The sequence below is a fragment of the Marmota flaviventris genome, chromosome 20 (assembly GCF_047511675.1).
Source record: "Marmota flaviventris isolate mMarFla1 chromosome 20, mMarFla1.hap1, whole genome shotgun sequence".
NCBI lineage: Eukaryota > Metazoa > Chordata > Mammalia > Rodentia > Sciuridae > Marmota > Marmota flaviventris.
Window position 1 is genome coordinate 4,199,990 of NC_092517.1, and position 143,708 is coordinate 4,343,697.

The window sequence follows — 143,708 nt, forward strand, 5'->3', positions numbered from 1 at the left end:
GACCACGAGTCCAAAGCCAGCCTCAGCAAAAGTGAGGTGCTAAGCACCTCAGTGAGACCCTGCCTCTAAATAAAACACAAAACAGGGCTGGGGATGTGGCTCAGTGGTCGAGTGCCCCTGAGTTCATTCCCGGCACAAAAAACAACCACAACAAAAAACCAACTGAGTGTATCAATTGTCATTCCCAGTAGAGACCAGGGTTCCTTAATGGGACAGCTCTTACCGATCTTGTTCTCAGCTCTATGCTTCACACATTTCTCATGACCACCCCCCCCAAATATGGACAAATAAATGAAATGATTCAGCTTCATCCTGAACTGGGACCAATTCCTCTCAGATAAGCTTCCCAGCACATCATATTGATCTTGAACATCAAAAACTACTGTTCCTGTAATGGTATGTTGCTGTAATGGCGATAGTAACCCATCCTACAAAATCTTTCATTGAAATTATATTGAAGCCCAGCACAATGTCGTATGCCTGTAATCCCAGCTCCTCAGGAGGCTGAAGAAGAAGGATCTCGAGTCGGAACTCAGCTTGGGCAATATAGCAAAATTATATAATATATACATAAAAGGAATTAAGCAATTATGTGTGTGTGTATATATATATATATATGTGTATATATATATATATATATATATATATGGAGAGAGAGAGAGAGAGAGAGAGAGAGAGAGAGAGAGGTGCTTAATTTCTTGGAGACTCATTTACTTACCCATTAAATGGCATGGTTGGGTCAGGTCATGTTAAAGTCCCTTTCTTCATAAAGATCTCCTATTTCCACAATGTTCTCTTTGTGGCTCTGTGGTAGACATTTGTGGGATTTGGGCTGCTGGAAACCACCCTACTCCTGGTTCCAATTTATGTAATAGTTAAAACTCTTTAAATTGTAAGTGGCAGCAAACACAACTTAATCAGTACAGACGGCGGGGGGGTGGGGAGGGGGGGCGGGGGAGGGGAGAGAGAGAGGAAGAATGTATTGGCTCACGTAAGCGAAAAGTCCCCAAATAGCTCTGGACCCAGAGGCTCCAATGATGCTAAGGGATATGTATCATTTTAACAATGCTTTTTTCATGAATATTTTATTGAAAACCACACATCCTTCTAGGATTCCAGCCATGAAATTTTCATGTCATTTGAATAGAATCATTCCATCTTTGGAGAAATACATTGTCTCCAGGTCCAGATGAAAAATGGTACTGCCAACCTGGGTCTCCAGGAAAACTGTCCTCCTGATGTTTGTTTTGAAACAACTGTCACATATCTTTTCCCTCTCATTGAGAACCACCACTAACCAAATAGAGCCTCACCAGAAATAATTCTGCAATCTAATATAAATGGATGATGGGAGGCATTGCCATAATCCTGATGTGTTGGACAAAAGCACTTTACCAGTTCTTCAAATCCAGAGTCAAATCGTGAGGGTAAATGTGTATTCCAGCCTCGTAAAGAGTGTAAGTCTCATGTGTGACCTGTGGGCTCAGATTATAAAGAAACTCTAGGAATGCTTGTGCCTGTGTCCTTGCTGAACACTTAGGGTTTATGAAAACAATAGTGTTTCTTATTTTGCAGGATTGCTATTTTGAGTCAAGTGGCAAAGCAAGTATAAATGTCATATTAGAAAACTGGATTCTTCTTCATCTGAATTACTGTTATTAGTAGTGATTGCAAGTACCCAGAGTTAAAGGGAAAATAAAAAGACTGATGCTAGGTATATTAAATGTTTAAAACTGACAGCTATTTATGAGAGTTTCCCTGATGCGATTTTACGTTTGCATGTTTATGGGAACATAGGAGACAGTTAATAAGACCAAGAAGACATGTTCAAATGAGAGAAAATGTAGACAAACTCAAGAATTAATTAAGAAAGTGGTTGGTGTATAGTATGTTTGAATTTAAGCTGCTTAAGTTTAAGCTTCTTGTCATCTGTCTCTTTAGACCCCATGGTTTCTGGCGGGTAGTGGGTGACCAGCGTAGCATGTCCTGCCTTAATACCCCAACACACATTATTGTCCTGCGTGCCAGCTCAAATCCTGATTCCAGCCTCTGACTGCCCAAAGGCTCTCTTCTGACCCTGCAGCGCCCGGCTTGCCTACAGGCAGGCCGAAAATGTTGGAAAATCAACCCTCCTGAGATGGCCCAAAACCACTGACCAGCAGGAGCAGGTGGACAAATCCCAGCTTCCTCTCCTTGTTGGGTGGCAGCTCTTAGCTGTCAATTCCAGAATCCCCCAGTGGGAGAAGCTCAAAATGCTCACACTGGTAACTTCCTTAATGATGTATTCTTTTTTTTTTTTGGTACCACGGATTGAACTCGGGCACTCGATCACTGACCACTTCCCCAGCCCCGTTTTGCATTTTACTTAGAGACAGGGTCTCACTGAGTTGCTTAGGGCTTCGCCATTGCTGAGGCTGGTCTGAACTCTCAGCCTCCGCAGCCACTGGGATCACAGGCATGTGCCACTGCGCCTGGCGATAATGTATTCTTTATTGGTTCCCTCACCTGCCCTCTCACCTCCACACTCTTCCACCATTTCCTCAGATTTGGCTCTGAAGATTTGAGCTGGTGCTCAAACCTTTGTCTCATCATCTGTGGTTGGTAAAATCTTTATGTGAGTAAAAAATTGAATTTAAGAAATATCTCTCTTATTTAATACTCATAAGAATAATTCCCTTCCTGCCTCCTCCTCTACCTCCGGTTCCTCCGCCTGCTCCAACTTCTCTTTCCCCTGGGTGTCTCCTTTTTATTCTTGTAAATCTCTGTTTTCATTTAGAGAGTTTGAATTAACTCCCTGCAAACATTGTTTGGAATTTAGCATTCTTATATATTCTCTCATGTGTCTTTCTCTCACCAGTGGATTTTATTAGCTATTTTTATTTTACGTATTCAGAGTTGATTACATGGTCCCTCCACTTTATAGCATGGAGATTATTTCAATTGTATTTTGGATAATAACATAGTTGCGTGATTTATTTTTAACTCCAAAGAGCCTTAAATGTGTTCAGTTCTATTATTCCTTCTTCATTTTTTTTCCCCCCTCAGTCCTAGGGATTGAACCCAGGGTCACTCTACCACAGAGCCACATCCCATCCCTTTTTCACTTTGAGACAGGGCTCTCACTAAATTGGTAGTGGACATTTGCTTGTCTCCAGTTTCTGGCATTTACAAATCAAGCTGTTGTGAACATTTGTGCACAAGTCTATCTGAATGTGTGTTGCCATTTCTTTAGAGTAAAATTGGCGGTGGAGTGGGTGAATGGTATGGTAGGCGTGTGCTTGACTTTTCAAGAAACTGCCACACTGTTTTCCAAATTGGTGGTACCATTACACCCCCACAGCATCTCCAGTAATTCCACAGCCTCACGAATCTTTTTAACTTTAGAGAATCTAATGAGAATAAGGTGGTGTTTCCTTGTGGTTTGTGGTGTTGGGCATCCTAACATTTGTTTACTTGACATTCACCTGTTTTCAATGGTGAAGTGTCTCTTTAGATCTTTGCTCCTTTGAAAAAACTGGGCTATTCCTTCCTTACTGAGTTTCAGGAGTCTAGAGACAAGTCCTCTGATACTTGTATTGTAAATATTTTTTTCTTACTTTGTAACTTGTCTTTTCATTCTTGCTGGTGTCTAAGAACAAAAGTTTTTATGTTGAGCTGGGCATGTGGCACACGCCTGTCATCCCAGCAGCTCAGGAGGCTGAAGCAGGGGGATCACAAGTTCAAGGCCAGCTTCAGCAACTTAGCAAGGCCCTTAGCAACTCAGCAAGATCCTGTCTCAAAATAAAAAATAAAAAAGGGCTGGATGTGGCTCAGTGATTGAGGGCCTCTGGGTTCAATCCCGGGTACCATCCCGCAAAATGTTTTTATGTTTATAAATCTGATTTATCAATGTTTTCCTTTTTGTTTTATGTTTTGTGTTCTAAGAAATGGTTGTCTATGCCAAGTTGCAAAGATTTTCTCCTAGATCTTTTTCCAGAAGTTTTATAGTTTTAGGTTTTATATTGTCATGGACTAAATGTTTGCATCCCCCACCCCCCAATTCATACATTAAAATCCTAGCTCTCAATGTAATGGTGCTGCACATGTACTCTTTGGAAGGAAATTAAGTCATGAGGATTATGGGATTAGTGTTCTTATAAAAAGAAACACAAGAAAGATGATATTTCTCTTGGGCATGTGAGCAAATAATGAAAAGAAGGAGGTCTGTCTGCACACTGGGAAGAGTGACCCTCACCCAACCAACTCTTGTGCCTTGATCTTGTGTTCTCTAGGCCCATGAAGTCTCCATCCTGAGGTTTCTGTTACAGCAGTTCAAACTGACTAGAAGATACACTTTGTACCTGGAAAGGCCCCCAGAGTCCCACGTGCTGACAGCTTGGTCATTTGCTTGGTGCTGTCTGGACGTGGTGGAAGCTTTAAGCCACTGGGCCTCGTGGGAGGTCTGGAGGTCACTGGGTGTGCCCTGAAAGGGGGTTCTGGGGCCTCAGTCCTCCCTGCCCTTCCTGTCCCTGGACAGGAGCTGAGCAATGCTCCACCAAGCACTCTTGTCACGCTGTGCCACCTCGCCACAGTCCCAAAGCAGCAGGGGCCAGTGACCGTGGACTGACTCCTGCGTAACTGTGAGCGCAGACCAGCTGTCCATTAGCTGACCATCTCAGGCATTTGTTAGAAAGCTAACAGAGGCATTTAATCCATTTTGAATTGTTTTACGTAAGGTAAGAAATAAGGATTAATGTTCTTTTATTGTTGTTCTTACTTGTGTAAAGCTGGGGATGGAGCCCAGGGCCACACACCACGTGCACTACAAATCAGCTTAAGTCTCTGTGCCCGTGTTTCTCCAAGGTGATCCCAGGAGCCACCTCTACTAGAACCACCTGGCAGGGGTTCTTACAGGGTGGCTCCTGGGTCAGCAGCAGCACTGTCTCTGGACATTTGTTAGTGTTATGCTCAAATTCGGGAGATCGATGTAAGCAGCAAAGAGGTGTTTATTGCGAGCTAGCTCGGTCCTCCGCACGCACACACAGCAACTGGTGACGCTGAGAGGCCCTGAGCCCAGGGTTTGCAGCAGTTTTATACATTCTTTGGAGAGGGCAGGGACTTCACATACATCATAGCAAATCATCACACACCGCGGGAAAATCAAATAACAACTCTAAAATATGATTAGCACATTCACTGGAGGGAACAAGTTGGGTAGGGGTGATTGGTCAGTACAAAAGGGGTATTCGTTTGAACTGATTGGTTTGAGCCAAGAGGGGTGTTCATGCTGAACTACATGGTTTCCCAACATGTTATCAACCACCATAAACTGGGAGGGTCATCTGGCATCCCAGGTATTTCCCTGTCTCATGCTGATTGGTGGCTGCTAGCGGGTTGCTATGGATCTCCACCTAGCCTGACTGAGTCAGGGACACCTGGTGCAGCAGATCTCTCCTGTTATTTGTAGATAAACAACTTAGCAGGGTGGGAATGTGCTTAGGAGTGCTCTGTGGGTTTTTCCAAGGACAAAGGTGATGTCCCTTCCTTGGACAGGCTTTGCTCTGAGATAGAGGCTGGTTTTTCATTAGCAATGAAAATCCTTCGTCCCAAGCACAGAATTTCTGGATCTGGAACTTTAGGAGTGAAGCCCCATAACATATATGTTTTGTTTTTTGCAGCTTTGATTTGATTTTAGGTATTTTTGTGATGCTGGCATCAACCCACAGCCTCGCAGAGGCTGAGCACATGCCGACCACTGGGCTGCCTCCTCAGCCCTACCATCTGTGCTGACAAGCCCTCCAGGTGTTCTGACGCATCTTGACCTGGAGCCCCCTGGCCAAGTGCTTGCTAAAGCAGATTCTGGGCTCCCATCGGAGTCTAGTAACTCAGACTCTGGGGTAAGGAACCCCAGAAAGGTCTTTTCTTTGCCCTGCGGGGGAATGGAACCCATGGCTCCACATGTGATAGGCAAGCACTCTGCCTTGGAGCTTCCTCCACTGCCAGGGCATCTGTTTATTACTAAGCTTCCCTGAGTAATTCTAATCCACTCTAAAATTTGGAGCTTCTTGGTGGTGTGTCACCTGTTGCAGATTTTAGGATGTTAGAGGAAATGTTAGGCCATCCTTAAAAGAGGACTGTCCCCTTGGGGGTTCCTAGAGAGGAAGGCTGGGTAAGAAACCATGGTGATTTTGACAAACATCAATCAGAGCCTGTCATTTTAATGCCTAAAATATTCCACTGTCACCTTTAAGAAATGAGAGTCAGGGCTGGGGTGTGGCTCAGTGCAGAGTGCTCGCCTGTCACACAGGAGGCCCTGAGTGAGTTCTCCAGCACTGCAAGGAGACAGAGAAAGAGAGAAAGAGACAGAGAGCAAGAGAGGGAGACTCTAACTTTTTGGCACAGCTGAAAGGCCCCTGGCTGCCCTCTCCTACCCTTCTGCACAGCATTTACATTGATATGATGTACGGTTTAGAGAATAATGATAAGAAAAAAAGTCTGTGCATGTTTAGTACAGAAGCAACCCCCGCACCACCAAATATTTTGGATCCATGTTGATTGACTCCACGGATAAGCCCCCAGGAACTGTTCAGCCTGAGAATCTCCTTGTGTGAGTTCCGTGTCCCCCAAGCCTATGGATTTGCTGGGAGGGGCTGTCCCTTTCCCACCTTACCTGCTCCACCCTTCTGGGGTGGGGACACAAACAGCATCAACATGTAATTAGGCAATGGCAGATGTGTCATGCTTCCTGACAGCCCAGAAGACAGCCACATTCAATCAGCATGTCTTTGGGTTGTCTCAGCTTGTACCTTCCTTCCAGAAGAATTCAGTTTAACTTATTCAGGCATGGCCTGAAAACAGGAATCCAAAAGGAGATGGGGGACAGACAGTTGGGTGGTGCAGGGTGTCAGAGCCCAGGAGAGGTGAGGAGGGCAACTGCTGGGGGGATTGGAGGTGGTGGCAGGAGATGGATCACACACCGGGGACACTGATCCAGCGGGTGGAGATGTTAAGGGTGGTGGTGGCCAGGTTCTTCATCACTGGAGAGCAGTTGTGCATCTGGACGGGGGTAAACCAGAAAGAATCTTCTAGTGTGGGCTTGGAATTGCAACCTGTGAACTCAGAGTTTTCAGCAATATTTTTATATATGTAGATAGAGAAATAAATGTGTGTGTGTGTGTGTTGTATGAACACATGCATTTATTTTCTAGCTCTGTTTGAAGATAAGACTCCATGATAATAAACATTCTAGAACCTTCATTTTGGTTTACAAAAAGCATTCTCCACTGAAAAGAATCAGAACTTTTTGGAAAGGATGACTGATTCCAGGACTGGGCATGAAAGATGGAAGATGAGCTGAGAATAGCTTTTTTTTTTTTTTTAATTAATTTTTTAAGTGACATAAAATTGTATATATTTATGGTGAACAACAGGTTGTTTTGAAATGTGTCTACATTGTGAAGTGGCTAAATCAAGCTGACTGGTTTATGCACTACCTCACATATTTATTTGTGGTGACAGAACTTAAATTAGATTTTCAAGTATACAATACATCGTTATCAACTATAGTTACAGGTTGTACAGTTGGATTAGCTCTTTGTATCTGAAAATTAGGAAGTGCTCCAAAAATAATGGAGACACATCAGAAGGACCGAGAGACCAACTTGAAGAAGCTCCCACTAGCCAGGCTGAGAACAATTTAGGTGTCAAAAATAATAGTGGAAATGGATCATATCCACTGAATAAACTAGGAGTGACCGTGTCCAAGCTGGTAGGACCTCTAAAGGGGAGTAAGGCAGATGAGATTCACCTTAGACTGGAGTGAATAAAAGAAAGGTGGCATTGGGCAATCACCACTTGGCAAACATCACAGTAATAATTCATTCAGCCAAGAACATCAATGAAGGCTAAAACCAGGGAGTGGAAGTTTGATTAGAAATGGGATATTTGCACAGTCTCAAATACTGCTGCCCCCGACACACCAGACACTTTAGAACAATACAGTGGCCAGCATGGTGGACCCCAAAATGCTAAGCCCCATTCCCTGGAGCCTAGGAAGTCTCCCTTATTTGAAAAAAGGGCCTTCAGATGTCATTTAAATTAAGGGTCCTCAATGAGGACTTCATTCTGCATGACGTGGGTGAGCCCTAAGTCCAATAATGGATTTCTTTTTAGAGAGTGAAGCAAAGGTGGGCATGGAGGGGTCTGCACACCTGTGGTCCCAGCACCCAGGAGGCTGAGTTAGGACCATTGCTAGAGCCCGGGAGTTTGAAAATAGCCAGGCAACATAGTGAGACCCTGTCTCAAGCAAAAATGAAATGGAGTGAAACATACGAGTCTGGCCTGGATTCTTGTCTTATAAAGGACACCACTGAGTGGATGGGTGTGCGGTAAGAGAGGCCTGGTGGTCAGATGAAGGCGATGTACCAGTGCTCAGCTCTTGGGTTCTTGCTAGTGTCATGGGCATAGAGCAGCACAGCTTTGCAGGAACTGCATTTGTCATTTCTTTATGGTGAACACACTAAAATTCCTTTCTTCTAGCTTTTTGAAATAGCCCGTACATTATTATCATCCATAGCTCCTGGACCCTACTGCAGCTTCAGCACCCATCGATCACCCTCTCCCTCTGTCCCCCCACCAGCCTCTGCTAATCACCATTCTACTCTCAACATCTCCAAGACCCACCTTTTGAAATTGCACCTATGAGTGGCATCACTTGGTCCTTGTCTCTTTCTGGGCCTGGCTTATTCTGCCTAAGATGAAGAGCTTCATTTCCACCTATGTTATTACCAATGGCAGGATTTCCTTCCCTTTTATGGCCGAATCATATTCTATTGTATATAGGTACCTCATGTCCCTTGTCCATCCATCATTGATGGACACTTCAGCTGTTTCCATGTCTTGGCTGCTGTCAATAGTGACGCAGTAAACACGGGAGAGCAGATGTCTCCTCAACATACCCGTCTCACTTCCTCTGGATACAGATCCAGGAGGGGGATTGCTGGATCATATGGGAGTTCTATTTTTCAAATTTTGAGGAACTGCCACACGTTTTTTTTTTCCATAATAGCTGAGCAATTTATCCTGCCCCCAACAGTGTGCAAGGGCTCCCCTCTCCCCACACACTCGCAAGCCCTTGTTATTTCAAATCTTTTTGATATTAGCCATTCTTACTGCACAGAGGTCTCATCTCATGGTGGTTCTGATTAACATTTCACTGATGGTTAATGATGATGAACCTTTAACAAGTCCTCCTATTATGTAAGTTTTCTCTTCACTTTGTTATTTCTTGTGCTGAGCAGAAAGAGAGTGGTATTTTTTTTACATTGTTTATACCTTTATTTTCTTTATTCTTTTTTATGTGGGGCCAAGGATCAAACCCAGTGCCTCACACATGCCAGGCAAGTGCTCTATCACTGGGCCACAACCCCAGCCCAGAGAGTGGTATTTTGACCCAGACTGTTCCCCTTCTCCAACTGGATGTTAGTTTTTCTAGATTTGTTCTCAGTCTCCTCTTGTTCCTTCCCACAGACTCCTCTCAGAAGGACAACCAAACCCATAAGTTCTTGCTAGGGTTATAAAAGGATCCTCCCACACATTCTCTGACCTAGTTCTGGCCCTTCTCTCCTCCTCTTCTGTTTCCATCTTCCACTACCAACACTGCATCGTCTCCAGGTCGGGTCTTTCCCTCTGGCCAGTCTTTCTGCATGTTTGAAATCGTTAAGGTTGACCTCCTCCATTCGACCATGAGCTCCATGGGGAAAGAGAGATTCTCCACTGTCTCCTCCCTTCTTTATATCTCCTTCCACTTTATTCCTGTTTTCTGAAGGGCTCTTCTCTGTGGGCACCCATCTTTCCAGTCTTTAAGTGAGGCCCTCTTGAAAAGCCACTTCTAGCCAGAAGAGTGCTACACACCTGTGATCCCAGCTGCCTGGGCAGCTGAGGCCAAGGATTAAGAGTTGCCCATTCTCGCTGGGCAACACCATGAGACTCTGTCTCAAACAAATAAATAAATACAGAAATAAGAAATAAAAATGAATACAAATAAAAGACACCTTCCCTACCTGCCTGGGAGAGTTTTGGCAGGCCTCCGAATGCCTGGTTCACATACTCGTCTGCTGGCCTGCATCAGGGTCTGTACTTATGTCTCGTCTCTCCTGGCATTTTGTAAACTTCTTGAGGATGAGACAGTATTTGGGGACTCAGAAGCCAGCCTGGGGTTGACTCACAGGTGAGTCCCTGGCCTGGGTAGTTATGTGACCTTCCACAAGTTATTTTACCACTTTATACCTGTTTCCCTTTCTGTGAAGTGGGGATAATAATGTCACTATCTCAAAGGACTTTTGTAAAGTTCTTAGAATAGTGCCAGGCACCAAGAAAAAAAAACTTAATATTGTTACTATTTAATTTCTTATTTGTTACATTAGTTTTCTATTGCCACATAACAAATCATACTGAAACTTAGAAGCTAAGAACACTTATAAACATTTCTTGTCTTTCATTGTTTCTTTGCATAAGGAATCAGGAAATGACTTAACTAGGCTGTTCAAGCACAGGATCTCTCCTAAAGTTGTGATCCTGATGTGACTTGGGTGTGAAGTCATCTGAAGGGACTCCTGAGGTGGAGGATCCACTCCAAAGGCCTTGGTGCTTCCCTCTGTGAGTCTCTCCAAGGGACTGACAGTCAGGGCAGCTGGGTTCCCCATCAAGACCCACTGAGCAATCTAACAGGCCTTGGACCTTTGGAGATCTAGCCTCAGAAATCACATGTCATCCCCTCCGCCATACTCATTGGAAGTACTCTGATTCAGCTTGGGTGAAGCTTATTCAAAGGCAGAAATCCCAGGAGGCAGGATCATTGACAAGGGTGGGTGCTGGCAGCCATGTTTTAATTCTGTTTTCCTCCAAGGGAATTAGCAAGAGTTGGTCCAAGGCTCCAGCAATGCAGACATGGGGACACATGGGGGCTGGAGAATTCCAAGGAAGAAATGAACCAAGGCAAGTAATTCCTTAGCCTCATCTCTTACCTCTCCTTCCTTTGTCATCTCAACTTCCAAACACTGCATCAGGTATATGCACACAACAATGGCAGCCCAAGGGAACCAGGGAAGTATCCCAGAGGAAGTGGTGTTTAAATTGAAACCTGAATTGTTTTAAGGAAAAACTTTAAGACAGAAAAATCAAAGGCCTTGAAATGAGAGAGAAGAGGGATGGGGTGTAAGTCAGGGATATGGAGCTTGGCTAGCACACACAAGGCCCTGGGTTTCATCCTCAGCACTATCAAAAAACAAAACAAGAGCTGGGCACAGTGGTGCACATCTGTAATCCCAGTGGCTTGGGAGGCTGGGACAGGAGGATCAAGAGTTCAAAGCCAGCCTCAGCAATTTAGTGAGGCCCTAAGCAACTCGGTGAGACCCTAACCTCCCCACCAGCACCCCTCAAAAATGAAGAGCCAAGTGGGCTCTGAAGAGTCAAAAGAAATTCAGTCTGAAACTGAGTGTGATGGAAAGGACAAAGTAAAGAGGGAGAAATTAACTTGTTTGTTTGCTAATATAAAGTTCTAACAGAATTTTCTGGACTAATGAATTCTCTTTGACTGTGCTGTACAATTCAGACGCCACTAGCCACGTGTGCCTATAAAGCACTTGAAATGTGGCTATCGTGACTGAGGAATTGAATTTCATTTAAGAACTCAGGAACTGAATTTAAATTTTTATTTTAATTATGTTAAATTTAAGTATCCACACATGGCTAGTGGCAACTGTGTTGTGCAGCTTAGCTCTTAGGTAGGAGACCTGCTGCAAGAGTAGACCAGATGGCAGAGAGAAGGGGAGGCTGAGCTGTACTCTGGAAGCAGGAAATCCCTTCAGACCACGAGGGACCGAGATAAACTAAACCCCAGGCATGGTAAGCACCGACTGAGCGCTTGATGATACCACTCTACTCCTCACCCTTTGCATGTTTTGCTTTGTGGTGCTGGGGATTAAACCAAGGGCCCCCATATGCTAGGGAAGAGCTGTACCACTGAGCTGCACCCTGAGCCCAGGGACATTTGAAATGGAACTGGATGCTTTGAGGAAGTTAAACAGAGGACTTGTTCTCAGGTGGGGAAATTTGAGAGAGATGTTTTGGATATGAGGGGCTTTTTCCTACAAGTACTGCTTAGGGTGAGGGTCAGGGTCAAAGCCATTATTTTTTAAGACTGTCAACAGTGTCGAGAGGAGCACCTTCTGAGATAAGCCAAGCCCTGGGCCTCTTCCCTGCTTCCCTCCCGCCCTTCCACGACTCTGCCACAGGTCCTGGGGAAAAGCAGGGACTGAGTGACTTTGTGAACTCAGACCAAAGTCTAAAGATGCGTGCACGCCGGAGCCTCGCCGCGCTCTCTGCTCGGGGACTGTCACGGTCGCGCACCGTGACCCGCCGGGGCTGGGGTCCCTGCCCTCCCGCGGCGCCTAGGCGATGCGGGGGTCGGCGGGCGCGTTACCACTTCCCCCATCCTCGGGTCCCAAGCGCAGGTGAGAAACCGAGCTCGGGTAACCAGGGCACGGTCACGCGGGCAGAGCGGGCTGCAGCGGGACGTGGACCCCCGGACCCAGCGCCTGCCTCCAGCCCTGGGCCGAGCGCGCGGCTCCCTGGTGGGCGGCAGCGGCCGGCCGAGCGGTGCGGCAGAGGGTGCCAGGACCCTGACGGCTCCCGCGCGCTCACGGCCTCGGAGGTCGGCCCCGGGCAGAGTGGGGCACCGCGCTTTCACTGTGCGACTGGGGAAGACCAGGCTCGGACAGAGCAGGCAAACGTCGCCGGGCCCCGCAGCAGGCAAAGTCGGGCTCGCCCAGTCCGGGAGCGCGGCTGCAGCCTCCGCGGAACCGGGCCACGACCGGCGGCGCAGCGCACGCGCCCTGGGGCCCGACGCGCGCCACTGCCGCGCACGCGCTCTCGGCCCGGGCGGCGCGCCGCGGCCGCGCACGCGCTCTGGGGCGGGCGCGAGGACGGCGGTGGGGAGCGTGCGCGCGGTGACGTGCGGGCGCCATGTTGGAGGGCTGGTGGTAGTGGCTCGGGGAGGTGCTCGCTCTATCGGTCTCGCTCTCGCTCGCTTCCCCCGGCTCCCTTCGGTGCCCCCCCCGGTCGCCTGCGTGCCGGAGTGTGTGAGGGAGGGGGCGGGCGTCGGGGGGGTGGGGGGAGGCGCTCCGGTGCCCGGGAGCCCGCGGAGGGAGGCGGAGCCGGCGAGGGACTCCGGGACGCCATGGACGTCGAGAGGCTGCAGGAGGCGCTGAAAGGTGGGGGTCGCCGCGCGCCCTCTGCGGCGCGCTGCTCGGCGGCCGGGCGGCGCGGCCCGGATCCCTCACCCCGCGGCGGCGGCGGCGGGCGGGGCGGGGGCCGCGCGCTTTGTGTCGCGGCGGCGGGGGAGGGGCGCGGCGGCGGCGCCCACCGGGACGGCGGCCTGGCGGCGGGCGGCGGGCTGTCTTCCGCGCGCCCGAGCGCTCCGGCCGCCCCCGAGCAACAGGCGGCAGCGCCGCGCCTCCGGGTCGGGCGGCGCGCGCCCGCGCGGTCGTCTTGCGACGCCCGGGTCGTCTGGGGCACGCGGCCGGGGCCTCCCAGTGGCCCGGGGCGCACTCGGGGGCCTGCGCGACAGGCCCGGGCGGCGGGCGCTGCCTGGGGCGCGCGGTCCGCGGCCGAGGCCGACCTGTTGGCCGAGCCTGGGTGCAGGCCGCTTTGTGCCGGCTGGGCTCGGCGGGCAGGGCTGGGCGGAGCGGGCAGCGGGGAGCTGCGGGAGGCATCGATAACACGGCTCTCCCTTATCTAGATTTTGAGAAGAGGGGGAAGAAGGAAGTTTGTCCCGTCCTGGATCAGTTTCTTTGTCATGTCGCCAAGACTGGAGAAACAATGTGAGTTGAAAACGCGCTCCTCGTCCTAGGCCCGCTTACCACTCGGAATTGCTTAGCCAAGGGGGAAAAGGTGTGTTTGGGAAGAATCAAATAATGTAGGTGTGTAAATCGGAGAAGCCCTGGTCACCTAAAGAACGTAGCAAGCAAGTATAGTTCCACTCTGTGCGTGCTCGGCCCCAGGCTTCAGAAGATCCTTTACGTGCAGGTTTGCAGTGGGTCTGCCTTGGCATTCTTGGAGAACCGACTGGCCCGAAAGGACCAGAGAGAAAGACATCATGACCCCCTTCTGGCCGTCACAGGCGTGTACTCCTTATTTTGTGACTTTGACTCTGTTTCAGTCTTTATTGGAGTTTTCTCGTACTGTCCTGTATCCAGACTTTTGCTATTTGAAGTGTAACTTCTATTTATCGTCCTCAGGACTCAGGGTGATTATCTGACAAATTCCAGATGCTTAAGTTTTGACTGTCCTGTAAACTTTCTAAGATAGCTAAGTTGTTACCTATACTCAGCATTTTATTAGGCTTGCTTCCAAATGTTCTGAATCTGAAACCTACAAAGTTAGGGCTATTGTCAAAAGGAAAACTTTAGTTCATTTGTTTTGCAGTTTGTGTGGTAGGAGTTTTGACACTGACCAAGTTAATTTGTTGAGGACAGTACATTTTTGGCATCTTTCCTATTCTTAGGGGGACATCAGAAGGGGGAAAAGTTTCTTTGGGTTCAGTATTAAGTGGGCTCTCTGCTTAGTTTGAGTGCATCCTTCAGAAGGGGTGCTGTATACTTTCTTTTTATTAGGTAATGTTCACGTCTCTCCAGATTTGCTTATGGTTGTAGCCCAGTTCTCCTAAAAACTAGCCTAATTTTAGAAAGGAAAAAGAATCTCTGAGGCAGTAATGTGTGAAAAAATACACGATGTAACCTAACATGACTGTAATGTGTTCAGACTTGTATTTCTACTTATCTTTAACTTATGGAACTTCGTAGTGAAAAAAAGCTGTATTTTAACCTCAGTTACAATCTTTTATAGAACATTGTATTTTAAAAAATTAACACAGAAAGCTAATTACTATTATACAGATAAGCCTAAAAATGACTAGGTGCCATCTTTCGAAAATAAATTAATTCCTAGAATATAAATACTTACATTCCCTTGTTCGTTTTGAATCACTTATTCGTCCAAACTTATTTTTCTCTATAATGTAAAGGAGAAACATTTTGCTTTCAGGATTTTTTTTTCTTATCTACAAGAGTATTTCAAACTATTTGGAGATAAATACATAAAACCTTTTATTTACTTTATCAGATCTGTACAAACTGCCTTCTCTTTTTGATAAAATAACTTTTATCAATATATAAATGTGTACAAATAGTTGAAACTTTCTGAAAGATAAGTTTTTAATATCCTGTCTTACTAGATCACTAAGTGGCTGGGGAAATTATCTGATGGGGGGGGCAGTTATGACAGAGGACTCATATACTCCTATTTCGGCCCTACATTAGGTGTTGTATATTTACCAAGAGTGTTTATATTGAAATGACTGATGTTCTTATATTTGTATTCAAGTAGCCAGCATTTATATATTTAGCTTTAGTTTCCCCCCCCCCCCACCACCATAAAGATGGAACCCAGGGCCTGGCACATGCCAGGCAAGTGCTCTATCACTGAACTATCCTTGTAGTCCCAAACAGTGTTTTTTAATTTAGTTTTATTTTTGTGGGATGCTGGAGCTCCATATTGGGGCTTTGGGTATGCTAGGTCAATACTCTACCACTGAGCTACATCCCAGCCTGATTTCCTTTTTTCATAAATATGGGTGTACCTTAAATTTTGATGCTGCAATTTGCAGTTTCTCTTTCATTTGTTTATTTTATTTCACCTTTTTAATTAGTTTTTTAAAATTTGTTCTGGGGATCAAACCCAGGACCTCATGCATGCCAGGCAAATGCTCTACTACTGAGCCACATTCCCAGTCCCTCTTTCATTTGTTTATGATGACAACAAGCTTTGTCTAGTTTATAAATATTGCAACAGAAGAGTGGAAATCTGAAGAAAACTATTAAGATCTCTTGGATGTTTTAAGATGGATGGGTTGCTGAAGAATCCCAAGAAAACATTAACGAGAAAAGTTTGTGAAACCGTTTTTACATGAAAACCTTTGACAGAGCTGGGGTTGTGGCTCAGCAGTGGAGCGCTTGCCTAGCACGTTGGAGCCCCTGGGTTCCATCCTCAGCACCACATAAAAATAAACAAAATAAAACTGTTGTGTCCAACTAAAAAACAAATATTAAAAAAAAATCTGTGACAGCAAAGATGGTTTTCCTTTTAAAAAAACAATTGATCACACACTTTTTAGCTTTCACGGTTTTTAGAATTATGGGTATAGACTTTGTACTAAGGAAGGCATTGGAGGGAAATTAAGGAACATTGAACACTTTGTCTCCTTAGTCTATTAAAGTTACTTGAAAACATCTAATGTAGGAAGTTAGGGAAGATGCCAGGACCACTTCTTCAGACTTTCTGTATTGGAAAGATCACTTTTGAAAATGGACATTTTCTTGAGTGAAGCTTATTTTTCTAAAGTTAACAGTTTTCAACAACACTCAGTATATATGCTGCGTAAATACAAATGTTGGTTTCACTCATGCAGTTAAAGGTATTTGATGCATTTGAGTCTCATTGTTATCCAATTTGATGGTCCCAGATTGTCTTCCACGTGACCAGTGGCAGCCTCTTCCAGTATGCTCCAGTGTCCTTTTCACATGACTCTAGTAGTCTTAGTTGGCACCTTGTTGTCTGGCTTGGAAATCTTTTCTAACCTCACTTCTTGCCCCAGACCTGGCATCAGCCATTTTTCAAGAAGCCCTGCTTTCTTTAGTGGGAAGTGGTGTTGAAAACTATAATCTTGGGGTTGGAGATGCTTATTACTCAGTTGGTTGTTGTTTCTAGCCTCTTCTTTGAACAGAGCTAGATAAAAATAACTTTACTGAGACTTGTAGTTCAAAATCTGTACTACAGAATTTTTCGTCCACACCAGAGATCCTGTTTTTCAAGGATATCCTATAATTATTTTTATCTAGCATTGCACAGCAGAAAATATAAGAATGCTACATTGCTGCTAGCACAATAAGAACATTATTTTTTTTAACCTAAACTCACCTAATTTCTATTCCCCATTTTAAAAAAGGTAGTTGTATCTGCATTGTCTGAGCACATTGCTGTAATGTAACTCTTAGCTGTTTTTTTTTAGTCAGTTAGTTTTACAATAGTTATATTTGTAATGTTTAATGGTGAGTACTTACACCAGTGTCTGTAGTCAGTTTGGTTATCTGAAGCTCACTCTGTACTAGATTTGTTTTTAGGGTGTGGGGGCGATGTTGGGTATTGAACCCAGGACCTGCACTTCATGCTTTGGTAGCACTGATCATCACTTCCAGCCTCCTCTGGCACATTCTTGCCACAGGGCTTGTGGGGATAGTGTTTCCTGAGTTCTCCTATATATGTTTGGGCCTTTACTCTTGAAGGTTATATTTTGGCTGGAAATCAAGTCGGCTCACATTTTCTGTCCTTGAATATCTTAAAACATGTTATTTCCATTGTTCCCCCCCATTAACTTAGTATTACTGTTAAAATCTGATTGTATTTTAATATTTTTTACCTTATAAACCATCTGCTCTTTTTACTTTGCTTCCTAAAGGATTTTTTAAATTTAAAGTGCAGTGGTTTTTTCCTAGCATATTTTAAAATTTTATTGTTTGTTTTAAAGATTCAAAAAAAAAAAAAAAGTGTCGCAGGGGCTGGGATTGTGGCTCAGAGGTAGAGCGCTCATCTAGCACGTCTGAGGCCCTGGGTTCGATCCTCAGCACCACATAAAAATACACAAACAAAATAAAGATATTCTGTCCAACTAAAAAAATGAATATTTAAAAAATAAAAAACAAACCTTGCTGGACATTTTGGTTTAGTATAGTCAAAGAATGTGGTGTGCTCTTTCAATATGTATTTTTAAATTGTTCAAAAAAATTTTTAAAGCATTTCAGGAAAGTGATTCTTGAATTATTTTCTTTGGTTTTCTTCTTAAGGGATTACTTTTCCTATATTGAATTTTCAGTGCATTTCTTCAGTATTTGTCATTTTTTTCTTGAAGTCTTTATTTTTTTTTTAAACAGCATTATTGAGGTCTGATTGACATATCTGTTGCATCTATACATTCACCATTTAATGGCATTTGGATTATTTCCAGTTTTCTTATTATAAATGTCTTTGTGTGAACTTAACACTTTTTTTCTACTGAATAAACACTGAGGTGTGGAAGGCAGGATCATACTCTAGGTGTGTGTTTAACTTTCTCCATAAAGTGCCAAACTTTTCCACAGTAGTTACAGCTGTTTACATTCCCACCAGCATTAAGGGAGTTGAGCGTCTTTATATCTTTTCTAATACTATAGTCGCGGTGGTGGTGGTGGTTGTTTTTGTGTGATTGCAGGAGTCTCAAGCGTGCTGGTGTGGTCAGTGTTTTTCACTTTGGCCGTGCTGCTGAATGCATATTACATAATGGTTTTAATTTGCATTTCCCCAATGCCTGATGATAGTTGAGCGTCTTTTCACATGTTTATTGTTAAAAATCTTTGACCATTTTGAAATTGAGTTGTTTTATATTGAGTTTTTAGAGTTCTTTATCCCAGAAGAAAGTCTTTTTTATCCATGCTTTGCAAATGTTCTACTGTTTCGTGGGTGTCTTTTCATTGTTTCTCAAAGAGAAGATTTTCACTTAATTCTACTTCAGATTTTAAGAATTTCCTTCTTTGAAAGACTGCATTGTAAGTGTGTTGTTCATTTGTGCTTATGTACTTCCTAGTTTAGTTTTTATTTTAGAAGTAATTTTTTTTTTCTTTCCTGAATTCTTTCACTTTTTCTGAGTTTCTTTAACTGACTTTTGTTGTCTTGTGTCATTCTTCTTGGTGCCTTAGTTCACTTTGAAGTGATATGATGCAATTTTGATTTATTTTGAACAAGGCTTTCTAGCGTGGCTTTTGCTCTCTCTGGGGGTGGAACTCTGCTCCTTATTCTTGGTCTTAAAATAACTTCATATTGAATTTGACCTTGATATTTTGTTCTTAACTTGATTTTATGTGAAATTAGTTTTCCTGAATCTTCAGGAGGAGGCGTGATTTGGGGGAGTTTTTCTAATTACATAGACTGTTTTACTGTTCAAAGATGTGGCACCTGTTCTGAAATTCCAGACTCTGTTCTTTACTCCTGCCTTGATTTGGACCAGGTCTTTGCTTATTTTCCACTGTCTCTTGCTCCTTTGTACGGAGCTGCCCACAGCTCTTTGGTCGCTTGTTGGAGCGTGGTGTGGGCAGGACAGCATCCAGCCCCCCCTCCCCAGAGGTGTCCCTGCAGGTCCCTTCCTTTCACTCACTGCTGGTGCCAGTGGTCACTTCATTCTCAGCTGCTGCTCTCTGGCTGCTCTGCTGTGACTCCAGTGAGAACCTGTGGGCTATTTTCAGATTATGGTCTTTTAGGCCCTTGAGGTACTGCGCAACTTCTGTTCTTTTGCAGATCCTGATAGTGTTACAGGTCCTGTGAGTATCTTTCCCTCACCCACTTACTGGGAATCCTTAGACTAACTTGTCAGCTAGTTTCTTAATGTTGTCCATTAGTCCCCCTCCCCTGCACTGAGGATTGACCCCAGGGTGCACTGAGTCATACCTCCAGCCTTTTTTAAATTTTGACCAGGTTTTGCTGTGTTGCTGAGGCCTGGAACTTGCTCAGCCTCCCAAGTTGCTGGGGTTATAGGCATGTGCGGCCCTGTCCCCGCTGACATGGCACTTTGAAAGATGGAAAACTGTAGTGTTGCCCTCCTCAGAAATCCCTTTTAAGTCTTTTTTTTTGTTTTGTTTTGTTTTTTTTCCATTTATAAAATGGTGATAATCTTCTCAAGTAGTAAGCAAATAGCAGTAGTAGTTGTGATTATGTCATTGATAATGTGTGGTGGTTTTGTTTCTGTTTTATTTCGTTAGTGCTGGGGATTCTCCCAAGGCCTTACATATGCCAGGCAAGTACTGTTCCCAGAGCTACAGCCCCAGTCCAGTAATGCATATTTTGAGTCTGCTCTTTTCCTCTGTGCAGCCACTGTTAACGTATCTGTATTTAGATATTTTAAAAGTAGTTACCAAAATATCTAGCTGCATTATTGTAAAGAAAATCTTTTTAAGCCCATGAGGCTGTTAATCTTTCGGTGCTTTTTTGAGGGAATTTTGTTTGTTTTGATCCTGTGGATTGAACCCAGAGTTGCTCTACCACTGAGCTATATCCCCAGCCCATTTTATTTTTTATTTTGTGACAGGGTCTTACTAAATTCGGGAGGCTGGCCTTGAACTTGTAGTTTTCCCTCAGCCTCCCAAGTAGTTTAACATAGTATTCTTAAATACGTAAAATGTTTCCAAAATGCCAGCATTTCCTTTCTCCATTTGCCATCCTTGTAGCATCTGTATAATTATTTAATGCTTTCCTTTAGGACAGCTTACTTTTTCCTTCAGGATATTTTAAAATGGAACAAATATAGCAGATAAAGGTAAAGCCTTTGTTGTGTCACTTCCCAGGGATATAACTGCTGTTAGTTTTCCCCCCTTAATCTTGAGGGAAATAAGTTATGAAATAATTGGTTTGTTGTATTGTACTTACTTACCCCTCCCTCCCTCCCTCCCTCCTTCCCTCCTTCCTTCCTTCCTTCCTTCCTTCCTTCCTTCCTTCCTTCTTTCCCTCCCTCCCTCCCTCCCTCCCTCCCTCTCCCCACCCCTCCCTTGGCACTATACCACTGAGGTACAGCCCCTTTTGAGACAGGGTCTTGCCAAGTTGCCCAGGCTGGCCTCCTGTCTTGGCCTCCTGCATCACTGGGATCCCAACATGTGCCACTGGCAAATCAACTCACTGCCTCTAAACACTGAAATGTATAATTAGTATAACTTATCCATTTTATCTGAAGTCCTTTCATGTACTGTCATCACAGTGACACCCAAAAGCAGAATACATTTTCAATAAGTATTAGTTGAGAAAATGTTCGTTTGCTTGTAAATATTCAGTTAGTGCAGTGACAACAAGGTGATAGTTTTCATTTTTTTCTCACACTGTGTTGTAAACCCTGATGGGTCCTGTATGCTACCCAAAGTCTAGCAAGTGGTGCACTGGGAGCTAGGTATGGCAACTTTGTTTTCTGACTATAGAGTTAATTTTTCTAATCATCCTTGAGTGCTCCAATGAGCTCAGGTTTTCCGTGTTTAGTTGAGATCCTTAGTTGGCCAGCTCCCTTAGTTCAAGTGAGCCAGCAGGGGTGGGAGGTAATGCCGTATCTTGAAAGGAGGAGTATGGCTTGAGTTCTGAACTTAGCTTGACCACTTTCGTGTGTGGCTAAGATAAATTAATTGTGAGCTTGTTTTCTTACTCGAAACACAGGTTTTGTGTCTTACAGTTGCCTCAGCTGTAACCACACCTCACTTGGGGTCTGTTGTCCCACCATGTATGGCGTTTTTTCCATCTCCCTGTGATTTGTCTGAGTTCCCAACAGGGGCTGTGGTCTTTCAAGTACGTTTGACTTTTTAGTTAGTTTATTATGATGTTATTCTTGTTTTATGTGATGCTTCAACATTCTAACCTAAGCTGGGGCCTTTGATTGGTTTTTAAAATAAATGGTGAACCTGAAATTGTGTTTTTGTCTTGTATTCAGTGAACTAGGATTTTTCACAGGAATCGTGCGTTGGGTGGTGGTTGGTGTTTTTTTTGCATGAACATGAATTTTGTGCCAGACATTATCAGATGATTCACGTGAATATCCTCCTTAGCTCTGCGACTCTCCTCTATAGCTGTATTCCTGGTACCCCATGAGACACCTGCCGGACAGGTGTGTCCAGGACGGGCAGCTGGGGCAGTTGGGGAGTGACGGAGCCCAGAGCAGGTTCTGGTCCTGATCTCAGGTCCTCTTCAGGTCCTCTCCAGCTCACACTGGGTGCGCTTCCTTCTTCAGTCTCCTCACGAGGTCTCCTCCCCTTCAGAGCCACCACTAGAACCTGAAGGTGTGCTGTAGGTGTAGGACAGGTCTTCTAGTCACTTCCTCAGCCTGCCCTCGTCTTCCTATTCTCTGTTCCTTGTGGCTCAGCTGGGCAGTTTTGAGATTTTCCCAATTCATAGGGTTGTCACAAGGCAAGTTATCTGTCCCTTCCTCAGGTTCAGGTTTCATTGTTGTCTTTGCCCCAGTTGTTCATATTAGAAGGTTTGTGGGTATCTGCTTCGTTCCTGTTACCAGGTCATGTGTGTTTCTTGTAAAAGCTGTCTGTGTCTCCATTTTGTTTGAGGAGGAGTTTGCTGAGAATAATTTCTTACTAAGTGTAAAGTATATGAATTAAGAAATTAGTATTGTGCCCATGATGTGAAAAAAGCTCATGTCAAAAGAGTACTGACATCTATCCTGCTTTCGACTATTCTCATTTTATGAGCTTTTTGTTATAAGTGGGGTGCAGTGGCACACATCTGTAATCCTGCTGCTCAGAAGGCCTCCCTGGGCAACTTGGTGAGATGCTGTTTGGGGATGTAACCCAGCCATCTCCACCCCACTGCAGACAACAAAGTTTCCTAGTAGAAAAATCGCATAAGGAGAAAAGAAAATTCAAACTGTACTGTTAACTTGCTCCTTGTTTGTTCTTCACAGATTTTTTTTTCTGTTCTTAAATAAGTTAAATCCTTTTGAAAATAACACAGCACCAATCTTCAACAATTCACCTTTTCCTACTGCTGTATTTAGATATTATCTTAAAACACAAAAATTTGTTTCTATGGCTGCATAGTATTCCATTGTTTGGGGTCTTCTGTAATGTACTTTCTGTCCCTTTTAATGGTCCTTTAGGTTTTTTACAGTCTTAGACCATTCAAACAATGCTTAAGAGAGCCAAGATTCAGATTTATGGGTTTAGGGTTATGTATATTATTTGAAAGTGATTGCCTTCCATAAACATCTCAGTGTGTGCTTCTATGCAGTGTATGAAAGTTACCTCTGTACTCTCATCACTGAAGGTTATTAGGCTTTTAAATGTGGAAGTCTGGTAGATGAGAAAGGCTTTATTTAGTTCGCTTTATTTTGTGTTGGTGTCTTTCCAATTATTACAACCATTGTAATCTTTGTCTTCCTTGTTTATTAAGATATGATTTATTTATTTTTTGCTGGATTTTTAAATTGCCTGTGTCCTTTGTTTCATTGGAGATTTCAAAGTGATATTATTCTATATCTATTTTTTATCATTTATTAGTAGGAAATCATAAAAGAATGTTCATCAGTGATATTTACCATGAAGTTCAGTTTGACTAGTGTTGTAGTACTTCCACAAAATCCTGCTTAGATTTTCTTTTTCTTGTCAGCTCAGTTTCTTTGTTTTTAAATTGACAGGTAAAAATTGGATGTGGAGGGGGGCTGGGGTTATGGCTCAGCAGTAGAGCCTTGCCTGGTGCCTGCGGGGCACTGGGATCCATCTTCAGCACCACATAAATAAATAAAATACAGGTATTGTGTAACTATGTATGTATGTATGTGTATCTGTCTATATATGTTGTATGTAAGTATCATGTAACAAGGCGTTTGAAATATGTGTATGTTGTGGGGGGGCTAAATCAAGCTGTTACACATATATTGCCTCCCATACTTTGTACATGTGGGGGGCTGGGGGGGGGTGCTGAAAGCACTCAGTCTCCTTTAACCAATTTTCAAGAAGACCTTACACAATTATTAACTATAGTCATGAGTTTTACAGTAGATCTCTTTAATTGATTCCTTCCAACGACAAATATTTTTTAGATTTTTACTGATAGAAATAATAATAAAATAGTCTGAAAATAAGAACAAAAGAGCCTGGTAAAGTTATTTCTAAGTAAATTATACTTTTGTTAGGAGTAATTTGAGTTTAAGATGGTCATAAACATCAGGGTTTTTAAAAAGGATGTTCTTTGTAATGGTAAGTGGATTGAAATATTTTTGGCAAAACCCCCCCTTTTTAAAATCACATTCCAAGACAAGTAGTTTCCTTGACCAGTAGAATAACCTTCAGATACAAAGTATGAACAAGGTATTTAATTTTGTTTATTTTTATGACTGTATTTGAAATGTCCTTGTAAATTTGTTTCTCAAAGTACAGCCTTAATATGTAAATATAACATGATATATAATATTAATATTTATAAACAAATAGGCCAGCATAAGCTAGTCAAGATATAGGGAGAAATCTGCATTCTGCTTTTAGGTTGACTGATGAGTGGAATCACTCTGAGATCATAAAAGGTTCTAAAGTCCTGCACTCACAGAGAAGGAATAAAGATGCTACTCAAAAAAATTGACACAAGATTGTTCTCGTCTGTCTAAAAAGTAATTTGAGTAAACACATACTTGTGTCTACTTAAACCAGTAAAAACCTGACAGTAAATTGGAAGTTAAATTAATTGGAGATACACAAAATTTTTGAAATGTGGGATTTTTATTTCAGTTTTCATTTAACTTTATTTATAGCAGTGGTTCTCAACCATCTGTGACAGGATGTGGCAACAGTTTCGGTGACATGGTCCTGGCATCCTGGTATAGGCCAAGGATGCTGGTGTTAGTTAGGTTTTTGTTGGTGTGACCAAGATACCTGACCAGAGCAACTTGAGAGGAGGACAATTTTATTTTGGCTCATGATTTCAGAGGTTTGGTCCATGGCCTGCAAGTCCATTGCTCTGGACCTCAGATGAGGTGAACCATCATGGCAGAGAGTGTGGCAGAGGAAAGCAGCTCTGCTCTTGTGGCCAGGAAGCAGAGACAGGGGGAAGGGGCCACAGGGACAGTGAACCCTTCCTGGACACACCCCCACGGACCTGCCTCCTCCAGCCACGCCCCATGTGCCTACAGTCAGCAGCCAGTTAGTCCATTCAGATGAGGATGGCCCGTGGAGGTTACAGCAGTGACAGTCCAGTCCTCTCACCTCCCAGCACTCTTGCATTGGGCCTCAAATCCACACCATAACAGTGCTGCTTGACATCTTCCATTTCTTAGGACAGCCCCAACATCAATGGATTATCAAGCCCCGAATGTCTGTAGTGCCAAGGTTGAGAGAGCCTGCTTTATAGTAAAAAAAAAAAAAAAAACTTTAAAAGGTGTCCTGTTGTTTTGTTCTTCACTGTGACCTGTGAAATAAAAATAGTAGTGTGATAAGGTTCATTAATAAAATGCACTTAAATCTGAAAGGTGACAAAAATAACCAAACTCTTTCCCTTGCCTTTCCAGATTTTAGTCTCTAGCCTTTCTTTCCTTTTTTAAGGACAGCATAAGTGTCCAGGACTAGGGCAGCTCGTGCCTCTCTTTTCTGAGTAGGGGGAAGTCAGCACTGCTGTCTGTAACCATCATGGGTGTATCAGCAGTTATGTGACTTGTAACTTGGTCTGTAAGGTGCACATGGGTGCCCGGCTACCAGTGAGCACAGTCCATGGCAAGTTTTAGGTTAGAGATATGTGACTACTGAAAACAAAGCTATCAATGACATGAGGGATCGGGGAAGGAAAGACTGCCGCCTGCACGTATATGAGAATGGTCCTGTGAAGCTCGCTAACAGATACCTCACGTAATTAGTTAAAAGACAAAACAGATGGCACTTTTATCCTCACTGAAAATTAAGAAAGAGAACACTTAGGATTATAGATGACAAGCCTTTTACAAGTAATTTTTATTTCTCAAAATAGATATGTTTTAGTTTCTTTCATAAATTGTTTTTAGTTGTAGATGGATGGACACAATACCTTGATTTTATGTATTTATTTTTATATGATGCTAAGGATCGAACCCAGTGCCTCACACGTGCTGGGCGAGCAAGCGCTCTGCCACTGAGCCACCACCCCAGCCCTTAAGTAGAATTTTGAAAGGTAAAGAAAACTTTGGTTCACGTGTGAGAACTCTGTTGAGTATACGTGTATTGTATAAATAACAAGATCATGGTAGAATTTAGTGGAGAGGTCTATCCCACCCACACCAGCATATTTTAATGCCCGTGTCACAGCACTCTGTTACATGTCGTACAGGTGGTACAGTGGGTGGAGCACAAACCTAGCCAAGGACTGATCTGGGCTGACAGGGTGCATTACTCTTCCTCGTGTCCTTTGGTGTCTCTTTGTTCAGCATTTCTGGTTAATATACTTCTTTATATACTTCAGTGCAATTACCCACTTAGTTTTTAAAATTCTTTTTTGATTTGGGCTCGTTTTGTCTTTCTAATCTCATGCCTTGTTGTTCATAACTTCCCTGTTGCTTGGAATTCACTGATTACCTCCCGAAGTCCCCACCTCCAGATATAACTACTATCACATTGGGGCTTAGGGCTTCAAAGTTCTGAGTGACCGACTTTCTTCCTTTTCAATTTCCACATATCCAGATTGTGTGTGTCCTTTAATTTAGCACTAGTGTTGAATTCTGGTAGCACCTTGTTCTTGCCTCAGATATTTTTCCTCCTAGGATGACTTCACAGTTGTCTTTTTTAAGACTGTACCAATGGCTCCATGCATACAATCATGTATCACTTGATGGGGGGACTATGTCTGAGAAACATGTTAATAGTTGATAGGGTCATTGTGTAAAATCTTCTCGTGCACTTAACATAGTCCTAGGTGGGAGCGGCTTAAACTCTTGGCGTGGCCTCTTTTTCCCCTTGATATACTGGGGACTGAACCCTGGGTCTTGCATGTGGGGCAAGCACCCCATTACTGAGCTACATCTCTGGCTGTTTTATTTTAAGATTTTTGCCAAGTTGCTGAGTTTGGTTTCCAGGTTGAAATCCTTCTGCCGCAGCCTCCAGAGTTCATGAGATTAAAGATGTGTGCACCACCATGCCTGGACCTGGAAATAACTCTGAATTTCTAACTTTAGAAAATAATCAAGAATGTTGGTACCTGAATGTTGAGTGCTGTTGTTGTGTGTGTGTGTGAATATTCTGAGTAACCGACTTTCTTCCCTTTTAATTTCCGCATATCCAGATTGTGTCTGTCCTTTCATTTTAGCATTAATATGATCCCTGATCCTTTCCAGATTTTCAAAGAAGATAATAACCTTCCCATTCTAATTTCTCTTGCTTTGCCTTTTTCTGTTTTATATTATGGATCTTCTCTTATAAGCACATTTTTTTTTTCCTGCCAAGCCAGGTTTCTTAGAGGTCATAATATGATTGATTCATCATTATATCTTCCTGTATCATGTGTTGCTATTCCTTCAAAAGAGCAGATTTGCTATCTTACTTTGAGCTGCTCTAAGAAAATGTCAGACTGGGTGCCTGAAACAAGAGATTTTTTTTTTTTCCTCTCACAGTTCTGTAGGCTTTGAGGCAAGATAAGGATATCGGACATGATCCAGTTGTGGAAAACCTGTCTTTTGGTCTGGTCTGTGTACACACACACACACACACACACACAAGTGTGTGAGCTCTCTTGATTCCTGTGATCTTTCTAGGAAGGCCCCCTGCTCATGATCTTATCTGACCCTGATTACCTCCTGAAGGCCCCACCTCCAGATACAACTACTATCACATTGGGGCTTAGGGCTTCAAAATATGAATGTGGCCAGATAATAGACCTTTAGTTTGTAACACTTGCAAAAGATTTGTGCAGTTAGTATATCTTTTTTTTTTTTTTTTTTGGTACCAGGGATTGAACTCAGAGGCACTCAACCACTGCCACATCCCCAGCCCTATTTTATAATTTATTTAGAGACAGGATCTCACTGAGTTACTTAGCGCTTTCCTGTTGCTGAGGCTGGCTTTGAACTCATGATTCTCCTGTGTCAGCTTCTTGAGTCACTGCACCCAGCAGTATCTCTCTGTTATACTGATTAGACTCAGATATAGATTGCTTTATAAAGATAGGCTTTTGAAAATCCCTGAGTTTTGTAAAGTAAACATAAGTGTAGTCACAGCTGTGAAAGAGTGGGTAGGAGAGGGACTAGGCTTTATTACTATGTGACAAGTTAGGTGCTGATGAAATCATTAAACACCTACTCTATGACAGGTTAATTTTTATGGAAAAAACACTGGTGTCAGTTTTCTGAATAGGGGAAGTTCCTTTCTGTGTGCTATTCATCATGTAGTATTTGTGTAACTTCTGATTTTACCTTATTTACTTAAATTCTTTCATGTCTGATTAAGGTATCACTTAAGTTAACAAATATTTATTGAGCAAATACTGTATTCTAGGTACTGTGTAGGTGCTGGGGATATAATGGTGAGCATGCCAACTCAGTCCTTGCTAATATTCTTTAAAATTCTACTTTTATTCATGCATTATAACAGGTGGGATGCATTACACCTATTTGTATATGACACAATATGACTATAGTTTGGTCAGTTTAGTTCCCCACTGTCTCCCATTCACTGCCCCCCTCACCCCCGTAGTGTTATTTTAACACTGAAGATTTATATTTCATTTAATACTTTGCTCACTACTTTTGTCAGCACTAGACTGTACCACATATGTTCACTTTGTTTTAAAAAGGAGGCCCAGGGAAAACTTTCATAAATTTAGCTCTGTAATAGTAATTTTTTTCAGTTAAACTTGGACACCCACAAATAATTGCTATTTTTGTTATGTGTTTCTGTGTTCCTAGTTTGAGTAGGTAAATGAAAACTTTAGTGTCAGATGTGAGGTGGAACACACAGAACTTGGTTAGATGAAGATGGGGATAAAATTGAGATGGCTTTACATTTTGCCTTTGTAATTCTGCTGTGTTAATTATGTGTATAAAATTCCAGATATCCTTAAGATTTTTTAAATTTGCTCCTTTTAGATACACATGACAGTAGAGTGTATTTTGACAGATTTACCTGGAGTATGGCTTATTCTAATTAGGATCCCATTCTTATGGGTATACATGATGGGAAATTTCCCCTGGTCGAGTATTCATTTATGCATGTGAGAAAGTTCTGTCTTATTCATTCTACTGTCCTTCCTATTCCCATCTCTCCTCCCTTTCCTTCCCCTTTGTTAATCATATGAACTTCTACCCCCCCTCCCATTATGTGTCAGTACCCATATGCCAGAACATTTGGCATTTGGATTTTCGGGATTGACTCATTTCACTTAGCATAATCTCCTGTTCCATCCATTTACCAGCAAATGCCATATAGTCTTAAGATTTTGACAGAATTTCAAACTTGATTAAAATAAAAGTTTAGGTTCTTTTTTCTACTTAGACATTTTAAAGCCTCAGTAAATATTCCTAACCAAGTGTGCATTTTTGTCCATATTTTAATGTGTAATTCAAATCTTTCAAACATCAATAGTGTCGAGGAAATATAGGTGAGTACATTTTTTAAACATAGTGCAAAGTTACATAATGGATGCTGACTTAGATATAATGAAGACAGTATATGAACAGATCTTTGAAGGTTTAGGGGAAGCACATATTTAAATTTAATGAACAGTTAGTAACTTCGAAAAGATTTATTTGATCTTATAGACTTGCAAGTAGGTCTGTTTTAAATGATGGCATGTTTCAAGTAAGGAAAAAATTTATGAAACATTTTAACATATTGCTTTTGTATTTAGTTGGTATAATTTGACTTTTTTCCCCTATCCACAGTGGTATAATGGCCCAGATTTTAGTTTTTTGGAGTTTGGAAATTTGGGATATTTGCATAGACTTCACCAGTTGAGCATCTTTAATTTGAAAATCCAAAATCTGAAATGCTCTTAAATCCAAAATTTTGGGGGCACTGACATGATACTCAAAAAATTTGATTTGTGTGTTCTCTGAAAAGACTTGAGGATTTATGGATAAAATCATATCCCTATTTTATGACTGTTAGATTTTTCTTTTAAAAAACTTGGAATGGCATAGTACAGAAACTTTAAATTATGGATTCAAATGTACAGAAAGCAGTTTTTCTACATCCCCGATTCCCAAGCCCCTATGCTGAACTTTGGTATGATGAAGCACAGAGTATTGAAAAAAAAAATACAGTAGGATATTTTAAATAAAGTACTTAATGTAAAGTAATTTGAATAATACAGTATTTCATAAAGGAAGATATGACAGTTCCTATATTTATGTTCAATGAGTGAAAGAAAAAATGGAAGTAGGCATTTGGTAAGTTGCTTTCTGAAACCTTTCAGGAAAAAACTAGAGAATACTTGAGATCTTTGTGTTTAAAGAATTTGGATTTTTCAGATATGATTTATTTGTAAAAGAAATGCCAATAGCCTCTTAAAAGTATGGTTTAGATCCCGTTGCTTTTTTTTTAGTCTTAAGTCTGAATAGTTTTAATATTGAGTTTTAAAGTTTCACTATTAGTAACTTAATTTTTCCTCATTTTGTAATTTCATGGACTTTAAGCAATTGCATTTTATTCTTTTAAATGAATAAAAGGTAGAAAGCTTTCATTAGGAGCAAAAAAGCTTTTAGACAAGATTAGCTGAAATGAATAGCCTTCATAGTAGAAACTTAAATTCATAAATCTATACATTTATAAATTTGGATCTGATTTCTCATGTAGGAAAGTTGAGTTTGGGTTCTGATGCAGGAGCATTTGTGTATTTTGAAGATCTAGGATACTTATGTTGGATAAAGCTAAAATTCCTCAAAGTGCAATTAAGGGAAACATTTTAATAAAGAAAATGGTATTAAAGTTTATTTTATTGTGTGTGTAACAACATAGAGTACTTTTTACATTTTGGCAGATTATACTAACTGAACCAAACTTTTAAAAGTCAAATTCTCTAAGTACCCTGGTGGACCTTTCCCTGTTCTGCTTGGCTAGTGCTTAAATGGTTCTTTGGGAACATCCATTCTCACTTAAATTGCTAAGTCTCACAGCATTTTAATTATTAAAATACAACAAATAAACTGTTAAAAATTGTAATTTGGGAATCTGAAAGATATTTCCCCCTGCTTCTTAGATTTCTGGTTAAGCTGAAGCAGTCAAGATTTAATCCCCAAAGACTATTTAGCTTTTTGAAGATTTCTCATTAATTTTAAACTTTTTTGCTTCCAAGCAACACAACTGATCTTGTTTCACTTAAGCCCAGAAGAGTATGAGAAAAGAAGTGGTATTTATTGGAGAGCTATGAAAGCAGTGCTTTCCAGGCTTGAGCTTTCCCACCTGGCCAGGACAAGAGAGGGAGGAGGCCTAGCTGTAGTGGTCAGACTTGTTCTTCAGGTTGCTGCCAAGGCCCAGTGTGCTTCATTGCCTTTCAGTCCCAGCTTCTCTCCATATTTCACATTTCTGATGTTGAGTGCCTGATTGGCTTATCCTGGGGTCATTCCAGTTTTTCCAGGGGGCAGGTGAGATGGACAGAGCAATAGCAGGCTCCTTAGGCCCATTCCTGTGTTGTAGGTTCTTTCTAGGAAAGTGGGAATAATGGAGCAGGAAACCAGCTCATTAGTATGGATCAGTGTTTTTGTTACAGAGGCAGTACCCTCCCCCCAAAGTTCACTTTGCCTGCATAATATTTAGCCTCATGGAGTTTGATCTTATAAGGGGGAAAAACAAAAAACAAAACAGTGATTCTGGTCTGGAGCAGAATATAATAGTTGCTGTAAGGAAGTTGTAAACTGTTTTGGGAGCAATAAAGTGAGAAGTAGATTTCTGCCAAGGAAGGTTGGTAGCTTCATGATCCTGGGAGGCATTTTAGCCCAGTATGGGCAGAGGAAACATGGAGCAAAGGAGTAGTCAGGAAAAAGTGCAGGGCTGTAGAGGTAGATTTAGGGGAGATCAGAAAGTACGTTACTAATAAATAGAATTCTGGATTTAGGAAGACCTTGGGAGTTATTGAAGGATTTTATCTGAAGAGAGAAACCAGAGCTTTGCCCTTGAGGAAGTATAATTGAGGGGAGTTGGGGAAATCACTTAGGAGGCTGTTAGGTTATTTAAAGTTAGAAGAAATGAGAACTTGCAGTAGGGCATTGTGAGTGGTAATGGGTGTGCAAATTTAGACAGCAATGGATGTGGTCGTGTAGATATTATCTGTTCACTGCTCTGGTGCCCTGGGGTTTTGTGAAAGTTTTGTAAATGGATTCCAGCCTTGCAGTTTTACTTGCCCTTTCTAGTCTGAATCTATGCTGTTAACAGTGGCCTTGCAACAATGTAAATATTATGTTATTCCCATGATTAAACTTTTTTCTGCACCCGCTTCCTTTACATAGGTTATATAGTTCAAGATCCTTGTGAAATTTAAGGGGTAGAGTTATGTGGTATGTCTCTACTAAAGTTGCTCTTCTCCCCCTTGCTCGCTATGTTTTTCTGCTCACCTAAACACAATTCTGTTCCTCATCATAATGACTTCGTATATATTGTTTTCCTCTTTCTGGAACCAAAGACCTTTGTATTTATCATCATCTTTTCTCTCTCTCTCTCTCCTGGGTATTGAACCCAGGGCGCTCAACCACTGAGTCATATCCCTAACCCCTTTTAAAATTTTTTATTTTGAGATAGGGTCTTGCTGAGTTGCTATGGTTGGCTTTGAACCTGTGATCCTCCTGCCTCAGCCTCTCGAGCTGCTGAGATCACAAGTTTGCATCACCACACCTGGCTTTTGTGCTCATCTTTTAAGGTATATGCTAAAGACCATCTGTTTTAGAAGACTTTCCTTTATTCTGAGTTAGGTGTGACTTAATGCATCATAGAAGTTAGTAATTACTTCTGCTATACACATATTTTGCTGTGGTGTTATTTTTGTTTAGATTGTGAGCTCCATGAAGGCATCTAGACTTCTTCATATGTTTTCACATCACTGACAGCTTGCAGATGCATATTTTGCATTGGCCTTTGTTTGGCTTATGCTTTTAAGATGTCATATATTGGGCTGGGGATATAGCTCAGTTGGTTGAGTGCTTGTGATTCTGGTCTGGAGCAGAATATAATAGTTGCTGTAAGGAAGTTGTAAACTGTTTTGGGAGCAATAAATTGAGAAGTAGATTTCTGCCAAGGAAATGTACAAAGCCCTGAGTTCAAACCCCAGGACCACCAAAAAAAAAAAAAGAAAGAAAGAAAAAAGATGTCATGTAGTAAGAAGGCAGATTCTGATTCCAAAATGCCTTGATGTTGATTGAATTCCTGGTTCGGCCACTCACAAGTTGTGCAGTTTGGGCCGGTTATTTAAGACAGAGTTTCCAAGATGGGGTTAATGCTACCAGCTAACTCATAGATGGGTGAGAATTGAATTAATATGTTTAAAGTGCTTAGAAAATTGCCACACATTTGTGATAAGTGTTTGCTATTATATTATGCATTGCAACTAAAGAAGAAGTGTATACCCCGGGTTATTAATTAAAATAGTTTTACTTATAATACTTTCCAACTCTGCTTGGAAAGTGTCATTTTTTTCTATGTGATTTTCCCCCCTTGTTATATGTGGGTTGTGAACATTATTCACACAAAGTAGGCTTTTGTATAATCATTTACCCATAATTAATTGAGCACTAAGTAATTATTGGGCACTTATTTTTTGCCAGACTTTTTTCGTGGAACTTGTTATACATATATTGGTGAATAAATGTGCAGGCAATAGAAAATATAATAAATACATTACCTATTAGTAGGTTGTTCAGATGGTGTAAAAACAAGAAAACGGGTAAGGAGAATGAGAATCGAGCATAGAGAGGTAGTTGCAGTTTTAAACAAGGTGGTTAGGGCAAGCCTTATTGAGAAGGTTCCATTTGAATGAACAAGATTCAGGAAATACGGGAATTGGCCATGTGTATATAAAAAGAACATACTAAGATAGAGGAATCTTCCAGCACAAGTAAGAGTGTGCTCAGCCTTTTCACAGCCTAAGAAGAGGGCCACTGTGGCTGGAGTAGACCAACAGAGGCGGCGATAAAGGGTGACAGATTGTGTAGAGAACACTGTGGACCATTGTAAGGACTTTGACCTTTGCTCTGAGTGAAATCCAGAGCTATTGCGAATTTTTGAGCAACAACCTTACCAAAATGAAGTTTTGAAATAATTGTTCTGTGATGGTACTGAAAATGTTTTAGGTAAAGTGAGCCAGACATGGGTCATTTTATTTTTTCTTCTGATTTTCTTTTTTTCATATTGGGTATTAGACCCAGGGCCTTGTGCATGCTAAGCATTTGCTCTACCACTAAACTGCACCCAGTGCTATGCAGGTGTTATTTGAATTCAGATTAAGGGATGAGAGATGTTTGCATTAAGTGGTAGCAGGAGGTAGTAAGAATTAGTCACATTCTTCATATATTTTGAAGGCACACCTGATAGGATTTCCTGACAGGGTGTGGTATGTGAGAGAAAGAAAGGAGTAGTGACTCAGGAGTTTGCCTAAGCAACCAGAAGAGTGGCATTTCATCACACCTGAGAGGGGCATACCTGTGAGAGGAGCAATTTGTGGGAACAGTCAGGAGTTGTTTTGGACACGTTGAGTATTAGTTGGCCAAGTGGAGACATGGAGTGGGTGGTTGAAGATATGAGTCTGGGGATATGGATAGTATTAAAAACCTCCATACTCACTGAGATCACCAAATATAGATAGATAGAGCTTTTAAATGCTGCAGCATTAAACATTTGGGGAAAACAGAAAAGCAAGCAGAAAAGATTCAGGAGATTAAAGAAAACCCAGGAGAGTAATGAGCAGCAATCCTTCAACTGTATATAATTAACTAGAGCCACTTGCTGTACAAGAACTGACCATCAATTGTAGAGCAATATAGAGGTCGTTGGTGACCTGGATCAAGCAGATTAGGGTTAGCAATGGGGCTGAAAGCTTGGTTGGAGTGGATTTGAGAGGTACTGGGAGGGGGAGCTCTTTACAGACGTTTTATTACAGAGGAAATTTTATTTTTATGAAAACTAGGAGGGAAGAAGGAGTAAAGAAATTTTAAGGTGGGAAAAATAGCAATATTATACGATGGGAATGATCTGTAGGAAGTTGATGTAGATGTTTACAGGAGAAGGTGGAGGACAGCTTAAGTGACAGCTCTTGAGCAGGGGAACAAATGGAGAACCTGGTGTGTAGATAGATGGAAGCCTTGGGTAGGTTCTTGTGTGATAACAGGTGAATCCAGATGTGTGCATGTGCGTGCTGCAGTTTTTTCCCCTGAATTATTTTGATTTGTTGAATCCACAGGTGTGAAGCCTTTGGATATTTTCTCTTGTCATTATTATTTTTTTTTCTGTTAACCACCTACAGTTTAATCACTATCTTTTCCAAAGAACAATCTATTCTTCTCTACTATCTGATTTAGAACATACTGTTAAAACCCTCTCACTTCATTGCTCTGCCATGGAATACTATTCAGCCAGAAAAAGAAGGAACTAGCTTAGGTAATGATGAATAAATTCAAGGTATGTTGTTAAATACAGAACCATAAGCATCAGATACTATCTTGTCATTATTTTCTAAAGAGTGCAGTATAACAGTGATTTACATATCCTTTGCATTGTATCAGTTAGTATAAGTAATCTAGAGGTGATTGAAACCATACAGGAGATGTTTGTAGGTTACATGCAAATATATAAGAGCCATGAGCATTGGAGGATTTTGGGGGGGGTGGGGAGTAGTACAGGGATTGAACTTGGGGGGCACTTGACCACTGAACCACATCCCCAGACCTCTTTTGTATTTTATTTAGAGACAGGGTCTCACTGAGTTCCCGAGGCTGGCTTTGATCTTGTGATCCTCATAACAGGTGTGTGCCATTGTGCCTGGCCTTACATTGAAGGATTTTGATATCATGGGGGTAGAACCTAGTCCCCTTTAAGTTCAGGGAATAAAATATTATGTGATACAATATGATAATGTAGGAGGAAACTTCTCTTGTTTGGGTCTCTCCTTGTAAATGTTTTTTTGAGCTCATTTGTGTTTTCAGATTATTATTTTAAAACAATGTCAGAATTTTGTGCAGGCAATTCTCTTTTATTTTTGCTTTTTTGCCAATCTTATTTAATCCAGTGATCAGATTAAATTTTTGAAATTTGCTCGCCTCAGCCATAATTTTAGTCTGAATTCTCTGATGTTGTATGTCTCCTAATTCAAATCTCTTCCTTTTAGAGATTATTTTATAAGTCTTGTCACCTTTCATGAGTGATCAGCTCCTGCAGATTTCTCTTTTTTCACTCAATCTCCTATTCCCCTTCCTTGTTTACAGATGGTGCAGTATTCACTATACTTTGGAGTATTAACTGGTAGTAGGACTTTTCCTGGTCTCCTGCTTGCTCTCACTTTAGCCTCCCTTCAGTTCTCTGTGGAATGCAGTTGGGCTGATTGCAGAGATTTACTTACTTGTCTTGGCTGTTTAATTTTGAGGTGGTGGTGGGGCTTGAACCCAGGTGCTTCTTCAGGTTAGGTAGGTGCTATGCCACTGCACTACATTCCCAGCCCAGAAAATAATCTTAATAGATTGAAATAGTCTAGAGTCAGTAAATTAATGTTGTGGCCACTGGCCACCACAGTGTAGAATCAGCTGGGGGAAGAAAAGATAGATCCGTCTGTCCTGGAGCCTTTGAAAAATATCTTAATCTTTTAATTGTTAGGGAAACATTTTAATATAGACTTATGAGTTCCTGTGGAGAAGAAAAGAAGAGCTCGGTATGGTGTTTAGCAGGAAGATATATTTATTAGTTAGGAGTTTTGCTTTCCTAGAAGAGAAAAAACAAAAAAGGAGGCAAAGGGAGGGATTTCTTGAAAAGTTAATGGGTAATGAGTTTCAGTAAATTCTTGAGGTATTTCAGCAAAGTAGATTTAAGTTGTGAATATGTGTTTTATTTAGGAAAAATATTTTATAGAGAGAAATTTATTTGAAGTTGAAAATCTCATAAGTATCTGTTTAGAATAATTTCATTTTCATATTGAAAACTAAGATTTGTTTTCTCTTTTCCTCTACTGAGTACATTATTAAGAAAATCATTTTTATTAGCAAATTTTTAGTTGATCGCCTCGTGACCTGTTTTCCTAAATTCTATATACTTTTTAGGGAAGCGTTTTCTGTTTTTGTTTTCATCAAATAGTTGTACTCCAACAAAAAAAAAAAATGGGTCCTCGAGTTCTAGAGGCTCTTTTAAAAATTGGCATATAGCATAGTATCACATTAATTGTGTCTTTCGATCTAACTTTAATACTTGTGAAAGTTTAAATACAATGTGTACATAATTTGTCAGTTTATGGGACTTAATTCCTGTCTCATAACTTAGTATCATAGTCTTTGAAGCCCCTCATAATTTTCCTTCTTATCTGGCTATCCTATTAATGTGTGTTTTCTTGGATACCATGATTATTAAACCAAATGAATAGGGGAGGAAAGGAATCCTTGTGTATAAGGTAATCTGAATTCATAAAATTATAAATTTTGTGATTATAAATTTTATAATTATAAATTAGTGGGTAGTTATTAACCTATTTTGTCCCTTGGTCCCAGGTGTGAAGCACTTATAAAAACAAATATTGTATGTAATTTGTTAGTATAATAATTATGATATAATAATATAAATAAAATGTGTAAAGTCTAGATTATGGTCTCCAGCCTGTTTTTATGTACACTGGTGTTGATTTCATTGAAATATTCACATAATTTGACAACTTGGGATTTCATGTGTTAAACTGTAAAGAAAAGCTGGGCCTTGTTCGCACACACTTGTAATACCAGTACCTTGGAAGGCTGAGGCAAGGATCTTGCAATTTAGTGAGGCCCAGTCTCAATAAAATGGGCTAGGTGTTTAAGTACCCTTGAGTCCAATCCCTGTTCTCCACCTGCCCCCCTCCAAAAAAAAAAAAAAAAAAAACCTTCAAAGAAAGAGAAAAAATTTTAACTTGAAATGTAAAGTATAAGGCTTATTTCAGTTTTACATTTTTTGGTATTAGTTAAATTAATATGGGAAATCTTATACAATTTTTAGATAAATTTTAGAAAGCATTTGGAGATATATATGAATGTATGTATGTATGTTTGTTTTTGGTGGTAGTGGTGGAGATGGAACCCAAGGCCTCACATGTGTTAGGCAAGCACTATTTTGGTAAGCTACATCTTCCCCAGACCCATCTTTTAAATTTTATTTTGAAGCAGTCTTGCTAAGTTGCTCAAGCTGCCCTTGAACTTGGTATGCTCCAGCCTGAGCTTCTGAGTAGCTGGGGTTATAGGCCTGCACCAGTATACTTGGCCATTTCTCCTTGTTTAACCTCAAATTTCCCTTTCCTTTTTAAACTTCATTCCCCATTTGAAAACAAATTAGAGAAAGGAGGAAAAAAGTTTTCATACAGGTAGCTTCTAATGATCTTCTTCACCAGGCTCTTTTATAATTGTGGTAACATTTACATACCATATAATTTGTTCGCTTACTAGAGTGAGCTTGTTAGATCACATATCAGCTCACCCATTAATCTTTTGAGGAACTGCCCAGGTATGTTCCAAAGCAGTGCCACATCCCCAACAACAATGTATGACATTCCAGTTTCTTCACTTTGTCACGAAAACATGTGTTCATCTCTTGTTATAGCCCCTCTGGGGGTTGTAATTGGTATCTCATTGTACAGTGTTTATGATTTGCATTGCATCCTAATAGATAACAGTGCTGAATATCTTTTCATATGCTTCATACATAACTACTTTAGAGAAATGCCTAATCAATTTTTTGCCTGTTTCAAGACTTTTATTGTAAACATACATACCATAAATTTTATTGATGTAACCACAGTGTTGTTTTGCCATCCATAGCAGCCATTTCCAGAATGTTTTCATCCACCCAAACAGAAACTGGTCCATTGTTCTCATGCTTTTGGTGCTACTTTTACGTCAACACTTATTGCTTTTAGAAGATTTGGGGAATATATCAGGAACTTTCCAAGCTCATGGTGAAGAATAAAAATTTCCCAGACTTTTAATTTCCCAGACTTTGAGTTTCTGGCTTAGAAATTTAAGTTTTATTGTTCACAATGAATCTTGTCAGTTTCTCTTGAAATGGCAAGCTCACTTCAGTCGGTGCTTTTTGAGAAACCCATACACACATCCTCATTTGAAGAAGCACTGGCTTTGTGGTAGTTCTTCCATGTAGAAATGGCCTTCTGTGAAAAAGAGCAGGTAGCTTAGATGGTCCTCTTGTACAGAGTTGTTTCCCAAGACCTCCATGCAACTTTGGTAGGTAGTGTGCACATATGCACTGTGTGTGCATTTATGATTTTGATGCATAGAATACTAAAAAGATGCGTATTCAATGAAATTAGTTTTTCTTTGTTACATTTTTAAATGAAACCCTTTTTTTCCCCCCTTAATTAACACTATGAGGACTGGGGATACGGCTCAGTTGATAGAGTGCTTGCCTTGCATGTACAAGGCCCTGGGTTCAATCCCCAGCACCACACACACATAATAATAATAATAATAATAATAATAATAATAATTAACACAATGAATTTGTGGTAAAGAGTACAATGAGTACTACCACTAGTTCAGTCTTGTTCCCTGTCTTGGTTGATGCTAAATTGACATCACCTTTACCCCCACCCTTTCTTGGCACCATCAGCACAGATGTCAACCTACTCCTCCATCTATACCCAAAGGTCACAGCCACATCAGTGTTTATAGCAGCCCAATTTACAATAGCTAAACCTAGATTGTCCATCAATAGATGAATGGGTAGAGAAACTGTAGTATATATACACAATGGAATATTACTCAGCATTAAAAGAATAAAAGTATGACATTTTCAGCCAGGTGGATGGGGTTAAGAATATTATGCTAAGTGAAATAAGCCAATCCCTAAAAAACAAAGGCCAGTGTTCTCTCTGATACGTGGATGCTGATGCATAATGGTGGGGGCGGATGGGAAGAATGGGGGAACTTTGGGTTGGGCAAAGGGGAGGGGAGGGGAAATGGGACTAGGAAAGATGGTGGAATGAGAGGGACATCATTATTCTAGGTACATGTATGACTGTACATCACGGTGTAACTGTACATCGTGTACAGCCAGAGAAATGAGAAGCTGTGCTCCGTTCGTGTACAGTGATTTACAGTGCATTCTGCTGTCATGGGTAACCAGTTGGAACAGTAAAAAGAACTGGGGAAAAATACATAGTGGGAAAGCAACTCTTTTTCTTAACAGCTGTAGTGTTGATTTCTTGGACCACATTTTGGAAACTGCTGTCCTAGTGTTTGTTGGGGTGCTGGATGGGACAGAAGTGTCACAGGTTAGCAGCATTGCCGTTACTTCTGTGTAATCAGTGTAAGAAATGGATCTGCTGATGGTGGTGCTGTCTGCTTGGGGAAATAGGGACACCCCTGACTTGGCATCCCCTGGGATTTAGGTATTCATACAGGAGTCACCATAAAACTCCCTCTTTTATTAGTATTGAAGTTTGAGGGGGGAAAAGAATTAAAAAGTGCTTATGTTAATTCTGTATATTAACAATAAAAAATCAATATAGGTAATAATGTATTTTTACTAAGTCACACTGAGTGAGTGGATATCAATGATGTAAACATATATCATGACAAATGAGCCTGAAAATATTCACTACAAAGAAATGAAAAAATAAAACTTGTTATTTAACAGTTTAAAGACTAGAAACCTTTAAATGGGAGCATTATTGTTGGATGCTGTGAGATTATGGTATAAATTACTTTCTGACCTGTCTTAAGTGGAGTAGTTGTACCTCCCTGCTTGCTTTTGTTTTGGGAGAGTCAAAATCAAACTTCAAATACTCAAAAAACCTAACACCCTGTTGGCTTTCTTCCAGAGTTAGTGCATTTCAAAATTCTTACACGGATTTTGGTTTTGTTTGGTCAGAGGAGTTGGGGAATTGTGTAGAATAGGATATGAGCTTGTGAGCATGTTGATCATGCTTGATGCATGCTTTTGAGCAAAGTCATTCCCAGTAATACTTTCATTTGAATTTCATTCAGTTAGTGTATTCTGGGTTTATGCTTTGCACTCCAAGAATTTTGAAGTTACATGGTGTTATATATTTTGTTTCCTGTTTTGCTTATAGGATTCAATGGTCTCAATTTAAAGGCTATTTTATTTTCAAACTGGAGAAAGTGATGGATGATTTCAGAACTTCAGCTCCTGAACCAAGAGGTCCTCCTAATCCTAATGTCGAATATATTCCCTTTGATGAAATGAAGGAAAGAATTCTGAAAATTGTCACTGGATTTAATGGGTATGCACTTAATATTATTTTAAAGGTTTCATTTTTAGCAGGACTTAATTTTGTTTTCTTCTAGTTTTGATATGTCATAATTTTATAATTGATTATATATTAGAATTCTATGTCTCTAGCAACTGATAGTAAGTAGTTGGGGATTTTTAGCTTACAGGTACTGAAAATGCTTACAGCCTTAAAGTATTTTTTAACCAATTTTTTAATGAATATTAGTTAATTAGGTATAACACAATGGAAATATTTATTTATCAGGAAATGGTTTCATGTTTTTTTCTTTACCATAGTATATTTGGAATTAAAAGTCTGTATACATAGTACAGAACTTGTGTATCATTAAGAGAAGCCACATTTTTTAAAAATGAAAAATATCAATTTATAAAGTTATTCTACTTATCAGTTTTTATTTGGTAATTTTTGAGTCCTTTCTCTTTCCTAGCAAGTAATCATTTTTAGTCTTTTGTAAAACATTAAAAACCCTGAAGACACAGGCACTAACTAAAATAAAGGTGATCTTTTTAAAAATAATGCTGAGTCTCATATTCTGTCATTTTAAATTCTTTCCTTTTAGAACTTCATATTTTCAGGTTTTCCTTTATTGAGGGGAGGAAGTGTATGTTAATTTGAATTGTGCTGTATTTTGTCTGATGTGAACAAGGTGGAGTGTGGAATGACAATACTAAGTGTAATAAATTGTATTTCTGCTAACCATTAAATGATTTAGAGGTAGGTTTTATTTGAATGGTTTTGATTGTAATTTTAGATAACATAAATAGCTTGAATTACATGGAATTTTAAGTAAGAAAGTGTAATTTTTTGACTAAATGTCATGTAACTTAATTTTTTAAGTTGTAGGAATCTTGCTTTAAATGTCTGACGCTTATTCATTGACTTTGGGGCTAGCAGGTGTCATGGCTTTGTCTTTGAGGTTTGTGGTCTAGCCTTTGCCTCAGGGCTGAGACTGAGCACCCTTATGTCCTGTTGAAATTGTGTAATCATGTGTTTCCTTACCAGTTTGAATTAAAACTGTTTTTCTTAAAAGTACATATCTAGAAGAAGCCATATTCTATGTATTAGATACGTTGCATGAGATTTATTATTGAACTGTAATGTGTTCAAGATAAGAATATTTTTGAGATATTTGTAAATACAAATAAAAAGTATTTAGACATTATAGTGACTTTTCTTTTGAATAAATTGTGGCTACTATGAATAAGACGTAAAGTGAAACAAGTCAAATTATACCACAGCTTTGTGAATAGAATACTAAGTTAATTTACTTGTGATTCTGAATTAGTAATAGCAAATATCATTTTTAATACTTTAAAATGAAGTTGGATGAGATGCCGTATGTAGATTATTCAGTAATCTAAATATTTATAGTTTCTTAGTTGTAAAACAAGCAGTTCATCTACTTCAGAAAATGATTTGAACAGTCATTAAATTCCTAAGCATACTTAAACATAATTGCTTTTAAAACTTTTTTCAACTTTGAGCTGAGTATTTTGAACCTAAATTTTTTAAATTCTCTTTTTCAGGATGACAGTTTATGACTTGTTTACCCTAATCAAGTAGAAATTAAGTCTTAATCAGTAATAGGTTAAGAACTGTCACTTTATATTTACTTTGTGTTATATTAAAACATGTCTATAAGCTTTTCAATTTAATTTAACTTATAAGTTAATTTTTAAAAAATACTTAAGAAACATTTGGTTCTTTTTAAAACACTTTGAGGGTGTCCTTTGTATTTGTAATAGGTTAAGTTTGAAATTACAGAAGTGGTATATGTTCATACTTTTAAATAGATCCCCAATGTCGTAGAAGTAGATACCCAAAGAAAAAAATCTAATGAAATCATGTTACATGCTAGTTGTAGTTTCCTTTTGGAAGAGTTTTGCTATCTTCTTTATAATCAGTACAACTTCTGTGTACTTAATTGAAGGGACTGCATTGTTTTCCCTCATAGCAACAAGGCCACAGTTTACTCACCCCGTCCCTGTTGGTGGTGGGCATTTATATTTTGACCTTAATGAGCAATGCTTACAGTGAACATTCTTATTCATGTCTTTTGTTGGTGAATGGCACGTACTGAATATATCTATATGATTATTGGTATTTGTGACTTATATTATAATTGTTAGATAAGATCATGTACTCAGTTAAAATTTAATTTATCAGTAAAATCATGGCATTTGCAGGTGAGTAGATGGAGCTGGAGAATATAGTGCTAAGTAAAATTAGCCAATCCCCAAAAAACAAATGCTGAATGATTTTTCTGATTAAAGGATGCTAATTCATAATATGCTGCAGGGAGGGGGGATGGGAGGATTAAATGAACTCTAGAGGGAAAAGGGGAGAGATTGGAAGGGAGGGGGCACAGGGTAGGAAAGATTGGAATGCCATGGTCATCATTACCCTAAGTACACGTATGAAGACACGAAGGATGTGACTCTACTTTGTGTACAACCAGAGACATGAAGAATTATGCGCTATATGTGTAATATGAATTGTAATGCATCCTGTTGTCATATATAATAAATTAAAATTTTAGAAGTTTTTCTTAGTACTCTAAGAAACTCTAAGTACTCTACCTCACAATGTGTTCATTTATGCTTCCATGAGTATTAAATGCAGATATTGGAATTCTGGGTATGTTTTTGTACTTGTTTCTTTGGTTGTAGGTGTAACTACCTTTTTATGTGCTAGAAGCTCTTTTATGAATTGCTCTTTCATAATCCCTTTTTTCTTTTGCTGATTCTTATTTTTAAGTTTGTTTTATTATTTTGTTTTTGCCTTTAGTTTGTAAAGGCACTATATTAAATTCTTCATAGTATTTGGCCACAAAAAGCTTATCCATTACTCAAAATTACTTTAGTACAGTGTCAGATAAAAATTTTTTCCTCTTTGCCAGTAGGTTTTCCAATTTCCTGTTTGCTGGTGTGGTAGGTTCCTGGAGGAAGGGGCTAGCACCTTCCAGGGGAGGCCTGGGAGAGTGAGTACCCAAGCCTAGTCCTTACTCAACAGATAGGTATAGGAAGGAAGGGTTCTGTTTGTATTTGGTTTTATAGGACATTGAATAATTACACAAACAAATGCTTAAGTTCTTTTAATTTTAAAGTCATTGTTTTGTCCTTTTAAAATACTTTTGAAACTGGGTGTGGTGATGCAAGTGTATAATCCTAGCAGCTTGGGAAGCAGGAGGATCAAAGCCAGTCTCAGCAAAGGCGAGGCGCTAAGCTACTCAGTGAGGCTAAATAAAATACAAAATAGGGCTGGGGATGTGGGTCAGTCAGTGGTCGAGTGCCCCTGGGTTCAATCCCCAGTCGCCCCTCCTCCAATTACTTTTGAACTTTGAAATATTATAGGAAAAGATGGATTATAGCTACTCCCCAGAACTGAAGTTACTGCTTTTTAGGCAAGAAACACCAAAAATTAAAATAAACAAAATGAACATTTTTACTGGAATGGTCAGTTACAAGATCTTTATTGCCTCTTTTTGCCCTCTGCTTGGAGCAATGAGGAGGAAGAGAGGGCACATTGACTCAGACCAAGGCCACGCCCCCTGAAACTCTTCCCCTCAGACATCATGTGTGTAATTTAGGAACTAACTGCTGGTAGCTAATCGTTCAGAAAGGGGTTTTGAAGGGTAGAGAAAGTAACTCACAGTCCTGGCAGTTAAACCATCTTCAAGTTATTTGGAAGGGAGAATGATGAATGTGAGTTAACCTGTTAAATCCTGCTCTCAGTTGACACTGCTCTTTCAGCTGTGATCTTTCTAAAATCTTTCACCTGAGTGGCAAACAGAAATGGTGTCGCTGTGTGTTTAGGAGAGTGTGGGAAAGTTGCCCAGTGTGTGTGTCCAGTCGACTTCCAGATTTCTTTTCTAGTTATTCTAATGTTCATGATCAGCCAGAGTTGACTTGGCGCTAAACATCATTTCCATGATTGAGTGTCTTGAACGTTTCTGTGCCCAAGAGGTGCCACTTTGAACTTTTAAAAGAACAGGGCTGAGGCTAGAGCTCAGTTGGTAGAGTGCTTGCCTTGCTTTCACAAGGCCCTGCCTGTGTTTAGTCCCCAGCGTGTGTCTGTCTGTCTGTCTGTCTCTCTCTCTCTCTCTCTCTCTCTCTCTCTCTCTCACACACACACACACACACACACACACACACTTGATTTTCATACTTTATGAATTACAGATTTAAAACATAGTTTTTCTGAGTTTTGTATGTTTGTCTTGGAGTCAGCTGTGGATTTCTCAGCGACTGAGAGAATGGTCCTTAGCCTTTCATTCCTTTGTTTTCTGACTGCTTTGACTCATTTCTTTCTTGTGTAATTGGTTAAGAATTGGCATTATCTAGCATCCATTCCTCCTTTCTTGATGTGTGGTACTCTTCTCTAGTAGTTACTTTCTTGAAGGGCTGGGACTGGACTTAGGCTCTGGTGCCTGCTGACAAGCGCACTACCACTGAACTACACAGCCCTAGCCCATCTAATAAAATTCTCAAAATTGAAAAGCAGGAACTAGCAGAAAACTAATTAACTTTTATTTATATTTAATCCAAATGAAACAACAATTTAGACTATTGCAGGCATTCTTGAGAGATGGTTCACGTGATTAAAAACTTGGACAGTACCATAGATTAGTTTTGGGGCATGGAATGGTGCAGTTGATTTGCAACATTGGGATTGCTTCCAAATTATTGACAAAATCCTAGCCTTCATTTTCTTAAATCGTTTATACTTGTCCTTTCATGATGACATTTAAGTGAGTCTCAGAATTCTTGACATTTGGTTTGAGTTGTAAAATACTTGTGTATGAATGTGTGTGTGTGTGTGTGTGTGTTCATGTTCTGTACCTTGGTACAGAAAGAGCATATTGTTCCAAGTAGAGATAGCATTAAAGGGTTCCAAGCTTTCTGACTTTTGTGACTTAAGAATAAACACAACTGTAAACCTATGAAGCCTTTTTTAAAAAATATTTTAGTAATTGTTGATGGACTTTTATTTATTTATATGTGGTGCTGAGAATCGAACCCAGTGCCTTACACATGCTGGGCAAGTGTTCTACCACTGAGCCACAACCCCAGCCCCCTAATAGGGGGCTTCATAAGCTTTTGATAACAGAGATATTTGAGTTAGTTTCTACTTGAATAGTTAAGTTCCAATGTTAGACTAGTCAGAATATGTTTGTAGATTTTTACTCTGATAACGTCTGTTATATTTTATGTTCCTTTATTTTTATTTTTTTTTGTGAGTAAAGTTGCACCAAAAGTTTGCCTGATTTATCTTAGATCCCGAATGAGATGTGCATTTTCCTTTTTCTTCTTTCCAGTTGAATTCCTTGATATATAATCAGATAATTTACATATTTTTATAGTGAGTAATAAAAACATCAAACAGCTTAAGATAAATTTAGTCAAATTATATTCTCAGGTTAAAATTTAACAAGGAATGATATGTTTAATGGTGTTTAGCCTCATTGTTTAAAATTTATCTTTTCCTGGTCTTTATTACATGTTTTGTTTTATAGTACTGAGGCATCAAACCCAAGAGTTTTGCCCTTGCTATACAAGCTCTCTACCCCTGAGGTACATCCCATCCCCTAGAATTTCTCTTTGAAAAACAGCACTGAGGTGCTACTTCATGCTTAGGTATGGTTCTCTGATGTTTAATAGCTTTGTGGAGTGAGCATTTCCAAAGCTTTTAGATATATGAGGCTTGGGTCTGTGTATTTATTAAATAAATGGGGACAATGAATTCAAATGAAAATATATAACTAATATAAAAAGCATGGTCTTGTTTCGTAATGGTAGTTGCTTTTCTTGAAATTATAAAACAGTTCTGCTTTGGGCTTTATTCTTCCCCAGTTGGTCTTTGGAGAATTTGTGCCTTCCTCCAGTCTTCATTAGATGTGGATGGGATCAGGGTTATGATAGGACCAAGATTTATTTACTGAGCACGTTCTAAGATATTTTAGGCATTGTTAAATGACTTGCATATGTCATGTCATACTTGGGCCTCATGATCATTACATAACAGCACTTAGTAGTCCCTGTTTCCCAGAAGAACACGAACACTTAGAGGTAAATTCACCTTGGGCTGGCGGGTTATTGTTTGTTTTTAAACCTACTTTATACTTTGTACGTTGAAAGTGAACGGTTTTCCTATAGCAGTTTTGAGTAACGCCATTTGAGAACTCATTTTATAGCTCAACGGTTTTCCTATAGCAGTTCTGAGTAACGCCATTTGAGAACTCATTTCTTCTTGGATCCTTTACTTAATGACTTAAAAAAAATGTTTTATTGACTTATATAGGTATGTATGCATATATATATATATATATATACACACACACACACACACACATATATAAAATAAGAATATAAGTTGAAATGTTAGCTAGTCATGCAAATTTTTCAGATTCATACACACCCAGTTTTTCATCTTCCTATTAGCAGATAAGCCAATATATCATTGCAGAAGAAATTGACTAGATTTCATTTTAAATAACCCTAAGTATTTTCTTTGAAGTAAGTTACTTTACACCTTTGCTAGTGAACGTCCTTTCCTGTCCACTCCCATTCTAGCTTCTGCTTCATACTTTATTGAGGGGGAGTGGCATGCATGTTTTCAGATAGCACCCAACCCAATTTTTGCTCTTTATTTTTCTGAACTCATGTGTCTTTTTAACTAGTGGTTTTTATTAGGAGAAGACTTAGCATTTCCATATGCTTTCTACTGCAAGTCAGAGAAAACGCACCTTTCATACGGCCATGGTGTATGTGCATTTTTACATCTTTTAATGGCCTCCCTTGGATTAACTGTTCCCAGGTTTGTGCATGTTCTCCTGGCATGCAGTTTATTCCATAGCAGTGTGTATGAACTTGATTAGCTATTATCATCATCAGTCTGATTACTTACATGTTCTGCTGAAGAGCCCGTGTGGTGTTTCTGATTTGTAGTGGCCTTTATATTTATAGGATACATTAAAAAGTACAAACTGTATGTAACATGAGACTTCAGTGCATTTTGTTTTAATATTCCTAGGGCTGAAATATTTATAAGAAATGTGAATTTGTGTCCAGCCAGTCTGGGTGAGGAAGAGTACTGCTTGGTGTGCCAGTGCCATCTTTTGGAAACTGGGTGAAGCAGTACCAGCCCACTTGATCACAGGCTGCTGCTACCACCATGGCATATACACGCAGACTTCCAGCAGCAGGGTTGGCCTTGACTTTACACACATTCATCAACAGAAATAGCCCAAACTGTAAATTTTAAACAGGAAGTTTAAAAGGACTCAAATGGTAAAGTTAATTTTTATTTAAGAGAAAATACCTCAGGAAAGAATGGGAATATGGTATAGGAAAGAATTTTAGTTGGATAATATTAAATTATGTGTTGGTTAAGTACCAACCAAAGCTCCATTTGGTGCTATTCTTCATATTTCAAATAATATATAAGCCCTCTTCATTATAATATTACTGTAAATAGTGAGAATAGCTTAGGTGTGGTGTTACATGTATTTAACGTTTTAAGAGCAGTGATACAGAAGAGGGGCCAATGAACAGGTATATACCTCTAATACTTGGAAATTCTGATAGTGCCTTTCGTCTACAGATAAATTTCTTATTGATGATAGTAATATTTATTACGAGGGCCGTCCTTAGGCTTTTAGCCGAATGAGTACAAGAAGGGACAGACAATTGAGGAACTGATGTTTGTTTTTATATGCAGCTTGGGGAAAATGCTTAAAATTTTTTTATTGGTGTTGTTGCTTTTTGTATTAACTATAGATTTGTAATTGTAGTTTGTATTGATAGGAATGAACCAAAAAAGATGTGAAAAGTTACTGATTGGTTCTTAGTAAGGCTGTTGGTGTGCTTTGTACTTCTCCATTTTAAAAGATTCTTTAGTGTACTTAACACTGAGTAGATTTGCAAAAGAGATTTCAGAATATTGTCAGAAACTCTGAGAAATTTCTTCTACCAGTGACAAGTGAATTTAATGTTAATAATACCAATTATTAATATTAATAAATTAATACTAAATATTGTTACATTTCTGTATTTCTAGTTGCTTCTAGATATTTTTGATATCAGGAAAATAGTTAATCTTTTACTTTGTACCCTTTCCTCTGGCTCAGGTTTGAATGCTAATTGAGTGAAAAGACTGATTCTTGGACTTAACCTGATAACTGATACATTGTTTTCCTGTGAATAACATTTTTCAAAATTTATTATAAATTAAATATACAGAGAACATAAAAAATGATGCTAAGAATATGAGAACCGAGTATAGTTTATGCAGTTAGAAAATAAACACTTTTATTTTTTAAATATATGTGGTACGGTGAAAAAGATGTAGGACTGGACATGAGGGCAGCTAGATTTGAGTCCTACCATTACTTCTCACTAGCTGCTTTACCTTGATGGGGAATCCTTGGTCAAACTGCCTGGGAGAAGTAAATGACATCGTGAATGTTGATTATTCATTTGAGGCTTTTGTGGTTTTTTCCCCCAAAGAGAATGAATAGATGTGTGTGGCAAATACTGAAGTCCAGAGATGTGTGTTTGTACTTTATAGCCCTATCTGTCATTTTTTGTCCTCACCATTCTGCTGTTCAGTTGTAATTCTGATGAATACTGGAAGTAAATGTGAGCTCAAACTTGATATTTATAAAATGATTCTGGCTCCATGTTATGTCAGTTTTGTATTTGCTGTGATCAAGTGAAAAATGTATTGTGAAAGCATTTAGTGGTTAACTGTGGTTCTTAACAAAATCCTGAGTATGTTTGTGTATACTTTAAGCGATTAAACGTGTAGGAAAAATTTATATAAGCTTGTAACATTGAGCAGAATCATATTTAAAATACTTTTTCATTGGAATGATGTGTTTTATTAGTCTGTCTAGTATTAAATCATTGATACTTTTCTCAAACTTCGTATGCAGGGGAATGAGGAAAAGTTTCTGTATGTAAATGCATTGTAACTTGATTTTGTATTACGTCTCACCTTAAAGTATAGAACAGGTGTGCTTATTGTTTACTTATAAATGACTCATCCTTTCATTTCCCTTTGTAGCTTAACATGAGTGACTCAAAGTTTTAGCTACCGAAATAAGTATCCTTGTTTTCTTGGTAACTGATGACCTCAATCTATAAAATTATATTCTTTTGCAGTATCCCTTTTACTATTCAGCGACTATGTGAATTGCTAACAGATCCAAGGAGAAACTATACAGGAACAGACAAATTTCTCAGAGGAGTAGAAAAGGTATTTATTTTAATTATGGGAATTATGTTAAACTGAAGCCTAATAGATTTCAGAAAAGAACATTGGGTAAGATCTTTTTCAGGCACCTTTTCTTCAGAGTTTTCTAGTCTATCTTGAGTTTTTTCCAAATTTTTTTTTTCCAAATGATATTCTGTGTTTGGGAAAAGATCTATGGGAAGGGGCAGAGGAGGACCTGAAGTGCTGATTTTTTAGGAATGGAAAGAGCAGCTTATTATCTTAGATATTCATTGTATGTATTAACATATTAATGTTCTGAAAAGCTCCACAGATGATATGTAACTTTTTGGAGGCAGGTAGGTATCAAAGATTGAACTAGGGGTCACTTGATTACTGAGCCACATCCCCAGCCCTATTTTATATTTTATTAGAGACAGGGTCTCACTGAGTTGCTTAGCACCTCACTAAGTTGCTGGGGCTGGCTTTGAACTCAAAATCCTCCTAAATCAGCTTCCCAAACTGCTGGGATTACAGGTGTGCACCACTGCTTCCAGCTGGAGATTAGGTATTTAGCTTTTCTCCATTTACTATGATGTTGGCTTTTGGTTTGTCACAAATGACCTTTAAGATGTTGAGGTGGCTTTGAACTCAAGATCCCCTTGCCTCAGCCCCCCAAGCCATTGGGATTACAGATGTACGCCACCGCGTCCCACTCTTAATATATAACTTTAATGTTAGAGTACTCTGTTTCACAAGTTGTAGAATTGTAATTTGGTGGTAGAAATCTTTGAAAGTAAGTATTGAGTAGAGAGAGGGGCAGAATCAATGTATTTGACCCTGGAAATCGTAATCCAGAACCAGTATAGTGGCTTGTAATAGTTCTTAGGACCTTTATTGAGCTAATGTTTTGTGGAACCTTTACGCCCTCAATTGAGTAAGATTCCCAAACGGCAGGAAACCACAGTGGTTCATAAGTACTTATTTTTCCAACTCAAGGGCCTTTAGTAATTACATTTTTAGATTTCTGAATGAAGAGACAAGATGTCACAGTAACCTTACGGGGTGGGTGGTGCCCTGCCTTCACATTAAGGCTGCAGTAGTTCATAATTGTGTGACCTTGGGCGAGTTACTTCACTTTCTTGGTTTTCTCCTTTGTGATATTTGGATTATAGGGCTGAGAAGCACTTACTCTTTTAAGCATATTGCCCAAAAAAGAGAGGTTCAGGTTTCTTTCCTTGGGATATATTGATGGCTGGGTGTGGTGGCTCATGTGTATGATTCCAGCAAATTGGCAGTTGAGGCAGAAGGATCTCAAGTTCCAGGCCAGCCTTAGCAACTTAGTGTCACTCTGGCTCGAAGTAAAAAAAAAATATATATATATATATATATATATGTATATATATATATGGACTGGGGGTGTAGTTCAGTGGTTAGTTGACCTTGGGTTCCATCCTCGGGACCATAAAAGTAAGTACAAAAAAAAAAAAAAAAAAAACAGCAATGAAAAAAAGTGACTCTGGATTGGGTATTGCTTTATGAGGAAAGTCATTACACGTGCCCTAAGTAGGTGGCTCGAGTGTCTTCAGAAGAGAGCAAGACTAGTTTCTTGTTATCAGTTTTCATTTTTAACCATTTATTGTCTTTTATTAGCAAACTGGAATTATTGGAAACAGCCCACTAAGAGTGATTTTGAGAAGTTAGAAACAAATTATTAAACCTTTATATTGTATTTCTTTTCTCTCATTAAATCAACAATTTTTGTTATTGCAGAATGTGATGGTTGTTAGCTGTGTTTATCCTTCTTCAGAGTAAGTATAGTTTTTTTCTAATTTTAATGTTATTTATTATGTTTTAATACATAATTAAAATACTGACTTTTTTTATTATGAACCTCTCACCCAGTCCCCAGAGTAGACTGTGACCAATAATATTACGTATATGTTTTACGAGTAAAGAGATGGGCGGTCTTCTGTGATTCTCATATTGCTGATGTTATGTGGTGTCCTGGCACCAGAGCCCCTTGATGCCCTTGTAGGGCATGACTCCTAGGTTTGAAGCAGACACTGGATGGCATTCCTCTTCAGGTGAAGAAGAATTTGTTGTTGTTGCCATTCATACCCTGAAGCAAAGACTTGGTTTAGGGTACATTTCCTCAACCTTGGCATTACTGAGCTTGGGACCAGATAGTTTTAGTTATACATAGGTGTCCTGAGAACTGCAGGTTTAAGTATCTCTGGTCTCTGTCCACTGAGGCCAGAAGTGTCCATGCTTCCCACACCAACACCTGTGGTGGTGGGGGAGGGTGGCCCCCACTGAGGACCATTGGTTCAACCTCAGCTGCTTCTGCTTTCTTGGGTGGCAACTGTGTGAAGTCTCCTTCACTGTTAGCAGGATCCCTGCATTCATCAGTGTGTGTTTATATTGGTTCCCACAGAAGTCTGGGTGTGTGGCAGTTAAAAACCTACAAGACCTTTCAGACCCAGAGTTCTTATAAAAAATTTTTTTTTTCTTGTAGGAAAAACAATTCAAATAGTTTAAATCGAATGAATGGTGTTATGTTCCCTGGAAATTCACCAAGCTACACTGATAGGTGAGACTAGCAATTTTTGTATACTTGAGCTTGCATTTTCCTGAATTTGAATAGCAGACTCTGTGTACTTTTTAAAATTGGATGTTTTATGGAGGATATAGAATGTGCTTCACTGAATTTGTTAAAGCAGAAACTTATGTGATGTGTTCTTATGAATGTCCTTTGGGAGGGGGATGGCTTTTTACAAAAGGGGGAAATGATGGTGGTGTGTCTTACAGGTCTAATATAAATGGGCCTGGAACACCCCGGCCACTGAACCGACCAAAGGTGTCTTTATCCGCCCCCTTGACAACCAACGGTTTGCCTGAGAGCAGTGACAGCAAAGAGTCAAACTCACCACATAATGAAGAAAGAAACCACAGGTTTGTGTGTGTTCTATGTTTAAAAACAGATGGTTGTTTTCACCAGACATTAACGTTTATTGATGGTTTTCAGGACCCAGTTACCATTCACAGTGTACAGTCGGCTTTTCCCACCTGTGGGCTCCACATTTGTGGATCCAGCCAACCAAGGATCAAGACTATTTGGGAGGGCTGGGGTTGTGGCTCAGAGGAAGAGTACTTGCCTAGCATGTGTGGGGCACTGGGTTCGATCCTCAGCACCACATAAAAATAAAGGTATTGTGGCCACCTTCAACTAAAAAATAAAAATATTTTTTAAAAGAATATTTGGGAAATTAAACAGTATGTCAGTAGTAAGCATGTGTAGACTCTCTCCCCTTCCTGTTCTCTAGACAGTAGAGCAGAACACGTGTTACCTGGACTCGCACTGTGTCAGAGTTGCGAGTGACTGGAGCTGTCGGGAGCCCTGGGAGGACATGTGTGGTGCTGTGCAGACAGGTGTGCCATGTTGAGCCAGGGCTCCGCAGACACCGAGGGCAGGCAGGGTTGCAGTTTTGTGGTAGGATCTTTGGCTCTCTTTAACACAGCGTAAGGTAGACAAAAGACTTATTAAAACAGCTGATTTGGGAGAGATTATCGAATGTAGGTTCTGTCCCAAGAAAGTCAAAGTAGTCATGATACAGGTTTTGTCTTTTTTTCAAAAGTTACTTGAGAAAAGAAATTGAAATTCTGAGTAGTTTCTTAGTATAGGTTATGAAAGGGAACTTTTTATTTTACTTCAGAGTTTCTCTGTCACATCAAGGGAAAAAGAAGACTAAGTGAGAGGACTTGAGTGTGTAAATCTGGGGGACCTCTAGTTTCAGTTTAACAGTGTTTAACTTACTGGGAAATGCCCAGAAAAGTGGCACTAACTTGGTGACTCGGCACTAATGAGAAACATTCATGGAACAGTTTAGGTTGCGTTGAAATTATTCTCTGATGTTTTTCTTCAAACAGATATGACAGTGTAACTTTGGCACTAAAATACAATTTAAAAGAATGTAGAAGTTGAGGAAAATAGTATTAATGACACTTTAAAACAACATTTTCAGTGACTCTGCAGCATCTGAATCAGAAGGGTCTTCAGTGAGTCCTATAAAAAACAAACATTCAGATGACGACGCCGTGGAGGCTGAAGAGCACGAGGCCAAAAGACTCAGGTTTGACAGAGACGGGGAAGTCAGAGAGACAGCCAGTCAGACCTCGTCCAGTGAGGGGGCCTCGGTCCTGGCGGAGGACACAGAGGCACCATCATCATCTCAGGACAAGGACAAAGAAAGTAGTTGTACCCAGCAGCACTGCACAGAAGAGGAGGAAGAGGAGGAGGAGGAAGAAGAAGGTATTTAGAGACATCTGTAGAAGGGTGTGCTTTCTTGTTTTTCTGAAAGAATTTAACATAATGGAACTCCTTACAGTGCTGATGTTGGCCCCTGTGTGTACTTGCTGCTGAGTTTGAGGGGAAATTATTTGACTGTAGAATATCAGAATTCATGACACGTGACTGTGGAGGTATTTTGAAAATACATTTAACTACAACAACATTTGCTTATTTTTAGAGTCTTTTATGACATCGAGAGAAATAATCCCAGAAAGAAAAAATCAAGAAAAAGAACCTGATGATGCCTTAACTGTGAACGAGGAGACCTCTGAGGAGAAGAGTCAGGTGGAGGAATCGGCTGTGTCTCGAGCTGAGAAGGATTTACATTCTGAAGGGAGTGACACCCCGGGCCCTGTAAGTAGTGGTTCTGACTGCCACCAGACAGAAGAATCAGTAGGATCCAGTTCCAGTAAAACTGGAGAGGTTCTCTCAGAATCCTCCATGGAAAATGACGAGGACGCCACCGAAGTCCCCGAGGAACCAATGGAGCAAGACTGACTACTTCACCACATTTAGATGCCGTATTTTACATACAGTTCTGGTTTTACACTGTATAAAACTTTTATGTAATAAAGTGGACCTTTAGTTTTACAAGAGAAAGAGAAGCAGGTTGTTAAAGTACTTTAAAAAGTACTTTAAGTGTGAATCCTGAAAGAGTTGTACATGTAAGAACTGTGAATAGCAGCTCCTCTGGGTCCTGCTTACCGCTATCTATTTTTTTTTTTTTGTTTTTGTTTTTGGGGATTTTGTTGTTGTTGTTTTTGCCTTTTTTTTTTTCCCTCTTTCCTTTTTTCTTTCTTTTTTTTTTTTTTTTTTTTTTGGTGTCTGGTCAAATCAGTGGTTTGTGTATAGATTTTTTTTTTTTTTTTTTTTTTTAATTTAGAAGTTTTTAAACTGGAACATTATAATTACAATTTTGGAAACCTTTCAAGATTATCACATTTAGTTTATACATGTGCAAGAAAGCTTTATGTCTTGTCTCTTTCTGACAGCTGTAGCAGATTTCATATTTTGGTCATAGTTTCAACATTTTAACATGTGAATTATAGGGTTTCATGCTGGTTTCCAGGTTTTATTGGTTGACTATGTACAATGGAACTTTAAGTCATATATACATACATACATATATATATATATATATAATTCTAAGGGGGGAAATGTTATATTTTTCTGTTTCTATAAGAGATGAATACAGTGGATAATTTTCTATTGGTGATGATTGAGTTCACCTCTTTCACGAGACATTTTCTTTCTCTTCTGAGTAATTCACATAAAATCTGGCCCTGTGAAACCCTGGAAATCTAAGTCTGTTGTAATACCAGGTTAAACACATTCCAAGAGATCTGTTCAAACTAGAATTCTTTTGTATACTTCAGAGGTGCCTGATAAAAGACTTCATTATTTATGAGAAAATGTGCTTTATCTTGGGAATTGTGTTCACACATCAGCTGACTGTTCTCCTGAGTGAATGCTTATGAAGCTGACACGAGCCCATCTCAGAAGAACCAGGCAGGTTCCTTAAACTTTTGCTTGCTTTTCTGAACATTGTGAATATTACACATTTCTTTCTAAATTATTCTAGAGTATGCAAATGTCAATGGTATGAAACACCACTGTACTGGAAGAATTAATATATTACTTTAGTAATGTACCTGAGCTAAAATGACTGAAGCTTTAGGGGGTGCATAGAAACCACCATAATTTGTATGACATTTTGAAGTGAATTAATATTTTTGAACATGCTTCTTCGACAGCCAGTGTTATATTTTTCAGATCAACACAAAGCACAATGATTACTCTAAACTCAATATTTTCAAATTCACATATTTAAAGTCATGCAAGCTGCAACTTCCCTGTCAAAATTACTGGCTGCCAAATTTATACCTGTTTCTTCAGCTGTACCTTTTGATATTTAGAATTTTTAAATTTCTGTAAAGTAGATTTTGTAGAGTGTAATGTGTTCACTGCCTTTGTGAAGCGGTATATAATTGTATAATTTCTGTGTGTAAACTGAATGCTTGGGCTTTCAATACAGTATTCATATGAAGCAATAAATATTCATGTTATGAAATACTCGAGTACATTTTTATCAAAATACAAAAGAATCCCTTTTTTTAGTTTCAGATATCTGAAGTACATAGATGAACTTATAAAAAACATGCAAACAATTTCTCACACTGTATCATATGCTTTGGGTGATTTGGAGGGAAACCACAAGTTTTGCATTTTGACTACTTAAATTGCTATGACTAAAAATTACCCAAATGATTGGACGCCACGTATGTTTGTAGGGTATATACTACTGACTGACTTGACAGGTTCACAAGCAGCTCGATGATATATTTATGAATATGTCTGATAGTTAAAAACTGAATATTGATTTACTGTAACAAGAGGGGGGAATCAAACGTTGTAAATTTTTAAAATTTTTTGCGATGATGTTAAAATGAAGCAATTTTAAATGTGACTTTCATTCATAGTGACCTGTTACTTTATTTTGTTGAGGGATATTTTGCCAATGAGAACAGATTTTAAACATTTTAAGTTTAGAAATTTAGGAATTTTCTTTAGAATATTTATGAAATTATTGTCAATAAACCTATTCTTTAATCTCCTGTGACCTTTTGATATGTTTTATTTTAATTATAGTGCCATGGACCACTTGTAAACAAATCTTTACTTTTGTCCGTTATAAGTTGAAGATTTAGCATCATGACTTTGAGGTCTGTGGTTTTATTTGTAAACTTGCAATTGCTATTTTTGCAAGGGCAAATGTATTTCTTTATTAAATAAAGTACAATAATGGTGAATGTACCAAAATGACATCACTTAACTCTATGAGGGATCTGCATTTTAATCTATAGTTTTAATTGTTTTAATATTTATTAGATGTTCACATGTCGATCATAGATCAAAATTGTTGCTGTTTATACAGATAACTGTGGAATGCTGATGGAGTATCTTCTTTAGGATGGGTGGAATACTTCTGTCATTGAATTGGGAACCTAGTTGAGCTGGCTTTAGATATTGGTGGCCATTGGGAAGTAAATCTCCACACATGTGCAGATGTGCACTTTGATGACTGCACATCTCCACACATGTGCAGATGTGCACTTTGATGACTGCACCAGAGAACGTCAGGCCTGAAGGCAGCGGGCTGACTGGTGCCCCGTTCAAAAGGCTGGTTTTTCAGCTCGTTTCCTTAACACATGGAACAGAGCGCTATCAGGAAGTTGAAATGGAGAAGGAAGGCTTGAGTGATTAAAGGTATTTTATTTTTTGACCTTAAACAGATTGTTTACCTGTTGCTCTAGTCTTTGAACCCAACGTGTAAAAATAATTTGGAGATGCTAAGGAGGAAAGAGAATATAAATATAATGTGTCTTTATCACTCTTCCCTTTTAAAAAGTGAAAACAAAAATTCTCTTACATTTTTTTTGGAAAATATATCTTTTTAGTTCCAGAAATATAGCAGAACAGAAATTAGTGAAAATGTTATATTTTAAATGTTGATTATTAGGTAGATTTAATCCACTTAGTACTTATCCACATCTACACCTTTCAGGAGTGTAGCCTGAGTGATGGAGTTGCCCATCAGGGAGTAAGAAGCATTTGGTGTGCAAAGGCCTCCCAAAGTACGGGGCTGGACGGCGTGGCCTGTTAAGCATTGAGGTTCAGAGTATTTTATTTTGCTGGTGTAGATAGGCATGTATTTATGCATTTGTAAAATCAGCAACTTTTCAAATAATGTAAATGTAATATACTAGTTCACTTATAAAGGTACTTGGGCAGAATCTAAAGCTGCTGCAATGTTTGATTTGTGAAAAAATGTAACATGGTAAGGATGAAAATGTAACTTGCAGAACCAAAGGAAATAAACATTTGGGTAGTGCTTCAGATTGTCTTCTGAGCAGGAGTTTTTTAAATGCATTGATTTTGATAAAACAAAGGTCAGTTCTCCGGAGATTTGTGCTACTCATAAAATGGATGAATGGAAAAACACCTTGTAATTTCATATGGAATTATTAAAATTAGGTTTACTGGGTTATTGGCCTCGTAAGGATGCTAGTATGTATTGGTTAGAATACATCTTTCACATTTAAGAAATAATCAGTACACTTCAGAATTTTATTTCAACTTGGAGCCTAGATTACTTTGCCAAATAAATGTATTATTTTCGTAATGCAATAAAATATAAATTAGAAGACTACCTTCCTGTGTGGAATGACTTTTTTTACTGGTTCACCCTGCCCGCCCCTGGCCCACCTTAGATAGTCGAGGATCAAGAGCATTTTCTGATCTCTGAAGAGAAGCTTGATGTGTAACTGTTACAGTCCGGCTGCTTAAGTGATCTTGGCGTGTTCAGTAGGGAGATGGAGCAGAGTTGATTGGAAAGTCGTGGGCTTTTTCCTGACATTTTAAGCCTGATTATCTGACCAAGTCCAGATTTATCCATGTGGGATTTCTGCTGGCTGATTGTCACAAGGCATGCCCAGCTCTCCTGAGTCCCACTTTGAGTCCTGTGTGTGGGGAAGGAGGTGTGGTACTTGGAGAGGTGGGTTGGTTGACTTGCAGCTCCATTCTTTGTTCCTATCCCTGGGTGGCAGGCAGGGAGCTTCTTCATATTTGATCTCTAACATCCCCCACTGAATTTTATTTGCTTAAGATGAGTTTGTGGGAAGACTGATTTTTTCCCCACTGACCAATACTTAGATTTCTGACTACTTTGCTGTCTAATGAGCATATTTCTGTTCCTTCTAGCAGTTATCGAGCAACAGATTTGAGTTTAAATGTATGACCTTTGAGTCTATTTGTAACCTTCCTAAAGACTGCAATTTTGAAACTTAAAAATGCGCAAAAATGCCAGCAATCCTGTTTCCTCAGTCTGCAAACTCCACGGGTTAGCTCATTTTGCAACATTACAGCTCAGTTTGGTGCTTGGCCAATGGGTGAGTCAAAAGCAACTGGGCTAGGAGGACCCTGACTGATTCCTTAATTTTACTAGTCCTGTGTCTACTTTTTCTATGTTGAAGGTACTGAGTTCATCCCTAAACGTTTCTGAGATGCTAGGTTCGTGGAGTTGAGAGCAGTACACACTACTAGACTTGCTTAGAGATCATTATGCAGTTGGACTGTGTTACCAAGTATGAGCACCCCATCAAAGATGTCTGTGAATATCAGACCAGCTACCCCTGACCTATGAAAAGCATAGCATGGCTCTCTGCTGGAGGGTAGGTGCTTCTGCAAGTGGGAGGTGGTGTTATTAGGCCACCCAAGTCCTGCCTTAGAGGTTGTTATGGGACTTGGTCTTGGATCAATAATATATGTATTAAGAAATTGTGGCTCAGTGGTAGAGCACTTGCCTAGCGTGTGTGAGGCACTGGGTTCAGTCCTCAGCACCACATAAGAAATAAATGAATAAAATGAAAGTATTGTGTCCATCTACAATTAAAAATTTTTAAAAAACAAAATTGTGGGCCAGGCATAGTGGTGCATCCCTGTAATCCCTGACACTTGTTAGGCTGAGGCAGAAGGATCACACGTTCAAAGTCAGTTTCAGCAACTTGGCAAGACTCGGTCTCAAAAAAAGGCCGGCGGCGGGGGGAGGGGGGGGTGCGGGATATGGCTCAGTGGTTAAGCACCCTGGCTTCAATCCCTAGTACCAAAAAAAGAAAGAATTGCCACAGATGGTGATGTGAGATTTCTAAAGCTGTTTATATTTGCTAAGAATTTTAGGAGTGAATGTGGCTAGTATTCATTTTGAATCCTACTCTTTGCATTGCATTGCAAGTTCTGCAGCTTAGAAGGGTGAGTCTCGTTAATGGTGACTGACAGTTCCTTTGTGCAGTAGGGAGTGTGTGAGGTCCCACTTTTCAGCCTGAGTTGGTATCTAAAGTTAATTTACTTGGTTGGAATTCAGGATACAGTTGTTCAAAAATGATTAAAACTGCGGCTAACGCCATTATACACGAACGTGTTTAGTCCTTAAGGTGAGTGTGTTATAGCAATTAAGTAGCAATAATAACATTTCTGTTGGAAAAGTGAGTGAGGTTGTGCTCCAGAGTTGTGCAAAAACCACTTCTCCCAGCAGTGCGAGCAAGGATTCCAGGTGGAGCCGTCAGGGTCCAGCGGTGGCTCAGCAGCTCACCAAGTATGTTTCGCTAGAACCAGGGATTTGATACACTGTACCAACTATATCTCAATATTTGTTGTCTTTTGGTCATAATACTTGATATTTCAAGATTGAACATTTGAAGTATATTCCAGGTACAAGAGCTAGAGAACAGTTCCCAATGTTTTTCTTAAGTGTTCTAAAAAAAATGGTAAGGCACAGAAAGAAGTCCAGGTGTCTTTTCAGCTTGGATTCCGTGTATCACCGTTATTCCACTTTTTGCAGCAGAGGAAGGATACAAAAAAGCATTGGTGTCCTTAGGTGGCAACTTGCATAGTTGCTGTGTGTTTCAGGGCTGACGGAAATAAATGAGTGAATAAAATAAAGGTATTGTGTCATTTAGACTCAGCCCAGTTTTGACCTTTGGGGAATTTCATTACCTGTTGAAGAGCCGGCAAAAAACGTGAGTTGTTTGGATTTTGCAGTTTTGCAGTGCGTGGGACGAACCCAGGGCCTAGCATGTGCTAGGCAGGCGCTCTGCCACTGAGCCACACCCCAGCCCCGCAGTGCAGGTGTTTAACTCAAGGTGGTCTATAAGGTGCAAGGAGAGCTCCCTTAGGCCTCTCCCTTAGCTTCACAGTAAGGTGGGGTGACCTCACCGCCCCCAGCTGAGGAATCTCGGTGAGTTCCCTTGTTCATTAAATGAGCTAGGAACATCTACCTGGTAGGGTTACTAGAAGCTCTGATTATAATTAAGGTCTCGGATCTGATGATTTTTTTGAGGGAGACATGGGAGGAAGAGAGGAAAAGGCACATGGTCCCTGAAGAGGACAGTAGTTTTATTGGAATCCAAGTGCAGATTTCAGTCTTGGTCAAGACCAAGATAATAATAGCACTAGTTATGCACTGACTGTTTGCTCCACGTTGCCTCAGTAAATGTCACCCATTATGTGATATTTGCCTTCCCATGACATTAATATTTTGTGGGTAAGATGTTTGAGGTAAAGAAAGACACTTCCCCTGGGACCCTTCAGAAGTAGATCAAAACCAGGGTCAGGGGCTCTGTGTTGCTAGCCTGTTGGTTTTGCCCATTAGGCGTAGGCACTGCCTGGTCTTGGAAGACTTGCCAGGTCTGGGTGAGAGTAGCACCCAGGAGGTGGACACAGAGAGAAGGCCACTCCAGACCTCCAAGTTTCTCGGAGCTGGTAGGTGAGTCCTCCTTGTGCACAAAACCCCAAGCTGCTTCTGGTTGGTAACTCTGCAAGCTTTTCTGCTGCACCTGACCATTCTAAATGGATCATTCATGTTTTTCCAGCTACACATCTTAACACATGATCTATTGCTTTATTTATTGGGGCAGGGGAGGGTACCAGGGATTGAACTCAGGAGAACTTGACCACTGAGCCCCATCCCCAGCCCTATTTTGTATTTTATTTAGAGACAGGGTCTCACTGAGTTGCTTAGCGCCTTGCTGTTGCTGAGGCTGGCTTTGAACTTGGAATCCTCCTGCCTCAGCCTCCCGAGCTGCTGGGATTATAGGCGTGTGCTACCGTGCCCCCCCACCCCCCCACCCCCGGCTATTGTTAAATTTATTTTTAAAATTAGATAGTTCATGTCCAATAAAAATTCAAGGAGAACAAGATGGTGTAGATCAGACCGTGGCCCATACCCTTGCTTCTAAAGTCCTGAGTTGGACCCCTCTTCCCCACCCCAGAGGCAGGTGCTCTGACCGTAGGACACAGGACCCCAGAGCCAGGGTTGTGTAGTTGGGTTCCTTGAGCTCAAACTCCAGCTCTGCCACTTGGCTGTGATCTTGTGCCTCTGTAAGATAAGGAGAATGCTGTGCCTGCCCGTGCCGGCCAGTGCCGGTCAGCTTTGCATCACTGTGGCCAAAATACCCAACAAGAGCAACTTGGAGGAGGAGTTTATTTTTTTCTGCCTGAGATGAGGCAGATCATGGCGGAAGGGCATGGAGGAGGAAAACCTGCTCGGTCCCTGGTTCAGGAAACAGGGGAAGGGAAGGAGTAGCACAGAAGAGGCCCTCTTCCGGCCACGTGCCACCTGCCTACAGTTACCACTCAGTACACCAGTCCTTTCGAATTATTAATTCGTCAACTAGATCCCCACTGCTTACGATGCAGCTCTCACGATCTAGTCATTTAATCTGTCTCTGCATTCGCAGAGGAGATTCTGGGGGGCGCCTCCTATCGACACCCCAGCAGGCTGCAGTGAAGGTTTTCCACTGAGAGAGCCTGGCAGGGGTTGAGCCCTGCATGCACATAAGTTCAAGACCGTATCCTCCAGCGGCCATGTCCTGCATTGTCCCCGAGATCATGATTCACCTTTCAAACTGGGCGGTCACCACTGCTTCTCCTGGACTCTCTTTCCATGGTGAACGCACACCACGTACCTTGAGAGTGTCTCTTGTCTTGAGAGCGTCTGTTGCACTGCTTTGGCTTGTGATCGGTGACCCTACCCGTGGTCTCTGCGAAACTCCTGGTGGTGGCTTGGTAAGAAAACACAACGCTGCGGTCATTCCCACGGTGACAAACACCTGCTTTACTACCTCTTTGCTTGCCCTGTTTCCAAGATTTTGCTATTTTTACTGATGGGACCATAGCATGGTTTCGCTGGGAGGGTTTCTCTGGCCGTGAACTCCAGTACCCAGCTGCGCCTACCTCCCCGGAGCAGCCTCACACACGTTCTCCCCCGTCCTCCGCGGGATCCGGAGTGGCTTCTGGGTTTCCCAGGTGATAAAAGCAGTGCCTTAGAGTCAGAGCCAGACACCTGGGAGAGCACCGCCCATCCGTGCAGGCTGTGGTCTGCCTATCTGTTCGTCCTTACAGATCTACTAAGGCGCTACCCATGAGGCTGGTCCCGGGATGCCACAGTAAAGGAGACAGACAAGATGCGTGGAAATAGATGTGAGATGGGGGTACCTGCTGTGAATCTGAACAAGGCCCCGGGGAAGACTGAGGGGTGCCAAGTTCGCTTTTCAGTGGGTTGTGTCCCAAATGGCATATCGAGTGTGGTGGCGACTGTCCCCTCCTGGAGGGGCTCGTCATCCTCAGAGGCAGCCACTGCCCGGCTCTGAGAAAGCCCTTGCATCTTGAAGGGGGTCTCTCTGGGTCCTCCATCTCCGTCGTCCTCGTGAACTCTCAATGAACGACCAGGTCTGACTTTCTGTGATCGTGCGCAATTTAATGACATTCCCTTGCACCAAAGCAGATGTCCAGAGATAAGTTTTTTAATATTACAAATATGTGGGGTGCGTGGATCTTTGGGAATGCAGCCACATTCTTTTTTAGAAAAACCAAATCCTAGTGTATGAGAACCAGCGGCTGCGAAGAGGAGGCAGGCAGACCCAGGACGGCAGGGTGCAATTTATTGCTTACTTACTGACAGACGTGTGGTCATGGGGTGACAGCAAGACAAGGGGATCCCCCAGTTTGGGTAAGAAGGACGAGGCTTCTATAGTGGTCAGGACAAGAGTGACTTCCTCTAAGTCAGATCGTGGTTGAAGGGTTTCAAGGGAATATCAAAGAGGCAGAGTCCTGGTTGTGGTGTTTGTAGAATGCGGGGAAACCACTTGGGTATCAGACCAGAGCTCATGGGGACAGTCACTGTAAGAGCCTTGCTTAGCATCTGGATGGCCATCTTTTTAAAAAATATATATATTTTTTAGCTTTAGGTGGACACAATATCCTTATTTTTTTTTTACGTGGTGCTGAGGATCGAACCCAGTGCCTCACGCATGCCGGGTGAGCGCGCTACTACTTGAGCCATATCCCCAGTCCCCTGGTCGGCCATCTTAAGTGACAGCCGCCATTTTAAGGAAAAAGGTTTTGCTTTCCCACCCAAGGGCATTTCTGAGAAAGCCCCACCACTCCCTCATACCAGCCCCGCCCTGAACCACCCCATTAGGACCTGCTGGGCTCTAATCCCTGAGCCTGCCCCATAAAAGTCCTGGAACCCAAGCCCGTTTTGCCTGTCTCTCCTGTAGAGAGGTGGCCTTTATTGGTCAGCTCTGACAAATGAACTCTCGTGTGTATCTCTGCCTGGTCTCCGCCTTTCATTTCTGGCTTTCCCTTCAGTCATGGCGGCCGGAATTGAAGATGACTGTGGTCAGGTCAAGCTGAAAACCCAACACATCCTCTACCCACCACCAACCTCACATGCCCCCAAGATATTTATGTGTCTGGAGCATGGCTAGACAGAAGTTCATTGAATGAACAAGGGAAGTCATTGTTTGTTTGTTTGTTTGTTTTGGGTACCAGAGATTGAACTCAGGGGCTCTCGACGCCTGAGCCCCATCCCCAGCCCTGTTTTGTATTTTATTTAGAGACAGGGTCTCACTGAGTTGATGGGGACCTCGCTTTTTGCTGAGGCTGGCTTTGAACTTGCGATCCTCCTGCCTCAGCCTCCCGAGCCACTGGGAATACAGGCGTGCACCATCGCGCCTGGCAAAGTCATTGTTTTTCATAAACAGTAAAATAAGTCAGTCTCCCGCGACCCCCCAGTTGGGTCTTTTTCCTTTGCTATTTATCGCATGACAAAAAAAAAACTCACAAGAAAAAAATGGTTTGCATTTATTTGACTTTGTGATGTTACAAAAAGTTCTGGATTTTAAGTTAGTTTTTAAAGGCTTCCCCTACTTTAAGTTAAATGGATCGCTTCTTACGTTTAACACTTGGCCCGCTTGGGCTTGGCGTGTTCTATCATCCTGATGGCTGTGTGGGTGGACAGGCCAGCACGGGTTGGACCCCTCATCACCTTGACGCAGACTTGTTCCTGCTTGTCCCTATGACCCTCCGTCCCCTGCTCTGTCTCTCAGGTGCCGATCCCACTCCTGCTTACTTGCTGACGTTTATAGAGCTGACCTTCGAGGGCAGCAGATGACTTTTATGGCTCTGAGTTTTTCAGATCTAATCTTTCTTCTTCTTTGTTTTCAGGGGAACTGGTGCTATTCCAGAAAAATGATTTTTGAAGTTTTTGTTCAGATCCTCATATTTATCTCTTTAATTTAACATCTTATCCTTTTTCTTTCTGTGGTAGTGGGGGCTGAACCCAGGGCCTCCCGTGTCCTGGGCAAGTGCTTTACCACTGAGCTCCATCCTCGGGGCCTTAGCTTTTATTTTTTGCTGCTGGGGGTCACACCAGGGCCTGGAGCAGGCTCAGCCTGGCCCTCCCATGAGCTACACCCTAGCCCCTGGGTTGTAAGACATTTTTAGATTCACAGTGGAAGAGTCTACATCTTGTTGATGTTGGATCTTCCTCACCAAGAACTTGGTGGCTCTCTGTTCAGGTGCTTTTGTGACTTCAAAAACATTTAAGTTTTAGCCGGGCACGGTGGCGTACGCCTGTCATCCCAGTGGCTCGGGAGGCTGAGGCAGGAGGATGGCCAGCCTAAAGCCAGCCTCAGCAAAAGTGAGGCGCTAAGCAACTCACTGAGACCCTGTCTCTAAATAAAATATAAAATAAGGCTGGGGAGGTGGCTTAGTGGTTGAGTGTCCCTGAGTTCAATCCCTGGTACCTCCCACCCCCCAAAAAATTAAAATATAAAAACATTTAAATCTCCCCTCCGAGTTTTGCATGTGTCCTGTTAAGTTTGTCTCTGAGCCCATTACCTATTCTGTTTTCTGGCTCAGATATCATCAGCCAACGGCAGCCCACGGGCCCACTGACTGTTTCCATAGGGTTCATGAGACAAGAATGGCTTGTACGTTTTGATGGCTGGAAAAGAATCGAAAGAAAAGCAGCAACACTTCCGGATATGAGAAATGATCTGAGATCCAGATGTCGGGATCCATATTACGGTTTTCTTGGAAGCCGGCCTCACCCTGCGCAAGTACCGACTGTTTTCACCTGCACATCCGCCCTCCACATTTAGAGTCACTTGTGACTAGCCTGGTCCTGCTTCTGACAATTCAGAACCCAGCTGACGATGAGGGGAAATGATCAGGAAGTCTTGAAGAGCCTACCGATAATTGAAATGCCCGGAATTTCTGCAGTGGAGAAATAAACTGACTAAGTACCACTGACAATTTTTTTTTTCTGATACCAGGAATTGAACCCGGGGGAACTTAACCACTGAGCCACATCCTCAGCCCCTTTTTAAAAGATTTTTTTTAGAGACAGGGTCTCACTGAGTTGCTTAGTGCCTTGCTTTTGCTGAGGCTGGCTTTGAACTCACGATCCTCCTGCCTCAGCCTCCCGAGCTGCTGGGATGACAGGCGTGCACCACTGCGCCCGGCACCGTTGACCAGAGATTGAGAGTCTGTGTTCTCTTCCAGGTGAGCTTTTCAGTCTTCTTTCACGTGTACATTTTTCTCGTGAGAGGTGCAGAATCTGCTGTGGGGAAGGAAGGAGTGCTTCAAACTACCTGCCATGTAACCTGTTTGCCAAAGAGAAATGGCAAGGTGACCTTGGAGCTACCGTGTCCAGTTTTTCATGTTTTCATGGTCAGTTGTGACCCAGCAGAAAGAGAGCCAGGAGTGCGGGTGCCGGAAGCCAGGTGAGGGTCCTGGCCTCCTGTTCAGAGTGGCCCCGGAAGCTGCTCTCCTGCCAGGCGTCTGGGTGATTGACAGCTGGCCCCTCTCCTCCATGGTACCTCCCCCTCCTCATTGAGGAGGTGGGTTCTCAGGTCCCAGGGTGGCCTCTGCTGTAATGGTGATCTGGTGAAAACTAGGCTACTAGAGGTCTGGTCTAAAGATGTACATTCCACCCTCATCTGTAATAAGACCTAAGGCCACGGAAATTCATTCCAGGGTCATTTATCTGAAAAAGGATGAAAAACAGTATTTTACCATGTTCTTCACCAAGAGTCCCTGGCTGGGGAGCGTGAAGGGGTCTCTCTTGCTGGGCACATGGGGCAGTGACCCCTCGGCACAGCGCCCATCCCAGGGGCGCCAACGTGTGCTCAAGTTTTCACTGAAAACTCTGCAGAAATCAAGGACGAGGGGCAGATTTTTTCGTAGAACTAAGTAGACCAGTTGGTGATGCTGAGCTCACCCCTCCCCTGCCTCGCTGAAACCCCCTTTCTTTTAGGCAATGGTGGGCTAGAGGGCCAGTCTGAAAGGATCCCCCCACTGGGTGCCCAACCACCGGCTTCCCATCCCCTCCCTTCCCTGGGAAGCTGCAGAGGTGCCAGCCTGTGCACCCCAGCCCAGCCCCTTCAGGGAATCCATGCAATTCAGCTGCCCAGGCTGGGGTGTCCCCGCAGGGGAAAGTTCTGAGTCCCCTCCGCTGGCCTCTTCTGCATGCACCTCCAGCCACCCCAGGCTTTAAAGTGCCCAGCCACCTTCTGCCCCCAGGAATCCGACATGTGTGGAAAAACCAGACCTGACCCCAGATGCAAGCGCACCCCATGTTAATTGTGGTAGTGCTGACATATCTTTGCTGATGGTGTCACCAGTGATGCAATTTTTCCCAAGGAGCCGTCTATTGGCTTGGCTCGTGATTTTGTGCCCAGCCAGACTGCGGCATTTGTGCCCAGCCAGACTGCGGCATTTGTGCCCAGCCAGACTGCGGCACCCAGAGAGGGCAGAAATGCACTGGTCACCAAGACCCAGGCGTTGGGAGTCAACCCCGTGCCCAGTGGATCTGCCCCAATCCCAGATCGTGTGGTCAGTAGAAACCTGAAACTGGGATGTGCTGATGAGACCCTCCACGAAGGCAGCCATCTGCGAGTTGTCACTGAGTTTTGAACTCCTGTGTTTGTGAAGATTCCTTTACAGAAGGAAGAGTCCCTCTTCCGGCCTCCTCCCCCACCCCCAGCAAGTGCTTGGCAAAGTACTCTGCAGACGCCTTATTTCAGCCGTTGATGTGAAGTTGATGTCGTGGACACCATCTACAAGTTGGTTCCTGGATCCACCGGAGCCTGGCTGGGGACCATGGTGTCTGAACGGTCCCCAGGATCAGTTGTGATCATTTTCATGAACCCAGTAAAACATCAGCAAAAGTTTTCCTGGGAAAGCTCAAAGCATGTCACAGGGGACCCAATTTCCAATCCACAGCCATGGAGAGACATTCTTTTTAAAACTAACACCAAAGAGTGGCGTTTCTCAAGTTGCACAGCTGGATGTAAAGGTCATTAGTGTACCTGCTTCAGCATCTGTGCACCAGGTGACACATCTGATCTGTTATTCTTCATCCCCTGCAGAAGTAGAGCTAAGCCCAGGGAGGTGGATTATCCTCTCTAATGACACACAGGTAAATGTTGGACAGAATTCTCTGATGTGAAGGTCTCAGTTTCTCCTTCAGCATCGTCCGTAATAAGCAAGGGCGACTTATAACATTAACTTTCTCATTTAAAACCTTTTCCTATTCCTTTCTCCAAATTGATGAAACCACATCACGAAGTCCAAAAGTCCTCTTTGAAATCGTTGCTATCTATGAAATGTTTGCAGTACTTAGGGACCCTCTATTACAAGAGGATCGTAATTTTCAATCAAGCTATTTTTTTTTTGGAGCTTCTGATATAGAGAAAATCTTTTCTGCATTTCGTAATTGACAGGACCTTCAGATTTCTTCACATTCATGCTCACAGCTGTTGCTCTATTTGCTTTCACCCGAGTTTGCATCAAATTCTATGGGAATATGTAGGGTTACTTTTGAAAAGTTCCTACCAACTGGAAATTCTGCGGTTTGTTATTATTAATTCCGTTTCCTTGGCCTGCCCCCCTAGGGACGTACTGTCACTGAGGGATGCCGGTCTGGGTCTCAATGAAAGGACATGCATGAACCCAGTGTCCCCGAGGTTTGCACCGCCCCTCCGGGTCCCGTCTGCTCTGCTCGCCACCCGTGGAGCCCAAGCGCGGCCTTCTGCTGCCCTCTTGCGGCCGTGCGTTTCATTGCAGAGGGTGGTGGCGGTTACAAAAAAAAAAAAAAAAAAAAAACCCAGGAAGAAAGAAAAATGGAAAAAAAGGTCCTGCATATGTTTCTAGTCAGCAGCACGTTTTGTGATGTGACAGTCCCGTCAAAACAATACGATTCAACAAACTTCAAAGTAACCACAAGAGGAAAACATGCCGAAGCCTTGGGGAGCGCTCTCGCAGGGCCTCGCGGTGCAAGATGACAGGGACACTCGGGGGACCAGGACGCGCGGCGGGAAGCGGCGGGTCCCCTCGAGGTGTGCGCGGAGGTCCAGGCCCTTGGAGACCAGCGGGAGCGCGGCGGGGCGCTGGGGGCTGCGGTGGCCTCTCGGGACCCCTCCGTGGATGTGCGCAGACAGAACCGTGCCCCTGTCCCCACCGGGCGCAGGCTGCAGAGGGGGAGGCGGGTGGCAGACTTCAGGAAGTGTAAAGTTAGTTCTCCAAAGGTTTCTACCAGGCCGTGTCCCCCCACTCTTCAAAACAAAGTTGACAAGTCACTTCTGAGACCCAGCAGCTCTCCCAGTGAACTGGACACTCCAAGGACAGGGCCGGTAGGAGCCGGCGGCAGGGCATGTCCAGTGTCCCCCAGAGCAGGGGGCACTGTGCTCAACTTCTCCTTGTTTCTCTGGCTGCATTTGAATTTCTACTGTATATAAAAAGACCGGGCTTAAAAATTCAAGAGAATTAAACTGCTCTGATGCCCGGAGTCTGATGATCACATAAGAATTCCTGGAATTCAGAGCATAATGAGGCTTGGTCAGAACTTGCTCAGTCTTTCCCAGGCCTCCTGGTGAAGGGAATCCATCTGCCGCCCAAGGAGGTCCATTCAGATCTGCTCCGTGGCTGCTCCAAGGACCAGGGATTTGGGGGTGCTGTGATGTTGGTCTTTGTGGATAGGGGACCTGGTGGGGCCACCCCTACCACTCAGCTGTCTTGTGGGCAGCCGCCTGCAACTCTGGGTGATTCTGCAGAGGACGTGGGTCCATCATCTTCTGCCTCCTGTGTGAGACGCTCCACCCCCATCCAAGTTGCCCAGGCTGGACTTGAACTCACGATCCTCCTGCCTCAGGCTTCCAAGTCACGGGGATTATATGCATGCGCCATGGTGCGGGGCTGTGTGTGTTTTGTTGAATAGCTGCAGTAATTTACCTGTAGGGCTGGGGTCCAGCCCACCTGAAGCCAATTACCTTCCCACTCGGCAGGTAGATGGGAAGCCAGCTCCCTTCTTGGCTGAGGGAGCCTGGGACCTCTTGTGGGAGCCACCTCCTGTCCTAAAGGAGTAGAAGTCTCACCTGCTTGTGGCCCCCCTGACATCCATGGTCATTGGGACGGCATCAGAAACCCAAACCAGCATGTGCACAGAGACCACAGGATGGCCAGACAGGTGTCCCCACCAAAATGCCCACTGAAGTCCAGCTGACGGCCAGTGGCACCGGCAGACCCTCGAGTGAAGACCCCTCCAGGTGAGTGTGGTCCCGGCCCTGTCATTGTAGCCTTTGAGTCTCCTAGGTGAGCCTCTGCTCCCAGGTAGCAGGGACAAGCTGTCCCCACTCTGTGGGACAAGAAATTGACATCTCAGAATCGGTGAACACAAGAAAATTCAGTTGGGTGGCTTATTGGAACCGTGGGGGTAACGGATGGGTTGCTCTGGGAATTGGTAAGATGGTGAATGTGATTTGTGGATATGAACACCATCAGTGTGGGGTTCGCTGACATCACCCGTACCCCTGATCACAGAGGAGCCTGATCTTGGAGGCAGGGGAACGCTGCTCCCCAGGGTGAGACACATCCTGGTCAATTCCCAGGCAACCTCGACCTGGTTGTGAAGTGGGGGTCAACAAATCTGGAATCACTGCTTCATAATTCATTATGTCCATCAACCAGGAGCCCCTCAAGGTGCCCAAAGCCAGCAGTTCCTGGACTCCTGCCTTCTTCACCTGTAGACAATGGGCCACAAACTTGGTAAATCCATCAGGCGGAGATTGCTACTACAGGGACAAAAGCCAGGGCAGTTAGGGAGCCAGGAAAGGTTGGATTGGGATGGTAACGGCATAGAAGGTGACTGGGAGGCCTCTAGGTGGTGACATGTGACCACACATAGAAAGAACGGCAGGGGGCAAGTTTTGCGCAGGAACAGCCCATACAAAGGTCCTGAGGTGGGAGCATGTTGAGTGAAAGATTAAGATGGAGTGCAGTGACCCACTGGGGAGGGGTAGAGAGTGTTCTCTCCCCACCATGTAATGAGGTTGGACGTTAATGATGCAAAAGCTAGAATGCCCTCACATGTTCGCAAATGTAAAATTATTTCTAAGCAACTCAGAGTCCAAGGAAAAAGCATCTTGTCATTTGAACGCTGGGTATAATGGGGCCCATGGAGGGATACGGCATATGGGGGTGCTGGAGGGCCCCCAGTCAGGCACACAGAAGCTCTTCCTAGGCATTTAGGCCTGGGGGGCGGGGGAGGGCAGGAGGCTGCCAAATAAAATAGGAGATGCCCGGTTGGACATGAATGTCAGCTTTTGGTTTAGCGGATGACCCCTGCACTACGTTGGACATGCTAAAGAATTCTTCGTGCCCGGCCATTTGAATTTAAGACCGCCCTCCGTGTGTGCGCGTGCGCCCGCGGTATGAGCTGGCCTGCGCGCACGTGGCCGCGGGGGCGCGAGGCGGTGTCCAGGTGGGCCTGCGCCTCGTGCGCCCGGGGTCTTCCCGGGATCTTGCCTTCGCCGGTGGGCGCTTGGACTGGGCCGGCGCACCTGGGCAGCCCGGCCTCTTCCAGGGGCCAGGGCAGGCTGCACTGCGCGCTCTGAGTCGGGCGACCCCCGACCACCTGCTTGCCCTGCCCCAGGCCAGCTTGGACCTTGCAGGCTTGACCTGCAGCAGGGCTACTCCCAGGTAGCTCCTCGGGGCACAAGAGCCCCCCTTTTATCGGCCGAAGGAACAAGAAGTGCGTCCTGGGGGGTGGGCGGACCCCTCCTCCCGCGGAGCCCAGGTGGGGCGCTCGGGGGAGTCTCCACTTCATTCCGGTGGAGGGGGGATAACGGTGCTGCGCGGTGCATTCCGACCACGAACCCGGGAGCACGTGCCTGTGCATGAGCACATGCTGGGACCCAGTAAATGGCACCTCTAGTGTTGGTTTCCTTGGCTGCGACCCCCCACGGGCCCTGGAGCGCAGTGCTCACAGGTGCCGGGGAGCCCGAGGGCGGGACTCAAGCCACGTTTGCATTTTTTATTAGTATATATTTTTAGTTGTAGGTGGACGCACTTTGCTTTCGTGCGGTGCTGAGGAGCGAAACCAGGGCCTGACGGATGCTAGGCCAGCGCTCTGCCACTGAGCCCCAGCCCCATTCATTTATTTTATTTAGTTTAAGGGGGGAGGGGGTCTGTGGAGAATTCTCCTCCTCCTTCTCGTTGGTGGACTTGAGGACCTTGTGTGGACAAGGAGCAGTGGAATTATTTTATTATAGACGTAACTTGCAGAGTTCCAGAAGGGACGATGGGCTATTGTTTTAGTGGCAAAAACTCGAGTGGAGTTTCTCGTAGATATTTGAATTAGCTGTTCAGATAGTGGAGCTGCCCAGGTTGCTACTCTAGCCCATGCATATGTATATCCCCCCATTACTTGTATTTTAGTGATACACACACACACACACACACACACACATATATATATATATATATATATATATATATATATATACTTTATATATATATATATATATATATATATATACTTTATATATATATATATATATATATATATATATATATATATATACACTTTTTTTTTTGTACTGGATACTGAACCCTGGGCCCCTCATACATGCCAGGCAAATGCTGTACCATTGAGCTACACCCCCATCCCTCATGCTATAAAATTTTTAATTATGAGTCAATAAACCTGGTAATTCCCACACCTGGCTGTGCCTTAGACTCGCCTCTGGGGATTTGTTTAAAAACGCAGACTCCTGTATTTGTCACCCAATTTTAGACGCCTTCCTGGCTGGGAATCTGCATTTCACCAGGACATGCCTGGGAAGCATGGCTCCCATCTCTTGGGTTTGTGGTTTCTCAGTTTGCTTTAAGATGGAGTCAGTTCATAGCAGCACCATGCACAATAGCAAAACTGTGGAGCCGACCCAGATGCCCTTCAGGAGATGAATGGATAGGGAAACTGTGGTATATCTACACAATGGAACATTACTCAGCATTAAAAGAGAATAAAATCACGGCATTTGCATGGATGGAGTTGGAGAAGATAATGCTAAGTGAAGCAAGCCAATCCCCCCCAAACCAAAGGCCCAATGTTTTCTTTGATATGAGGATGCTGACCCATGATGACCAGGGAGAGGGGGGAGCATGGGAGGAATGGAGGAACTTCAGATAGGGCAAAGGGGAGGAGGGGGAGGGAGGGGGAGGGAGAGGAGGGAGGGGCCAGGGGGTAGGAATGATGGTGGAATGAGTTAGACATCACCATCCTAAGTACATGTATGAAGACACGAATGGTGTGAAAATACTTTGTGTACAATCAGTGACCTGAAAAATTGTGCTCCACATGTGTAATATGAAATGAATTGCATTCTGCCATCATGTATAACAAATGAGAGTAAGTAAATAGTTTAAGAAAAAGATTAAATACTACAAAGCCAGAGAGCATGGGTTCTTGGTGTGTGTTTCCTGGGGCAGCAGCTTTGGGGCGTCCCCTGAAACCCTGCTGACAGGCAGGCTCTGGGGTCCTCTGCTCTGGGCTGGGCCCATGCCTGTTTTCACCAGCCCTGCAGGGCCGATGCCCACTCAGGTTTGCAGCGCACATGCGTTTTGGCTCTGTCTATTTAGTTCTTTAATTCCCCCGGCGTCGGAGTTGGGGTGTGGTTTGAATCGTATTCATTTCTCCTTGTTGGACATTCATCTCCTGGTCATTTGCTAGGTGATCCTTCCACTCCTGAGCATTGGAGAGCATCCGCTGAGCACCCCCGGCGTGGTACCTACAAACACCTGTCTCCCCCACCTCACCGCGTCTAGGGGCAAAGGAAGGCTATCATGAGCGGTGCTCGGCCTCCTTCCAACGAAGGCTGCAAACCCAGCTGTTTTAGTCAGGTTTTTTTTAATGTCCCTGGGAACAAAAGACGTGACAAGAACAATTTTAGAGGAGGAGAAGTTTATTTGGGGCTCTGGTTCCAGAGGTTCAGTGCATGGTGGGCTGACTCCATTTCTCTGGGCCTGAGGAGAGACAGAACATGGGGCAGCAGGGCCTGCAGAAGGAAAGCGGCTCAGCACAGGGAACAGAGAGAGCTCTGCTCACCAAGGACGAACTAAGAACCCCAAAGCACATCCCTGGGACGCACCTCCTTCATCTGCACCTTCCTGCCTACAGCGAGTCCATGACCCACCGGGTTGATCCATTCCAGTGGATTAAAGCCTTGGTTATCTAAAGGCTCTCCTAACCCAATCACTGCACCTCTAAACTCTCTCTCGAACAGTGTCACACTTGAGACGGTGGGGGGACACCTCGTATCTACACCATAATGCAAGCTCCTTGGGGGTGAGGGATAAAGATGGGATGCGAGATTCCGGAAGGCGTCTTTGGAATCCACCTCACTTGGGGCAGGTGCACACAGTGGGTCTTTCTTTATGTCTTGGGATGCTGGGGAGGGAGCCTGGGCCTTGACCCCGTCTAGGTGAGCGCTGTACCACTGAGCACACCCGGCACGGATGCCCTTCTAAGCCAGACTCCTGACGCAGGCTCTTACCGTTACCACAAGCTCTTGCTTGTGCAAGTACGTCACAGACCTAGATGCCCACTTACGGGGTGTCCCGGGGCAGAGCTCTGCCATGTCCATTCTCTGGGGCAGCAAGCGTGGCTGGCTTCTGACTGCGTAGGGTACTGTGTGGTGGGCTGTCATCTGTCACTGACGGACTTCCGCCTTGGGCTCAGCTTTGGGTCATTTACCATAAAGAGGGAGTAATTCTGATGATGGGTAGGGAGGGTGTGGGGTTAGCCGGAGTCCAGCTGCTATTCAGAGGAAGCTGGAGGGTTTTCAACCTTAGCGAGGGGAAATTTATCAAGAAAATGGGAAACTCACTGGCTTCTGGTGGGAAATGGCTTCAGCTGAACAAAGAAAAGAAAATTGTGGGTGAGATGAGGGAACCTCAAGGAGTCTCCCCAGAGAGCTGATTTGGGGCTGTGCTGGGCGCCTCGGACCGGTATTCAGATGGTCTGGGGGCTGCCTTTGGGCCCTGCCCAGCATCTCTCTGCCGCTGTCTGCTGGGGCGTGGCAGCCCCTGCTGCTGGCCCAGCCTTGACTTCCCTCCACCTTTAGCCCTGGTGGATTTCCAGGGAAAGTACCTCTCTGTGTTTCAGTTAATTTGCACCAATCATCAAAGGAGATTGCATAAGCACTGCGGATCCGGTTTAGCAACAGGAAGCCCCTTCTTGCTCAGCACAAACAAATTCCCCCACCTCCCCGTCCCCTCCAGGTACGACCTGGCTTTGAAATCCACTGGCAAAGGATTCAAGGTGCAACCTTATTTTGGCAAAAACCCTTAATCTCTGTTGTTTTTAAGAGGTAATGCCCACTACCTTTCCCCTTCCGCATATAACTTAATGAAAGTCATGTGGGAGAGGGGACTGTCCTACATTCAGCTGGAGTAAAAGTTCCTCTGGGTGTCCCCAGGGACAATTCCCATTGTTCCAGGAGCCTGGCTGGGGTCGAGGGTGCTTAGGACATGGGTGTTGCAGTTCAAATACTGGCCACTAGAGGGGGCACAATGCCTTGGAAACCTCGGGGCTCCTGCACAGCCTAGCGGCTCAGGGGGGCAGGCCTGTTCTCCCCTGTGTCCTGCCCCACGGGGACCTGTCTCCACGTGCGGGACAGCTGATGAGAGGGGCTTTCTTGCTGGGGAGTTCCAGGAGAGCCATGTCCAGTATGCCAACATTAAGCTCTGCAATGATTGCTACCACTGGTCAGCTCCGGGTGAGGCCTCGCAGGCTCTTACCGTGGACATGCAAGGCTTCAGAGGACGAGGATGGGTCCTGCCTTAGGGAGGACCTCAGAACCTGCCCCGGAGGCACCACTGATTGGTCAAAACAGATCTTTGAGCAGGGTGGTAAAGAAGTGACAATTAATGACATTTTGGTCCCCTAGTATCTGTGTGATGGTTTTCTCCATCCATCTGCGGGGGCCATAAAGAGTCCTGTGCTGGACGGTTCTGGGGAGAATTATGGATCTGGAAACCCAGGGAAGTGCTGCAGGTGGCAGCAGAGCCTGCTGGGGCGGGTCCCCATGGGGGGACTCTGGCTCCCCAGATTCCTGTGCAGAAGGCTGGCTGCGGCTGGCCCTGGGCTCCAGCTCCACGGGCATCTGTTTGCTTTATCTCCACGATGGCCTGGCAGGCGGAGCTGTGACCAGGCCCTCTAACACAGGGAGCCGGCTCTGGACAGCTGGATGCTTACCTGGGACACACAGCGCAGAGCGGGGATTTGAACCAGGAGGGTAGACTCTACATAGGAAAGTAGAATGAGGACCAAGGTAGTTTTAAAATTTAGAAATATTTTTATTACACGTATCGTATAAGTTAGTGGGTCTCGCCATGACATTGCATATACAAATCATGCTTTGATCACATCTGTCCTCTCTAATCCCCTGTCTTCCTCTTTCCCCAATCTCTTTCCCAGTCCCTAATAGTTCCTGTTTTATTTTTAGGTCAACTTTCTTTTTCTTTTGTTTTGTTTCCACACGTGACAGAAAAACACATGCCACTTAGCTCTCTGTGGCTGGCTTCTCTTTCTTCATAAAAAGTTCTCCCGATCCATCTCTTCTGATACTCATGGTAGGATTTCATTCTTCTTCCTGGCTGAATCGTACTCCATTGGTCTCTGTGCCATGTTTTCTTTATCCGTTCATCCGTCGACAGGCACCCAGGTCGGTTCTATGTCTTAGCTACTGTCAGGTGATAGGAGAGCATGGTCACCTCTTTTGTTTGCTGCCTTCATTTCCTTTAGATGTGCACCCAGAAAAAGGATAGCTGGATCTCCTACTGGTTCTGTTTTTAGATTTCCAGGGACCTCCATATTGTTCTCCAATTTTGCATTTTTGCATTTTTGAATTTCTTCCTTTGAGAAGTTTCTGTTCTGCTCACTTGCCCATTCGTTGATTGGATTGCACGTCCTTTGGTCACGGCTTGGAGTTCTTTATATGTTTTGTATATTGGTCCCCTGTCTCATGAAGAGCTGGCAAAGATTTCCCCTGGGCTGCAGGTCTTCCCTCCACCCTGGTTTCCTGCTCTCTTATTTCCTTGGCGGTGCTGAAGATTTTCGATTTGACATAATCAAATCCGAGAAGACAGAGTCCTGTTAAGGAAACAGTTGCCTGGGCCCGTACCTTGGAATGTGGGTCTTATGTTTTCTCCTGGTTTCAGATTGTCTTCCACGAATGTGTTTGACCCATCTTGAGTTGGTGTTTGGGCGGGGTGAGACTTAGGGGTCTGGTTTCGGTCTCCTACATCTGGATATGCGGACGTAGAAGCACCGTCTGTTGAAGAGGCTGTCTTTTCTCATGTTTCTGGCATCTTAATTGCTTGGCTGTAGATGGGTCGATTTATTTCTGGATCCTCCATTCTGTACCATGGGTCTCCTTGCCTGTTTTTATGCCAATACCGTGGCTGTTTTTGCGATAAGGCTTTGCGGTGTGTTTTGAAATCAGGAATCGTGATGCCTCTGGTGTGGCTCTTTTTGCTCAGGACTGCTTTGTCTATTTGGGATCGCTTCAATGTCCATTTGAACTTTAGGGCTGTTTTCTTCTCGTTCCATGAGGAAAATCGTGGGCGTTTCAGGGAGGGGGATTGCACTGGATCTGGAGATGGCTTTGGGTAGCAGCCCATTTTAACAATAATAATCCCCCCCCCCCACTCCATAAGCACGGGTCTTCCGGTGCCGTCTTTAGTTGCTTTCTTCACGGTTTGGTAATTTTCACTGTAGTGGTTTTTCACCTTAGTAGGTAGGCATTTTATTTTAGTTTAGTTTTTGAGGCATTTTGAATGGGATCGGTCTCCTGATTTCTTTCTCTGAGAGTCATGATTGTTGTATAGAAAAGCTACTATTTAAAAAAAAAACATTTTGTTAGTTACCAATGGGTTTTTCACTTTGTTTATTCATATGTGGTGCTGAGGATTGAACCCAGGGCCTCACACATGCTAGGCAAGTGCTCTACCACTGAGCCACAGCCCCAGTCCAGAAAAGGCTACTATTTTTAATATATTGATTCTGGATCCTGCTACTTTACTGAGTTGCTTATCAGTTCTGAGAGTATTTTGGTGGAATCTTGACTTCTAAGTAGAAAATCATCACCATACAGCCGTGATAATTTGGCTTCCTATTTTCATATTTCTTTCTTTTTCTTGTCTAATTGCTCTGGTTAGGATTTCTAGTACTGCATTGGATAAGAGTGGCAAGAGAGGACAACTTTATCTTGTTCCGGATCTTTGAGAAATGGCTTTACTTTTTCCATATTCAGTAGGATGTGGGCTGTGGGTTTGTTGTCCAAAGCCTTTATTGACCATGTTGAGGTCCGATACTTTGAGACCTAATTTCTTCAGGGCTTTTCTCCTGGAGGGATGTGGAATGTGTCTAAGGTTTTTCTCTGCATCTGTAGAGATGACCCCGTGATCTAAATCTTTGATTCTATTCGTGTGCCGTAGCATATTTATCAATTTATACTGAGCCACCCTGCATCCCTGGGATGAAACAATTGATCATGGTGCCTTCTCTTTCAATGTGATCTTGAATTTGATTTGCCGATATTTTCTTGAGGAGTTTTTGAGTATCACTCAGGATGTTGGCATAGAGTTTTATCCCTGCTTCTGTGTGGGGTGTGCCTTTATCAGGTTTTGGTAGCAAGGTAATACTCACTTTGCAGAATGCGTTTGGAAGGGTTCTTTTCTTTTTTCTATTTCATGGAACAGTTTGAGCATCATTGGTGTTAATTCTTTCAAAGTCTAGTAAAATTTGGCAGTGAACACATCCAGTTCTGGGCTTATTATTATTACTGCTTCATTCTCATTACTTATTATGGATCTATTTATTTAGTTTTTTTTTTTGTTTTTTGGTACCAGGGATTGAACCCAGGGGTGCTGAACCACTGAGCCACTTCCCCAGCCCTATTTAGGTTACTCATATGCTCTTGGTCCAATTTCAGTCGGTTGCATGTGTTTAGAAGTCTCTCCATTTTTTTTCTAGATTTTCCAATTTATTGGTCTACCCTTTTAGAAAAAACCTTCTCCCTGGATCCTTTGGATTTCGGTGGTATCTGTTGTAATGTTTGCTTTCTCTAATTTTATTCTTTGGGGTCTTCTCTTTTACTTGGTGAGTTTTTCTGTCTGTAATATTTTCTCCTTGATCATCTGTGGCTCCAACTGAGGGTTTTTTTTTTTTTTAAACTTGTTGAACTTTTCCTTTCCAAGATTTCCACGAGGTTCCTTTTGTAATTCTCCGTCCTCATCGAGATGCTCACGCCTCTCCCCCATTCTTGTCCTGAGCTTGTTTGAGTGTTCACTTGTCCATTTTTAGGATCTCACTGAGCTTTTTCAAAACCATTCCTCTGAACTCTTTTTCTGGTGTTTCGTCACCCTGACCCCTTGGGACTCGGTCACTGTGGTGCTGGGGACTGCAGGAGGCGCCGTGGGACGTGGCTTTTTGGGTCCCCCGGTGGAGACTTGCAGCCTGCTCGGATGGTCTCTCTTCTCCTCGACGCGAGGCCGCCTTGGAGCGCGGGGGCTGCCCGACGCTGTGTCCTGGGGTCTCAGTTTGCTGTGCAGGGTTGACTTGGGGTCCACTGGCCTTGGCCTCCGGGTGGCGTCTTTGGCTGGGATCGTGGGATTTGACACAAAGGGAGCCGTGCTGAGGGCTGAGGGCTGGCTTCCTCCTAGTCTTGCCCTGTGGTGTGGACGGTCCAGCACGCGGGCTGCGTCCATCCTGCGTGGTTGTCTGTCAGGGCTGGGCCTCCTCGGGCTGTGTTCGCACTGTCCTGTTCTTGAAGGCACCTCTGGCCGTGGCCGTTCCCCTCGTGGTGAAGGGCCTGGAGCTTTGGCTCTCTGCTGGGCACTGGTGCAGACCCTGGTGCCTTGTGCAGAGAGGCCGGGGCCGGGGCTTTGACTCCCCGCTGTGGACTCTCCTCCAGTCCTGTCTCATGCGGGAACTGGCAGGGTGTCAGGCCACCCGTGCTAAGGGCCTGCCATGGCTGTAGGTGTGAGTGACCAGAGTAGATGGTCCCCCCAACTGTCCTTGCTTGGGGGCAGTTGTCACCTGGGGGATTTTGTCCCCCTGTTCTTTAAGCTGAGGTCTCCACCAGGGTGTAAGCGGGCTGGACGGGGCTGGGACAAGGTGCCAATCCTCTCAGCCTGGGCAAATTCCCAGGCAGGAGGATCCCAAGTTCAAGGCCAGCCTTAGCAATTTAGCGAGACCCTGTCTCCAACAACTGAGCGGACAGCTCCGCTCCTGTTGTTTGGATTCTGAGCTACAGAAGCAGGTGAGGCTGGTGGCTCTGATCCTCCGACTTCTAGAATCTCCTAAGATACTTTTGGTGGGAATGCAAAGAAAATAAAGAGGGCGTTTGCACAGGGGCTCAGGGGAGCAAGATGAAGTCTGAGGGACAGGAGGCTGGTGAGTGCTACCTGATGAGAACTCACCATCTCTCAGAGCTGTGGGGAGGGCCTTGTGGGAGGAGCCCCAGGCTGTGCAAAGGCCCTGAGGTGGACAGGCGGGGCAAGGGCTGACAGACGGCAGCCGGGGAGGCTGGGGGCTGTGAGCAAGATGGGCTGGGTCTCGCAGACCCTTGTCACCCCCTCACGGGCTCCCCCTGAGTGTCAGCGTGGGACCCGGCCTCCCCGGCATATGGGCCTCTGTCACATGCAAGACGAGCCCGTGGCTGCATTCCAGCTCATCTGTCCTGTTTTAAAACATCTCATCCATCCCCGCCGGCCTCCCTGGACCCCCTGGGAGGACCCAGCTGCCGATTCCCTCTTTATTCTAATCTTTCTCGGGGTCCCTCCATCTGCTGTGGACGTGGGGAGGAGCTGGCAGTGTCAGCCGGGCGTCAAGCCCTACGTCTTGTTTACCCTAGCCGACTGCGACACCAGACCTTCCCATCCAGGGCACGCCCCGCCTTGGGGACCTTGGGGACGGCCGCGTCCTGGAGGGAAAGAGCACAGTGCCCTGAGACAGGGAGGCTCCGGGGAAGTCGTATGAGGAGGCTGGAAGGTGTGTCCACTCAGCTGTCGTCCATCAGCCTCCGTCCACAGGAGCCCTCAGCTCAGCTTTGGTCTCTTAACAAACAGAACAATAGGCACCCGTTAAAATAAAGGCCCTGCGTGCGCTTGGCCTGAGGAGTGGGGTTGCCTTGGGGTCCTCCTTGGACGCCTGTCTTCTTTTCCTTTCTCTGCATTTAAACTAGAGGTCAGGGTCATATCTGAAATATCCCCAGTGGTGGCCAGAAGGAGTGTCCTGCAAGATGCTGTATGGAGCCATTTAAGCAATTTAAACAACCGCACCCCACGCCCAACATTGATGGACATCTGTGCGTGGGGCTGTTGTACTTGCTTTATCCGATTAACCCAGCAGGTCCCTGTCGCGACTCCGCGATTGGCCAGCTTCCCTCTTAATTCATCAACCAAGAGGCTGAAGCACAGAGAGAGCAACCAGCTCCTCTGCGGTCACACAGCCCTTGGCTGAGTCGGGACCCGAGCTCGGCTGCTGACTCGGGAGCTTGCCTTGGCGGGTCCGCTGTGCTGTGTGCCTTTTCGGTGGGTTGGACGCCTGGGTGTCCCCCCTCGGCAGGGTTGTGTGGGGAGGACTTCTCAGAGCCTTGGATGTGCCAGTGCGTGCTGGGGATCTCCAACAGGCTGGCCGGGGAAAGGCCGCTTTTCAAGGTCACTGGCCACAGTGGCCTCTTCTCGGACCGTAGCTAGGAGGGGACTCACGGGGTCAGCCTGTTTTAGCTGTTTCCATGAAATTGGTTCTAAAAACTAAAATTTCAGAGTCTCCGTGAGAACGAGCAGGATTTGGTTCTGTGCTGTCGCTGCCGTTGGTGACCCGCTGGCCTCGGTCTCCGGGGTGGAGACAAGGACGTGCCTGGAGCCCGAGGGGCCCGGGGCGGCTTCTTTCTGGCAGGGCCCTCAGATGCCCTCCTGCAGCGCCATCCTGGGGACAGTGGCTTGTGGGCTCAGCTGGTCTGGGGAGCGGGCGTCCCCCGCCTGTGCCTCCTGATGCCCACATGAACAGGGACATGTGGGGCTGCCAACGCTGCTCCCTGCCAGGGCGGCTGTGCCCGGCCCTGCCCTGGGCTCTGGGGACCCTCCCTCGGCACCTGACCACAGTCTGGCTGGTAAACATCGCTCCAGACCCTCGTGGATGAGCCCCGGAGGCCGTCCTTCCAGGGGCCACAGATAACCGCTTTCCTGGGACACATATGGGTGGAGCCTGGCTGCCCCTCACTGTCCACCCGGTGGACAGCAGTGGTCCTTACTCCTGAGCCCCCCGAGGGCTCGGTGAGTGCAGATGGCCCCACCAGGGTCTGGTTGGGGGGTGCCCAGAGGCCCTGAGGATGCCCCCTCGGGTCCAGTGGCTGCGTTTGGAGAGCACTGAGGCTCACCCTTCTTGATTTGCTCGGCCTGGCTTAAATCCAGCTCTGCCACTGAGAGAGATCCGCTGCCAGGCGAAGTGGCCACACCTGTAAACTCAGGGGCTCGGGATGCTGAGGCAGGAGGATCAAGCGCGAGTTCAAAGCCAGCCTCAGCAATGTAGCGAGGCCCTGAGAAACTCAGCAAGACCCTGCCTCTAAAGAAAAAAATAAACAGGGCTGGGGATGCGGCTCAGTGGTTAAGGGCCTCTGGGTTCAATTCCTGGTACCAAAATAAAATTTAAAAAAATAAAATAAAATAAAAATTGAAAAAAATAAAAAGATCAGGTGTTGCCGATGGGGAGTGGGAGACCTTGGCCTTACAGCTGGAACTTTTCTGTCACTCTAAAGCCATTCTAAAACAAAAAAGTCTGCATGCTTTTCAGGCCCTTGGTGAGCTCCCCAAGTCCTGGCGGTTGGCACATGTCCTGGGCGCTCCCACGGCTTCCCGCTTGGCTTTGCCGCACAGAGAACAAGCGTCAACGCCGCCCCCCCCTCGCCAGCCCACACCTCATGGCCACCCTGCCCCCAGAGCGCTGAAGGCTGACCCAAGGCCGACCAGGACAGAGACCACATGGAGAAACACGGGGGCAGGTCACTGATGCAGCACACACTGAGCACCTGCTGTATACCTGCAGTGACTTAGGCCAAGCCAGCCTGTTCTCACTGAGGGCCAAGAAGGGAGGACACCAGCTGACCCGTGTAGTTTAGAAACAGGAAGAGAGGTGCCGTGTCCTCGATGGCAGCACTGTGCCCAGAGGCCACTTGTCTCAAAGGATTCATGACATATCGGAAACCTTTTCCAAGGAGTAGGGTCGCTCCAGTGGCCTCTGTCACACGGGCAGCTGCTGCTTCAAGATCAAAGCCAGTGGCCTCCAAGTGGCCTTTGTTTAAAAATGATGACTATTTTAAAAAGTATATACTTTTAGCTGCAGGTGGACACAATAATTTCACTTTATTTATTTATGGGGTGCCGAGGATCGAACCCAGGGCCTCGCCCCACTGAGCCCCAGCCTCAGCCCTAAAAATGATTCTTTTTATTGAGCATCATTTTGTGAAGGAAAAAAAAAAATTGCTAGGAATGACGTTCTCTCCGGCTGCTACTTCTAGAAGTGGCCTCAAACAAACAAACGGAAAAAAACCACGTAGGTTTCCTCTGGCCTTCATTCTTTACGAGACGAAAATCCCTTAGGAAGCCCAATCTGGCCTTTCAGAAGTGCCGACGACGTGCAGAATCTCCGGCAGAAACCGTTGACCTGGTTTGTTTTGCTCGTTAGCCGCTGACCCTCCCCGCGTGGCACGTCTCAGGCCACCGCCCTCTGGTGATAGAGGCATAAATCCCACCAACCGAGCTTGGTCAAGGGAACCCTGAAGGTCACCTCCCCTTGAAGGATGCGCCCACTGCAGGGGTAACCCAGCGGGGGCCGGGGGAGAGGAGCGAGAGGCAGTAACCACTTCCTGGCAGCCGGAAGGAGACTGCAACCGGAGATTGCCCAGCCTCGCAAGGTGAGGCCAGCTGTCACTCAGGGGCTAAGGGGACCCCATCACACAAGGGGCGATTAAAGGAGAAGTCATTTGCAGGGAAAGACGATGTCGAGAATCACATTTCCGTGGTGTCCACGGGGCAGCGTCGGCGGAGCAGCCCGCGAGACTCACTCAAGGATGGGCAGGGGCTTGGGAGGTTAGTGACCGTCACCCTGGGAAGTGGGGTGCAGAAGGCGGAGAGCTTCTGGGGCTGGAGGTGGGAGGGATGGGTCTCTCGCCCGCTTTCTCTCCCTCTTTCTTCTCTACCTTCTTTCTGGTTAAGACCTCAGTGGAATCTGAAGTCTAACTGACAACTAAAATTTTTATGAAATAGTCTTTTAGAAATCCTAACAGATTCCCGTTAAAAACTGAGTCACTACCCACACCCGTGATCCTGGAGACTCTGGAGGCTGAGGCAGGAGGATCGCACGTTGGAGGCTGGCCTTAGCAACTTAGTGAGATGCTCGGCAATTTAGCAAAACCCTCGCTCCAAATAAAAAGATGAAAAGGGCCAGGGAGGTGGCTCAGTGGTACAGCATCCTGGATTCGGGTTCAATCCCCAACCCCCACCCTCCAAATTGTTATAGATATAGGTGACCTCAAAAGTTAAAACACCCTCCGTGAACCCATTTCTGATGGGTAATGCCTTTCTACAGTCTGTTGTATTTTCTTCCAAGTTCATTGTGTAAGGTACAGACTCACCCATTTTTATTTTAATAAAATAAAATTTTACTATGTCCCCTGCTGCTGGACATTTCTGTTTGCAGCCTCCGCAATCTCTGAACACCCCCGTGGAGTCTTGACGGTTTTCCACGGGCTGACTGCTTTGCTCACTTGGTAAATCTGATGGGGAGGCTTTTCCACCTTGTGACCCGAACAGCTGCTGCTGGCTGTGCTTAGTGACGGTGACCCCATGGTGACCCACCCTGTGGACTCTTTCTGAAGTCTAACTGAACAACTAAAATTTTATGAAATAGGCTTTTAGAAATCCTAACAGATTTTTCTCTCTTTCCCACCCAGCCCTCACCCGTGGACTAGAGCAGAACGTGTCTGCTTGGAAGCTCTTCCTCCCTTGCCACACACGCGCGTGCACACGCACAGGCACACGCACACGCACACCCTGAGAAGGTTTAAGTTGAGCTCCTCCTGCAGGCAGGGAGAAGGCGGGTCCTGAGTGCACAAAGGCAGCCAGCATCTGCGGCCCTGGCTGAGCTCGGTGGTGGCAGCTGCTCTTTCCACGTGGATGACGTGTGTGAACTGTGCTGCTGGAGGGGACAGAGGCCCCACGGGAGGGGACAGAGACACGCTCTTCCTGGGAAGCCTGGTGCAGGGGAGAGGGGCTGCAGGGGACCGCTCCGTGCTCTGCGTGGGTCAGAGGAACGGTGCTCGGGACGTCTGGCACTGAAGGCCCCAGGAGAGCAGCAGGGCGTTCCTGAGTGACGTTCCCACCAAGGCGCCGTCCCAGGACTTGGGGACGTGGGAGGACGGAGGCTGGGGCTGGGCGTGGTGGTGCCCACCTGTGATCCCAGCGATTCGGGAGGCTGAGGCGGGAGGATTGCGAGTTCCAAGCCAGCCTCGGGAAGCTGGCGAGGCCCTGAGCCACTCAGTGAGACTCTGACTTAAACTAGAAAGTAAAGGGCTGGGAGTGTGGCTCAGTGGTTATGCACCCCTTCAACCACACGGGACGACAACAAGCCAAGCCAGTTTTAAAATGAACCCAGGATTCAAATACAGATGTCTTCAAAGACAGTGACCAAGCAGCACGCAAAAGATGCCCAAGAAATAGCAGTCACAATGAGCTACGGCTTCCCACCTGCTGGGGGTACATAAGGCAGACAGGAGTGGGGGTGACGATGTGGAGAGGCCGGGACGTTCCAGCTCAGCCGCTGGGACTGAGAATGTGGCAGGGACCTTGGAAGCTGTTGGATCTTCAGTACGTTAGACACAGGGGACACGTGACCCAGTAGTCCCCCTCCCTGCTCTACCCAGGAGATCACACACACCAAACATGAGTTTTCACAGCAGCACAATCATCAGAATGCAGAAACAAGCAAATGCCCATCACCCAACGAGTAGATAAAATGCGCTACATCTACACACGGAGGAGTATTATTTAGCCATAAAAAGGAACACAGCCCTGCCACACGCTCAGCGTGACTGTGTCTTAGAACACGACAGTAGGTGAACGTTCTCATGAGAACAAAGCCCCTGTGCGGGTCACCTATGAGACGTGCACCCTCCAGGTGGTGGGTCGGAGAGCCTGTGGCTTTTTTTCCCCCATTTGTTAATACGATATTTATTTTTCTTCCACGTGTTTTCTGGTTTCAGAGAAGGGTTCCTGGCATCACCAATGATAAGGCTTCCCCAAAACTGTCCCAATCCCAGCCCCGGAGCCAGCCACCCCCACTGTGGCCACCCAGCCCCGTGAACTTGACCGCTGTGTTGATGTCCCCTGAAACGGTGCTGGTTGGAAGTTGTGGTTAGGGATAAGTGAGGTCGGGGCCGCGGGACCGCCACGCGGCCGAGGCTCCCTGTGTCAGCGTCTCTGGCCGGCTCCAGGCTGAGAGGTGGCCCTGACCCAGGCGTGGGTGGAGAGGAACCTGGGCCGGCACACAGGGGCTGAGGGGCCGCGGCAAGGGAAGACGGGGAGGAGGTCCAAGACCTTCAGTCAGCAGATCAGCAGCCTCGACAGGATTGTGAGTGACCAGACACCAGAGACGGCATTCTAAAGGGAAAAGAGACCAGCTGTGTGATTCCGTCCATAGGAATGTCCAGAATGTGCAGATCCCCAGACACAGTGAGCTGCTGGGGCCGGCAGGAGCCCCTGGGGACAGGCCCTCACGGTGTCCCTGCCTCCGTCCCCCCGAGCCTCTGGAGAAGTTCTTGAGCCAAAGGAAACGCTCCTCCCTGGGCCAAGGGACCCCTCCGTAGCCCTCGGCTTCCCCTCAGTCCTTGGCCGTGAGGACTCCACTTTAGTGCTTGGTGGCCCTGGAGGAGGATCTGCCCCTGCTGGTGGTGACCGATGGTGGGAGGGCTGAGGCCCCCGGGCCCGCTGTCTCCCGTGGCTTCTGAGAGGTGTGACCCCGGGTCTCCAGAGATGAGAAAGGGCCTCCTGAACCCCGGGCAGACCCCTGCTGTCATCTAATTCCTGCGAGGCCCCATGTGACATGGGCCCACGGGCATTACAGCCACCCTGAATGGGGCGCCACCCTGAGCATGCCACGGAGACCCGGCCGGTCAGCTGTGGGGTCAGAGAGCCCCGAGGTCCGCAAGCGAGTGGACGTTGACCGCAACAGCATGGCAGCTGGGTCTCAAGGGCTCCGTCGCCATCGCCGTCGGGATCCAGATTTAGGGGTCCCCGGTGGCTCCTGAGTTATCTCCCCCAGATGCCGAGGAATGACACGGGTCATACGTCTCTCCTGTCCAAGCACAGGTCGGGTGTTGTAAATCCTGTCACCGTCGGTCAGGAGGCAAGGGAGAGCCAAGAATTAGAGTTAACAGCCAAGGCAGCGTGCTGGGGACATCGTTACCCTTTGGGCACTCTTCCACGGGGACAGAGTTCCTGTCCCCATCTTGCTGTGTGCGTGTGAGTCTCGTCTCTGATTTAGTCCCTTCAGTGTTGAATATGTGGCCTCACGTGGCCGGTCGTCCTGTGGGACCGGAGTCTTCCCCAGTGTCACCCTCTGGGTGCTCGTCTGAGTGCTGAGTCTGCCCCAGAGTTGATTCCTTTTCATTGCCGCGTTGTAGTCCCTGGATGAACCCCAATGTGCGTAACTGTTTAATGACTGAAAAGTATCCAGGCTATTTCTGGTTTTCAGCTGTTATAAGGAAAGCGTCTGGGCACAGCTACTTGCCGGGCTCAGGTTTTCAGGTGAACATAAACTGCCATTTGCTGGAATAAGCGCCCAAGGGTAGTGACCGAGTAATAAGCTAGTGGCTCACATCGTCACCTCAGTGACCTGCACCTCCTGGCAGCCCTTGGCTGTCACTGTTTTATATTTTAGCCACTCTGACAGGTGGGTGGCCATCACTCTCCATGGTTTTAAGTTGCATTTTCCTAGTGGATCATGAAGTTGGTGATCTTTTTTGTGTGCCATCTGTCTGTTGTCTTCCATGAATGGCATGAATGGCTGTTCATGTTTGGTGTTTTGGGTTTTTGGATACCGTGGATTGAACCCAGGTGCACTTTACCTCAGAGCCACATCCTCAGCACTTTTTATCTTTTATTTAGAGACAGGGTCCCAGTAAGTTGCTTAGGGCCTCGCTAAGTTGCTGAGGCTGGCCTTGAACTCATGATCCTCCGGCCTGAGCCTCCCTCGTCCCTGGGATCATAGCCACTGTACCTGGCTCGTGTTGGACCATTTTTGGGTTGGATTCTTTGCTTTCCCCCCCCCCCCCCCGCTTTTTTTTAACTGGTTTACTGCTGGGTTGGAGAGGGTTTTAAATCTATTTCCTATATCTATCTTTCAACAGGTACATCTCTCTTAGTTTGCAGCCTGTCTTCGGGACCCCATAGTTTGATGACATCGGTTGACTCATTTGTCCCTTTGTACCTCATGCGTTGGGTGCCCAGTCTAAGAACTCTTTGCCTACCCCCGAATCCTGAAGATCTTCTTGTGCTAGTTCTAAAGGTTTCATAGTTTTACATTCTACATTCATCTCTGTGACGATCCACTTTGAGATTATTTCTATGTGATATGTGAGGTCCATCAAGGCCTGCTTTGGCTGGGGTCAGTGGCCCCCTGTTAAGGTCACCTTCCTCCACTCAATGGCGCTTGCATTTTTGAGGACATCAGCATGGTCCCATTTCCGGGTTGCCCGCTAGGCTCTATTGACCTACACATTCCTCCCTCTGCCGGGACCCCAGGGGGTCTTGATTGCTGTGGCTACGTAGTGGACATCAGGAGCAGGTGCTCTGAGCCTGCCCACTTCTCTCTTTAACTTCAGATTGCTTGAGTCCTTCTCTTGATCTTGCCCCTCTCTCTACATATTTGCTTGTCTCGTCTAAATTTGTTTGAAAAAAGCTTTGTCACGCCTGAGAGAACTTCTTGACCAAAGCGAGTCACGCGGCCGGCCGGGTGTCAGGGGAGGGGGTGGCCAGCCCGGCTCTGGTGGACTCTGCAGGCTCATGTGGCAGAGGACCTGGAGGCCGGAGGACCAGGATGGGGGATTCAGTCCTCCTGCCTGCAGCTGGGGTCCAGCTCTTTGTTAGTAACTGAGACCCTGGACGGTGCGGCTGTCTATCTCATGCTGAGGTGAAAGATCACCAGTGGGTGCACTGCAAATCTCCTGGGACCAGGGACCTGGGCCATGTCCCCGAGGTAATCACTATGTCCCTCGTGTCAATGGCAAGAGGGTCACCAAGGTGTGTCGGATGGTGAATGGCCCAGCATTGAGGCACCCCTCTGGGGGCAGAGTCACCATGACATAGCTTTGGTTTTATCCTCTGCAAGTTTCTTAAAGAGAGTCCCCAAGCCCTGACCTGACTCGGAGCCAGATAGGCCATGTAGCTTCGTAATGACCCGGCCGTGACTGTGACCCAGATTTCCAGTTTGCTTTGGACTTTGTAACATGCCTGAGTGAGTTGCTGGTAGCCCTGGACTTCCTGTTGAGATGGCCACCACCGGCCTGACCCCAGCGCTGACAGTCTGGTAAGCCGGGCTGCTCCCCTCCTCTAAGGTTGACTGGACTCAGACCAAACCACGCCCTCGTCTCAGATGAGCTCTGGCTCTATTTCCTGTCCCCAGGTCCCCAGCCTTGAATCTTAAGCTCTCTGGCCAGGTTCATGGACGAGGCGGGAAGAGAGAACAGAGTCACGGCCTCCCTGCCCAGTGACCCCCTGGGAGGGAGCACACGGGAGGGTTCCGGATGCACTGATGGTGTTGGCTGCTTATATTTAGTCTGTGTGTGTGTGTGTGTGTGTGTGTTTAAATTTGTTTTAATTAGTCACACATGACAGTAGAATGCCCTATGCACTGTGATGTATCACACATAAACGGGGTAACGACTTCTCGTTTTTCGGATTGTACATGTTGTAGAATCACGTCGTCGACTTTCACAGCAATGGAGGTGATATGAGGTCAGAGTGGTGATAACAGCTGCTGACATTTATTTATTTGAGCACGCGACAGATACCTAGCATTAGCTCACTGGGCCCTGACCACCAGCCCAAGAAGTAGCTGCTACGTCCAGCCCCACTTTTCAGAGGAGCAAACTGAATCAAAGAGAATGTATGTCACTTGAAAGTGGCCTCCAAGCCAGGGAGGAATGGCCCGAGGATATGCCCCTGTCCGCTGCTCCCCAGCGTCACGCCGTCTCTGGAGAGCAGGATGTAGCAGGCCGCTGACTCCACGGGGACAGCTGCTCTTGGGTTTCTTAGGGCACGTGCTGGCCTGTCACTGGTGTCCGTATTCTGTGGCCGAGTCAGCGTGGCTGTTGGTTGGACGGCTGCGTCTGAGAGTCACCTTAGAGCCATGTGTCCATTTCCTCGTCCCCTTCCCCCGTGAATCACCATCAGCCACCCGTCCCTTCCACCAGATCTGTGCCTGGTCCCTGTGCTCGGTCCTAATGGGGACATGGCAGCAGCTGCCCACCATGGCTGGGAAGTTAATGGAGAATCAAGTATTTGCCTACTCCAGAGTGATTGATCACAATTAAAAGGAAAAATTATTTGTCCTTTGGGTCACGTCAGAGATGTCACGGGCTTCACAGCTGGAACGTGTTAATGAATCAAGCCAGAGAAGGGTCTTCCTGGCTCTCGGGATGGGGGCGGGCGCCCAGAGGAGTTGGTTGTGAAGACGGTGGTCAGGGGCACTCGGGGGGCATGCTGTGCCACCCCCAGATGTCCCTTGGAAAGGGCCTGCATCTGTGAACCCAGTGAGCCCGGTCAGGTGACGTCTCTGCTAGAACTGTGGTTCCCTCAGTGCCAGATGCGGCTCAGAGATGGCGCTCCCATGGGGACAGCTGAGTCACACGTCTCGCTCCTGTCCTTTGCAGGACAGTGGCTGGTCGAGGGCACAGAGGACAGCGTCATCTGCCAGCTTGCCTTCTTTCTCTCCCCAGCACCCTCTGATTTTTTTTTCTCTTTTGGATGATGCCTGTCTCTGAATTTGCAGAAGGCAGATGAACTCTGATGCAGCCATTCTCTGGCGAGATGCCACCTTGGTGGCCGTTCTGGAAAGCGCCGTTTCGTCAGCCTGGGGGTCAGCAGGAATGGATGACCTTTCACTAATGATAGGCTTCAAGCTCAGGGTGGGGCCCTTGGTCCCAGCAGACCTGGGAGTCAAGCCGTAGCTCTGTGTAGGCGGCCTAGACGCTCGGCTCTGTCCAGGCTGTTACCCGCCAACCCTTAGGGACACTAGATTTCAGCTGGGACACGGGCTTAAGCTAGTCCAGCAGAAGGGCGATGGCTGAGGCCGGCCCGCTGGACATGAAGCGGTGCCCGGAGGACCCATTCAGAGAATCAGGTTTGCAGCTCTGGGATGTCAGAGGCGTTGGGAAAGCGGAGATTTATTTCATCCCAAGGAAAGCGACTGTATATACGGCCTGCTGCCTTGCTGACCACAGGTGGCCCAGGCTGGACGAGTCTCCCAGCGAACGCCACCGGAACAGGCTGCACCCAGGGAGAAATAGAAGACGCTTTGCATTCGGATCAGAGAAGAGGCCGTGGGGTTCTGCCCAGGACCCGAGACACCCCAGCCCACCGGGGGCCACGCACGGCCCTCTCCTTCCCCGTCCCCTTCTGCTCGCGGCTTGAAGTTGCCACCGCTACCTTTTGGGTCTGGTGATTTCTTAATGCCGCCTGCGATGGAGACTCAACTAGTAAAATATACATAAGTGGCTCTTTTACCCAGTCGTCCTTTATGAATATGGCTCCATTAATTTGTTGAGTCAGATGTAGAGGGGTCATAAAAAGTGATTGACTAAAAACAATTAAAACAGTAAAAGTAAATTGTTTGTGTCCATTAAAACCTGCTGAGGCCGTCAGCGGAAAACCGTGGGCCTCAACGTGAAAATTAAAACTATTGATTTCCCCCCGCCCCCAACGTATGTGAATATCAGAGTTCTAATTTGTTTCGTTTTTGCTGGTGATAAGCCCCTGAGGTCAGAAGGAAGGGAGGCCTTCAATAAGCTCTTTTGGTGGAGTTAATAAAGATTCGGAAAGACGAATACGAGGAGACACCAGCTCGATGTTCGAGGGAGAATTATGGGTCTGATCCTTCCCCAGGTCGCCCTGCTGCATCCTAATACTCGGTAATTTATTGCGTTTTTGGGGGCGAAAATGGAAAATCAACTGCAGAATGTATGATATTCCTAGGGTTGAATTTTTTTAGGGCTGTGCCTTAATTTATGTGAGTGAGATAGATTTTTTTTTATTATTGTCATTTTATATTTTTATGCGCTGCACTAAATCTTGCATTCCATGAACTATTATTTTTTTTAGTGTTCAATTAAAATACCAACATAAAAGGAATTTTTACATGGGCCGATCTCGACTCCTAATAAGAAAACTTTGGGGTGAAAAAAAACCTTCCAGATCAGAGAGGACGGAGGTTTTTCAATCAAGAGACAGGGTGGAACTAAACCCCAGAAGGCAGCGAAAATGGCCCAGCATTTTTGCGAAGCTATCTATCATTGTATCAGGCTGGGAGTGAATTAAAATCAGACTTAACGTTATTCATGAATCATATCGAGAATGCAAACGGTCGTGTTTGTTAATTAAGTGAATAATCAATAAACAAGCCAGACTTTGTTTTAATCTCTAAATAGAAGCCAGGCATATATTCTGTTTCTTTTTCTTGCGGTGCTCTGGGAATTGAACTCAGGGGCGCTCTACCACTGAGCTGCATCTCCAGCCCTTTTTATTCTATTTTATTTTTAGACAGGGTCTCATGCAGTTGCCCAGGGCTGGAAGTGGACCTGCCATCCTCCTGCCTCAGCCTAACAAGTCTCTGGGTTGACAGACGTGCCCCCACCACGCCTGGCCAAGCACGAATTTTGGAAAAAGGGTTTAAAAGTTATACGCGCAGCTCTTTGAATTCAGCATTTAACCGGCGATGGCAATTGTGGCTTTATCGGAACGTGACTCTCATGCATGGATTTTTTTTTTTTAAGGAAAAGGAGGTTCTGAGGGAAATGGCACATTTTCTTCCTTTGGGAAGTTGGGGTTCCTTCTCCCCCATTGCGGCCCACTCCATGAGTCTTCCAAAGGGAGTGGTGTGGTTCCTGTAGAGTTGTTGAGTCGGCCACTCTCAAGGGTCCCACAGAAGGCGTTGTTTCCAGGCAGACTCCCAGGTGCTGGTTGCAGAGACTCAGATGTGACAAGTGGCTGGCGGTCCTGGAACGTGCGTCCCACCAGGGCCACCAGGGATTGTCCCAGGGGGAGCACAGGACCACGCGGAGAGACTCCCTTCAGGTGCTGAAGCCGTCCTGGGCTGGGCAGCCTGGTGGGAATCTGCTCCGAAGAGTGTACACACCTTTCTCCTCCTGAAAACATCTGGGTTTTATGGTTAAGAACTCCTCCACGTTTATTCATTTATTTACTTATTTATTGTTGTTGGGAGTTGCCCGGCTCCAAAGACTAACTTCCCCACCCCTGGAGACAGCGGCAGGAAGAGCCGTCCAATGGTGAGCCCTGCTGACTCATGTGATCCTTACCCACCAATCAGCTACTAACTTCCCTATTCCCCGCCCCCAGAAGAGCCGTCCAATGGTGAGCCCTGCTGACTTATGTGATCCTTACTCGCCAATCAGCTACTAACTTCCCTATTCCCCGCCCCCAGAAGAGCCGTCCAATGGTGAGCCCTGTTGACTCACGTGATCCTTACCCACCAATCAGAAAGCCCCCCGTGCTAACTGTCAAACCGTTAAACCGTTAAACTGTCATAACTGTCAAACCGCCCCAGCTCTATAAATATGCAGAGTTGTTCCTCAATAAACGGGCACTTGGAGACTTGTTCAGTCGGGTGGGTCAGCAGTCTCACGTGAGGAAGGGAGGAAGCCCTCTCCTCAATGGCAGGTGATTTGTTTGGAAGCAAGTTAGGGACACCTAGTGCATCGAAGCTGCTTGGGGCTGTGTAGGCAGGCGTGGCTGGATAGAGGTGCCCATCCTGCACCCATGGGGACCCCGCCACAAGAGCCGTCCCAGCAGAGGGGACAACCTGAGTGAAGTTGGAGGGGCTCACTGGCTGAAGGCAGGCAGGGTCAAGGTCAGCTCTGCTGTCAATCAGCAGGAAGCTTGGCAATGCCTGAGGTCATCCTTCCCGGTGTCTGTCCACACCCACCCTTGGGCACTGGGTAGGGAATCGGGGCTGGGGACGCTGGGTAGGTGTGCCACCTTGCTTTTCTCACCTAGAAGGTGAGAATTTTGTGGTTCTCAAACCCAAGGGTCACCAGAGCCACGTGGGGACTTCTGAACAGCTCGACTTCCAGGGTCCTGCTGGCTGGGGGGGTGGGGTCCCGCCGCCGTCCTGCCTTGGGCTCAAGGAAGGCGCAGCACTATTTTGGATAGTTTGGATGCAGGGGACCATGCCAAGAGGCTGACCTGTCCTCCAGGCTCTCCACAACTCTTGCCCAGCCCTGGAGTGAAGTCGTTTGATCAATTCCTAGAGGAACACTGCTCACCTGGGCCACCGGGAGTCAATGTACCGTTGACGACTCACCTCGGGGCCGGATCGACATCAGAGAGTGTTGTCATCGGCTCAGACTAAACAACTGCGGCCCAGGCACCACGGTCCCCAAACTTCCCCACCAATTAACTGCAGCAGCTGTGGGTCAGACGCCCCTGGTCCTCATCAGGAGCAGGTCTGTCCCGACCCTCTCACCCCACCTCCTGCTGCTGTGCAGCTTGACTCAGGCACTATTTTTTGGGGGGTGGACAGGGTGTACTGGGGATTGAACCAGGGGGCACTCGACTGCTGAGCCACACCCCCAGCCCTATTTTGTATTTTTAAGAGTCAGGGTCTCTCTGAGTTGCTTAGGGCCTCAATGTTGCTGAGGCTGGCTTTGAACTTGGGATCCTCCTGCCTCAGCCTCCCTCCTGATGGAGGGTGTGCGTCACGGCACCTGGGGACTCAGGCACGTGTGTGTGTGTGTGTGTGTGTGTGGGGGGGTGGTACTAGGGGCAGCCGAGTGCTACTTCCTACCCGGCTTCGTGCCCAGGGTCCTGTTGTCTCCTGCTGCTGACTGAGTGCAGAGCTCCTGACGTCAACATGGTTTTGCTGGGATTCCCTGGTGTCATCGTGAAGCTGCGGTGTCAGCGTCACCCGGGGAGCTGGCTAGAACATGAGGGCAATGGGGGTCTCACGTAGCCCGTGGAGTCAGGGTGACCCCCAAGGTGATGACCCCACCTGGACCAGCGGTCCCCGGTGGTCACAGGCCTCCTCTGGCTGCTCTGTCTCCCCTGTGCGCGGAGCCTGGCGGGAGTGTGACTTTCCCATCCCGTTAATCCAGGGCTCTGGAGCTGCTCCTGCTCCGGCTCCCACTGCTGGGCCTCTGGCCGCTCTTTGATCTCAGCACTCCTCAGCCCCATGTCCCCAGGGGCACGGCTCCTCGGGGACCTGTCACAGTGTGACCCTGACTCCTGGACGCAGAGCTCCTCTTGTGCCCCCCCCATCCGTGTGTGGGAAACTTAGTCTCTAAATCCATATGGGGATGGAGTTTGGAGGTGGGGCGTTTGGGAAGTAATAAGGGCCAGCTAAGGTCATCACCGTGGGGCCCCATGGTGGCCTTGGTGGCTTCCCAGTAAGTGGAAGACAGGCCTGAGCTGGCACGCACTTGCTATCTCCCTGTGATGCCTCTGCCCTGTCGTGGTAGGGCAGGAAGGCCTCCCTATGTTCTTGAACCTCCAGCCTCCAGAACTGTGAGCTCAATAAACCTTTATTTTTTATACATTACCAGGTCTCAGAGATTTTGTTATAGCAATGGAAACTGGACTAAGATGGTAGGTCTGAGCACTGATGCTGCCAGTCTTTGGCCACACTTGGACTACTCTGTCCAGCAGGCAGATGTTGGGACCCCTTCCTGAGGCCTGTCTCATGTGACTACCTGCCCATGGCTGAGCATCCTGGTACCGACTCTGAATCCCACTGATTTTGTGCTTCTTACAGGTATAGGAAGCCTGCGACCTCTGGGAGGGAGACCCAGCTCTGTCCCTACCCAGGACCTGCAGGGGAGGAAGAGGACAGTTACATCACAGGTAAAGGGCGTGTCCATTTGGTGCAGTGGGAGGGATTAGTGCTGAACTGGGAACGGGTTCCTGCGTTTCAGGGGAGTCCTCAGGAGGACAGAGACCTTTGCTTTGGTTTATTCTGTAGTTAAGGGAAAAGGAGCCCAAGCTAGAACACTGCTTGAGGGCTGGGGTTTGAGCTTATGTCACCCACCGTGAGGCTGCCACTTCCCCTGTCCTGTCTCTTTCTTGGTGGCTTCCTGCGAATGTCTCTTCTCCTGGCGGTAAGCTTAATGGATGGCCGTGTCCCAGGCGGACTGCACAGGGTGGCCCCCTCAGCCTGCACCATGGGGGTGGTGAGGGTCTCCTGAGGTCTGTGTGTGTCGGGGGTGGACTTGGAAGTTCTGAGTGTGAAGCTGGGGGTGGCAACTGTGTGAGCCGGGGACTTCCCAGAGGCCCTCGACTGGGGACCTGGCCCAGAGGAGCTGCGACGTCATCTGGGCTCAGAGTGTGGGGCCTCCCTGGTGAGCCCCTGAGATGGCCCTGGAACACTGCCGGGCCCTCTGTGCCCTTCACCCTGCGTGTTCCTTTGTAGCGTGGATTGTGGGTTTGACGGAAGCTCGGTGCGGGCGGGCCCGGGTCTGTTGTGCCTCCTGGGCCTGGCAGGCACCTGGCTCGCTGGGGGCAGCCGGTCCACACTTGGGTTGGCATGTGTACCCGGGATTTTGCTGAGTCCTGGGCACAAAAAACATGTAGTGCAGACACCGTCATGCCACTGCAGAATTCATAGACATGTACACAGGCCTTCTGTTTACAAAGCAGCTCTGCGATGCGCAGATGTGTCCTGCAGGGTAGAACTCGGGCGGCTCAGACGCGGTAATTAGGTCTCAGACTCCTCTACCTTAGTCTACAGGTGAGCGGATCTTGTAAGCTGGGAGCATTGGCAGAGCAATCCAGACACTGGCTGCCCGCTCCCTGGAGATCTAAGCTCAACTGGACTTGTGATCTGTCCTCCTTCTCAGAGTCCAGAGACCTATTCCTTCTTCTCTACCGTTCAAAAGCTTCCGGAAACTTCTTTGCTCATTGCTGGTCTGCGTTCCCGTTTTCCACGTGCTGCTTTGGTTTATATTTGAGTTTATTTAGTCTTTTCAGCTAAATTGTGAGGAATTTGAGGGCAGGGGTTATGTCTACTTCTCAGGTTTGCTCACAGTTCTCAGGAAAGAGGTATTTAAATTTTTTTTTATTGGCACACAATAATTGTACATCTCTCTGGGCACAGTGTGAAGTTTTGCTTCATGTATACCTGTGTGACCAGCGTCCCCATCACCTTAACTTCGATCATTTCTTTCTTTTTTAAAATAACTTAATTTTGTTTATTTATTTATATGTGGTGCTGAGGATCGAACCCAGTGCCTTGCACATACAAAGCAGAAGTGTTCTACCACTGAGCCATAACCCCAGCCCTAATATTGATCATTTCTTTATGATAAATATGTTCACAACCCTCTCTTCTCGTTTTCTTGAATCATGCAGTATACGGCTATCTACAGCTGCCCTACTGTGCGACAGCACGCCAGAGCTTTTCAGTCCTGTGACTTGGTACCTGTTGATGACCTCTCCCCCATCCTCCCCCACTCCCTGCAACCTGCCAGGCCCCAGTAGCCTCCCTTCTGCCCGACCACTGAGCTGCACCCCTAGCCCTATTAAAATTTCATTTTCAGACAGGGTCTTCCTAAATTGCCCAGGCTGGCTTTGAATTTGACATCCTCCTGCCTCAGGCTCCGGAGTCCCTGGGACTATAGGCAGGCGCCCCGGCCCAACTGCGATGGGCCTTTTCACATCCCTCCCTCCGTGCCTGGCTGATGGCACTTGACGTGTTACCCTGGTCCCTTTGCCCTGCTGAAAACGAAGGGATTTCATCCTTCCTGATGTGGGACTCGTCTTCCACTGTGTAAACAGGCCGTATTTCCTTGGTCCAGCCGTCCCTTGGCAGGTGGGTTCCGTTGTCTTCTCTCTGCACAGGGGGCTGCAGTGAGCGGGAGGTGCAGACGTCTCTCCAGGGCCCTGATTCCCTTTCCCTTGCCTACACTAGCCCGGGGGGTGCCATGGCTGCCTCTTCTAATAGTTCGGGTTCTAATTTTTTGGATTGTTGTTGCCTTGTTGTGTTTTGTCTCCTTGTTGTGAGTTGTTGGGGTTCCTTAGACCTTCTGGATAGGAACCATCCATACACTTTTGCAAAAAGTGCGTGGTCTTGTTTGCGTGGTTTGCAAACGTTTTCCCCCACCCTGTCCAGGCCAGCATTTTATGTGTAATTCCTTGGACGCTTGACTGGCCGGGGTGGACGGCTAGGATGTCAGAGCGTGTGGTTTCTGTGCTGTGGAGGTAGGAGTCTGGACCCAGCTGCCGGAAGTCAGCCAGCCACCCGGGGGCCTCGTATGCGGCTCAGGGACCCAGGAGGGGAGCCCTGGGAGTTCCAGGAGGGGCCTGGCCCTGTCTTTTAAGGTCAGACCTGATTTGCTGGGCCTCCCTCTGCCTCCTCTGTTTATTGTGTCTAATAAAATGGAGTGGTTATTTTATTATTTAATAATTTATAAGATCAAAGGAAATTAAGTAGTCATTTCTGCTCTTATTAATTAGTCTTTTCTTCTTCAAATTAGTTTTCCATTGATGTTCTCAACAGATAAATGTAATAACATTTATTTCTCTCCAGGAAGGCCATATTAAATAGTCTTAGCGGATTTAGCTTTTGATTTATGTTTGAATTTTTAATAGAAAAAAAAATGAGATGGAAGGTAGAACAGATAGGTTTGAAAAAGACATTTAAGCTACTTTCTCCCGACTCTCATCTCTTTTAAGCAAGCCGGAGAAGCACATAAAAACCACCCATTATCCCTCTTACCTGTGTGAGCTCTGGTCTGTGTTTGGGGTAGGAGAGGGAAGCATCCTGACTATGCAGTCAAATAATAAAATCTAATGATTTTCTAATCTTTGCGGCACATATCCTAGCAGTATTTTTATTTTCATAAATAGTACTTTATTTCAGGTTTCTTTTCTCCTTTGCAGTCTTCAGGTTCGGCAGTTAGGTATTTCTGCTCAGAAGGAGACAACTGTTCCCTTCTGAGCGCCCCCTGAGTGTCTTGCTCCTGAGCGGGGCCGAGGGGTCAGTGATTTTGTTTCTGTGGGGACCTAGGGAACAGCACTGTCCTGACAAAGAACTTGAGCAGTCATGTTCCTAAGTGTGATTCTGGGCACCGTCACCAAAGCAGGGGCAGATGTGACGTGTGATTGGGGAAGAAGCCTCCATTTTGCTCTCCCAAAGGCTGGACTGTGGGCAGGCCCATCTATCCAGGGGAGGGAGTTTGTATGGTCCTTTAATCTTGTTAGGTCACCTGCCGATTAGAAATAAAGAAGACCTGGGATTCCCTTGGAAAAGTGGACACACGGCTCATTCCACACACAGCCTCCTGGGTTGTTTGGGGTGGGGTGTTTCTGTAGCATAAACAGCCCTGGAAAAAGTGGAGAACATTTAAGGATCCCAGCATCCAAATATTTGTAGGAAAACAGCAATGAGCGACACCTCAAGGACTTGAAAGGGTGCTTGGCTGGGTTACCTTCCCAGGAGCTCCGGGCTCAGAGCCAGTCTGGAATGCACCTCCCAGATGGAGACATAGACTCCTTTTGGAAACCACTTATATCAACAAATAGGTCCAGATCCTTATTTTCTCTTTGATTTTTTTTTTTAACTCTAGTTCTGACTAATGACAAACATATTGGTGTTTGGTTAGGAGGTACAGCACCCCGTGGCTCTCTCTTGGTAAATAACAGTGCAAGCCAGCAAACAAAATCTCATTAGTCCTTTTGAAGTTCTCTCTTGGCTCCCCAAGCCCCTCCCTTGGATCGTCTGGCCTTAAGTGGGTGGTCTTCGGGTGTGCAAAAGTTTCCTTTTTAATTCATTTAAAAGCAGGTTGCATGCTGTTCATCTCCGGAATGTATACTGAGGGAGAAGCATACTTCTATCTGTAACATTCTTTGAAATATATTAAATAATGATGGGTCAGTGGGTGGAGAGAGGCATGGGTAGGGAGAGGTAGGATAAGGCAGGACTAGTAAAATATTAATCGTGGACGCTAGCAGTACACATATAGATGTTCATGGTAAAATCCAGGTTTATGTATGTATGAAATTATTTATAAAGAGACCTTGGGAGAGAAAAAACGGCAGGTTCCCCAGTAGATGAAACCCAGGCTGCATGAGTGGGCGGCTCAGTCCCACAAGAGTCCTGGTTCCAGCCGAGCTCACGCTGTGCTCATGAACTCCAGAGAGTGGGGAATTCCCAGTTCACAGGAATGTATTGTTTGTTTTTTAATGTAAATGTTTATAAATTAATATAACTAGCCCCTGCTTTGTCTTCAGATGTCACCCATGAGGTCCGTGGGGAGCTCCCTCCTGGATCTCTTCCTTCCCATCACGCCTTCTTCCCCCTTGCAAACCCTTCTCTGTCTGGAAGGTCTGCAGGGGCCGAGGGCACAGTTCTTTCAGTGCTGTGCACTGAGGACAGCCTGCTACCTGGGGTGTCTTTCCATGGCAGGGCTTGGGAATCCACGCCCATTTCTTCTCCAGCTGTTTGACGGTGCTCTACCTTGTGTTCCCAATCTTTGATAGCCAGGCCTAAAAACCCCTGAGGGTGACTATTACAAAACCCCAAAGACTGGGCGGCTGAAGCAGTGACCTTGTTTTCTAGAGTCTAGATGTCCCTGGCACCATGAGTTCACCTTCTGTTGGCTGCTCTCTAGATCTGTAGATGAGCCACCTCCTGGTTCTTCACATGGCCCTTCCTCCACTTGCAGGTAGAGAGACCTCTGTATCTCTTCCTCTTCTTATAAGAACCTCAGCCATATAGAACTAGGGCCTGACTCTTCATTATTAAGTCATTAAGGGAATGACTGGAGATGTTGCCTTCTCACCTTGAATTGGCATATGCAAATTCAGTTCACATCGTATTGGTCAGAAAAATCACATGGCCATAGGGAGCTGCAAGGGAAGCTGGGAAATGTAGTTTTGCAGTTATCAGGAACATGCTGACCTAAAACTAGCAAAAGCAGGAAGGGCAGAGCAGATATTGGACAGTGAGCCACTCTTTAAAACTCAAAATAAATGACTGCAAAAGTAACTTTCCTTGTATTTTTAATTTCAGAGGTTAGGAGCATTCTACTATGCACCAGGAATGTTCTTAAAAAGATTAATTAAGACTGTATTTTATTCTAATGTGTAGATTTCTTTTGATGCCTAAAGGTGAGGAAAGAAGGGCTATAGATGGAGATGGAAGGAAAATTAGCAAATTGCACTCACCGGACTTGGAAATGAGGTGGTTTGAGATCGTTGCCTCTGGGATTGGCATAAAGTGGACATTTTTGTATGCGCTTCTGTACTGTGTTGTTGAAAAAAAAAATCACGTCTCTTAATTTTTTAATAAAAATTAAAGTGCTTGAAGAATGGGCTTCTATGAAGATAGAGGCTGATATGGCCAATGAAAATGAAGCCATGAGCACTTGGAATTAATGAAACGCAGTTCTAAGCTGTGTTTCCCACTTCGTTTTTTATGATTTGACCTGGTTATGGGAAGTGAGATCACACCAGCAGCCCGATAGCCAGGGACCTTAATGGCAGACCGCAGTGGGCGCAATGTGGCGTTAGCGATTCATTTCTGCAGGCGCTAAGGGAGGGTGGTCCTACGGGCGTTGAAACTGACTCGTGTTCATGGCGATTTTCAAAAGGCTTCCTGTTCACCCAGTTCCTCCTTTTTAACATGTGGGAAAACACGTTTTTTATTTTCCTTTTGACATCTTCTCCTGCGGACCGCAGCGAGCTTCTTGTGACTCTGAATACGTGGTCCTCCTACTTACTGGGCTCAGGGAGGAGGTGACTGTCGCCGTGCTCACGTTCTGAAGGCCCCAGCCTGGGGATACCCATTGCCTGCAGGACATCAGGTCGGTTTCCTCTTGGTGGCAGTGTTCGGGGAAAGCCCTGCATTTGTAAGGAAACCAGGAGCTGCGGCTATTACACCTGCCCAGCCGACATGGGAGACCTATGAACCTTTTGAGCCCGTGTCCACACCTGTCCAGGGAGCACCCTCCTGGGGCGACTGGGAAGCTCAAGGAGAAAATGCCTAGAGTCTGGGCACATGGGTGGCATGTGGGCTGCAATGTGAAGGTACGGGAGTGGTCCTCACCTGGCTTCTTAGCAGCTGGGGACTTGTGAGGGGAAACTACCTGCCCGAGCCTGGGCCAACGGAGGGAGAATCTTCAAAGTGGGGAGAATTGAGGGAAATGGTATTTAATAAATAAACACCACCCCCCCCCCCCCCGCAAAAAAAAAAAAAAAAAGAAACTCTGTTCTCAGGTGATTTCTATTGAGAAACACAGCAATAGAAAAGGTTCTACAGGAAATGGACAGGTAGAGGGACAAACTGACCTCAGTTCAAAAGTAGTCATCAACTTTGAGCTGACCCATGGGGACCCCTCGAGCACAGAGATCCTGGGGTCGGGGACAGGAATCATGCCCAAGCCACGGCACAGACACACACTCTGATTCTGCTTCGGGCTCTCCTGTCCTTTCAAATGTGCTTTTTCTCATGCCAGCGGATCGTTTGTGAGCTGCTGCCTCTGTCTGGAGGGTGCCCGCTTCCTGGCTGGTTAGTTAACTCTCCTTTCTTCGTATTTCTTCTCTGTGAAGTGGCCGCTGACCCTCCCTACTTGGGGGTGCATTAGCTGCTTTTCTCTCCATGTTCCCGTGGTACCCAGAGCACATTGGGTCATCGCTGGGGATGCTCACCAACCTCCTCTTCCCCCTCTTTGGGAACATGGTGAGATCGTGTACCCCCTGCCCTTCCTCATACCTCAGCCCTATCAGATGACTTGCTTTGGCCAATGAAATATGAGATGGAAGGTCCAAAAAGTAGTCATATTTAGCATTTTCTCTTTATTTCTGCTTTGGCAACCATAAAGAGTAAAGTGGGGGCTGCCTTGGGACCCCAGGAGAAAACAGAGCCCCCTGCCAGCCCACCATCAAGATACTGTATAACCCCAAACTGTAAAAGAGCTGTGTCACTTTCCACCACCAAGATTTTTAGGTTGCTTGTTATAACAGCATCCGCATGCTCATCCTGACTGATAAGCCCTCTGTTCAGCACATAGTTTTGTTATTGGTTTTACCAGAATGTCTCTCCATAGCAGACAGGGGATTCTTTATGGTAGGTCATGTCATGCTTAAAAGGGGGGGGGGCAATAAAACACCATGACCCCTAATGTCCCCTTTCTGTTCCCAAAACCCCAGCCAAGTTAAGGGAACAACAAGAGCAGGCCTGGGCTGGAATGTCCAGATCTGTACCATCTTGAAGGACACGGGCTCTCTCCATGCACACTGGAACCAGGGCCAGGCAGAGTATCCGTGGAAAGCCGCCTTCTCATAGGCACCACAGGTCAGCTGCTCCTCGGGATGCTGGCCATATGAGCAAGCTCATGCTGACGATGTCACTGCTTCTGCAGCTTCAGTGGTGACGGGTGTGGAGCTGAGGGCACCTGGAGAGCTTGTGTCACTTGTCCCACTGACTACCAGTGGACAAAACTCAGAGGAGGATGAGGAGGCGCTGCTTGGCAAAGCACAGTGACGGAGGGACATGCTGTCGTCCAGCCCCCGTCTGCTGGACCTTCTCTGCAAGAATGTCTCAACGTAGCCTTTTGCTCCATAGTCATCTCTGGGTACTTTCTTTGGTCTCTCGGCAACCGATCCCACAGCCCTGGCACAACCAGGCTGTTGATTGACAGAGGGCTCAGTTGTTTTTGCACCTGTGTTGCCAAAACTTGGCCCGTGTCAAGCTGTGTCACCCATCTCTCATCGTCTTCCAAATTAGCTCAGAACTTAGTGGCTTACAACAGCCAACATGATTCCCATGCAGATTGGGGATTTGAAAACAGCTGTCAGGACCGTCCTGGCTCAGCGTCCCTTTGCAGTCACATCAAAATGTTCGTCAGGGCCGTGGTCACCTGAAGGTCTGGCTGGGGCTGGAGGACCACCTGGGACACCCGGCTGGTGAGGTGGTGCCATTGGTGGTGAGGGGCTTTGTTCCTCCCCCTCCCTGGGCCTCTCTGCAGGCTGCCTATTGTCCTCCCAGCATGGCTTCTGCCTCCCCAGAGCAGGGGACAAGGACAAAAGTGGCAGTGTCTTTTGAGAGCCTCAGAGGATGCACATGGCCACTTAGGCCACACTCTGCTCCACAGGTGGACAACATCATCTCTGGCTTGTCATTAGAGTTTCCTTTCTCTTTCCGGCAGGCGGTGACACTCAGGTCCCATCATTACCGCTTGTCCCTGGAGAGGAGGGTGTTTTCCTGTCCCTGGGTTTTGAAGAAAGCCCTGCTGGTGTCCCTGGCTGTGCTGGGTCTGCTGCTGGTCTAGGATCTGCATCTCAGCCTGGCCCACGGTGCTACCTGTATTCTTTAAGATTCCTGACCACCTGGCTGGTTAAAGCAGTTGCTCTAAACACGTTCACTCTTTGAATTCTCTGAGTATTATGCGCCTCTGGTTTCCCTGGGGAGACTGCAGCTGCTCCTCTGCGGGGGGGCTGTCCCCGCCTGCTGCCTCGCCACCAGGAAGCCACAGCATGGCTTCCCCCCAGGCTCCTGGCTGGCTCTCGGCTGCCAGAGTGGAAATGGGGCTCTGTGGGCACCAGGCTGTCCACAAAGGAGGCGAGGACACCACATTGGAAAGGAGAGGTGACAGCCAGTGCCTCGGCCTGTCACGCTCTGCAGGCAGGGTGCAGGGTGACTGTGGCCTGCCGAGGCCCGCGCTGGTCCCTGCTCGCCCTGGTCCCTGCCCACCACGCATTTGGCCTCGGTTCCCTCCTTTGTGGACTTGGTTGCTTCTGTGGCTCCACAATCTGCAGGAACCCTTCACGCCACCGTCTTCTAGCAAAGCACCCTCTCTTCTGCTCGGCCTCTCTGTGAGGTTGACAGGCTCTGCGCTCATTTCTCCACATCAGCGTCCCTCCCTGTCCCTCTGTGCCTTGTGGTGCTGCGTCCTCCTGAGTCTGCAGCGCTGTTCCCTGCTGCTCAGAAAGACTGACCTCGCCTCCCAAAGCCCGAGGGTCTGGGCTCACTGCTTCTCTGGGCTTCTTCCCTCCTTCTGGAAGCTTCTGTTTCCCGCACCTGAGCGATGCTGGCCCTCTTGGCTCCCCTCTCGGCACTCCCTTTGCATGACTATTCCACCACCTTGCCTTTCTCTTCTCGCTGACTGCAGACAGCATCTGTCCTCTGCTCTCTCTCCCGGGCCCCCTTGATGGCAGCCTCTACCCAGTGATGCTGGGAGTGCATTTCTTCCCTCCTCCCTCCCCGTCTTCGCAGGTTCACTTTAGTGCAGGCTCCTCCCGGATCCCCGGGGAACATCACGCTCTCGTTTCCTGCACCTTGGGCGGCCCGCCCAGGTCCTGTGTCCTGGCTGGTGGTCACCCGTCTCGCCTGGAGCAGAGCCTCCGTTTGGTGGGTGTGAACCGGGAGAGGCTTTCTGCTGCAGACTTGGCTACTGCTCCCCATGACAAAAGTTCTTGAGACACTGGGGTGAGCCCAGACCTGGGAGGCATCCTGGACTCAAAGGGGGACCTGAGCTTAGCAGCTGAAGTCGCACTGTTCTTGTGCCCAGGTGGGCAGTCTCTGTACCCTTCACTTGTGGCTGATGATGGAGAACTTCTTCTGGAGCTTGGAGAGACTCCCCTCCTGGCTGCTCCTCCGGCCTGTGGGGGGCCAGCAGCTCAGTCTGTTGTGATCACACGGCGGCAGCAACCCCTAGTGGGACCGAGCTCAGAGCTGAATAGCATCATGGTCCCAGTCTGCTTCCAGAGCAATTAGACCTTGACCTCTGGTGTTGGACCCAGGATCTGGGGGGCGAGGGAACCCCTTCTTTCCTGACAAGAAAGGGGGTACTGTTTCCTCCTTAGCACCAGCCACTTCTGGGGGCCCCCAGACCAGGTCACCTGAGCAAGTCTTCAGGAGGAAACCTTACAGCGCTTCCTAGGAGGTGTTTGGAGAATGGCGGGGGGCCTTGCGGTGATGGGCGGGGTCTCACAGTGGGTGGAGCCAGGGTGCCACTGGGATTTGGATCCACAGTGCCACACATCTCGTCTCCTCTTCTGTTACGATCATGCATATTGCTGTAAGCACTGACAGCATCCTTAAGTCTTTTAGTGTTGCCACATCGAATGTCCCCATATTTAATACCAGAACAGATGTTATTTTATTTTCAATTCCTGCCCTTCTGTTTATTCTGTGTCTTACAGTCAGGGTATTATGTGAATTTTTGAAAGCACACATGCAGGTAGAGATTCCCTGTGAGTTTCATTTGACACGGTGCAGAGGTCAAGGTTGTACAAGGAGAGCCAGGAGTCCGCAGGGCTTCTGCTTGCTTGGGGACATGGGATTTGCTCCTATGGCTGAAAGCACCGTTGCAGAAATACTATAATCCATCAATTCTAGGGAGACCATTCCATCATATTTTAATAATGTTACAGTCATGTTTTCCAAATGACGTGCTTGTTTGGTCGCTGTGGCAATTACTAAGAAAATCAATGCACCACTTTGAACAGCTGGGTTGGCATTGGGGACGTCTTGGGGGTCTAGAGTTTGTTTCTAAAATACCTGACAATTTACCTTTGTTCATTGTCTTTTGATTGCAAGACTTGTTTATCCTTTTCCTGCAAATGGGTCCCTTTCAGGGGACTCCATGTGTTTATGCCAAATTAAGCAGCATGGGACTGAGGTTGCACGAGGTGTCCCTGAGGACAGCCAGGTTGGCATGGTGGAGAGAAGGGACACTGCAGCCACACTGCCCGGGGGACATCCTGGTTCTGCTTCTTGGTAGCTGTGTGACCGGGGTGGGGAGGGGGCCCCGTGTCCTCATCTGTGAATGGCAGGACCCACTGAAGATGGTGGAGGCCACGGAGGGTTGGCTGTGTCTCCACAATGTCTCTTCTAGGACATTCTGCGTGACATAAGGGCCTCAGATAAAATTCCCTTGCACTTTCAGACATTTGCTAACCAAACTGTCACGAGTAAACGGCACACGGTGCGTTGGTACCCGCTCTCTGGCAGGTGTGAGACGCCCTCCGCGCTCTGTCATTTCTCACGGTGCTGGCTAGCACCCTTCATGCACGCTCAGCTTGAGGTTCTGCTGTGTTGGCACCAGGCAGCCGGAAACGGTGGACGGGGACAGGACCAGCTAGGAGTGGGGCTTGGCTGGGCCATTGCTAGGGGTGCAGATCCCAGGCCTCCCTGGTTCTTGTCTCCTGGCAAAGAGGGAAAGACGCCCTCCAAGTATTTCAGCCAGTATACTCAGTGTGACTGCCAGGAGCCCTCAAGTGTTCACGATGCCATTTGGTGAGCTGTTAATTGCACCAGTCAGTCTGTTTCTGGCATTCATTATGCTAAACAGCCCAACCTTGAGCTTTGACAGATACATAAAGAGAAGCCGCTGTAGCCACTCTGGAGGGCGCCCTCCTGATGTGCCATTAGGTAGCCTCAGCTGAGCTCGCGTGTCTTACGAGAACCACAGATTGGCCTTGGAATCGGAGCCTGGGCTAGTCCTCACACGCTCATCTTCATGTCGTCTAAGTGAAAGTGTTTGAAAGTGAGCTGTGGACCTTGTACTGGTTCTCTCCAGCTTCTGGGGCTTCCCGAGAGCATCTTCCCCTCATGCTTAGAAAAGTGACACTGTGCTGGATGGATATGGTAGTTCATGCCTGGATTCCCAGCTACACGGGAGGCTGAGGCAGGAGGATCGCCAAGTTCAAAGCCAGCCTCAGCAACTTAGCAAGGCTTTAAGCCACTTAGCAAGATCCTGTCTCTACTAAAGTATATATTAAAAGTGGGCTAGGGATGTGGCTCAGGGGTTAAGCATCCCTGAGTTCAATCCCCAATAGTGACATTGCAAGTGCTACATATAGGTAGCACCGGGGTCTTTTCTATAGAGTAACCGGCATCATTCTTGACTTTATTGCTGTGGGACGTGCTTTGACCTTCTTGCCACTTTGGGGCCCTAACATGGTCACGTCTCTTATTTTTCCCACCAAGTATCTGAGCTCCCGTTTAGCATACCCATAGAAGGTGTGGCACAACCTCCATTGTCTATGGAATGCAGATCCGTGAATTCGCCCACTTGCTAAAATTCCAAACCAACTCTCAAGGGTCCCTCAGTAGACAGGCACATGGCAAAAATGTGAGTGGCCAATGGGAACGTTCCCGCTGAGGTGGAGCCGCCTTCTTGCTCCCGCTCTTGTGCTGAAGACCTGTGTCCTTTCCATGGTCTTTGGGGGGGCATGTTGTTCTCATTTCTGTGTCTGATGTTGAGGCCTTGGCCATGGAAAGTAGGTCCCAAGCCACTGTAGGGTCAAGGTTCCCGCACGCAAGAGGGCGGTGGTGTGTCTCCTGCAGAAATGACGTGAGTCGGATGAGCTTCGTTGAGGTCTGAGTTTCGGTGCCGTTGGCGAGTTCAGCGTCGGTGGAACCTCAGGGGGTAATAATTAGGGTGTCCTTACACAGAAGCACAGGAAAGTGAGGTCCTGAGCAGTTAATGGCCATGCTGTGACCAGGGCTTGCAGGAACCTGCTTCCACTTGCCCCCTAGGAACGTGGCTCAGCGTTCACCAGTTCAGTATCTACGGCGAATCGATAGAGCATCACTAATAGTGAGACTTGACTGTGCCTGCTTCTGAAGGCCTCCCTGCCAACCTGTGCCTCTGCAGTTGGTCAAGAACCTGAAAAGCAGCTCCCTACACAGTTTATGGGGGCTCAGTACGAAGTGAAATGCAGGACCCCTGTTAAAAGATGGCACGTTTCAAGATGAGCTGCCAACCTAGCCGGGGCCCCCTGGCGGCACACATCCTGTGCCCCCCAAGACAGCCCTGTTCACAGCTCACTCAGTCTGAAAGACTCCCCTGAACAGCAGGCTGGGAGAGACGGAGGAGCTCCCCACAGCACACACCACGGGTGCCCCGCCTGCTCTGGCCTGGATGTCTCCTCTTTTTCACACCTCCCTTGGAGGACCTGGCCAGCCCAAAGTGGTCCTCCCTGATGGCTCGTCCACCTTTGATTTTTGGGGGAGAGGAAGTGGGACTTGTAATATTTTCACACAGGGAGTTTCTAGATCTGGAGGCCCATTTGACTTTCCATTCCAGAGGTCTACGTAGCAAGCGTGAGGGACGCTCTGTCAACTCAAAGAACCTGAGATGTCCCCCTCGAAGGGTGAGTGCCTAGCAGCCGGGCCTGCGTCATAGAACTGAGTGGCTGCTCAAAGGAACGTCCTGGGCTGACTTTGGCGCAGTGGTGAAAAACTGAAGCGTGAATGTCACAGACGCCCTTGTCTTGACTCTGCCTGACCCGGGCCTTGGTCCGCATTCTAGTCGCTGTAACACAGTCAGAAAGGACAGAGAGCTTGCTTCTCTTGGGCCAGGAGGCTGATGTCCGAGATCAGAGTGCCCCAGGGTGAGTCTGCTGAGGGCGGACTGCGGGTGTAGAAACTCCTGACTTCTTGCACTATTCTCACTTAGGGGAAGGGCCAAACGTCTCTCTCTTTTTTATTTCTTTCCATATATTTACTTTTTCTTGAATTTGTTACTGTTTTTTTTAAAAATATATGTATATATATTTTTAGTTGTAGATGGACACGATATCTTTATTTATTTATGTGGTGCTGAGGTTGGAACCCAGTGCCTCACGCTTGCGAGGCGAGCGCTCAACCACTGAGCTACAGCCCCAGCCCCGAATTAGTTTCTGTTACAGTGTTCTTTCCTGCTTCTCTGTGAGGAGCAGGGTGTGCGATGCAGTGCAGGGCAGTTCAGGAAGTGTGGCCTCGTCCAGGCAGAGGGATGGGTCCCTGGGAGGCCGATTTGCATGAGGGCTGGGTCCCTCCTGGGGCACAGTTCATCCGGAGCAACTGGAGAGCCAGGTACCAGAGCTCCGCCCTGCTAGGAAAGCCGGGTCAGCAGAGATGGGGTGGCATCTGTGTGACATGCTCATGGGTCTCCGTGGCACCCCTCTTTGGATCAACCGATACAAGGGCAGCAGGGCTCCTTGGCACACCCTTGGATGTCTTGGTGATGGTGATCACAGGGGGTAATGGGACATTTTCCCATCCCTGTCCCCTGGGTGACACACCTGTGCTGTGTTCCCACACTATGAGCGCACCTGTGCTCAGAGCCCCGCGGATTCCTCAGTGCTCTGTGTGGGTCCCTGTGGTGGGGCGCGGGTCTTAGGTAATCCTCCTCTGACTTTCCCGCATCCTCAACCTGTTGTGAACAGACACAGAACCAAATGGACTCAAGTTCAGGACCAGAGCGCGTGGCAGGGCGTTTAGGTTGGCTGGGACGGGCGTACCGTATTTTGGTGGCTCCAGGTGTGTGGTGTGAAGCTCAAGTTCGTGTATACCCCAGGAGCTGCTGCATTTCAGGTCTTCTCAGTCTGTGAGCACCACCCAGCGCCCTGACCTTCCGTGGCTTAGATCCCAGCGTCTGAGCATCTCGTGGTTCTGAGAGGGCACAGGTCCAGCTGGGCATCCACTTAGGCAGCCGGGGCTGGAGGCATCTGGAGCCTCATGGGGGCTGGACACCCAGGATGGGATCCGTCCTCGTATGTCTGGCACTTTGGAGGGACTGGCTGGCCATCTCTTTCTCCATGTGTCCTCCCCATGTGGCTAGCGGGGGCTTCTCCCAGCCTGGCCATCCCAGGCAGCTGGACTTCCGAGAGCACATCCAGGAGTCCAGTGCCCGGGCTTCAAGGCCTCCTGTCACCTGACCTTGCAAATCCAGTAGCACACATCTCCTCTCGCCAGCGCCAGATGTGATGGTTCATTTTGTGTCCCCCTGGCTAGGCCAGAGTGTCCAGATATCCTAGACGGTCCTGTGAAGGCATTTTAGATGAGATGAACATTTAAATCAGACCTGAGTAAAGCAGGTGGCCTCCCTGATGTGGTGGGCCTCATCAGTAGTTGAGGGCCTCGGGAGGAGGAGGGAACTGGCCAGCCAGTGGCCTTTGGGTTAGATCTACAGCTTCACGTCTGCGGATCTACCCTGTGGGTTTGGGGCTTGTCAGTTTCTACAGTGGCAGGAGCCACGTCCTTAAAATCACCTGTGGGTCCGTTTCTCTGGAGAGCCCTGACTGGCCCATGGGTCCAGTTTCAGAGGGAAGGCCCTTAGACTCTCAATTTGAGCAACATCAAAAATAAATCCTCAGCCTCTAATTCATCAAGGCTCTTAGCTGCATCCCTCTGTCTACTCTGGGGATGGTGAGTTGGATTTGAAAGAGCCTCGTGGGGGTTCTCCTCTCCCACGTCATGGTGGAAGGGTTTGGGGTTGGCACAGAGATGAGCAGAAGGATGGCTTTCTGCTGGCAGAGGGAGCCATGCAGGAGGCTCCAGCTGGCTGGAAGGGCTGCAGTGCCCCCGCCCTGAGTCCTGAGCTCTGGGGAGCTGCCCTGACTCACGACAGCACACGCTCTGGTCGGGACTCTCTGCTTTATGTCTCTCTCACACTTTAGAGGCACGTGGCCTGGCCCAGCTAGCAGGGGCTGAGTGGACGCTCGCGACCTTCTCTGGGAAGTTGCTTGTTGGAGATCTCAAGGTCGGGACGTCCCTGAGCTTTCATGATTATTTGGAGCCCACCTGCTCTAAGAAGTGACAATACAAAGAGAAATGTCCGATTGGCTTATGTCACTTAGCATGGTATTCTCCAGCTCCATCCATTAACCAGCAAATGCAGGTTCCGGACTGTTCACCACGGCGTGGTACACAGGCAGGTGCCACGGGCTCCCGCCCCCCTCTGACTGCTGGTTGTGGCCAGTGTTGTCTCCCTGTCCCTCGGTGGACAAAGTGGAGTGGCCACATGGGCTCCTGGACAGCAGGAGCTTTTCTCTCCCTCTCCAAACACAGGCCTTGGGACCCACGTGACTTTGTGTATTTAGTTGCACAATGAGGAACTGAGACGGAGGACCTGGAACCCGGTCACAGCAGCCTCCGTGTCCTCTGCTCACTGGAAGGAGCAAGTGGCCAAAGCCACCATCATTCTTGGCAAGAGTGGGCAGTTTCTGCTGTCCTTGTTCAGTGCAGTGCCCTTGCCTGGGGCCAAGGTGGCACAGGGGACATGGGATGCTCCCATCTCACGGGTGCATCTCTTCCTAGGGGAGCAGATATGGGGGCTGAAGGAGGCCACTCCACGTCACCCCCTTCTGGGGAAGGTGGAAGAAGCCTCTTGTGCACAGGGGTTTCCAACCAGGGGACGCTCGGGCCACATCATAGTCCTACATGGGCAGAGTGGATGTGTGCTCCGATGTTAGGGTCATTGTTGTCCTTGATCTGGAGGTGGCTGCAGGGTGCCTGGCCTTATCCATGTGCCTTAGTTTTCTCCCTACAGAGACAAGAGGCTCGTGTCTGGAGTTTCTTCTACACCGCCCTTTCCTCAGCCATCCAACACCACGCAGAGCCACCACAGAGCCACCACACAGCACTCTGGCCACCGTAGGAGCATTTGTGAGTCCACCAGTCCCACAACTAGTGGCCGGGGCTAAGGCTGGGTGGGTCCAGCAGGGGCAGGGGGAAGGTTCCGGAACACATGTCAGTGAACTTGAACGATGCACAGAGAAGCAAGCACCTTCTAAATGAAAGCAGATTCGTGAACTGCTAGGGCTGATTAGAAATTTTTACCTCGCTGCTTAAATTCCAAGAATTAGAGAGCGAGGCGTGGCGGGTCTTCTCCGTGGACCTCTGACCTATGGGACATTGGTTCTTTACGCTCTACTCTGCGCCCTGGGAGGCCGGCCTATTGGACGTCCAGTGGGCTCCCTGGCCTTTGGCATCTGGTTTGCTAGCCCTCAGGGAGCCCTTCATTTGCATAAGGGATAAACCAGAGTGTTCTTTTCTTCATACCCGTTACCTAGAGGTCTCTGCCTCTGATAGGATGCCTCCTACAGGGTCTGCTGCCTCTTTTTGTCGGCTTTCCCCCTCCCCCTCCCCTCCCTCTTCCTCTCCCCCTCTCCTCCCTGTCCCCCTCCCCTCCCTTTCCTCCTCCTCCTCCCTCTCCCCCTTCCCATCTCTCTCCCTCTCCCCTCCCCCTCCCCTCCCCTCCCCCTCCCTCCCCTCCTCTCTCTCCCCTGACTTGCCTTTTGCTCCCTTGGCAATAGTCTTCCCCGACCCCTTCCCCACGCTTTTGTAAACATGCTGCATAGTAAACTCTCCTTGAATTTCCCAGTCTGAGTACGTCACCCATTTCCCCCCTGACTCATGCTCTAGGTCAGTGGTTTTAAATTGGGGACCATTTAGGCTCCCAGTTCTGCAGTCCCTGTGATTGTCACAGCTGGGGGCAGGTTGGGAATGTGTGCTGCTGGCATCTAGTGGGCCGAGGCTGGGGACACTGCTGAACACACTGGGATGCACAGACAGCCCCTGCGCCAGACTCCCCTGCCCTCCACGTCAGCAGGGTGAGCTTGAGGCTCTGCGTGTGATATGCCCTCGTGAGTGGGTTGTGCAAACAGAAGACCAGCAAGATGGATAAACTGGATGCAAGGGAAACAGTAAACCACTGAGATTCAAGCTCATCCTGTCAGTTAAAAGTTCAACGTGCAGTTATTTTGCTGCAGTGGATTTCCTGCTCACAGGGATAGTGTGGTGCCGACGGCTTTGGGGGCTGGTTGTTTTCCCCTTTGTGTGTCTGGGCTCTGTGAGCTGGGGGTGACGTTCCTCTGACAACTGTACACAAGCTATTAGGAAACCTTTGATCGGGGCACAGAGGAGGGTTTGTTGGTGACTTTTATTTGGCATCCAGGTTAATTTTCATCTAAACACTGCGGTGATCATTGTTCTCACTGACCTGAATCACTGAAGCTATGTCGATTATTGCCGATATGTTCATTAGTACAGTTGTGACAGAGGGCGCGTGGCAGGGCCAGCCCTTCAGATATCCTTAAGGCCCTGAGAGGGCAAGACAGGATGTTAAGATGGAGGACTGTGGGGAGCCCTTGGAGGTTCACTTCTGGCATGCCGTACTGGACGGAGAATGGAAATGGACCTCAGTTCCTTGTAGTGGTTGCCTCTGGGATCGCAGAGAGCTTCCACTGTGGGCCGAAGGTTTTCTGAGGAACCAGGGATACAGTCTAAGAAACGCATCGCAGATAGAGAAAGGCCTCCCATAAGATCTTTGTCCCCAGGTGGTACCAGTGGGAAATTCTCACGCGTTCTAGGCAACGGGTTTTGCTTTCCTGGCTCTGGCCATGGAGCCACGCTTCCCCATGGTAGGAGGGAAGATAGCAACTGAGATCCTTCTCTTCATAAACACTATTTGCAGGGCTTCTCGCCTTTCCCTGGCTGAAGGCTGTTGAGTTTGCCCTGTACACACTGCTCTGCAGACGGCTGTATTTGAAGTCCCCCTAGGACAACGCATATCTTATTTCCTGTATCTCATAACACATCCCTCTGATCGTATCAATCACCAAGTCTTGTGCTGCTCTTTATTTGATTCACGTCCGAGCACCTTTTGCAAATCTAAAACAATTATGAAACCATTTTAAAACAATAATGCTTAAATGCAAATACTTCAGTGTTATTAAACTGTTAGCATCCCGCTGAATTATTTCCTTATGGTTAATTACTTCATTTCTTTATAGTCAGCCATGATGGATTACTAGTTAGGGTTGTTCCCCACTCTAAGAAGACATGGCAGCCTGCTCAGGAGCCACTCAGGAGGCTCCCCACAGCTCCCCACAGGGTCTCAAGGTGTTTTTGTGTTTGGAGGTAGGAGTGAAGGGCTCTTTGTTTTAATTCGGGTTTTTATTTTTAAATAAATATTTAGCCACCGTGGTTTTGATGAAAAGCTCTTTACTGGCTTAATGAAGGATTTTTATGGATCTATATAACATCAGTGTCTTAATTACTACAAATGGATAATAAACCCTTTCTCATATGTGAGAATGGGAAGCACACACAGTGAACACCATTAGGGGCAATTGGATTTTCACTTGATAATTCAGGGGGAAAAAAAAAGAGTAAATACTGCAAATAACAGCCCAAGGGGAAGTCTCTGCGGCTCCATGAGAAGCCAGCGAGCATAACTAATTCTCACCGAGATTTTGCTCCGCGTCTTCCGGACTGTGACAAAAGCAAAATATAAATTCTTGCAGAGAATGAAATAGTTGTTCATTTGGTGGGTGCTAATTAATTTCTCTCTGGATGCTGGCGACATTCCATCCCTCATCCGAAAGGGCCTTGGATTGAGGAAGGTGCCAGAGAGGAGCACGGGACCCGAGGCAGATGGCTGCAGAGGAGGCGCTGCCCTCCCGGGCGTGTGGCCACCAGTAATTCACTGGGCTTTCGAAACTGTCACTTGTGGTTAATGCACAGCGGACTCTGCCAGGCTAGCAAAAGGCCAGTCAAAAACCGTGAGAGAGAGGAGAGAGAGAGAGAGAGAGAGAGAGAGAAAGAAGAAGAAGAAGGAGGAGGAGGAGGAGGAGGAGGAGCAGGAGGAGGAGGAGGAGAGGGAGGAAGGAGGGAGGGATAGATAGATAGAGTTTTAGCACCTCACCCAAGAAAAGAAGAGTTCTCTAGTGGTTCTTGGATGCATCAGGGAAATGTAGCCATGGCCATGGGGCTCAGGCAGCAAAGGACCCGTGACAGTGGGCTCTTTTTTTTTTTGGTACCCAGGACTGAACTCAGGGGCACTCAACCACTGAGCCACCTCCCCAGCCCTATTTTGTATTTTATTTAGAGACAGGGTCTCACTGAGTTGCTTAGCTCCTTGCCATTGCTGAGGCTGGCTTTGAACTCCTGATCCTCCTGCCTCAGCCTCCTAAGGCGCTGGGATTACCGACGCGCCACCATGCCCGGTAAAAGTGGGCTCTTAAGATTGCACTGGACCCGGAATTCCTGTGGCCCAGGGTGTTGTAGGGTCAGGAGGCCACACCCAGTGCCTCCTCAGGTGTTTGTGTGGATGCTGTCGAACACAAAGAGTAGAAACCTACTCTTCCCTGGGTATATGGACCTGGCAGAACACAGCAGTTGATGCTCACCAACTTCCATGCTATTTCTATTTTTCTGTATCATGCTGTTATCTTAGTGTATTTCTTTTAACCTAGAAAAAAATAGTTTACTTTAAAACTGCAAGCTGAGTGACAATAGCAGTGGCCTTGCGTATGTTGTGCTTCTGCATCTTTTGGTGGCATAGAGGGGTATGTGGAGCCAGGCACGGTGGAACACACCTGTCATCCCAGTGACTCAGGAGGATGAGGCAGGAGGATCACAAATTAGAGGCCAGCCTCAGAAACTTGGTAAAACCCTGTCTCAAACTAAAGCAATTTTATTTCATAATTACAATTATTCTGAATAATTTCCCAGTCAGAGGTTTTGGAGCTGGAGTGTCCCTAGCAATCTCTTGGAAAATAGGGCAAATTGCTGACTTTGGGGACTTGACTCCAAGATATTGCTCCAGTAGATTTGGACAGAGTTGGGATCTTTCGTTGATGATTACGACAGGTATAGACCACATTTGGAAAACACTGGTTTCTCTTGGCGGTTTAATGTTCCTTTTGAAAATTTCCTCTTTTTTTTCTTCTTTATTTGTTTTTGTTTTTTCATTGCATGGAAGTATCTCACTGTGGGCTGGGACGTAACAGTGGTAGAGTGCTTGTCTAGCAATGTGCAAGGCCCTGGGGTCCATCCCTGCACCCCCACCCCAGTTTATAACTTGACTCAACTCCTAATCAATCAAGGCAGCCCAGGTTTCCAGTTAAAGTCACAGAGCTGCTCACCCACGTCTGCAGGAGTCGCCCTTGGGCTGTCAGGGTGCAGGGTCTCCACAGGGCAGCATCCCAGAGGCACTCTGAGAATCGGAATGGCAGCTATGTGCAAGCTGTGACTCACCTTGAGCACAGATCTGTCGGCCCACCTTTTCCACAGCCCTGGTTTGAATTAAGGCAAGAGCCTAGAGTCTCTGGAGTTGGGTCAGATGAAAAGATGGGCCCCCAGCAGCCAGAACACGATTCACAGCCTTCTTGTAATCAGATTTTGGAGTTTATTTGCAATGATCTTTGGTTAAACATCTATCACCCTAACTGAGATTTAGCTTTTAGTTCCAATAGCATGAAGCGATGGGTCCACCATATCTATTTTCCTGAGGTCCCACATAACTCCTGTTTTACTTATCGGGTTAAAAACCAAGGTTTGTACTTTGATGGAAAAAGGAACACATTTGCAGTTCTTCAAAGTTTTTTTTTTTTTAAGTACAAAAGAGAGCTGGGCGCGGTGGTTCACGCCTATAATCCCAGTGGCTCAGGAGGCTGAGACAGGAGGATCACAAGTTCAAAGTCAGCTTCAGCAACAGTGAGGCACCAAGCAACTCAGTGAGACCCTGTCTCTAAATAAAATAGAAAATAGGGCTGGAGAGGTGGCTCAGTGGTCGAGCACTTGCCTAGCATGTGTGAGGCACTGGGTTCGATCCTCAGCACCACATAAAAATAAACAAATAAAGGCATTCTGTTCATCTACAAATACAAAAAAATAAAATAAAATTAAAATTAAAAAATACAAACAGGGCTGGGGATGTGGCTCAGTGGTGGAGTGCCCTGAGTTTAGTTCTTGATACCTGCTCCCCCACCCCCCCCCATAAAGAAAAGTACAAAGGACAAAATGAAAATCACCTCATTCCGCTCCCCTGAGATAACTCTGTTCTACTACCTGATGGACCATGTTGGCACAGGTGACCCGTCTGCCAAATGCAGAGTTGGTTAAAAGGGTTTGAACTTCTCCGTCCTGCCTCTTAGAAAGTCATTGGCCACATCTGACCTGTCTGGTCACATCTGGTCCTGTCTCTTGGAGTCCCTCCTAAGAGAAGGAAAAGCTGTGTGTTCTTAGGGACGTCCCCAAGCCCCAGAGCACTTCTGTTGGTGAGTTTCCACGCCGGTTCTCTCTCCTCATCCTCTGGGAAGTTTTGAGACCCAGTTTGGGGCCATGAGGAAGTTCTCTCTCTCTCCTCCTCCTCCCTCTCTTCCTTCTTTTCTCCTCCCCTCGCCTCCTCCCTTGCTGACCTGTCCAGATGATAACACAGCCCCGTCCCCTGGGGTCTTCCAATCAATGCCCACACGACACACTCGGGATGCACGTTTTCCTCTCTGTTGCGGCTGCAGTAATTTGATATCTGCCATGCCAGTAGCCACCACATGTTTTCTTTTAGTTAAGTGACATTTATTTGACATCCTTTGTCACATGAATAATCTTCATCCCGTGCGGCCATTTATCTTCTTCTGGAGACCGTTGGCGTCTAAGTGATAACACCGGCGTGTATCTATGGGATGGGGAACCCTGATAGAGAGCCAGGTGCTGGGGCAAGAGCTTAAAAGACATCGACTGACCTGGTCCTCGTCCCCTCTTCGGGGCCAATGGTGGCGTCGTGATTTGAAAGGTGAGACTCTCAGGCTCAGGGGAAAGGAATCTGCCCGACCATGCCAGAGCTGAGATTCCAACCTGGTCTCCTGGATGCTGAGATCCGACAGCTGACGGAGTGTCCTTCTGATGGTTGGAGGACTTGGTAACTGTGCTGCTGAGACCCCTGCCAGGTGGCCCCCTGTGAACAGACAGGTCCCTCTGCCAGGAGAGTCGGGGCCACGGGAAGAGCCCCGGGGCCTCGTAAGATCTGAGTTCCAGTGGGGGCCTTCCCAGGTCCTTCCCATCCCGTCTCTCCTGGCCAGAAGGCTCCAGCCACTGGACCAGGTGTCCTGTCTGTGCCCAGTGGTGCCTAAGACTCTAGCCTGGCCTCTTCTCAGAGCCTGTGGAGGGCTCCGATGGCCGAGGGCTTGTTCCACCCCCAGGGAGCCTGAGCAGGGGCTGCTGTCTGTCTGTATGTTGGTCACCAGGCAGGGGAGGCCATACTATACACACGGGGTGAATCGGTTATTCTAATCAGGATCCCAGCCTGTGGTGGAGCACAGTGTGGGGGTTCATTGGTCTTGTGTGTCCATTTACTTTTGATCCTGGTTGATCCAAGAATACTTTTTATTAATTTTAATTTTTAAATGTTTCTTCTACATGAAGAAAGAGGTACACAAATGGCTGGGAAACGTCTCAAACAAAAAAAATGAATTTGAAAGTGATCCACAAAAACAAAACAAAACAAAACCAAACCTGATTTTACCACTGATTCCAGAAATCGCAGCCCTGCCCATGTGTCTGTGTATTTAGGAAGGGTTCTGGGGGCTGTCAAGTGTCTTCTCAGTTGGAAAAATTCAAACAGGAACACTCCACGTGGTCATGCTGAATGGCCGGATTGGCTTAACTTGGATTCTGTGCCCTGGTCTTTCTGTCCACGGGGTGGTCTTTATTTATTTTGAAGCTCCTATTTAAACAGAAATAGTTTGTAGCTCAGGGTCAGGAAATAGGAACGGTGGCCAGGGCAGTGGAGTGTCTGGATGCTCAGGGGCTGTGATGCATTCTCAGAATTAACTTCCATGTAGACGTGATGCTCATTAAGGGACCAATAAGGCTGGGGGTGTGGCTCGGGGTAGAGCCCTTGCCTGGCAGCATGAGGCAGCGGGTTCCATCCCCAGCACTGAGTGCATGCACATACACACACACACACACGTGCACACACACGTACACACACACGTACACACACACGTGCACACGTACACACACACACAATGCTAAATAGGGAAACCATCCTGTTTTATTGGCTCTATGTAGCTGTGAACAACATGCTCATCAAGAACAACATGGAGGAGGGAACGTCTACTTTGGCTCATGGTTTCAGAGGTTCAGTCCATGGTTGGCCAACTCCATAGGGGACGGTGGAGGAAAGCTGCTCAGGACACAGTCACAATGAAGCAGAGAGAACTCTGCTCAGCAGGGACAAAATATAAACCCCAAAGACACACCCCAATGGCCGACCTCCTCCCTACACCCCTGCTGCCTACAATTACTGCCCAGTGAATCCACATCAGTGGATGAATCCACTGATTAGATTAAGGCTCTCACAACCTGATCACCTCTAAATTTTCTTGCATCGTCTCACACATGCACCTTTGGGGACACCTCCTATCTAAACCATGACACACGCTAAGTAAACAGGTGCATGTCTGTAGTAATAAATATCCATTTGTATCTATATTATACAGTTATATATTTGTAACTCTGTTTAGACCTCTTTATGGCACGTTTGTAACTATGTTTATAATATCTGATAGATATATGTAGTATTGAAAGGAACCAGAGTGACCACAGCAGTCATTCAGAGCTGAGACCAAGGGAATTTTTTACTTTCCTGAGGGAGGGGTATTTTTCACTGGGAACCTGTAAAGCCCCCAGGACACAGTGATAGGAAAGTGGTGTGACCATCGTGAGCCTCAGGATCTGGGGGTGTGTGTGCCTACTATCCAGGGAGGTGGGGTCCCTTGTGTACGATGGCGTATCATTTGCTCGTGACCCTGGCACCCCTCTCGTGGCCTTTGAATCATCTCTGGGTTACTTGCCATCCCTACACGGTGTACCAGCTGCTATTATCCCACGTCGGTCAGGGAACAGCGAAAGGCCACATGGGCTCCGCACCGAGGCCCATTGCAGACCTGACTGTGCAATGCGCACACCACGCACCAGGCGGAGGATGCGCAGACCATGAGAGCCCAGGGGCCTGAGGACCTGTAAAGTGCCCGAGGCTCCGGTTGGGCGTGTGTACACGTCAGTTCATTTGCTCAGGTGCACGGTAAAGCCAAGTATTGCTTTTTGGAACTTAGTGAAATTAGGGAAAAAATGTCTGATCCACCCTGGGTCAGTCCTCAGCCGCACAGCCCACAGATCCAGGGGACCCTGTGTTGAGTGGGGTTCCCTGTCGCCTTTTGTGTCCTGCGCTTGGGGAGGGAGGGCCACACCTGGCCTGGCCCTCGCCGGGCCTTGTTGAAAGCAGGGCTCGGGCTTTAGGGTCGAGCTGTGTCTAATCCATGGTCACACCCTTTCCATGTCGCTCTCCTCCCACGATTGTTTGGGGCCGGAGTCAGGATTCTTTGGAAATGCAGCCTGCTGGGGATCACCACCTCCGTCTCCCCTGGGTCCTGCTGTCCCAGTACCTCGAGAATGGGAGCCTGTCCCAGTCTCTGGCACGCTCACGCCCATGCCCAGGGGGAACGCCTGTGGCCACGGTACAGAGCCGAGGTGAGCATCTCACATCAGGACTGGTGGTTCTCTCCGGCAGGCTCACACGACAGCCACCCCAAGCTGCCAGGGGCCTGAGTGAGTGCCCACCCCTCTGCCTGGGCGGTGCCAGCCAGCCAGATTGATGGATGGATGGATGGATGGATGGATTTTACCATCTGTGTTTATCCTCCTACGGTGTTTTCTTCTAAACTGGCTGCTTCTCAGCACCGTGTACCAGGGGACAATCTGGGTCCCTAATCCCATTAAGAGATGGGCCCTTTGTAGGACAATCTCATCAGAAATTCCCCTTGAGGAAAAACCAGTATTGAATTTGGCAGTGGAAGTCCTAATTGCATACAGATCCAGTCTCCGCATGGCTCTCCCTGCGTGATGAGGCTGGGGGCGAACATTCGCTCCTGTTTTTGCCTAGAAACAACAAATACATTGAGTACGTCCCGTTTGGTTTGCGGTGTGAGGTAGAATCAGGAGCACTGGGAGCCCAGGACCAAGAGGCCCATAGAACATCTGGAGGAGACGCAAAGACAACGTTTTTGCAGATAGTTTGTGGGGAGGGGAGCGGAACTAGTGGGACTCAGGGAGGAGAAGGTAGGAACCGCTCTAGCGAGGGTCTTCAATGCCCCCCAAGGCCCGTGTGTTAAAGACTGGGTCCTCAGGAATTGTGATTGGTAGGTGGCAGGACCTCTAAGAGGTAGGTCTAGTGGGAGGTCATTTGGTTACTGCAGTGTGCCCTGGAAGGGGGCTGGGGACCCCGTCTCTTTTCTTCTTCTCCTTTGCGTCCTGGTAGTGAGGCGAGTGGTTTGGCTCTGACACGCATGCTCCCACCACAGGGTACGACATGTCACAGGCCCCAAGCCACATGGCCAGTTGACCCTGGACTGTCCAACTAAACCTTTTCTCTGGAAAAAGTTCCTTATCTCAGGTGTTTATTATAGTAACAGAAAACTGACAAATACAAGACTGGTGGAAAATGTTTTGTCTCATATGAAAGATGAAAAGTGACCAGCCCAGGAGGTTCCCAGGGAGCCCTGAGCAAGGCAGTGACATCACACGCTTCATGAGTGAGTTGGTCTGCCAGTCTAGGCCATTCCTTGCTATTCCACTCTCTGCTCAAGGAGGAGAGGGCCCTGCAGGCCGTGTGGACTGGCTGGGTTGGGCTCATGGGGCGCATGCATGAGAGGGAGTTTGAGGGACAGGGAGTGGGATGAGCCCAGGGATTCTCCTGGCCAGTCCTACCGCTCTGCCTCCACCAGTGTCCCGGGAAGTAGCCTCTGTGGCCTCAGGCCCTCAGGGGTTCTGGGCTGGGGCAGGGCCACCTCTCCCCAGGGCTCTCTCTGCTGCTCGACTCTGCTCTGCCTCCCTGTCCTGTGGTTTTCTCCTCTCTCTCCTCCAGTGAGCAGTCGGCTCCTTGCTGTGAATGCTTCCTGCTCCCTGAGACTTCATCTCACTCCCGTCAGAATGGCGGCCATCGAGAGCCAACAGTGCTGGAGAGGGTGGGAGAAAGGGGGCTCTGACGCTGAGGGTGGGATTGTGGATCAGAACCGCCACCATGAAAACCCGTGGGGAGGCCTCCTAGAGGACCAGGCATGGAACCGCCCACCACAGGACCCCCTCTGCCTGCCCCCAGAATTGAAGTCCCCCTTCTAGTACGGCCCGTGCACACCCGTGTCCGCAGCTGCCCCGTTCCCCACAGCCAAACTGTGGAACCAGCCTCGGTGCCCATCAGTGGAGGAATGGATAAAGAACATGTGGTGTAGGTCCATAGTGGGGCTTTATTCAGCCACAAAGCAAAATGAAGTGATGTCACTTGCAGGAAAAGGGATGGGGCTTGAGAGCATTATGTTAAATGAGCTAAGCCAAACTCAGAAGGTCAAGGGTGTGGGCTCATCTGTGGAAGCTAGAGAGGAAAAAGGGAAAGAAAGGTGTGTGTGTGTGTGTGTTTGTGTGTGTGTGTTTGTGTGTGTGTGTTTGTGTGTGTGTGTGTGTGTTCTCATAAAAACGAAAGGGAGATCTGTGGACTATAGGAAAGGGACCCGAAGGTGGGAGGGGGAGAGAGGGGGAAGTGCTGGGGAGTCAAATGGGGCCAAATTATCGTGTCACATGGTGTGCCCGCACTGATGTGTCACCACGAATCCCAGCATCATGCATGACTAGAACGCATCAGTAAAAAACGTGGAAAAAATTCAAAGGCTTAAACATTTCTTTCTTCCACTTCAAATACAAAGTCTGTATCCTTGGGTGGGATCGGGGGGACACGGCCCCGTGAGCACCACATGCTGGAAAATGTCCAGTTTATTCTTCTCTTCTGTTCCTGTCCTTGTCCCCTTCTTTGTTGTCTATCAAGGACCAGATACAGGGTGTTCTAGGTTCATCTTTGAGCTCACCCTGGGCGCCACTGGAAACTGACTGGGTTCCTGTTTACAGGGAGAACTGATGGTGAATCAATGGGGTGCTGGAGCCCTGGGCCGAGAGAGGGTAGGAAGCTTGGCAGCTCTTGGAGCCACCACTGTGGCTGACCTCTGGCTTCCGGTGACCACCAAGGGTCCCAGCAGAGAGAATCCTAAGAGAATCCTAAGCCAAGTTGCTCTGCCCCTGGGTTCCAGCGGGTACAGGTGTGGGAGGAAGGAGCTGTGTCCCTCAGCTTGCATAGTTGGTGCAAGTCTCTGCCCAGCCATCCCACTAAGCATGGGTGGTCCCCAGGGGGAGCCAAACCACTGCTGGAAAGGGCGGGGGGGACAGAGGCCTCAGCAAGACACACTGGCCATGTGGGCATCACAGGAGAGGTCCTCTCTGCAGGGCCGAAAGCAACTGCTGGGTATCGACACTCACACTCCTCTTAATAAGTCAGTTTGCTGAGGAGCTGACTGTGGCCCAAGGAGTCTGAGAGAGGAATTGGGGAGTCCAGGGGGACACGCTGAGTATCAAGAGAAGAGCCATAAACCAGAGCGATGCAGAGAGCACCCAGGAACTGTCAAACTCCTGAGCCCTTGCCCTTGGCCTGAGCTTTGGATCCATGCCCTTGTAGCATGAGGGCAACGCCCAAGGGCAGGGAATGATGTACCTGCCCCCTGGCTTGACCCCCAGTCCAGCCCCTCCCATGTCCCTCTGCAGACCTAATACCCCACAGCAAGGCTGCCGGCTGTCCCTCTGGAGATGCCCACCATTCTCCCTTGAATGTGGATCTATTTCCTAAATAAACCTCTGACTACGACTTTGCCTGGTGCACGCTGAAACTCTTTCCCATCGTGTATGCCCAGAACCCGGGTGCTGAGTCAAGTTCCCCCTTCTCTCGGGAACACCTCAGACCCTTCTTGGGACACATGTGTTTTAGTGTGACAGAGCCAAAGTAGATGACAAAGTTCACACGGCTGGAAAAGTAGCCCAGCTGGGTTTTGATGCTGGCAGGTCTGACTCCAAGGCCTCACAGGGCAACCTCTGCACCACCAAGCCTCCCACAGAGGAGCGGGCGTGCACTCTCCCAGATGCACTCCCTTTTATACCAGGGCTCACGTGGCAGGAAATGGGCTGGGGAGCTGAGCCCCAGGTCGAGGTGGGCACCATCTCCTCTGCGCTCTCACTTGCTGTGGTGTTTTCCCAAGAACTCAGATTTCACAGAGCATCCTGCAAAAAAGAGTCCAATACAAAACCCTTCCCTGGTTACATCCACCTGGAGAAAGATTCGTGGGATTAATGTCCTTCAGGGACCCAGGGCAGATAGTGTGCTGGAGCTCTGAAAAGCCCTAGAAATAAATAAACCCTGTCAAGATTTGTTTTAACCTAATTCCACCTGGGGCTACATAACGTTTACTAACAGGTCTTCTGAAGGGCGGAGTGTAGGAAAACTCTCGTGCCGACATTCTTCTGTCAGATGAGGAGGCTCATGGCTGGCGATGACCATCCTGGGGACAGGGTCCGCTTTGAGGGATGGTGGGGGGCTCGAGATGTGCAGCTTTGATACCCCTGCAGAGTTCCTGGGCCCTCCCCAGTCCTACCTGCTCTGCAGACACAGCTTATTTGTGTGAGCCTCTTTCCCCTTGCCTCTCCTCCCCAGTCACACAGGTGTGCCACCTTCTGTGCCACCTCATAAGAACATTCAAATGCATTTAAATCTATTTTGTTACCATGGTTAAGGCAACTAGAGGTGTCCTGGGTATTTCAAAACTACATTTGCAGGGCTGGGGATGTGGTTCAAGCGGTAGCGCGCTCGAGTGCAGCCCGAGTTCGATCCTCAGCACCACATACAAACAAAGATGTTGTGTCCGCCGGTAACTAAAAAATAAACATTAAAAAAAACTTTTCTCTCTCTCTCTTTCTAAAGGAAAAAAAAAAAAACTACATTTGCAGTCAGTGCTAGTTTCTTAGTTCTTGGACTGTCGTATCCTGGAGTTAGAACCACACAGGTGATACCATCTAGTCTTTCCCTGCATAGAGATGCAGAAAAAAAACAGGGGGGACTCTATAATTTGATTGAAGCATCCCCAATTAAAAAAGCAATCTCACCTCCAATCTTTTATACCTGACCTCATTTTCGATACAACACGGTCTTTCTAAATGGAATGTTCGGGCTCGTGTATGCGGAAGGTGTGTGAATGGTGGTGGCAGTGGTTGTCATTTAGTGAGATCCTCATTAGAGTATTAGAGAAGGAGGTCCTGGTAAAAGTGCAGGGAGGCTGGAGCGGTTGGCCATCTTCCCACGATGCATTGCAGCGCGCCTCTCCCTGCTGTAAGGTGGCAAGGGCCATAAATCTGGAGGGAGACAGTCAAATTACAAATTAGCCATATTGTGCTATTAGCTGCAGATTTCATGATAAATTCTGCACATAAAAAAATCTCCCTGCAAACTGGTTCTGTCTCTGAGAATGCGAACAAACTCCATATATATCTTTCAAAATGAAGACCGGTGAATAATGGTTGGGCCAAGCAATAAATACATAATGAAGCATCACCTTTGATCTTTCTTGCTTTCTATGAGGTCAAAGTTGGGATGGGTTATAAATCATGATTTATGCCTTTAAGTCTCTGGTAATTTTTATGTAGCCTTTTACCCCATTGGTTTGATTTCAAGTTCTTTAATTATTCATTAGTCTGTGTCACTGTCCCTTCTTCAGTATTAGGTGTATTTGTTTGATTTGAGGTACAATTTGATTTTTAAGATTTGGCTTTGTTTTTCAACCTCAACGAATCATCTCTGTTTTTAGTTGATTGCACTGTCATAGCATGAATGGGAAGACTTAGTTGCAGTCAATGAAAATCTAAAATGCATACATACACACACATATAAAAAAAATATATATATGACCAACTGCAAACCATGTTTTTTTTTTTTGTACAGAGTTTTCTGTCATTTTCTTTACCCAATGCCTCTTTTTCTATTTTCCTTCAAAAATCAAGTTTCCCAATGCTCCCAGGAGCTATGGTGACTCAAAATCATGAGGTTTCCCACGTACATTCGCAAATGGATTTAAAACAACTGCTTGACCGGGTGTCACAGGCTTTGGACAGGAAGAGATTTTCAAGGATGGTGCTATCTTCCCAAGATCATCAGCTAACAGTAAGTGACAGTCTGAACTGGCTTAGCCGTCCTGAGAACCAGCTGCCCCTCCCCAGCGAGACAGAGGCGTGCCCCATTCTTTCTGATCTTCCTGGTTGGTCTTGAATTTCACAGTTGATGGATGGCGGAGACTCTGAGACCCACTTAGCCCCTCCACTCCGCACTCTTCGGTGTTCAAATACATCCATCAACTGTTTAGCATAACTCGATGCTATTGTTGATGCTGGGAAAAGCTCATTTCATACGTTACTTCTGTTAATTTGTTTTTATGCCCCAGTTAAAGTTCCATGCCACTTAGCGCCTCATGGGGAAGAAATCCTTGGCATCGCACTTAGGAAGAAACCCCCTCGGTGCCTCCCCCAGAAGGGAAGGACCTCTTTCCTGCCCGGGCATTGTCCTCCCTACCTTGGGAGTCCGTTCCCCTGACTCTGAAATTGTTGAAACAGCACAGAATATTTCAGCTAAACCAGTGCCACCTCATTAAGCATCCTTAGCAAGGGTCGAATGTGGCCGTGTGGCCACTCTAGTGAACATAGTCCCGGCACTTAAAAACATTTATTGCCACTATTAAAAAAATAACTTTTCAAATGAGTTTGAAAGAAAGCCATTACCTTCTTAACTACCAAATAAACTCAGTGGTCTATGTAGATTATGATGAAATGTCTCTGCGGCTCGTCTTGCTGTCTTTGTTTCCTGAGCTGTAACTCACTCTGGGTCTGCGCTGGCAGTGGGGGGTCTGTGCTCCCCGTCCTTGTCCCACCCCCTCCCACCCCGGTCCCCTCAGCCCGGCTTCTCTCACTTAACAACGCTCTTTGCCCTGTTGGCTTTTGGCCCTTGTTTTCATCTTGGAATTAACTTGTTTGCTCCTTATTTCCTTTCTAAGGGTGAGTGGGGGTGGAGTCGAAGGCATAAGGAAATTGAAAATAAAACTGGGTTGCTTTTGGGGGGCTGAGAAGTGGCCATTACGGCACGTGTTACTTACAGCATGGCAAACACTGTATACGTTCCCTGACGTATACAGACGGTAGGTAGCAGACTTGCTGTTATGGTTGGATATGAGGTGTTCCCTCAAAAGCTCACGTGTGAGAGAAAGTTTAGAGGTGAAATGATGGGGCGATCAGAGTCAGTGCATTAATCCCCGGTTAAATCTATGCAAAAGTGTATTACACATACTTACATGGAAAGTGCCAGTAGGTTCCTGACTTGTAGAGACGAAAATCAGATTCCACCTACAAGAACGTCTCCTGGGTCACTTGAATGTCCTAAGGGTCATCACAGGGGGACACAGGAAAATCCTCTGATGTGGGAAGTCTAGCACCCCTGAGTCCTACCCCCCAGGGGCAGCTGCACAGCTTCTGCAGCGATAGTAACAACCACAGATTTCCAAAAGTACTTGCCGCCAACAGAGGCGAGTCCAAGGTAGCATCAGGAGCCCTACGGGTTTTGCATAAATGTAACTTTTAAATTTCTGCAGTTTCTGGCAAACCTCAAGGGTGACCTGCAAGGGTGACCCTGCGGCCTTGGTGTCATGGGCTTCCCTGTCCAGCTGCTCTGCCTTGCAGACAAGAGGTCCCGTGTGAGAAGCTTGTTGTGGCCAGCTTCTGAGTTGCTCTGGCCCAAAGAGAACTGCTTAGAGGAGGAAAGTTTATTTGGGGCTCCTGGTTTCAGAGGTTCAGTCCATAGGTGGCCGACTCTAGGCAGGTGGGGAGTGGCTGGGGGAGGTGGGTCATTGGGGTGGGCCGGGCCTTTGAGGTACATGTGTTGTCCCTGGTGAGCAGAGCTCTCTGCTTCCTGGTGGCCCTGTTCTGAGCTGCTCTCCTCCACCATGTCCTTCCTCCACGGTGCTCTGCCTCACTGCGGGCCATCTGCAGCTCATGGAAGGCTCTGGGCATTTCATGCCATAGCACCAACCATCCCCCCAAACTCGGTGGCTTCAAATGACCATCTTTTATTTGAGTGTGTGTTCTGGGCAGGGTTTGGTAGGGACAGCTCATCTGTTTCTACACGGCATCAGTTGGGTGGATAGGAGGCTGGGCTCCATCTGAACCTGCCTCCTGCAGCTTGTGCCTGAGCTGGGGGGACTCAGGCAGCTGGAGCCTGCAACAGCGGGGCTCCCAGGCTTGCCTTCCCCTGCCCTGGGTCTGTCCTCCTCCGTCCACTCTCCTTCTCCGCTCCTCCTTCTGTCCTCCTCCCCCTCCTCCTCCTCACATGGTCTCTCCAGCACGGAGACCCCTACATGTCAGTTCAGGGCTCCCTAGGAACATGTTTTAAGAGAGGGAGAGAAGAAGAAAAGAGGAAGAAGAGGAAGAAGAGAAGGAGGAAGAGGAAAAAGGATGCAAAGAAGATGGGCAAGAAGGAAGTGAAGAGGAAGAAGAAGGGGAGGAAGAGGTGGGAGAGAAGGAAGGAAGAGAAGAGAGAAGGAGAAAGAGAAAGGGAGGAAGAAGAGGAAGAGGAACTGGAGGAAGAGGAGGAAGAAGAGGAGCTGGAGGAGGAGGAGGAGGAAGAGGAGCTGGAGGAGGAGGAGGAGGAAGAGCAGCTGGAGGAGGAGGAGGAAGAGGAGCTGGAGGAGGAGGAGGAGGAAGAGGAGCTGGAGGAGGAGGAGGAAGAGGAGCTGGAGGAGGAGGAGGAGGAAGAGGAGCTGGAGGAGGAGGAGGAGGAAGAGGAGCTGGAGGAGGAGGAGGAGGAGGAGGAGGAGGAGGAAGAGGAGCTGGAGGAGGAGGAGGAGGAGGAAGAGGAGCTGGAGGAGGAGGAGGAGGAGGAGGAGGAGGAAGAGGAGCTGGAGGAGGAGGAGGAGGAGGAGGAAGAGGAGCTGGAGGAGGAGGAGGAGGAGGAAGAGGAGCTGGAGGAGGAGGAGGAGGAGGAAGAGGAGCTGGAGGAGGAGGAGGAGGAGGAGGAGCTGGAGGAGGAGGAGGAAGAGGAGCTGGAGGAGGAGGAAGAGGAGGAGGAGGAGGAGGGGGAAGCACGTGCTGGCTTGGAACCTCATCGCCTTTTATAACCTAAATTTGGAGAGTGCAAAGGTCACCTCCCCAGAATTCTGGTTGGTCAATTCAGTTACAAAGGCCCACAGAATGGTCACAAGGGGAGGGAACTTGGACTCTCAAAGTGTGGACATCACATTGAAGAAGAGCCTGGGGATCGAGATGTGCAGGTGCGTGCACAGGTGGCCATCTTTGAGAAAATACAAACTGCCCCAGATGGCATGGGGGGCACGTGGAGCTTTAAGACAATATGCCTTGCTTATTTTTTCAAGGTCAATAGAGAGTGAGTTTCCTTGCCTTTACCTTGTAGCCAGTGTGAACACTGACGATGAACAAATCAAATTCACCAAACAAAGCACAAGGCATCCAGAACCCGACCGGCCAAATGACAAACCAATTAATTTCTTGATTTTATTTATTTAATTTTTTTTTTTTTTTTTTTTTTGAGCTTCAGAGCAGCACCTGCTCAGGATTTTCCAAGTCAGAGAAGTAGAGAAAACCTCCCGGAATAATCGCCAGTGCTTTCTTTCTGCAGAACGGTGTGACTGTGGAGACCAGCGCTGGGCAGGGGTGGCGCTGCCCTCGCCCCCGGGCACGGAGGCAGACGGAGTGCGGATCTAATAAGCCGGGGCCACATGAAGAGCGCGACAATAACCAGCCATGGATGAGGACATCCATCAAAGCCCGACAGTCCTCTGACATAGATTTTCTTTATGTTACGAGAGGAGCTAGTTAAACGTGATGGAGCTGGTCATAAACATTCTTCGGTGGTCCTAATGAAACAGCCGCGTGTCCCCCATTCTCCTTCCTCGTTAGGCGAGTGGGAGAGCCATTTGAGAATTTTCCGTGGCTAACACTGATCGCAGTGCAATCATCAAGAAGGTGGCTTCAGTCACAGAGCAAATGTCCTGGGGTGAGCAGGAGACGAGAGAGAGAGAGAGAGAGAGAGAGAGAGAGAGAGAGAGAGAGAGAGAGAGAGAGAGAGAATGAGAATGAATCAGTTCTCCCTCAGTGAGTCTAATATGGTGCCATTTCCCTCCATAAAACATGGTCCCTTAAGACAAGTGTGCTATTTTTTTTTTTTGTAGTAGGGATTGAACCCAAGGGTGCTTAGCCACTGAGCCACATGCCCTTTATTATTTTTCATTTAGAGACAGGGTCTTGGTAAGTTGCTCAGGGTCTCGCAAGTTGCTGAGGCTGGGTTTGAACTCGCCCACTGGAGGAGGTGCCGTTCTTTGAGCAAGCCAGCAGACCTGAGGCCAGGGGCCCTGGCCTTCCCATCCACTTCTGGGTGTGACCAGCTCCCAAAGCAGCGCCAGGGAGCAGGATCTGGGATACAGCTGCTCCCAGGATCCAGAGATCCTTCCCCTTCCTCCTTTTCTTCTCCCCTCACTTCCCATCACCACCCTCCACCCCTCTCCTCCTTCTTCCGTGGCTCTTGAGACATGGTGGCTTTTGTGACGTGAGCTCGCCCAGGACACAGGGAAGGTATCTTGCTTCTGCTTTCTCTGCTTAAATCCGGCCCAGCCTGCGGATCTCACAGGGGAGGAATCCTGGGTAGAGGAAGGGGTCTGCGCGCAATCCCACTGCCGATGGCGGAGCTCCTGCTGCTGCTCACGCCCAGCTCGCCCAGCCCCTGTCCTTCCGTCAGAAGCCACTCAACTCCTGCAGCAGGGCGCACTCCTGCATGTCCAGTTCCCACAGCTTCAGCTTCTCACGGCCCCTGGGCAGAGCGCTGTCCAGGGCAGAACCCCTGGGAATCTGCCTTTCCTGCCCACACGGCTGGCTGTGTGCTCCCCGCCAAGTCCCTTCGCCTCCCGTGATCTCAAATGATGACCGTGCAGAGCGGGCAGCACGCTGCGTGGCTAGGATTAGGGGAGAACCCTGGGAGCGTCTCAGGGGCACTTTGAAAGCACCAGCAGGTGTTCAGGCACACACTCTCTGTTGCGATGACCCACCTGGACTTGCTTCAGCCTCCCAACCCTCAGACTCTCGGCCTCCCCAGGGCCTAAGGCTCTCCAGGGCCCTGACCTCAGCACGTGGGCACTGGAGGCTTTGGCTTGTGTGTTGGAGTCTTGGGATCTGGGATCATCCCTGTCCTCAGGGGGATTTGATGTCTCCTATTCACCAAGTCTGGGGTGTCATCGTGTTGACGGGGCTGGCTGCCTTTGTCCACGCTGGTCACAGGCCCATGCCTGCTCCCGTGTGGTCCTGGGCGTCTCAGTGAGTCATCGTTCCTCCCTGGCTGTTGTGAAAGGGCTGGCTGTGCTGCGGGCCCTCCTGTCCTGGAGGAAGTTCCCCTTGCTGACAGTACAAAGCCCCTTCTCTTGCTCAAGGTCTGCGCCCCCGGAGTCAAGCCGGAGCAGAATGGTTCCTTTGTAGCTGTCTGGTTCCAGGCCATAATGGGAGGCTTTGTGGGTGTAGGTGGCCTGCTTTCTCATCAGCGGGGGCTGCCAGCAGTGGGGCACTCGCTCGGCAGTAAGGTATCCCCCCACACCACCCCGCAAGGTGCTTTGCATATGGTGATTACCCAACAGAGTCTCCTCCACCGGGAAGAAGGGCTGGTATTCACCAAGCAGGTCTGTGTCACAGATAAACTGTTTGCTCAGTGTAAGAGGGTGAGGGCAGGGACTCCTCTTGCCTGGTGACTGCTTGTCCCAGTGTGCCCAAGTGGGCCACGTGCTGTGGACAGATTCACATGTCTAATGACCCCAGCTGCCCAAGCGCTTTGGGATTCTTTTGGAAATTGCTTTGAAAATAAGTAGGTTGGGAGTTGAGGAGGTTCATGAAGTCACACGTGTGTGATGGACACAGGCTGGGCATTCAAAAATACAGATGGTCCTTAACTTACTGATGGCACCGGTTACTGGTGACGAGTCCAGCTCCCCCACATGTTGAATTCTGAACATTAGAGAAGCACCCCGAGGCATGCAGATAAAGCAGGGTTCATTAAAAAGGGGTAACATAGACTTCTCCCTGGAGGGAGAAGGGGGCCACAGCTGGTGTCCTGGTGTCCCCAGAGGCGAGGTGTTCTACCTTTTTATAGGTCCTCGGCTTCCTTTGTTCTCCTGCCCTCTTCCCCTTATCTCTCTCCTTCCTGCAGATGTGACTAGGCCCAGGGATACTCCGTGGGATGGCCAAGAGGGTGGGACCAGGTGGGCTGAAGGGGGGAGGGCAGGATGGAGCAGCCCAGGACACATTAATTAACAACCTGATAGCTTCCTGTAGGGAGGGGCAAGTCCTGGGACAGGTGTCCTTAGCAACAGGTTGGAGCAGGGGCAGGTTCTTGATCAGGGTGAAGGAATTGACATTTCAGTCCCTCAGGGGACAGTCTCCAGCTTCCTGGACCCACTCAAAATTGGCCTAACTTGATCTGACCTGACTTGATTTACCTGTCTATACTGCCCGCCTGTCTAATTCTGGCTTCATTACCATGGCTCGACTTACGATGTTTTGATGCATATTCTGTAGAATTTCAAATTTTGCATTTGGATCTTTTCCCAGCCTAGCAGGAGGAGCCTGGTGGGCCGGCTGGCCTGTCCCGGTGCTGGGCAGCAGCAGTGAGCCCCAGCCCCCCTGCTGTCCACCTGTTCGTGAGGAGAAACCATGGGTGCCCCAAGGCATACTGGGCTCTAAGCTGTGTTGCTCAGTGGTTAACGTATATTAAATGCATTTTCAATTAAGATATTTTCAACTTATGATGCGTTTATTGGGATGTAACACCCTGGTAACTCTAGAAGCTTCTACATTGGTTTCTAGGCCCTTCAGGGATGAGTGTGCAGCGGGTTTGAAGGGAGTCCCAGGAACCCGCCTGTTGAACCCCAGGGGTTCAGGTGAAGCTGGGCCTCAGAACACAGTTGGAGAAACACCCATCCTTCCTTCTAACTCACTAAGAAAAGGAAAACTGACCCTTAGAATTGTTGGTGGCCTTGAGATTGCCAAGGAAGGTAAAAAAATTTGCACGACTTGAGATGTCAGATGAGGTTAAAAAACCTTGGAAGTCACCTTGGGCAAGATGCGTGTGTTTTCAGGTGAGGTCCAGATGGGGGAGATCATTCCTGTTGTCCCCTGCTGCAGAGCAAACTGTCCCTGCTCATAGACTTAAGTGACTGCTTTACTTTGCTTTGGTGGATCGAGATTTCGGGAAGAACTTCGTAAGCCTGACCCACAGGCCATCAGCTGGGCCTCGGGGATCGGAGGGTCCATTTGCAAAGTGGCCTTTGCCATCCTGTTTGGTGTCACAGAGCTCACGGCATCCGTCTGTCTGTCTATCATCTGTTGAATGCCTTCTAGACCTTCCCTATGGCTCAGCTTCCTGGAGCAGGATGCTCACAGGGTGGTGGTGCTCTTTATAGGAAGACTGAGGAAGCAGGGTGTACAAGCTACTGGGCCAGGTAGGGACCATGTGTGTCACTGGCACAGTGTCACTTTGGCTGTGTGGTGCTGGTCCAGGTAGCTGGGGGGGGGCTGCACAGATTCAGGGGTCCAGAAGCAGACTCCATTCCCTGAGGGGCACTGCGAGGTCTCACCTCAAAACGAACGTGGGGCGTGCGGGCTGTGGGTGAAGCCAGCTTTGAAAATACAATCTGCCACATGTCACCCCCCAAAGATCAGGCCTGGGTGGGAGGGTCCGATCACACGCACAGGAATGGGGGCAGGTGCTGGTGATGGGGACAGGGGTGGCAGGCTGTTACAGCTGTTCACGGGTGACTTCCTCTGACTCTTTGCCTATCTTCCTGACACTTTGAGAAGAGCCAGCTCGTACCACAGACTCGCATTTTGTCCCTGCTCCCCCCCGTTCCTGCCCCTCTTCTCCCACTGTGGCGTGGCCTCCCACGATGGGTTTCTCCAGGTCGATTTCAAACATACCTCTCTCTGACTTACATTGAGTTTTATAAAATCCATGCCCCTGTGTCTCCGATCCTCCATGGTATTTATTTCCTCTTTTGCAACAGTGCTTAAAAATCCAATTTATTTGCGTCATCCGAGGTGGCGCTCCTGATCTGGCTTCTCTTTCTCGGCTCCTTTGCAATTGGTGCAAAACCTGTGGCACTCACTAGTGGCTTTATTACACTCTGCAGGAAAAGAATTACATTTTTTCTCTACATTTTTAAATGTCTTCTCTATGGGGAGGAGGCTGTGTTTGCGTTTCACGAAAATGCCCCCAACTTGTGAGTCGATCCACGAATACCTCCTCTGCCTATTTATGGTCATCCTTGATGCTGAACAACAATTTCACACTCAGAACTGTCCCCGATGGTTTGTCTATTTTAAATGTCATCTGCTCATATTTATAAATGTGGAGTGGGCTGACTTAAATTGGAATTTCTGGGGTCTGAGACACTTCTGATTTTCCTAATGACCAAATAATCAAAAAAAGCAGAACCGATTTGGAAGAAGAAATAAATCTCAGGCACACACACAATTTTTTTGAGGCAGTCGGGGTTTGTTGAAAGCTGCTTTGTTCGGCAGGAATGGTTAATAAAAGAAACATTTCCCCAAAGAATGGTTGTGGTCTTTAATTACACTCCTTTCCCATAGGTTGGTAATATAGGGTTGAACAATATTTGGTCAGTTTCCCTGCCTGGCTCTCTGAGTCACAGGCTGGACTTTATTGGATCCCAGGTCCTGAGGGAACATTAGGAGCAGAGTGAGGCAGGCCGCATCAAATGAAAAGTTAATTGTGTTTAAGCTGCGCTAGAAACCAGCCTCCCGGGCGCCTTCGCCCAGAGCCAAGCTAAACACGCAGGTACTGCTGCCTGCCAGGCGGTGGGCTTGGCCTGACCCAGAGGAAGCTCAGCAGCTCAGAGACTGATGTCCTTGGAAGAGGCCGGCCCAGGGCCTCACCCTTCAGCCTCCTGGACCCCAGGACTGTGCACAGGGAGGCGATTCTGTCCACCCATGGGGCTGGCATTGGGGGCTCCTCTGGGCACTGTGGGCTGCAGCAGTTCATTAAGACAGCCTGCCTTGTGCAGAGGCTGGGGGGAATTGCTGACAATGTCCAGAAGTGAGGCTCGGTCAGGGTGTCGCTGGAGTGTCCATCAGGCGCTCTTCCTGGCTCTGGGCTGAGAATCTCTGTATCAGCACTGACCCGGGAAGGGGATGGGAATATCTCACATCCGAGGTGGGTCACTCTTCAAGGAAACACCCCCTGTTCTTTCCAGCTTCATGGGGTCTCCCCTGCTCCCTGGGAGTGTCCCTGGACTCACATCATTGGGAGAGGGACTCAGAAGTCTTGTGGGACACTGTTACTTTCTCCTCCTTCTGCAGGGAGGGGCTGCCACACCTGTGCTTTTGATGGTTATTTATTTTGTTGTTCACGTGTTTTATTGACATTGCAACACAAATCAGGCTAAAACGTGAAACTGCTAATAGCCGGCCATTCTCCAACCTGTAAGAATGGCAATTTTAGAATCCATTATAATGTACCTTGCACGAGGACATCGTAAAATGAAAGTATTATCAGATGTCCTGGAAGTCACGTGCCGCAGTCTGGCTGGGCACAAAATCAAGAGCCACCACACAGCTTGTAGATTCAAACAGCAACTCTTTATTCCCGAACTCACACCAGCCGTCTACAATCACGTTCTGGGGAAATCCACGTTCTCTGCCCAAATCCACCTTCTGCATCCCAAATACTCTCTGAATCCCATGAGAACTCAATGGGAACTCAGGCAGCAGGATACGCCCTATTCCCAGCAGGAATAATCTTAAACCTGGAACCACCCTAAACCCGGATAGTCCTAAACCGGGAACACCCTAAACCCGGATCCGCCTTGGTCCTTGAGCAAGGTCACCTACATGCAATGTCACTGCAAAATGTCCTATTTCCACGAGTCCTTCCACTAAGCAACATGGGGCACGCTGACAAGAAAATTGTCATACCTACTTGGCTAATGGCTCCCAGCAGTCACGAGATGCAGGTGTGTGCGAAAGAGGCGGCTGTTTGGTCCAGGTGTTGTGATTTCCCGTTCCGCTGAACACTCGTCTTGGTTCTCTTTCATGTGGAGAGACAATGCATATGGTGGCCAGTGCTTGGCCTCTCGCTTGGGCCTGAATCCCCACTCTCCCATAGACCTGATGATTGGCCTTGGGGAAGATTCTGGGGCTGAGTTTCCCGCCTGAAATCAAGGTTGGTAGTGGAAACTACCGCCAGGCTTGTGAGCAGGTTCCGTGAGGTTGGAGCTGCCTTGCTGGGGACCATTCCCCCAAGGCCCCCTGCAGGGTGAAGCTGAGGGTGCTCCGGACTTCTGCGCCCTTCTTGGGTGTGCTGGGTCCCTCACACCCCCTGAGCCCCATCCCTGCGTGGCTCCCCTCTCTCCTGAATGTCCTTCTCCGCACCTTGGCTTGCCCGTTTGCTCCCTTAGCTGCCCTCGGTGTCTCTAGGAGGTCACAGCTGTCGAATCTTCTGTGCTTCTGAAGGACCCTGGTCCCTTCCTAATACTGCTCATCGCAGTGTGACTTCAGGGAAGCTGAGCTATGGTTCGACCCACCTGCTGCCCCCATTTGACAGTGAATTCCCTATGGGCCAAAATATATTGTGTTTGCCTGTCTCTGCCCCCTGGGGACCCAGTTGGTAGTTTCCACTACCAACCACCATTTCAGGTGGGAAACTCGGCCCCAGAACCTTCCCCAAGGCCAATCAGCAGGTCCATGGGAGAGCAGGGGTTTAGGCCCAAGCAGAAGGCTGGGTGAAGCACTTACTGAATGAGGAATCTCATATTCTAGAAGTTCTTGGGAGAATGGCCAGCTATTAGCAATTTCTTTAGTCCCTGTGTTCCTGATAACATAATGAAATAGTGAACTAGGTAAGAAGTGTGTGTATGTGTTTGAGAATAATTGATAAATCCACCCACTTGGTGCCACACGGTGGGTGGGTGTGTGGTGCAGGGCGAGGTTTAAGGCTAGAGGGCTTGTCAGATGTCTCAGTTTGAACCCACCACCTCCTCTACCTTGGAAAAATCCCTTTTCCTGAAACCCAAGTCCTACTGGACATTCTCGATAGTCCTGGAACATGGGGGTTGAACGACATCCCTGTAAAATTCATCTATTGGCGGCGGGACTCTCAGGACCTCAGGGTACTACGGACTTATTTGGAAACAGTCTTTACAGCAGCCACTGGGTTCCAGTGAGGTCATCAGGATGGACGCCCCTCCCACGTGCCGGCTGCCCTCATGAAAAGGGGCCCCCAGACCTGCAGACAGGGAGGCTGACTGCAGAGACGCAGGGAGAAGATGCCTTCGGATCCTTCCTCCCCAGCCCTGGGTGCTGACTGAGCTGGGGACACGGTGACTTAGGACCTCCAGCCTGAGGACTTCCAGCCTTCAGCGGCTCTTGTGGAAGGCTCCCAGTGTGTGTGGCTCTGGAAAACTGCTGCCAGGAACTGTGGCACAGTGGTGCGGGGTATTAACACCACCCAGAAGGCCCCGTCAGCAACTTGCGGCCCAAGATGGGTGTCCTCTTGCTCCCGGGGCTGTGGGCCGACTGCGGTTCCCCTCGACTCCAGGCCAGCTGGGTTCCCGTCTCCTCCTGGGGGGTGCAGCTCACACCCTGGGCCTGACACCTGGGAGGTCCTGCTTCAAGAAGACAGAAGACAGGGCTGATGACTCAAGGCCACTGGACAGTGCAGGTGGCCTCTCTGCAGGCTTCCCACTGCCAAAGCAAAAGGCTTGGTCACTACAAACAAGCAGAAGCTTACTTTGTCCCCACTAGCAGGCAGCGTGAAAGTCACATGGGCACCAGGAAGGAGTGATGATAGCTCAGAGGTATTTGGCCCATGAAATCCAGGTGGAGGCTGGATACCTCGTCAGTCCCTGGTCACTGGTGGTCACCAGTTCCAGTGCTCATTGTCTGTCGCAAGCCCCCAAGAACCGCTTCCCTCCCAACTGGTGGAATTAGCTGAGTGAATCGCATGAATATTTGGTTAAGTAAAAGTCTCTGTGGAACACGTTCTCGCGGCTGTGATTAATTCTCTTAAATTCTTCTAAATCACAGGTCTGCTTCATTGGATTGGAACAGAGATATGATTTCAAGCTTATGTTCCTCGTTGGGACATGGAGGCCACAATTAAATGTCTTTTTTTTTTCTCTTCTTTCTACTTTAAAAAAAAATCAAAGACTCTTAGAATGGATTGTTGTGAAAGGACACATAAATATATTTTAATCGATAGCTGAATTCTCCAAAGCTCCATCAAGATCGAGTGTTAACCGTTCTGATTGAATTTGTGATGGGTTAAGCTAGAAATCCATACAGCGGCATGTCACGCAATATCTAATAAATGGCATGTAGAGTATCTTAATTGTGCCCATTTATCACCTCCCTCTGTTTCTGGATGCATAAAAGTTATCGCAATCTGGAAAACCCAACATTTTCATTTCCACTTGCTTTGTTGGGCTTTGTTCTCTGGTGCTGTTGGCCGGGCTTTGAGTTAAATATTTCTGACACAACCTTCATGACTCATTTACATTTAAATAGTAACAGAAAAATCTCTTTGCCAAGAAGGCTAGTGAAATCAAATTTTACATCAGATCTCATTTTTTTTTTTTTAAAAGAAGGCTTTATCACCTATTTTTTTATACATCAGAATGCTCTTGGCTTTCTTCTTTGCAGATCTAAGTGTTATAGGCAGCATATAAGTTGTTTTTTTTTTTTTAAGTTTTTCTTCTTGGGAACTCACTGCCTTTGATGCTCATGATTTATCACAGTTGCTACAATCTAAAAAATTAGCAATAGGCTTCTGAGACGTCCTTTGCATTTGCTATGGAAACTTGGTTGAAGGAGTTTGAAGTGTTACGGATGCCCTTGAACTTGTTACAGGTTGAATGAGACTTATGGGATGGGAGCGTATCATTTATAGGGAAAAGGGATAAAATCAAATAAGTTCCTCATCCGCAAATCGAGGTGTGATTTGTAAACACCCAGATGGCGAGAAGGCTTACTGGGACCTGACGTGGTGTGGAAGATGATCTAGAGTCAGCCCCTCTTGCCGGGAAAACATCTTCGACAGAGGATGGGAAGGCAGAGATTCCCAGGTGTCCGCCAGGCCTGCACCTCCGCACTACCTCATATCCCCAGGAATTCTCGTAAGAAGGCACTAGAATCACAGGAAGGCTTCCCAGCTTGTAAAAGCTACACCAATGTCTTCAGCTTTGCGAGACCTTGTTATTCTAGACGTCTGTGGGAAGAAGAACAAGCTCATTGTGTGCTGAGATTTGTCATGGTTCTCCCTGGACTGGAGTAAAAAAAAAAAAAACAAAAAACGGCTTAGTCAGCCCTTGTTGAATAACTTGCATGTTATTGAATGTTTAGTGCATAGCAGACATGGAGACATTGAGTGTCTTCTGTAGATAAGTTTATGCTTTTCTTTGCGAAAGTCTTTGGGGTAGGAGACTACCTACCTCATAGCCTCATGTTTGGGAGACAGACTCAGGTGACGGAGCTGGGGGCAGAGGCTGGGTCACCTGGGAGCAGGCACTCTTCATTACGTGCCCTCTTCCTGGCTGCTCTTCCCGGCTGTCCCTGCTGCCGCTCTCTGTCCCTCATTCCTGGGTGACTGTGTAGACACCCTTCCCACCGTGCTCTGTTCTGGGCACTGGGAATGAAGTGTGTTTTTACCGGGAGGATGGGCATCTTCAGGAGGACGACGGTTTCCCGGAGGAAACAGATGGTCGATGTGGGAGCAAATAAGTACAGGATGTGATTTCAGGTAGTGCCAGGTGTCAGGAAGGCAGAGACAAGCGAGAGCTGGAGATCTTGGAGGAGGACGTTGAGATTTTCAGCAGAAGCTGGACATGGTGGTGCTTGCCTATAATCCCTGTGGCTTGGGAGGCTGAGGCAGGAGGTTCACAAGTTCAAAGTCAGCCTCAGCAGCCTAATGAGTCCCTGAGAAACTTAGACTGGGGATGTAGCTCAGTGGTTAAGCACCTCTGGGTTCAATCACAGGTACCAACCCCACCCCCCAAACAAAACAAAACAAAACAAAACAAACACAAAAGCCCCAAAACCTCAAACAAAGGATTTTCAGTAGAGAATCCCAGGGTGTGAAGACTCACTGCTAGAAGGCCTGTAAGCATGGGCACCAGTATAGCTAATGCTCTGGAATGTCCCCTTTCGGAGTCTCTCAAGGTACTGGAGCCCAGACGTGGACAGGGTCAGTTGTGAGTGGTGCTGGTCACGTGCTCAGGAAAGCTCTGAGACTTGCCTGTTCATCCCTCTCTTTCTTTATCCCCCTGTGAGGGTCCTGCTGCAAGGAGTAGCAGAGCAAGTCTTTTGTCCTTAATTGGGAAAACACTGTACCCAAAGTTTTCCTTCTAGAATGCAGACCTCATGAGAGAAGGCTGCGTTCAGGAAGGTAGCGCAGGGACGGAAGGAGACTTGCAGGCTGGGGGTTGGAAACCATGCTGGACTCTGGACATTGAGAAGCAGGAGATGAAAACAGCCCTGGGCCATCTGTTCATTGCCACCTCTCCTGGCCTCAGGAGCAGCCTGGGCACCGGGAGAGGGGCTCTCAGGATCCGTCCCCGGTCTCCTCTGAACCCTCTGTAGGTTGTTCAGAGGGTCGCACTGAAGGTTCTGAGCCACAGTTGGGCTCTGGGGCAAGAATGCCACCTCCAGTTAGTGATCTGTGGGGGCCGGGCATGGGAGCAGCCCTGGATTTGTAGACCAGCCTTGGAAGCTGGTGGTGCAAGCCACAGGGTCCTCTGGCCTGACCGAGTCAGGGGACAAAGCGCGGGAGCACAGCTGCTGGACTGTTTGCCGTGACCCAGTGCAGGGGGCACATACACCCTCAGACATCAGCGGCTGTATCCGCAGTGGGGGACAGCAGTGCCTCTTCCCTGGGCCCTGGTATTTGTTCCTGGTGATGGGTTCCGAGGACCGCTTCTCAGCATATGAACCAGTGTCCTTGGTGCTAACTGTTGGCCACTCAGGCGTTTTGCAGACAAGGTCAGAGTGCTGTGATCTGAGTCAGATGCTGGTCTTCTTTTGTTTCTCTTTGAACACTTTTGTGAACTCGAGGATAAAGCCTCGTTCTGAGTTCTTTCCTCTAACACCTTCTGACGCTTGCTTATCTGCTTTATTACTGGAGAGAACAGACCCCAGGCCGGGGGCTCTCTGTGGGGACCACCTCCAGGGCCAAATTAATAATGTCATTTGCATCGTATTTCATTTAGAATCACCTTCCTTGGTGGCAGCTGGTACTGGTCTCTTAATTGTCATGTAATGCAAAAGTGAGTCAATTAAAGGAAAGACACTAAATACACAGCAAAATAGAATACAGTGACCCGAGACATGCAAAGCGACTCCCCCTCTGCCTGTACTTCTTGCCCCCATTTCTGTTCCCCTCCAACAAGTGTTTTATCCTTTAGATCTCATTTCGTTGACCACATCCCCGCCGCCCCCCCTCCCCATTTTCTCAGTATTGGTGCTCTTAGTGCTGCAGAGCTGGCCTCTTCTGAGAAACTGAGGCAGCCCCAAGACCTCTCTTCAAACCCTGATTCTTGTGACCAAGTCACAAAGACTTCAGACTTGTCACTCAGAGTAACAGGCATGAGCTTATTGAAGGGAGAGGAAAGGGGAAAGGGGACACTCTCAAGGGACAGAGTGGGTCTTCTCAGAAAGGAGAGGGACAGCGTGCCTCTTCTGCCCAGAGAAGTCTCCAGGGAGTCCTGCCCGGGTCCCCCTCTTGACTTTTGACTGACAGCAAGATGACATCAGACTCTCAAGTTGCCACTGTCGGGGCAACTCTAGGTCACCTTGGCCCATGCTGACTGGTTTTGATTGGATTCCTAACCATTGCTACAGGTTTTATGGTTAGGAGGGATCTGGTTCGTGAAGAGGATCACCAATGTCTCTTCCTTTCAAACAATCTGGGCTCCTTGTATCAAGGTCACTTCCCGTCTGCATTTCCTCGGGGTGAACAGGTAGCTTGCCGAGGAGTGTGATAGATTCTGTCTGCTTACGTCAGGCAGGGCTGCAGGTAAATTGCTTTTTTGGCAAAGAAAGCATGTGGGGGTCAGCACAGCGTGCCCATTGGATAGA

At 46.8% G+C, this 143,708-nt stretch overlaps 1 protein-coding gene across 1 annotated transcript; it reads left to right on the forward strand.

The window, feature by feature from the left end:
* Positions 1-13,201: 13,201 nt before the first annotated feature.
* Positions 13,202-58,793, forward strand: Ppp4r2 (protein phosphatase 4 regulatory subunit 2). Its single transcript, XM_027931890.3, has 9 exons — positions 13,202-13,250; positions 13,778-13,859; positions 40,837-41,007; positions 50,184-50,277; positions 52,006-52,043; positions 52,751-52,825; positions 53,044-53,187; positions 54,258-54,544; positions 54,762-58,793. The coding sequence occupies exons 1-9, from the start codon at positions 13,217-13,219 to the stop codon at positions 55,079-55,081; spliced, it is 1,245 nt and encodes a 414-aa protein (XP_027787691.1). The 5' UTR covers positions 13,202-13,216; the 3' UTR covers positions 55,082-58,793.
* Positions 58,794-143,708: the final 84,915 nt, after the last annotated feature.

What these genes read in the sequence shown, in the direction of transcription:
- Ppp4r2 (XM_027931890.3), top strand. Translation starts at nt 13,217, where the DNA reads ATGGACGTCGAGAGGCTGCAGGAGGCGCTGAAAG. An exon ending in AATGAAGAAAGAAACCACAG is followed by an intron (nt 53,188 to 54,257) that starts GTTTGTGTGTGT and finishes CAACATTTTCAG; the next exon opens with TGACTCTGCAGCATCTGAAT. An exon ending in GGAGGAGGAGGAAGAAGAAG is followed by an intron (nt 54,545 to 54,761) that starts GTATTTAGAGAC and finishes GCTTATTTTTAG; the next exon opens with AGTCTTTTATGACATCGAGA.